This window comes from Rhinatrema bivittatum, chromosome 10 (assembly GCF_901001135.1).
Source record: "Rhinatrema bivittatum chromosome 10, aRhiBiv1.1, whole genome shotgun sequence".
Classification (NCBI taxonomy): Eukaryota; Metazoa; Chordata; class Amphibia; order Gymnophiona; family Rhinatrematidae; genus Rhinatrema; species Rhinatrema bivittatum.
The window spans coordinates 25,520,372-25,658,616 of record NC_042624.1 but is presented as its reverse complement, the minus strand read 5'-3'; the positions used below and the strand labels follow the sequence as shown (position 1 = coordinate 25,658,616).

The 138,245-nt window shown below is 44.0% G+C and overlaps 1 protein-coding gene across 4 annotated transcripts; it reads right to left on the bottom strand.

Annotated features, from left to right (window-relative positions):
• Nucleotides 1–24,840: 24,840 nt before the first annotated feature.
• On the bottom strand, nucleotides 24,841–101,779 carry LOC115100070 (dimethylaniline monooxygenase [N-oxide-forming] 5-like). Of its 4 annotated transcripts, XM_029618241.1 has the most exons (10): nucleotides 101,633–101,779; nucleotides 100,437–100,485; nucleotides 70,156–70,293; nucleotides 64,353–64,541; nucleotides 58,659–58,821; nucleotides 52,768–52,910; nucleotides 50,382–50,578; nucleotides 43,531–43,886; nucleotides 27,426–27,498; nucleotides 24,841–25,439 (listed from the first exon to the last, which is right to left on the bottom strand). In XM_029618241.1, exons 3-10 carry the CDS (start codon nucleotides 70,285–70,287, stop codon nucleotides 25,091–25,093), a joined length of 1,602 nt encoding a protein of 533 aa, XP_029474101.1. In that variant the 5' UTR covers nucleotides 70,288–70,293; nucleotides 100,437–100,485; nucleotides 101,633–101,779; the 3' UTR covers nucleotides 24,841–25,090. The 4 variants fall into 4 exon arrangements, with proteins under 4 accessions (XP_029474101.1, XP_029474100.1, XP_029474102.1 ...); XM_029618240.1 differs by lacking the exon at nucleotides 100,437–100,485; XM_029618242.1 differs by lacking the exons at nucleotides 100,437–100,485; nucleotides 101,633–101,779 and adding an exon at nucleotides 90,159–90,773.
• Between the last annotated feature and the right edge of the window lie 36,466 nt (nucleotides 101,780–138,245).

Here is a 138,245-nt window from a genome sequence, read left to right as displayed (position 1 = left end):
AGACTCCCGATGGAAGACATTCTCTGGGAAATGTTAGCGTTGCATTGACAAAATCTTTTATACAGACAACACTGCATCCCAAAAAACATCTAATTAAGAGTCAAAGGACCTTTCCGAATTTCATATTTAATACATGAATTAGAAGTGGCAACACCCATCCGAAAAGCTTTATCTGGGGCATAATAACGTTTAATAATTATTCTATCACAAAAAACTGCCCAAACACTCCTGTATTCCAGAAACCCTCACCCTGCAATTTAGAAACATCAGTAATATAATGCAAATTGTTAAATAGTTTTCCAAATAAAAGATCTGAAATGATTCCAAATTCAACAGATCATTATTGTGCCAATTTGATTGTTTTTTTACTAAGCATCTTTTACCATAAAGATATCTTATTAGAATGGCATCCAATTACATATCTGTGGCACCCCTACTGGGTCTGGCCACTGGATGCCACAATCCCTGTCCTTAGTGCCTTTTTCCTAGGAGCCATCCATCCCCTTCAGTCCCTCCCACCTAGAGGTTCTGATTGGGTGACTCAGTTCTCATTGGCCCAGCCATGTTAAGTCTCCGGGGGTCCAGATTCAGAGAGCAGCCAGACAGTAAAGATGTATTTGTTTCACACTCTGGCAGGGCCTCCTTCTTACATAGAAACATAGAAACATAGAAATGACGGCAGAAGAAGACCAAACGGCCCATCCAGTCTGCCCAGCAAGCTACGCAGTTTATCCATTTTTTTTTTTTTTTATCTTCCCCCCCACCTCTTTTTTTCTCCCCCTCCCCCGTCACTATTGGCTTCCAGCACCCTCCGGCCCCAATTCCCTTCCACCCCTCCACCAATGCAGAGAGCAGTGCCGTATCCGCATCCCAATGAACATCCAGTTCAATCAGGGGTAGCAACTGCCACGATAAACGGCCACACCCCTGCCCCATACTCTTACCCACCTCTGTTTTGCTTGTTTGTTTTTTGTTTTTTTGTTTTTGTTTTTTTGTTTTTTGTTTTTTTGGAGATGGCAGCCCTCCAACCTTCCGCTCCGTGAAGGTGGAACACAAACCACTGGCATCCCGCTCCGTGAATGCCTCTGTGGCTACTGCCGCTCCGTGCAGTATTTTGCTGCCTGAAGGTGGAACAACTACTTGCCACTGGCATCCCGCTCCGTGAATGCCTCTGTGGCTACTGCCGCTCCGTGCAGTGTTTTACCACCTCCTCTATATTTATGCCCACTAGACTTGATGGATCCACAGTGTTTATCCCACGCCCCTTTGAAGTCTTTCACAGTTTTAGACTTCACCACTTCCTCCGGAAGGGCATTCCAGGCATCCACCACCCTTTCCGTGAAGAAATACTTCCTGACATTGGTTCTTAGTCTTCCTCCCCGGAGCCTCAGCTCGTGACCTCTGGTTCTGCTGATTTTTTTCCGTCTGAAAAGGTTTGTCGTTGTCTTTGGATCATTAAAGTTTTTCAAGTATCTGAAAGTCTGAATCATATCACCCCTGCTCCTCCTTTCCTCCAGGGTGTACATATTTAGATTCTTCAATCTCTCCTCGTACGTCATCCGATGAAGATCCTCCACCTTCTTGGTTGCCCTTCTCTGTACCGCTTCCATCTTGTCTTTGTTTCTTTGTAGATACGGTCTCCAGAACTGAACACAGTACTCCAGGTGAGGCCTCACCAAGGACCTGTACAAGGGAATAATCACTTCCCTTTTCTTACTCGATATTCCTCTCTCTATGCAGCCCAGCATTCTTCTGGCTTTTGCTATCGCCTTGTCACATTGTTTCGCAGACTTCATATCATTAGACACTATCACCCCAAGGTCCCTCTCCTGCTCCGTGCACATCAGCCTTTCCCCCCCCATCGAATACAGTTCATTTGGATTTCCACTCCCCATATGCATGACTTTGCACTTCTTGGCATTGAATCTCAGCTGCCATATCTTCGACCACTCTTCCAGTTTCCTTAAATCCCGTCTCATTCTCTCCACTCCTTCCGGCGTGTCCACTCTGTTGCAGATCTTAGTGTCATCCGCAAAAAGACAAACCTTACCTTCTATCCCGTCCGCAATGTCGCTCACAAAGATATTGAACAGGACCGGTACCTCATCGTGTACTCCCGGCCAGAGGGTCCCTTCATACTTTAAGTTACAGAGAGATAGAGTATTGAGCTTGATACCCTTTAGGGGAAAAGGGCTCTCACCAGGGGATCAAAGACCTGTGAGCCTACTCTAAACCCTAGGTAGGCCTGCACCAGTGGTGGATCCTGCCTCGGGAGATTGTGAAGGCTGGAAGAGTTCACCCTGCTTTTTCGGGGGAAGTCATTCTCTCTGGCCGTACCTAAGGGACAGGGGCTGAAGACCAGTGAGCCCATTTACATCCTGAATGTGCCAAGCATGAACCCCAGTTTAGGAAGATGTATCCAGTTAAAGTTTAACTAGATACATCTTTTTGACTATGAGTAGGGAGGGTTTTTGGATCCCCCCTTCCTGCTGGGATTGCAGTACAGTATTAATAGCCTGATCCCACAGATTTTTCCACAAGAAAAGTCACCTGAAGCAACTGCTAAGGATAAAGGAATAGCTGAACCAAAGGAAGAGAGAAGGGCAGATTGGATGGGCCTATTGGTCTTCTTCTGCCGTCATTTCTATGTTTCTATAAGTGAGACCCCATCCGGATCTCTACCCACCAAGGGACCAGCTCAGGCTGGATGTCCGGGGGAAGATGACGTCTCTGCACTAGGATTCTCACACGGCCGCTGGGAGAGTTATGCGCATTTCATATCACCAAGGGCTCTACCCAGAGATCTATAATAAGGGCACCTATCCCGTGGATGGCTCAACAGCGGCCAGTGTTTCACAACTTCTAGGCCGCCATGCCTCAATGTGTTTTCCCTCTGTCCCCAAGGTAAAACACATTGAGACATGGCGTCCTAGAAGAGAATGATTGGATAACATTGCTGCAACATGTTCGGGCACAATCTTCTCCTTTCTCCATAATGGCTCCTGATGAAGCAACATAAATAGTTGTGAAACCCCGGCCGCTGTCGAGACATCCACGGGAACAGACACACTTATCTTTAAGATACTATTTTGATGAAAAATTGGAAGCACTAGGTGATCAATGTAACCGCAGACGACTGAACTGTCCGGACGGCTTTGGTTTTGACAAAGCACGTTGTCAGGCTTGCTGATGTGGTAGAAATAACATTTTATTTAATACAGTAGGAAAACAAAGAAAAAAAAGTGTATAAATCACGAAGTTGTTTGGCAGATTCCTTTTGTGATATTAACAGATTCAACCAACCCAGGAGTACATAATGAGCCTTCCCCTAATACCAGTCCCAGGGAAAATGAATCTGACAAGCTATGTTGTAAAATTAGAAAGCCGGTAAGTTTATCCCTCCCTCCACTGAGTGATCACCTAATAATGTTTGATAACAAGAAGTACATCTAGCTCTGGCCGTCCGTATAAAGCCCAGCACGAGGGATCCCAGCTGTAGCATGTCTTAGCGAGAGAGCCAGCATATGAAGCCTGTACAGCCATTTTGGAAGGAGACCCTTTTAAGTATTGCAGCTGTACAAAATAAAGACAAGGGGAGCTCCAGTCACACTTGCAGTTGATTCTTACAGCTGCATTTGAATTGTAAAGGTCAGGAACCATCATAGAAAATTTCGGACTCAAATATGTTACAGAAGCCGAGGCCCACGGTAAAGAAAAAATCATCTTGAATAGAAGTCTCCAGTGATAAAGCCTCTAATTCATGAAAAGTAATCTTAAATCCAGAAAATCTGCAGAACAATATTTAAAGAATGTTTTTGGATTGGCTACAAATTAGAGTATATCGTCAGTAAACAGGCATAGTTTTTCTTCCATCTGATCTGAAAACCCTTATTGAAGGGAGCTGTTTTCTTAGTTTAACAGCAGAACATGTAATAAAGGAGAAAGGGGACATCCTGTCTATTACCACCTATTAAATAAATAAAAACAAATGGGAAACCTGTTCAGCTTAACTTGCAGATTGGCCTGTAAAAGTCCTAGCCACGATAAAAATCTGCCTTCAATCCCATAGCATCCCAAGACCCAATACAAATATTCCCTCCCTGCCCTGTCAAAGGCCTTTTCTGCACCTAAACTAATAATCAGAGCCTGTCCATTCAAAGGGCATAGGATCCCATAGGACACGTATCCCATATAGCGCATGAACTAACTTGTGAACACTACGAATCCTGGGGTGAAATTTAAAAGCCTGGCACGTGCCACACTGGCAGATATGTATATCTGGCCAAGCGCGCCAAGCGGATTTTAAAAGTCGCCCACGTGTACGTGTATCTCCTGATATGTGCACAAATAATTTGCAAAAAAAGGGTTGGTGCATGGGAGTGATGTGCATGGCAGGCGTGGGACATGGGCATTCTGGGACTTTAACATGAAATGTGCGTGTATTTACACACACAAGTGCATGCTGGGGTCCCCTGCTGCGTAATTTTGCTGCTGCTATGGCTGGCGTGTAAGCAATAAAATAAAAAAATCTAGGCTACTCAGCGCGGGGTTTTAAGGGCTGGTGCTATGGGAAAAAGGGAGGCTATTTAACTAGGGGGGTTAGGAAGTCCTATCCCTAACCTGGGTGAACTGGGAATGAACTGGGGAAACTGGTAATTGTGTCAGCACACGTCTACTAAAATCCCCACACTTACACGGTAGAGGTGGCATTTGCGTGCGTCCATATAAAATCGTGTGCACCTGTACGCACATACAGCTTAGTTTATACCATGCATGCATATGCCTGCGTACGTTATAAAATGGCTGTGTCCTTTGGCGTGAGCTGGAATATGCACATACATGGGCGCCCATGCACTGATATCAAAGTTTCTGTCCATGTGCCTATTTTTTTACAAATCCTACCTGATCAGGCGAGACTAAATCAGGGATGAATATACCTCCCTTGGCTGTTAAAATGGATAATAAGATCTCAATGTTCACACTGATAAGGGAAATAGAACAATAGCCTTTGGGTTTAGTGAAATCTTTACTTTTATTTGGGAAGACTAAAATAAGTACTTGATTAACTTCAGAAGAAAAGGAATCCCGCTCTATGGAAAAATTATACATTTGCTACAAAAGATCTTACAAATGACCACAAAGCAACTTATAAAACTCTGACCCCAAACCATCTATACCAAGTGCCTTTTCCAATTTTAAATTTTTGATAGCAAAATCAATTTTTAATTTGGAAATAGGCAAATTAATTCTCTCCAATTGAAGGGGGATAGATGAGATAGCACAATTCCAGAGAAAAATGTATTCCTCTCAGTTTCAGAAGGTGGAAGATCTGAATATAAATGAGTATAGTAATCTAAGAAAACCTTCTAATACCCTTCATATCTCACAAAACAGTAACAATAGGGGATTGTACATCTGAAATAAAATGTTCTAAACCCTATTGGCTTTATTTGCATACCGAAACACTGTAGATCTATACCATTGATGAGACCATCTTGCTCTCTGAAAAAGCAAATGGTGGATCTCTGAAACACTGGGCTTTTTTTATGATCCTGTAACCCAGATTTAATATGACACTGTTTGGCTTTATGTAACTGATGCATAATTGAACACTGGAGTTCCCCAAGGATCTGCTCTTTAACATCTATCTGCTTCCATTATGCCACTTCCTATCAAATCTGAATCTGACCCACTTCATCTATGCTGATGATATTCAAATATTAATCCCATTACAAAAATCACTAGAAGAAACATACAAATTAACAGCTATTTACCTAAACAGTATAAAGGAAATACTAGCCAACCTAAAACTCATCCTCAACTTTGACAAGACTGAATTAATATTATTAGACAGAAAGAACAACTCTCCTCAAATACCACCACACAACCTCATGAACCAAAATACGGTCACATCTCCAATCAATCATGCCCGCAACTTCGGAGTAATAATTGACAAAGAACTTTCCTTCAAAAACCGTATATCAACAGAAATCAAAGACGGATATCATAAGCTACTTACACTCCGTCATCTAAAACCTTTTCTTTCCAACAATGACTTCATATCAGTCCTTCAATTTCTAATTTTCTCCAACATAGATTACTGCAACTCTCTTCTTTTCAACGTACCTCTAAACATCATTCACCCACTCCAGATCCTGCAGAACACAGCTGCAAGAATCCTCACCAGTTCGAAAAAGCATGACCATATCACTCCAACACTTATTTCACTTCACTGGCTACCAATAAGATACAGGATTGAATACAAAGTCCTATCCATCCTCCATAAAATTATATATGAAAAACAAGAAATTTGGTTAAGCCCCTCTATACAACTGCATACCCCAAGCAGAAACCTTAGATCAGCAAATAAGGGACTCCTAAAAAAACCACCATCGCATTCTAATCAACTCACCTCAACCCAAAAAAGAGCAATCTCCCTTGGTAGCCCAAAACTCTGAAACTCCCTAGCAACTGAGCTCAGAACTCAAGAAAACCTAAAAACTTTTTAAAAGGATCTAAAAACGTGGTTATTCAACAAAGCATACCAACTCACCCAATGAACAACACAACAACCTTGCCCTCCAGTCCATTCTTAAGAATAAATGAAACTCATCACAACTATGTTTTATAATTAAGAACTGAAACATAAAACTGAACTATAACCTTGCATATAATACCCCCTATGCTTAACAACAGTTTGTACCTTTGGAAACCCTGTTTAACCTGCCTTATCCCTGTAATCTTGTATTTTGTAAACCGTTATGATGGTGTTATTTTGATGATTCCGAATGACGGTATATAAAACTCGTTAAATAAATAAATAAATAAATAAAATTTCAGCATCCCTTCTCATTTTCTTTTGAGCCACATAAGAAATCACTACATATTACAGTTTTCCCAGCTTCCCATAATATTTGCAGAGAAGATGCATTAAGGCTTGTCCTACTGCCATGTAGCTTCCCCAAAAGACTTGAAAGTAGCATCATGACACAAAGATGAGGTAAACACCATTTAAAAGGCTGGAATGCATTACTACTCATAAGGGGCAGATTTTCAAAGGGATACACGTGTAACCCCCGAAAAGCTGCCCCTTCCACCCCTTGCACGCTCTGAGCCTATGTTGCATAGGCTCGGCGGCGCACACAAGCCCCGTGATGCACGAAAGTCCCGGAGCTTTCCTGGGGGGGGGGGGGCGTGTCGCGGCTGGCGCGTCATCGGGGGCGTTCTGGGAGATGTGCTATGGGCGTGGTTCCGGCCCAGGGGCATTCCAGACCAGCCCCTGGATCGGAACATGGTGCGCCGGCACGCGCAAGTTATGCCTGCCTTGGGCAGTCGTAACTTTTGAAATAAAGGTGGGGGGGAATTAGTTAGGGCCGGGGGGCGGATTAGTTAGGGGAAGGAAAGGGAAGGTGGGGGGCACTGGAAAGAAAGTCCCCTCTGAGGCCACGCCAATTTCAGAGTGGCCTCGGAGGGAACGGAGGCAGGCTGCGCGGCTCGGCGCGCGCCGATCCCGGATTTTAAAAGATACGTGTGGCTACGCGCTTTTTTAAAATCCAGCGTACTTTTGTTTGCACCGGTTGCGTGAACAAAAGTACGCGCGCATACTTTTTAAAAATCTGCCCCTAAGATTTAGACAGATACAGGAACATTATCAGACAATGACATTACTTCACATTTCTTTTGCTCTAACCTTTGGAAATAAAGAAGAAGAAAGAACGAAATAGTCAATCTGAGAGTATGCATCAAGTGGGGGAAATGTTATATTCAGCGACTCACAGCAGAGCCCTACGAGCTGCCTCACTCACCCCCGACATAGCCAGACACATCCCATGGTCAGCATACAGCTCCAAACACCTTCCAGCGCAGCCTGAGATGTCACCAGCTGCCATTCCCGACGTCGTTCATTAGGCATCCATGTATAGATATGAGCACATTATATAGGCCCTGTAGCAGGAAATGCTGAGCGGAGCCCTTCAATGATGTCAGGCTGACCAGCCTACCTAATCTAGGGCCTCATCTCAGCAATGGGTCTCCTACCTTAGCAGTTACTTTCAGCTTTCTGGGAGGTTTTGTATCAGCGTTGAGATCCATTACAATATAAAAATCCTCCTCTCTAAAATAAGAGCATGGTCTTGAAATTGGATAATTTTATCTATCAGCTGAGACAAAAATACATAAATATTCTCCAGGAGACATTTCTTATGATATAAAGACCCACTAATAAAGAGCTGTGTTATGGGCTTTTCACACATAGTATTTGATGTTATCCAGGTAGAGAGTCCATCAAGCTAGGTTGAGAGAACACTGCACAAATCTCATCTTTGGGTGAGTTTCCTCACTCCGAAGGTCATCAAATCTTCACAAGAGAGCACTGTTCATAGAAATGATGGCAGAAGAAGACTAATAGGCTCATCCAGTCTGTCCAGCAAGCTTTCACACTTATTTTCTCGTAGTTATCTATTACTCTGACCACTGAGTTCAGGGCCCTTATTGGTAACTTTTTTCATTCTAATTTCCTTCCACTCCCACCAAAGATGCAGACAGCAGTGTTGAAGCTACATCAAAGTGAAGTATAAGGCTTAATGTTTGAGGGTAGTATCCTTCATAAAAAGAAGTTACCTCAATGTTTGTATACTCATACTGCTCAGATCAATGCCTTGTTAGATGTTGTCTGGATGTAAATCCTATTTCTTCATTCCTCGCTGTCCATAGTACCTCTTTTGATGACTCTTCTGCTCTTAGCTGCATCCTGTTCCAAAATGCCTTTCCCAACAAGGATAGGTAAATTCTTTTCAAATTCCAGTATGTGCCAGGGATGCTGGAAAAGACTTTCCTCAGTTTCAAAATAAGTGGAATATTCAAACAACTCTCAAAAAAGTTCAAAACTCCAGAAAACTTCACTCCATCTTCTACCTTGTTCATTGGATGCAAGATGCAAATACAGGAATCCAGTCCTTTCCTCCGGTGGGTCCTCCATCTCAGTCAGGAGCTGATTCAAAAATCCTCTCTGAAAACATACAAAATACTCTTAATTTGAAAAGCTTCTTTGCTTCATTAGGTCTTGAGGACCTAGCCAAGATACCTCCTACACTAACTCTCTGTAAGAACCAAGGATGATCTCCTTACTCTCGTCTATCCTTGGCATTCTCCTTCCCCTTCAGTCTTTCCTAACCCTCTGACTCCTGCACATGCTCAGGGGCTATTTATAGCACTGAGACCTATTAAAAAAAAAAAGAGGATGGCTTTAAAAGCCGAGGAGGTGTAGGATATGCAAAAACCTATCTACAAAATCCCACTATGGCCACTTGGAAAATATTAGAGCGGGTTCTAATTGCCCTATAATGACCAGTCTTTGATTACGAATACAAACTTGTGAAACAGAACTGTGACAGAGGGAATTGGGAAAGTGCATTCAGAAAGATGGACTGTGATTTTGAGAAAATGTGTTTTCCCATTGAAGTTTAATATTTCTCTTATTGAACAGTTTTTTGAACTCTGAATGAGGGACTGTGCTATTTTCAGAGCTTGTGACTACTGAACTAATTCCAGAACTGCGTTTCCACTATATATTTTGCTATGTGATTACAACCTCAGTAAACTTTATATATTTTTGGAGCACCAGTATTGTGTGGACAATGTGTCTTTTCAAGGCGTCAGAGCCCTGCAGAGAAATCTGCCCCTAATCTATGCCCTGAGAGACAGTGGCCCTCATCCTAATAGAATTACCTCAAGACTCCTCAGCACTGGGAGGGTCAACTCCTGGAAAGGTGGGGGTTACACACGGATTTCTTTTGGCCATAAACTTTGTAAGTGAATTGAGCCTTTAGTTTGGAAATCTTGCCTCTAATGTTGTTATTCATGGAATGTGTTCTCATTTGTAAAGAAAACACTCATAGGCTGGGTACAATTTAGATTATGCAAGATGTTGTTTGTATAAAACTTGCATCTGAAAGTTTATATTTAATGAAAATGTGAAGTGATTTCCTATGCAAATATTGCCTCACATATTTTTTGATATTGCATTAAAAAATTAGGTGTTTTGATGGGAGCAGAAAGGAAATCATTGTTAACCATGCCAGTTTCTGAGTGAGTAAAATATGTGGGGCTCTTTTGAAATAAAGAAACTCTTCTTCTCTTAGGCTTTTTTTCTCCTTATATAGTTATAACTACTTAGGAACATAAGAACTTACAAATTTCATGCTGGTTCAGACTGGAAGTTCATCAAGCTCAACATCCAACAATGGTCAATCTGGGTAACTTCAAAGTAACCAGCAGATCCTAATGGGGAGATCCCATCCCTGTTGTTTCCCCATCAGGCTTAAAATCTTATTTAAAAACTCTACAAACATGAGCCATTAACAGAAAACAAATTGTGGCTATTAATATCACTGCCTCAAAAATCAGATAAGTGCCGAAATGTATATAGGAAGAGGATGAGGATCAAGTAACCTCCACATCTGTAGAGGGTCTATGTCTGTTAATTATAATTCAAGATTAGCATTTGAACATAGTGGTTGCATTGTGACTTTTATGCATGAGCCGGACTTCTGTGCAATTGACGCATCTCCACTCCCATCACAACTGCTGCATCTTCACACACCCCCAGTATTACTACATTTTGCAGCTCCTATCACTAGCAGTGATGTGCAGGAGTAAAAAAAATGTGTTTAATTTTTCAGTTCATTTTCAGGAGGTTTTTCTCCCTATGAATTTTGTTTTGTTTGATATTTAATTTGCTTCTTTCATTTTAAAAAACCGAACCAAACATTTAAAAAAATCCAAAAAGGAAAAAAAAAGGAAATGTGGCCTCTCAAGGTCTACTATACTCACCACCCATCCCTCCCACCTGGAAAAATGTTGGGGCCCGAATCTTCCCAGCCCCCCACTTTCCCAGTCTGGTGGGGATCCACTGGCGAGAACTAGGCCCAGGCTGAAGCCTTGGCCTTGTGTAGACCAAAGTCATAGTAGGCTGCAGTGACCTCGGCCTAAGCTCTACATAAACCAAGGTTTGGAGGCCAGTCTTCGTGGCTGGGAGCCGCTAAAGAAGCCTGCCACCTCTCTACCTTCAGGGCAGGGCTGCCCCACTGCCTGCCTGGTTCCTTGGATTTTCCACGTGGCCGGGAGGATGCCACCAGCTTCCAGCTCTTCTCTCCAGCTTCCTAGGGCGCGGGCGCATGCCTCTCTGCTCCTCTTCAAGGGCCAGCCAGGTGTGGCCCCTGCTGACCCCTCCCTGGGCATTGTCCTCATCAGCCCTACAAAAGGGCTCAGCGTCCAGTCTATCTTGGCCTTCGTAAGGAGTTGGTCACTCCTGGGATCCTGCTATCCTTCACTCCAGGAGTCGTCCCTGTTCCAGCACTTCTGCAAAGTCCTGTGTTCCTTATTCTCTGTCGGAGCTCCTCGTCCAGTCCTAATGTCTGCCTGCTGTTCCAGTCTTAATGTCTGCCTGCTGTACCAGCCCTGATGTTTGCCTGTTCATGTTCCTGCCCTAAGGTCTGTCTTCCAATCTGGTATCCGTGTTCCAGGCCAGATGATGCAAGCCTTGTACCTTGTTCCTGAATTCGCCTGAAAGCTAGTATCTCGTTTCTGTGTCTTCAAAATGTCCTGGTACCTCGCGGCAAGCCATGTCGTAGTCCGTGACCAGCCCCACGGGTGGGCTGAGTAGGGCGCTTCGTGATGCAAGCCATGTACCTCGTTTCTGAGCCTCCAAGAAGCCCTTACCTAGTTCCTGAACCTTCTGAAAGCCTGGTATCCTGCGGCAGCCCATGTCGTGGTCCGTGACCAGCCCCACGGGTGGGCTGTGTAGGGCGCTTCATGTTGCCAGTCTCGTACCTCGCCCTTGAGTCTCCTGCATGCATCATACCTCGTTCCTGAGCACGTCTGTGCCTGAGTCCACGTCTCTACTTCCAGTACCTCGTTCCTGAGTATACGGCTGCACTTCCAGTACCTCGTTCCTGAGTCTACGTCTCTACTTCCAGTACCTCATTACTGAGTCTACGTCTCTACTTCCAGTACCTCATTCCTGAGTCTATGTCTGCACTTCCAGTACCTTGTTTCTGAGTCTACGTCTCTACTTCCAGTACCTCGTTCCTGAGTCTACGGCTGCACTTCCAGTACCTCGTTCCTGAGTCCTCGTCTCTGCCTGAGTCTACCTCGTTTCTGAGTCTCGTCTGCATCCATGTTCCAGTCTTCGCTGCCCTGGCCTCCATCTGGCCTGCCGCTTCGTGCCGTACCCTGCGGCAGGTCCGAAAGGGCTGGGAATGGTCGGAGGACTGTTCACAAGACCAACATTGCGTTGTTGGGTCTTCCGAAGCGTGCAGGTCCGGAGGAGGGCCTGTCTTCCAGTCACCACTCCAGCCTTGCTCCCGTCCAGCCCATGCTTGGGCATGCCACGCCTCCCGCGGCACTTCTTCAGAGTTCCTCTGGGGTCGAGCCATGGCTCAAGGACACACATCTCCCAGGAGTGGGATCGCTCTCCTAGCGCTCCACAACAGGTCCATCAATAATATAAAGGAGACAAATAAATTATTGTATTTGTCAAACGAAACAATGAAATAAGTGAAAGTAATTTAGCAATTCTAGAGGTCCATCAATAATATAAAGGAGACAAATAAATTATTGTATTTGTCAAATGAAACAATGAAATAAGTGAAAGTAATTTAGCAATTCTAGAGGTCCATCAATAATATAAAGGAGACAAATAAATTGTGTTTGTCAAATGAACAATGATAAAAGTGAAAGTAATTTAGCAATTCTAGAGTCCATCAATAATATAAAGGAGACAAATAAATTGTGTTTGTCAAATGAACAATGATAAAAGTGAAAGTAATTTAGCAATTCTAGAGTCCATCAATAATACAAAGGAGACAAATAAATTATTGTGTTTGTCAAATGAAACAAAGAATTAAGTGAAAGTAATTTAGCAATTCTAGAGGTCCATCAATAATATAAAGGAGACAAATAAATTGTGTTTGTCAAATGAACAATGATAAAAGTGAAAGTAATTTAGCAATTCTAGAGTCCATCAATAATACAAAGGAGACAAATAAATTATTGTGTTTGTCAAATGAAACAATGAATTAAGTGAAAGTAATTTAGCAATTCTAGAGGTCCATCAATAATATAAAGGAGACAAATAAATTATTGCGTTGGTCAAATGAAACAATGATATAAGTGAAAGTAACTTAGCTTTTGTTTCCTATGCAAACTCTTAAGATAGGAAAAGCGTCCCTGCTGAGGAAAACATCCTAAGGAAAGGAATAGGCCTAGCATATAGCAGCTCAGAGTCAGTGAGGCCTGGCCTTCTGAGATCCGAAGTATTAATAACTATATAGGAAATGTATTAAGTTAGTCCAATAAAAGGGCACCACTGTATTATTTTCTTTTTGTGTGTTTATTTGTTAACTTTTATTTTCATGAGATCTCTAGTGAAAGTGAACCAGAATGAAAAATAATTGACTTATACCACCAACATTGGAAAGCTGTCAAGGAGGAGATTTAAGGGAAAAGACAGGAAGGTGCAAGCTAGAAGTGATATTTTGTTAGTGGTGGGTGGAAGCTCTGAACAGCCTTGACCTGGCAGCATGCTAGAACAAGAGGCCAGAGCGGTTCTGCCCTTGAGCCATGAAACGGCTCAAGCAATTGAAAGTGAGCAAGCCAGAATAGCTTGCTGGCAGTCTGGAGCTTGGCCCATTCCTCGGGACTGGAAGAAGAGGCTTGGGAGCTCTTGAATGCAGAAGTGAGTGTGCTTGTGCCTGTTGATGTGAAGCGATGAAGCATTGTGTGACTGGATAACCTCACCTGGACTGGATTTGTACTGTTATTACGGTATTTGAATCTGCTAAGTTGTTAAACCTGATTGAACCTGACACTACGGTTTGCTCACCTCGAGGGTTGAGAAACGGCATTGTCTCTGTTTAGCCAGCACATAACTCTTTGTGCTTTCTCGTAAGAGCCTACTGAAATAAAACCCTGCCTGGAAACCTAAGGCGAGGGTGCCTTATACCTGCCTGGCACATGCTTTATACTAAGGGGACTTTCAAGAGGTAGAAAGAGGACAAAGGATCAATGACTTGGCCTGGAAGAAAGGAAGTATAGCACTCAAGGAGAGAAAGAGCTGGAAACTGCAGTGTCTTAAGGAAAGAGGTACGGGAAGGTGGTTTAGTAAACAACTGCAGTTCTAGTGTCTCGTAATGGATGACCATGAGGCCTGAGCTGAGAAAAGGGTTAAATGACATGGAGAACTAGGAGCTGCTGAAAATCCCCAGAAGGTGGACTTCTAGGAAAGACTTGGAGCGAAGTAATAATGCCGCCATATTTATTTATTTATCATCATACATGACTTCAAGGCGGTTTACATGCTGTGAATCAAAATACTCAATACATAAAGAGATCAGTATTCAGCCACAGGCTATCTGGGGATGTTATCTGGAGAAACAATGCTGGATAACTTTAACTGAATATTCAGCAGCAATGCCCTGCTGTTGAATACAAACCAAGTTGTCTGGATTAAGTTTATCTGGATAACATTAGGACTGGTCTGTGGCACAACTACACATACAGATGGCTTACCTAGATAATGCTGAATAACTAAGTTACACGGATAAATGAATCCCAGTCTGGAACACCCTTGGAATTCCTCCAATTTATCTTGGAAAGTTTTATCCGACTTAAAACTTATCCAGATAAATCAGTCATGTTTGGCACAGACGGAAAATTCAAATCTTGTGGTTTGCCTGGCTAGATGTCAAATATAGCTTTACAAGCCATTTGGATATGGAGCTCAAAATAAATGGACAGTGCCCATTTCCTACACAATAAACATATCAATAAACCTCTAATAGCCCATTGATCAGCCACAACAAATAGTCTATATGTCAACAGGGTCGGAGATAAGAGATGACAGAACTTTTGGGTGAAAATGGATATTTTATAATGTTTTGATTTATGTGTTAAAGGCCATGTATGTTTTATTATGTATGTAATTTTTGTCAACTGCTACAAAATGTATGATGTAAGCGGGTTACAAATTTTAATAAATTGGAAATTTCTGAAGAGGACATCAGAAAGTCCTTTCTTCATGTGAGCCTGTAGTTAATCTCAGATAATAGAAATCGACAGGCACATTCCCAGTAGCCCTGAGTCTTGTCTGCCTATGTTCTGCAGCTGAAGAAAAGTTATTTTCTCTGCAATATGGTGCTGAGCACGGAAAGTCGCTCCTCGTCAGCATTCTTTTCCCACAGGGCCTAAGGATTATAGCAGAATAAGTATTTGTACAAACCTGCAAAGGCATTGTTCAGCTTATCTGGCTTTCAGGGCTGGCTGTTTTGAAATGCTGTTTTAATAGACCAGCTACATTTTCAAGTATTTAACTTGAAAATCAAACCTGCTTCCAAACCTAGAGGGCAAGGTCGAGGAGAAGCCTATTACCGCGAGTATCCAGTAATTGCCGCCGTGCCATCCTTCAGAATTTAGAAACCGACAGAAGATAGGGTCCCTTGGCAATTCCATCACTCTCGTCCGCCAGATTAACAGCAGTAAGATAAAAAGCAATATCCTTAGCAGCCCCTAAAATTAGGAATATGCTACCAGTGGAACTAAGGTTGGAATCCAGACAGAGTTCAAAAAACTTCAAAAAACTTGGCTATTCAAACAAGCCTATGGTGAGAATAACACCTAATAATGTGGTAAAGAAGCAATATATGAGTGATGGGGAACCCGTCTTTTGGTACCTGCATGATTTGTTGTTAGAAATTTTATAAGGTACTCGCTATTGTTAATCACTATTGTTTTATGTATGATGTGATATTTTTGTTTTTAAAGAGTGTAAACCGATGTGAAGGTTAGGTCCGTACACCGGTATGGGAAAAATAGTTAAATAAATAAATGTCTGGTCGCTAAGTCAATAGGAGATGCCTGCCACTACGTCTTAGTAAAACTGGAGGGAGGAGAGGAAAGGAATATATGTCATGCCTTGTCTTGCACAAGCATGCCGTGTCTGATTAATCTCCTTGCTGCAGCCTTTTCTCAGGAGTCAGTCAGAAGAGAATGACAGAGCACTTGGCATGCCTCAGATGCATTTCAGGGGCTGGAAGAGGATAAAGAGATGGAATGCAAATTATCCCTAGTTTAAACCCTCAATTGTGACTCCCCAATATAATGTACTGATGAAAGGGCTGTCAGCAGGCTATGGAGGCTCCTAGCCCATTTTCCAATTCAGGGTTTTCTTCTGGAAATGAGTCGCTTGCAGCTAGTGCATCCCCCAGTTCATCACTAAGCAGGCCAGGAGACGTCTCTGACTTCAAGTGACATCTCCTTACCCAGTAGCAGGCTGAGATTTTTTTTATATATTTAAAATATTTCTATTCCACCCATTGCAGAATTACTGTATTGACAGTCAAGGAAGGGCTACTGGACCATCTCATCACCAAAGCAGTGCGGGATCAGTCCTGGGTAATGCACATCACTATAGAGCTGGACATAGAATTGGTCAGGCTTCCCAAGTTGAGTGTATGGTGTGGTGAAAGGTGAGAGCTTTGTTCGGTCTGCACTATCTGAATGTGCCAGTCTATGTTATGCACTGGGAGAAATGGCTTTGGGAGCAATAAGGCTTGGGGGCCTGTCACATCCTGCTGCCTCCTGATACATCCCCGTCATCAACAGTGGTGTCTGTCACATCCTCATCAACACTGGGGTTTGACTCCTCCTCCTACCTTCTGACATGTCCCCAACAACAATACTGAGGCCTGACACTACAGGGGTCTGACAACACATCCAGAAGCAGCTTTACACTACCATACCCCAATACCAAGGTCTGGTAGGACATCCAGCAGAAGTATTAAATTGCCAGACACCTCACAAAACCACAGGGGTATGAATCATCCTTGTTCTGCCTACCAGGTTACAGACCCCTCCGCAGAGTCTTGATGCCACCAAGTTCCTCTCCCTGTCATATTCCAAGCACCACCACAGGGTCATGACGCCACTAAATTCCTCTGCTTGCTTATCCCCAAACACCATCACAAGGTCATGACTCCCGTGAGTTCCTCTGCCTCCTTTTCCCAAATGCCAGCACAAGGCATGACTCTTCTGAGATCCTCTACTCATTTTCTCCATAAACCACCATTAAATTTGTTATACACCGCTGGACGTGATGATATGAGATTGTATGAAACCTTCCTCTTCTTTCCCCCCAATTTTTTTTGGATTAAAATCTGATCCTGAATTTTTTTTCAATTAAGTATTGAGAGATATTTTTCCTCTTGAAGGTGCTAAAAGAACATATACATAATTTAATAGAGGTGATATCTTGTTCATTAGTTTACATCATTTTCTTAAAGCATATGGAAATATGACCAAATTGGAAATTCTGAAAGGGGCAATGTCAACAGGAATCTATCAATAGGATGATCCAAATGCAGTGTCTGTTACTAGCTGATCGTTCTCATAGCAAGTCATATGGTGAATGGTGCATTATGGTGCCTGCTAGTTAAAATAAATTAAAAGAATGCAGTTACACATTGGAATGGCCTTCATATGGCTCACATGTTACCCCAAGATTTTCTGGTAAAAGCAGGGAATACAAAAAGAAACGTAAAACTCCAAGATTAGAAGCAGAAAATACGAACCTTTTTAGCAGCACCACTGCTCATTCTATATCAGCTAATACTAAAATACCTACTATTAATGTGCAAAAGCTAATTGTAGAGCATGTGGCTACAACTCAAAATGTTAATCCTTAAGTATATGTTGCTGCAGAGCAGTATAACCAGCCACTTCAAGTTTAAGGGACGCATTCAGTTCTTTTAAAGATTTACTGTCCGATTGCAAAATCCCTGCTCAGGTATCCAGTTCATTTAAACAATGAACAAAAGGATTTATTTGAACAGATATGTTATTATTCAGAGTCTTAATTGCCTCGTAAATTGTTTCAAGAGAAAATGTAGCAGGTCTTACCAAAGTTAAGGGTTGTAAAGTTGTATTCTTCTCTAAATCAGTGATCTTCTCCCCTCTCTGCCGCATTGCTTCTTTCCCAGCCAACTGCCTGTCAATACCGCAAGTGTAGAGCAGTTCCAGAGTGGCTTCAGCTAGGCTCGCAGTCTCAGCACGCGACTCGTCGATCAGCCAGCATCAGCTGTCATCGCTCATCTGGCATCAATGTCTGGGCAGGATTCGAGGGTGCAATCCTCCAGGGACAGAGATAACAACGTATCAGGGAAAGGTTCGAGTAGAGCTTCTTCTCCAGACCTCTCCAGTGACTCCACTCACGGGGTAGAAATTCCATGTCTCACATAGGGATCCATAGTCTGATAGCAGGCCCTGGGGAGGAGGCAACTGGGACTGCCTGTTCCCTGGCCCTCCACTTGTGGGCAGAAAGAGGCATATTCACTTAGAAAAAAAAGTAGGTAAGAGAGAGCCTTGTCTGTGGCTTGCTAGTGCAGCCATCTTGGATCCTCCTAAAGAAAACCAATATTTTTCATCTTGAGTGGAACAGCTTGAAAATCAAGTCAGTGAGAAAAACCTTTAGTCTGGTCTTTATATATTATGAATGGAAATGTATTCCTTTCTTTCCTACAGTTATATTAGGACCCTCCTTATTGAGCTCCTAGAATGTAATGATTCAGGAGAAATTTTTTTTCTTATATTTCCTTTATAATGATGTTACTTTTACTGTGCGTTTTCACTGTCTCATTGTTTACCGATTCAAGTTTATCCTTGATGTATATTTTAAAATGAATAAATAAGGAATAAAAAAACAAAAATACAAAAGAATCAAAGTGTTAATTCTTTAAATACTGTTTCTTACAAGCTCATAGTTTTTGTGACATAGACACTAGGCCTACTGGGGAGGTTGATTTTGGAAAATGCAGATCCAACAGATCTCTAGTGGTACAAAGAGAAAAGTGATGGAAAATCTTTTGCTACCAGCATTAAATGCTGCCTTAGATCTGGGTGTTAATGAGCTGAAAAGCTCATATGGAGCTGTGCTAGATGCACAGTTTCTGTAGGCACAGTTTATGGTCAGCCCACCAGCTACAGAGGAGAAACCTCTTGGTATTTGATTAGATTACTCTCCTATCTCAGGAAACTCATAGACAGAGAGTTTAATAAATCTAAATCAGGAACAATGGATAGTACAACAATTCACAAGCAGAAGGAATAAAATTATGATCATTCAGCTGAGACTGCAGGATTATTTGCATAAGCGTCAAGGAAAAAGGATCTTTCATTCAGTATTGCTATTAAAGGAACTGTTATTCAGTATTATGATTTGGGAAGAAGGGAAATTTGCTAGGGAGAAAAGAAAATTAACTGATGGTAAGCAAGGACCAACTACCATAGCCAAATGTTCAAAGCATGGTCTACTACAGTATTCTTTCCGAATCAGTGCTAGATAAGAACATAAGAACATAAAAAATTGCCATGCTGGGTCAGACCAAGGGTCCATCAAGCCCAGCATCCTGTTTCCAACAGAGGCCAAACCAGGCCACAAGAACCTGGCAGGATCCCAAACACTAAGAAGAACCATGTTACTGATGCAATTAATAGCAGAGGCTATTCCCTAAGTAAACTTGATTAATAGCAGTTAATGGACTTCTCCTCCAAGAACTTATCCAATCCTTTTTTAAACACAGCTATACTAACTGCACTAACCACATCCTCTGGCAACAAATTCCAGAGCTTTATTGTGCGTTGAGATAGATCAATTAAACCAGTAGCTTCCTGAATTGGGGACAGAAAGCTCGAGGAGTGCTCAAATGTTTGGTAGCTGGGTTTCAATGTGAAGAAGGATTGTTTATTACAGGAATTTCAGGAGTATCGTTTCTGCATGGGGGTAGCCTGCACGGAATGACAGTTACAACCCTAAACATTTTGCTGGGCAGACTGGATGGACCTTTTGGGTCTTTATCTGCCATCATTTAATGAGTTACTATGGTGCTAACTTACACAAACCTGGAAATAAAATTGCCACTTAATGAGCCCACTGGTGATAACATTACTTTCTTTAAAAAAAATGATCACACCTGTATTTTTGCTCGTTTTCCCCCTCCAATTCTGACTGACTCTGCCACCAGGTACCTTCAGGAAGCTGCTTATGGAATACGCCTCTCTTTTAGGGTCCAGCAGAGGTCAAAACAGCAATATGTAAGGGAGAAATAGTTCCTAATGCTTGACATGTGAAAAAAAATTGAAACTGTGAAAGCAATTAACTATGGGACCAATGCATTAAACTGCATTAACTTCATCCATGAACACATGTAAATGCAGTACATATGTGTATATAATGGTCGATATTAATAATATATAAATGAGGCAGACTGTAAAATGCATGTGTAAAGGTTCACGTCAGTGTGGTCAGAAATGCAAAATCTTAACCACACCCCACTGATGTATAATTAATTATTTTGTGTTAATGTATCTGTGTTACTTTGTGAGTGTTTTAATGTGCATAAGTTTTTCTGTGCTAATAGGTAATGAGTTATTTTGCATACTTTTTCATTTTGTTACGTCAGTAGAATAAATTCTGCATTAACACTAAGGCAAACTAGTGTAGCCCCCGTCCTGGTCAGCTCTGGCATGGGGGATGAGGGCACACTGGGAGACTCACTGTCCAGGCAAAGCCCTATGACCTCCTGCACAGAGAGGTGGGAGAAAGACTTCCATGAATATGAGAGACTGAGATTTTCCTGCACTGGGGTTCCTCCTCCAGCCAAATATTACCACGTTGACACTCAAATTGTTGTTCAAACATAAAGGCTTTACTGCAGTTGGTGAGCAGATAACATAAATTCTAAAGAAGTGGACTTAGTCTCTGGTCGTAAAAGTCAGCCTAGTTCTAAGCAGTCAGCTCACTTCCTCCCTGGGAGCTCTCCAGTGCCTGATGGATATGGTGGTGTCTTCCTCCTTCCTCTTAGATGAACTTTTGGTTGAATAGGACTCTCTCAGATTTCTTTTCCAAATGTTGTGGCAGATTATTTTTCACTTCAAATTGCCCCTGCAAATGACTGTTCTCAGTTAACCCTTTTCTCAACCTCTGTTCTGGGAAAATTGAGATATTTCTCCTAACCTCTTATTCCAAGCTTCTCTGACCAGTCAGGTCTTTGGACCCAAGCACATCCTCTGGTTCAGGATGCTCCTTTGGTGGAATCTCCTTTTCCTAGGCCTGTCCTGTGGAGGGACCCAGGCCCAGTGGTGCTCCTCTGTGAAAAGACAAGCAAACTGGACTCCACCTGGAACCCTCCGCTCCCCAAGATCCTGCTGTGACTCCAGAAATCCACTCTCAGCTCCCATATGACATGGGTACAGGAGTTTTATTAACGGAAATGACCCCTCCTAATGAGGAGTATTACACCTACCTGACACTACACTGACCTCACAAACAGGGGCTAGATCTGCTTGAGACTCCTGACACATACTAAGGGCATTCAGACCAGCTAAGCTCATATCAGCATGGGGCAACACTGCTAGTAAGGGGCTTAATTTAACACCACCCTTTCACTAGATTGTGTATCTCAACAGCACTGTTAAGATGTGTTAAATGCCAGTAATGCATTAATGCTTAGGTTACCCTTTAGCCCAGGGCTTCCCAAACCTGTCCTGGGGACCCCACAACCAGTCAGCTTTTCAGGATATACACAATAAATGTGCATACCATGGAGACTCAGTATATGCAAATTTATCTCATGCATATTCATTGTGGATATCCTGAAAACCCAACTGGCTGAGGGGTCCCCAGGACAGGTTTGGGAAGCCCTGCTTTAGCATATTAGGTCCTAAATAATGTTCATTGCTCAGCAACTTGAAGGGGCAGCTCGGCATATAAGGAGTTAAGTCTTTGGTTAGCTATGCAGACGTGAAAGCAAAAGAATCCGCTCTGGAATTCTGCAAACGTCAGCCCTAAAGTCAGAATCACAAATCTCAGGCTCTGGTTCGAGGAAAATCAGAATTCTTCCCTGCTAACTATTACATAACTATGATCATAAAAAGGAATGGAAATATATGCCTGGGTTCTTTCAGAGACACATCGTTAGCTGGCTGGAGAAGAGACAAGAATTAAAAACCAAACAAACCAGATGCAAGCTGAATAGAAAGGAAGTGAATGGAGTCTAGGTCTGGAGCTGATTAAAAGAGGGGTGGTACCAGGGAATAGGGGATATGGTTGAACTGGTGGCCTGAAAAATCAGGAAATGACCGATGCAATTATTTATAATGTCCCTTTAATGACAATGTGATGAGCCAGCTTGATGCTGACTGTGCAAGAAACATATTTTAGCATGAGAAGAAATGAAAGCCTAAGAGTATAATAATCGGTGAGCAGCTTTCTCTCCCTTCCCACCTCCGCTTGGACAGATCCTGGTCAGCTTAACAAGTTTAACCAACTCATTATTTTAGCACAAGTTTTATTGCATCGACCCCTAAACAGGAAAAGTCTCTTAACTGGCCATAAGTGTCAGTACCCAATGACAAGAGGTGAAATAGTGGGATACATTCGTTAGGGTTTGTGTGTGTCTGAGATAATAAGCAAGCCAGAGGGAGTTAATTCTAGTGTCTTTCCCCGCCACCCATCCCTAGCTCAACCATTGATTTTTAGGTGAGACACTTTCTCATTAAACATCAGTCAGGCTCTTATCTAAATCATACTATTGCACCAGCCCTTATTCAGAGTTTAATGATCACCTTGTAGGTCACTAGCAGATTCATTAGTGAATACATCTATAAATTTAAAGTACTGTAATTCCAACTTCCTTAGCAACCTAAACTCAACTAGGAACTCAAAAAAATTAAGATGCATGTCTAAATTGGCTTTAACATGCTATGGAAAACATTTTCCATGCCTGCAGTACTAAACATGGATGTTAACACAAAACAGTGTAACACACATGTTAGCTGTGGCCAGTTCCTTTGGGGATTTTATTTTCAACCAAACCTGATGAACACAAAATAGCTCCCTCCCAAACCCCCCTCCCCACCCCTGAGCACTATCTCTTTCAACATAGAAATAAACCCACCTCCAATCCCCTCGATGAAAGGCAACTCCCAACCTGTGAGGTATCCCTGCAGCACATAGCAAACAACCCTCCACATTAGTAAATGTCTGTTGTAGTGAAGCAACCCTAAGGGTATCATTTGCCAGCACCTGCAGTGTGGGTAGGAGGGCGGGGACATTGCTCCTGCTCATGAATATTCTCTCCCTTTGGACTGGTAAGAGCTGTTCCTGGAGGGGTGGATGGGGAACTGCTAAACAATTGGAGGGTGCACTTCTGGTAGTGGGAATGGGGGGGGGGGGGATAATTTGCATGGAGGCAGAGGGGGAAGCTTTTTTGGGGTGGATTTCTGATATTTGCCCTGGGGATACTTTTAAGGGGAGGGAGGATGCCCCTTACAGAGATTCCTGTTGTGCAGGGGAGAAGAAATTCTTTCTTGGGGACCAAATTCTGTTCCCTCAAGCTAACTGGACAAGAATGAAAAGGCTAGATATCTCGGTGGATTTCATGCTTACAGCAAGGACACTAAAAATTAACCCCTGTCCAGGGCTGGTGTTACATTTGTGCATTTTTCTGGGCCCATGGGAAATAGCCAAAGCAGACGTCATATCATGCTATTTTTCCATAGTCTCGGTAAAGCCTCATTTGCATATGATACACGCTCATTTACATGCAGATGCTAAGCTTTCCAAGACACAATTTAATGACACAATCCAAGGACACAACCCAAGGACTCCTCAAAACATTCAGCCATTAATCATGCCATTTGTACATAACTTGTAATGTGACTTGTATATCGTTTAACCATTTATTCTTTCCTTTTTCTTCCTCTTCACCAAGTTCTGCCACCCTTGTTAATTGTAACTGTACTTTCGGTCACCTGAGTTCTAGTTTGATGTATTTAATGCACTCCCGTTTCATGTAAACCAGCAAGATATGTTCTCGTGATTGCCGGTATATAAAAACCTTAAATAAATAAATAAAATAAATAAATAAATTTTAGACACGAATGTGATGGGAGTCCATCTTAATATGCATATTAAAAGGTAGATTTTAAAAGCGTTGCTTGCGCAAAAATGGCCACATGCATGCATATGCGGGCCGTGCCCGAGCAACACGAATTTTAAGAAGCCGCAAAGTATGTGCGTATATACTTATGTATGAGAGAAGAAGAAGGGGGTGGGACATGAGCATTCCAGGCTGGGGCTAAGACTTACATGTGTAACTCCGAATTTTATAAAAGCTGGCCATGGCGCGCATCCACGTGATATCCGCAATACTGCAGGTCTAGAGATCTCAAGTTTTAGGGTTTTCAGGATAGCATGAAGGATTGGGGTCAAGTGGGGGGCTTGCAGGATGAAGAACCAGAGGGGTCTTGAAGACCTCAATATCAACTGGACGAATTGGAAAAACTGTTTTTTTTTCCCTCGTGCGAGCATGTTTTAAAATCTGCCTGCATCTGCGCGTAAAAGCCGCTAAAGCCCTAGTGGAAATATGAATGGGACATTTACTCAAGCCTCCTCTTAAGATTACGCACACACTTACATGCAGCAGAGAGATTTTGAATGATACACACATACTTGCGTGCACAATATAAAACTGCAGCATATCTCCGCTCGCACACAGATATGCGCGTTTATGGGTGCACGTGAGTTCCTCTTGAAATTGACCTGTTAGGTTTTACAGCATAGCATGATATTCTTGCCTGTGCAAAACAGCTTTAGCGAAAGGCTACAAAAATGGTAGCAGGCCTGTTTAATATTTGATTGTATACTCTCCTCTTTACATTGTTGGTCTATATATATTGCAACCTTTTCTATGTAACCCACCCTACCCTAAGAAAAGGTGGAATATAAAATTAATAAAAATAGTAAATATATGTTAAACTTTATTGTAAAGGCCTATATATTTCTATTGAAAATTGGTATATTATTCTTTGTCAGTTAGAAAGTTTAGGAAAAGTACATTGTTACATAGCAAAGATGAAGGAATACTAGAAGTGTAGGGAGTCCAATCTTATAGTTCTCCAACAGTTATCGCTGCTTATTTACAAGAAGATATGGAGAGAATTATAAGTTAACTATGCTGGACAAATGTCTTTATTTAGTCTAAAAACTATAAAAATACCAGGCAGCAAAGAGGACTACAAGCCCAAGTAACTTAAGCAGCATTGGCACGGATGACTGACTAGAATGGGTTGTTAGAACACGTGTTCTTGTTGGTTTCAAAATTCGGTCCCACTGGGTAAGAATGGCTTGTCTGGCTCCGCTCCACTTCCCTGGTCCGGTTAAGCGGTACTGATACGGTGTGCAAGGGCCAAAGAAGACTTCTTTAGCCAACTTTGGATCCATGAGAAAGAGGTTCAGAATGTTGGGTTTGACACCTACCACTGTGGCCAATTCATCCATATAGTCCACGTAATCTACTTGTATAGTGTGGCGATTACTTGTTACATAGCTGAAAGCAGAAGAAAACACCAGATGCTATCACACCAGGCTTGTGATCCTGAAGGCAAAGTATACAGAATTTACTCTTGGTGTTCTCATTTTCTTGTACATGTACAACACCATGGTTTCTCTTGACTTCAAAGTCCATGCATTGACAGTCCACCGTCAGATGCGTTGACATAAAAACTGCCAGCAAGAACAGCAAGCAGCTGCCAGTGGGTTGTCAATAAGCTGCATACTGGTTATACCTCTGCCAATAGGTTTTAGTATAATTATGAATGTGTTATGAGCATATTACAAAGCCTAACGTCATCTTTCTACATCAAAATCCTCACTTTTAATATGATAATGATCGGTCAGTGTAATGGTAAAATATCAAAATATTTCCAAATATGCAGCACAAAATGCTCTTCTGCAATAGGAAACTGCTCATTTGCAGAGAAGGGCAGAAATATTATAGGGAAGGCACTGAATTTGAAAATTTTAGAATTTCTGATCTCAGAGAAGGCCTTTGTCAGCTGGAAACTGAGAGGTCAATATTCAAAGGGGTCTAACAGGTGAAATATGATAGAATATGCTAAATGAAGGCCTTTGAAAACTGACCTGGGTTAACTAAATTTAGCTCCTAACTTTCACAACGTACCTAACTTTAGCTGGCCAAGTTCTGGGTAGGTCTGGGAGTAGGGTTAAAGTGAGGGAAGAATTTAGGTAGCCAATACTGATTTTCAGCTCTACGGCCCAACTTGACTGGCCAAATCGAGATGCTCTATAGCAGACTTAAATGTGGCAGGCCAAACCCTCCCTGGCAGCCGTAATCTCATTTGCAGCCTACTTCCAACAAGTCCAAAATTCCCTCACAGCGTGATCCCCCTCCCAGCCCACCTCTCTGCCAGCACACCCAGACCTTAACAAATTACTCATTAGGGCATCCTGATATACCTGGGATGCTTCTTACAGGACCGTGTGGCCCAATAAGAACCCGCCACCACAATGAGCCAGACCCCCACTCACCCTCCACTACCTCTCGAGGTGGTAAAACCTAAAAACGTTTAAAACATAGAAAAATTACTCACCCCCTTCCGAAACCCCTCCCCCCACATTTCCCTAGGAGCAGGCCTTCCAGCCCCCACTCCCAACATACATCATAATCCCTGGGGTCTTTTTTTTTTTTAACTCCTGATGCAGTAAGCTCTAGGTATGCTAAGGTATCAGGAGTTAAAAAAATGCACAGAAATTGGAAAATGTGCACCCAGAAAAGGCTTAGCATGCAAAAAAACCCACCATTTGTGCACCTAACGCTTATTTTCTGAGCAGAAAACATGCTTTTTGTACACAAACCGTATTTCCTGCACATAAAATAACTAGAACGGGCCCTGGCAGCAGAACTCCAGCATCCACCCATAGACTATCGTTACCTCTTGAAACTTTAATCTACCTCAGTCTAGGAGTAAAATTGCCAGCGCACTTCTTTGCATTAGTTTATTGCTTTCGTTTGCATGGAATCTCCATGTGCGGGCGCTGACTTAACCCCAAGTTGTTGTGTACAGATATTTTTGTGCAGGAAACTCCTTGAGGAATCGGCAGTAAAGTTTGCGCACAGGATAACCGCAAGCACAGGCAAGGGTTAAACTATGCACTCTTCCGAACGCCTCTTATTGCATTGGCCTTTTACTTAGTGCCTGAATTTCAGGACTAATCAGCTAGGTTTAGCCTGGAAACCCTCTGCAGGAAGTCTGGCTGGTCCCATTTTGACTGGCTAAAAATAGCTCTTCTTACCTGACCAGCCGTGTCTCTGAATATTTTACCTTTGACTCACAGATGGTCATTATTAGTCACTTAGAAGGCTTGGAGTCATTCAAGTATGCAACAAGACACTCTGATCACTTTGAAAATGGAAGTAAACAAATCACATGAAATAAATAAGTCAAGAATGACTCCAGAAAACGTGGCCACCTGAAGGATTCTAGGGCTCTGGGTTAGAAGCAGAATTTCCTACCGTTTCTGCATCACTTTCTTCTTCCATGCGATGTCAGACTTCATGTTGCTTGCTGGAGGTAGCTGGTTCACTCCTAGAGAAGAAAACCTAGCGTTTTAAGTAGGTCTAGGAAGGACTAGATGTCTGTTTTCTGGAGCACGTTTGTCCTGACGTCTAACAGTTAACATGCGTCTGGTACAGACCCCTTCGCAAACCCATCAATACAATCCAGCTGGTTTTCCTCAGGCTCCAAAGTGGAAACGAAAACAGAAACAGAGCAAATAATTTGGAAATGACCAATGAAAGCAAAATTTGCAATGGGTTGGATTTTCAGAAACCCTCTCAGTGGATCGGATGGCCAGGTCATTGTACACAGTTACAGTATCTTTATCCTCAATTTCAGCTGCATCTAGCCAGCTTGGTACCTGAGTCCCTAAGGGTTTTTCCCATAGACACAAAATGGGAGAAGAGCCTTAACGAATCTGTCCTTTGGTTTGCAACTGAGCATCCAGCTGAAGCCAATTTCCCCAGCTGGATCTAGGACAGCCATGTGTGCATCCACAATTGTGCAATCACATTTTCCAGTTAGCACCGAAAATCCATGCTGACCAGTTAACATATTGCCCCGACAGCACCTTTGGTGCTACCTCTGTTTTGACCAGCTACATCTTTGGGCCTCTCTAATTTTGTCGCATAAAGTGGGTGCCGCTTTGTATTAGAAAGGTCCATTGTGTTTGGAGGTGAGACCTTGTGCCACTGGGGAGATTTAAACTTTACATTTGCCTGTGAAGGAACAGAGGTGGGAGTTCATGAGCTGACTGCTTGCAAGTTGCTGCTCATGTGGGTGTTTTCCTACTACCAGAGGAGCTGTTGATGCGGCTCACGGGTCCATCAGAGGGATGCAGAGTGCACAGCAAAATGATGCAAAAATCCATCAGGGTACCACCAAAACAGAAGAAATACTTTATGTGGTTAAAGGTAAAATCTATGTGTAAGTACCTGCAGATTTTAGCTAACATTTTCAATGCAGACTTGTGTTCATACCTTTGCTTTGAAAATGACTGGGTAATTGGCCTGTAGAAATACACTTCCCCATGGGAGGGCATGACTTGTGGACATTAATTTCCACATATACCTTTCGATTTATAAAATATGAGCCAGATTTTAAAAACTTACATGCGTAAGTCCCGGGGCTAGCCAAAGGGGCAGGGCAGGGCTAGAGACAACCGCTCACCGGCCATTTGCCACTGTGCCGGGGGTTCGCGTGCCGGCAGGGTACCTGCGCACGCTCCTGCTCAGAAGCAGGAACGAAAGGTAAGATAAGACATTTGGGGTATTTAGGATAGGGATGAGGGAGGGAGGTTAGGCTAGGGGGTTGGGAAGATTCCTCCCAGCTCGCTCCTTAATTCCCAGTCCGCGCGTGTTATAAAAACGCACATCCATGTGTGCATGCCGGGTAGCGAGCGCACATGGACGCGCGTGCGTAACTTTTGAAAATCTACCCCTCTATGTTTAAGTTCCATCTCTGCTCCCTGGAACGAATGCCTCACTGCAGTTCATGTAAAAGTGAAGCACTTTTAAATACATAGAGCTCCAGAGTATTTTGAAACAGCCATTTACGTGCACACGTCATGGATTTATGCACTTAAATGGCAATTTTCAGAGGTATAATGGCCCATCATAAAACGTGCCCAGCTGCAAGGCCGCACTGGCTTCTGGGATGCGAGTACTTTTAGCTGGATTAAGAAGAAGCATTCCTGCGTGCGTGTTTAGGCAAGGAGAGTGATACAGTGTGTGGTACGGATGTTGGGTTCAGTTTGTTGCAACTGAACTGAATTAACACGGTCCCAGATAAAATCGCAAATCTCTTTTGGTTCAGTCACTTTGATGCCAAGCAATTCTATGGGGAAGAAAAGCAATGCCTCTTTTTTTTTTACTTCATACAAGACAAAGTGGAGCCGGCTGGGCATAGGGTGAGGGAGGAGCAGGACCAATCATGTTGAAGTAATTTTCCAACCGGCCAATCCCAGCTGCATGACTTCCTCATTTTTACTAAGGAAAAAATGAAATGATGTGCACTTTAAGCCAGGAGGATCTCAACCCAGTCCTCGGGATCCACCTTGCCAATCAGGTTTTCAGGATATCCACAATGAATATGCATGAGATAGATTTACATGCAGCGCTTCCATTTTTTATTTATTTATTTTATTTGCTTTTTTTTTATACCGGTATTCAAATAATATCATATCATTGTATGCAGATCTACCTCATGCATATTCATTGTGGAAATCCTGAAAACTTGACGGGCTAGGTGTGTGACGAGGACTGGGTTGAAAACCCCTGTTTTAAGCAGCCACCCTTTTTTTCAGTCATTCCTTTGTTGGATCTCAGAGAGAGAAGGTAGAGATTCTTAAGCTCTTTGCTTCAAAGCTGAGAGTTAAAAGATAATAAAAAGCTTTAGAGGAGAAAGCTAAAGGTGTATTATTGCAGTCATTGTTTTATAGTTGTGGTTAGGAGTGAAAGTTGGAAAAAGATCTTAATCTCCAAATGGGTTTGCTTTTGCACCTATCATGAGAGGAATTAACCTCATTTGTAAACCAGGGTGCACTGTTATAATCCCAGTCTCTGAGGTGAACTCAGGACACCCACTAAGGCAGAGCTGGGCTGCAGGAAACTGAAAGGTGTCAAAAAACAAACAAGGGACAAGAGAGTGCACAGCAAGGTGAGGAAAAAAACAGACAACGTGGAACAGGACAAACTTAAGGCAAACAGAGAGAGCAGAAGGCCAGGGCAGACAGAGACCACACAAGACAAGAAGAAACCCAGAAGGAATGGGATTAATTTTCAAAGATTTAGGTGCATAAAAATTAGCATATACATGCATAAGTAGCATCTACTCACATTCATGGTATTTTATAAACCTCAAACATACGCACACATCTACACACATTCTGAGGTGGAGCCAACATTTATGCACATATGTTGCTATCTTTAAAAGACACTTATGCATGTAGATTTACCAGTTTACTTGTGTAATTGTACACCTGCTAATTATTGATATCAGACTTTTTTATTGGGTAGTATTGGCTGGGTGAAAGGTCTGGGGGAACTGGAGGGAGTTGAGGCTGAAGAAGCAGGAGATCTCAATGACTTGGAAAAGGATTGGGTGAACTGTTGGAGTAATTGGAAAACCTAGTAATTTCATTTATGTGCGCATGATTTAAAACACACCGCCTTACATGCATATATCCTGATTTACAGAAGTCTCACTTTAAAATACATGCGTGAATATTTTTAAAATAGGTAGAAAAGTGCACACTTTTAGTGCATTGAAATACTTTTAATGCACTGCATATATTCATGCGTAAGGATACATATGTGCTTATGTAGCAGGATAAAGGTGAAAGTGCAGTTGTTTACCTGTAACAGGTGTTCTCTTAGGACAGCAGGATGTTAATCCTCACATGTGGGTAACATCATAACACGGAGCCCTGTCACGGAATACTTTTATCAAAGTATCTAGAAGCTTTGACTAGCACACTGAGCATGCCCAGCATTAGAGATGTGGTTCGTTTTTCGCCCTATTTAGGAAATTTAACGAAATTTCCTAATTCGTTTCTGTTTCGGAGTATCCGAAACACGACATAAACGCCGTTATTTCGGAGCCCCCGAAACCGGAAACGAAATTTTCCCCGCGATTCGGGGGAAAATTCGTTTTCGGGTTTGCCTGGGGAGAGGGGGCACAAATTTTTTTTATTAAAACCCACCCCAAACATTTAAATTCACTATAATACACCACCCCCCGATCCCTCCCCAAGACTTACGAAGATCCCTGGTGGTCCAGCGGGGTCCCGGGGTCCATTTTCCCTCCGTGCCCTCCGTGCCCGGTGTGCTGTGCTGCAAGCCGTGCGCCTCAAAATGGTGCCGAATAGCCCGAACTACCATGTCACAGGGGCTTTCGGCACTATTGGTCAGCCCCTGTCACATGGCCATCGGCGCCATCTTGTGCTCCTATCATGTGACAGGAGCTGACCAATGGCGCCGAAAGCCTCTGTGACATAGTATGGGCAAAGGCTATCGGCGCCATTTTGGTTACTGGCAGCCGAAAACGAAATCGCTTTCGGACCCTTGCTGGACCCCCAGGGATCTTCGTAAGTCTTGGGGAGGGATCGGGGGGTGGTGTATTATAGTGAATTTAAATGTTTGGGGTGGGTTTTAATAAAAAAAAAAATTTGTGCCCCCTCTCCCCAGGCTCCTGACCCCCCCAAGGCTTGCCAATAATCCCTGGGGGTCCAGCAAGGGTCCGAAAGCGATTTCGTTTTCGGCTGCCAGTAACCAAAATGGCGCCGATAGCCTTTGCCCATACTATGTCACAGAGGCTTTCGGCGCCATTGGTCAGCCCCTGTCACATGATAGGAGCACAAGATGGCGCCGATGGCCATGTGACAGGGGCTGACCAATAGCGCCGAAAGCCCCTGTGACATGGTAGTTCGGGCTATTTGGCACCATTTTGAGGCGCACGGCTTGCAGCACAGCACACCGGGCACGGAGGGAAAATGGACCCCGGGACCCCGCTGGACCACCAGGGATCTTCGTAAGTCTTGGGGAGGGATCGGGATGGGGGGGGGGGTTGTTATATATGTACGAAAATGCTTAAAAATGTTTTTAAATGCTTGGGGTGGTTTTTTTTTTTTCGCTTCGTTACCGATTCGTTTTTCGGTCCGGTTTCGGGTTTCTCGTTTCGTTTTTGGGCAAACGAACCGAAAACGAAACGAGAAGACCCGAATTATACCACGAAGTATTCAAACCGAAAAATGACCCGGTAGAAAAAAACGAAGCACATCTCTACCCAGCATGCCACTATCCACGCATCCATGCAAGATCCCCCTTTAGTTTAATAACATAGAAAAAATATGAGCAAAAAAATAAAACAACAAACCAGGAGAACCCAATTCTGCAGGGAGGTGGGCAGGATTCCTGAGGACTAACATCCTGCTGTCCTAGGAGAACACCTGTTACAGGTAAGCAACTGCGCTTTCTCCTAGGACAAGCAGATTGGTAGTCCTCACATGTGGGTGAGTACCAAGCTCCAGCCTATCCCCATTTGCAGGAGAGACCAATAGTTACCGAACAAGGTGCCAATGGGCACAACAAAAACGGTGGTGCTGTTGGTCGGCAGGGATTGCCTGGCTCTCAACAGGGGTACTAGGCAGGAAGAGTTGGGTTCAGAGTTGGAACAGATTGCGCAGGACGGATTGACCAAAGGCACTGTCCTGACGTCCATCCTTGTCCAGGCACTAGTGAGCCACAAACGTGTGAACTCCACATTGCAGCCCGTCAAATTTCGACGATGGGGACTGCTTGCAGATGAGTCACCGATGTCGCCATGGCCCGCACAGAGTGAGTTTTAACTCTGCCGGCCAGTGGAAAGCCAGCTTGTGTATAGCAGAAGGCTATGCAATCCGCCAGCCAGTTGGATAAGATCGGTTTACCCACCGCCACTCCCAGCTTGTTTGTATTGAAGGACACAAAGAGCTGCCTATGACTGACTGTGCGATCTAAATAGAAAGCAAAGACCCTCTTGCAGTCCAGAGTGTGAAGAGCCGTTCCCTTGGGTGGAAATGAGGCCTAGGAAAGAAGGTGGGTAAAACGATGGACTGATGAAAGTGGAAATCATTCACAACCTTAGGCAGAAACTTAGGGTGCGTACTCAAGACCACACAATTGTGAAAAAAACCTTGTGTGCGGTGGGTACGTAACCAAGCTCTGAAGCTCACTAATGCTATGAGCTGAAAATCGCCACCAGGAATATAACTTTCCAGGTGAGGAACTTCGAGTCGCAGGAATGCAGCAACTCAAAAGGGTCATGTGAGCCATGCTAGGACAATGTTGAGGGCCCAGGCCACAACAGGAGGCCAAAGAGGGGGCTTCAGCTGGAGCAGGCCCCTCATAAAGTGACCTACTAAAGGCTGCACTGATATGGGTGTACCAGCGATGCCCAGATTGTAAGCACTCACAGCGCTGAGATGAATCCTGACTGAGCTGGTTTGAAGTCCAGACTCAGAAAGGTACCACAAGTAGTCCAGCAGCTGGAGAAAGAGGCATGTGAATGGATCCTGTCCCTCCCAAGCACACCAGATGGAGAGTCTTCTCCACTTCAAGCTGTAGAACTTTCTGGTGGAAGGTTTCCTAGAAGCCACCAACTCATGGGAGACACTATACGAGAGAGCCAAGGGTTATAGGACTAGGTGCTCAACATCCAAGCCATCAGGGCCAACACCTGGAGGTTTGGATGCACCCTGAATCTGTATGATCAGATCAGGCACAGAACCCAGCAGGATGGGGGCCCTGATCGACAGATCCCGCAGGAGAGGGATCCAGGCCTGTTGGGGCCAAAAGGATGTCACGAGGATCATGGTCACTCTGTCGTACTGAAGCTTTAGCAGGGTCTTCAAGAGAAGCAGGAGAGGTGGGTACACATAAAGCAGACCTCTCTCTCAGTGGAGGGAGAAGGCATTGCAGGCCAGATGTCCGCCCTCTAACAACAGAGAGCAGAACCTGCTCACCTTGTGATTGTGCAGGGAGGCGAAGAGGTCCACATCTGGTAAACCCCACCGATGAAACAGTTTGGCCGCTTCCTCTGGGTTGAGGGACCATTCATGCAGCTGGAAGGAGTGACTCAGTCAGTCTGCCAGTACGTTCAGAGTCCCAGGCAGGTACGTCGTACGCCATGACATCCCCTGTGAAAGGGCCAGGTCCATACCTTCACCGCCTCGTGACAGAGGAGGAACGAGCCCGTACCTCCCTGTTTGTTGATGTACCACATTGGCACATAGTTGTCCATCCAGATCAGGACTGCTTTGTCCAACAACCGGTCTCTGAATGCCCATAGAGTGTAATGGATCGCCCGAAGCTCCAGAAACTGTATTTGACAGAGGGCTTCATGAGTGGTCCAGAGACCCTGCATGTGGAGGCCATCCACATGGGCTCCCCAGCCCTGAGAAGAGGCATTGGTAGTGAGGATCACGTAAGACGGAGAAGTTTGGAAGGGAATCCCCTGCTGCAAATTGGAGAGGTGTTCCCACCAGGACAGAGACGCCTGTAGAGGTTCTGTGTCTGCAACGCAAGTCTCGAGGTCCTGAGAGGTCTGTCGCCAATGTGACCACAAGGTCCATTGAGCCATCCGCATGCACAAACAGGCGAGAGGGATAACATGGATGGAAGCCACCATGTGGCCCAGCAAATGGAGCAGATGATGAGCAGTAACCTGCTTGCTGCTGCGGATGGAGTCCGCTAGTGAGGTGAGGGCAAGAGCCCGATCACCGGGCATAAATGCCTTTGCCTGCACTGTGTCCAGTCTGGCACCTATGAAGTCCAGCTGAGGAGATGGGCTGAGGTGAGATTTTGGGTAGTTGATCATGAACCCCAAGGCTTGTAGATCCCACACTGTCAGGGCTAAAGCATGAGCGCCCCTGCATGGGAAGCACTCTTGATTAACCAGTCGTTTAGGTACAGGAAGTCATGCATCGCACAAAGCCTGAGTTACTCAGCCACCACTACCAGGCATTTGGTGAAGACGCAAAGGGCTGAGGCCAACCCAAAAGGCAGCACCTTGTACTGATAGTGAGCCTTCCCCACCACGAAGTGGAGGTATTTTCTGTGGATGGGGAAAATAGCTATGTGAGCGTAAGCTTCCTTGAGATCGAGGGAGCAGAGCCAGTCCCCTCTGGCTCTGCTCCCTCGATCATCTTGAACTTTTCTCTTAAGAGAAATTTGTTCAACATCCTGAGGTCGAGAATGGGGTGTAAGCTTTCGATCCTTTTCAGAATTAGGAAATACCTCAAATAGAACCCTCAGCCCTGCTTGAGCAAGGGACTGGCCCTACCGAGCCAGCTGCATGAAGGGCAGAGAGTTCCGTTTGAAGTATGACCTGCTGGGCAGACAAACCACATGATGGACATGGGGGAGAGGTCCCTGGGAGCTGTCGGAAGTTGAGATGGTACCCCTGATGGATTATGTCTGAAGTGACATCCTCCCAGCGATGGGAGAAGGCAACGAGCCTGCCTCTCACTGGGGGATCCAGTGTCAAGGGTGTGTTCAACTGACTTGCTACCAGTCAAAAACCCGTAGTTGGGGCTTGCTGGGGCCTGGGCTCTTGCTTCTGGTGGGGGCAGCCCCTGGAGCTAATGCATGACATGCAAGCTCGGGAGGCCAGAGGATACGACTTCCTCTGCCTGTAGAGGTTCTTCCAGGATCCTGGCCTTGAAGATTTCCTGGCCGAGGAAGGGGTGTCGGAAGCACTAGTGGAAAGCTTTTGAAGGGTATCATGGAGGCCCTTCATTTGCGCTACCACATCCCGGACCTTATCTCCAAAGAGATTGTCACCTGTGCAGGGGAGGTCAGCTAGTTTCTCCTGCAACTCTGGATGGAGATTGGAAGCACTGAGCCAGGACATCCTATGGGCACAGATGCCCATGGTGGCTACACGAGCTGCGGTTTCAAAGATGTTGTAGGCAGATTGCACCTCGTGCTTGCCAGCCTCGAAGCCCTGAGGGCAATAGCAGAGAGCGCCTCCTACTGTTGATGTGGTAGGGTCTCCACAAGATCCTGGACTTGCTTCCATAGGTTCTGGTTGTACTGAGTCATGTACAACTCATAGGCGGCAATCTGGGTGATAAACATAGCGCCCTGGAAGACCTTGCGGCCAAAGGCAACGAGCTCCCTATGTTCTCACCCCGGAGAGGCAGAAGCATGAGTATGGGAGTGCCTGGCTTTTTTGAGGGCGGACTCTACAATCACCGACTGGTGGGGGAGATACCGCTTCTCGAACATCACAGCTTGCTACACCAATTAGGTGGCATCTGCCTTCCTATTGACGGGATATAGAGATCGGGTGCTCCCATATCCAAAGGAGGAGGTACTTGAAGATGTCATGGATGGGAACTGCCACAATCTCTTTAGGAGTGTCGACAAACTAGAGTACTTCCAGCATCTTGTGTCGAACATCCTCCTCCATGAGTAGTTGGAAGGGTATAGCCTTGACCTTGGCCCTGACAAACTCTGTGAAGGACAGAACTTCAGGGGGAGACCAATGCCTTTTTTCAGGTGGGGAAGGCTCTGAGAGGGGGTTGTCCCAGTAGTCGAAAGAAGACGCCATAGAATTATCCCCCCATGGGTCATAAGGCCCTTCCTCATCACTAGGGCCAGCACGACATGGGCGAGGCCTGTGGGGAATATCAGATCTGGGCTCCGATGGCTTCGGAGGCCTCAAGGGCTCTGTGGGAATCAACAGTTCCTCTGGCATCGAGGGGACTGGGGGCTGCGGCAGGCTGGAAGGACCTGGTAAATGCTCAGGGAACCGAAGCCTTGGGAACATGGCACTGGTCGTGTCTTCCTCCTCGAAGGACTTGAGGATTAGAATTGCTCCGGATGGAGGCATTGGTGGCTGTTGGGGGATTGAAGCCCCTTCAAGCACTGGTTGCATTGGTAGGGTGCCTAAAGAACGTCCAGACACTCAAGCAGGGGTGCTAAGATAGACGGCGGAGGCTTGGGCACAGGTATGGGGGCCGGTGGCATAGCCGGCTCGATGCTCTGGAGAGCTCTGAGCAGCGCGGTCTGAACCCTGCAGTCCAGCTCCTCCTGAAAGTCCAATGAGGCCAGGACTGAAGGAGAGGGATGAAGCATCACCGGCTCTTCCTCAGGTCTCCAAGGTAGCATGGTGCCCGACACCAATATCGGTGGGGAATGCCTGAGACTCCTGGGGATAACGGAGGATGGGGCCTCCTATGGCTGGTGTCACTTCGGTGGCGGTATTGCCACTGTAAGTACCAGTACCGCACTGGAACCAGAGCCATGCGCCGACAGCGACTGTGTCGATGCTTGCAGGATCTCCCACGGTGCTCGGCCTGGTCTTTCTCCGGCACCGAGGAGGTGTTGGATCCCGATGTTCGGGACATCGGAGAAATCATGGAGGATCGGTCAACGTCCCTGTGATCCTTCAAAGAAGTGGAGAAAGGAGTATCGAGAGGGAGCGTATCAAGGGGCTCCCCACAACCTCTCGGTGTCGATGACTCTGACACAGGTGTGGATGGAGCAGACTTGGAAGATCCGAAAGGTTTATCCATCTTATCAAGATGTGCATCGAGGCCTTTGGGGGTCATCTGATCACACAGGTGACACCCCCGGATATCATGCGAGGCCCCCAGGCAGAGGATACAAACCTCATGTGGATCTGTGATGGACATGGTCTGCGGGCACTGGGGGCATCGACAAAAACCGGATGACACCATAAAAGTTACCCGGCGTACGGTCGATGACCGTCAGTCACCGAAAAGCGAGATGTTGGGATTCGACCGCAAAGAAGCAAAAAAAAACAGTAACGCCGAGAAGGCACCGACCGTGAAGGGGGACCCGATGATTGAAATGGGGAAAAACGACACTTTTAGCAAAAAACCTGAGAAAAGAGTGGAGCTCCACGAACCGTGAGGCAACTGCACCGCAGAAAAGAAGAGACTGAAGGGGGACCTTGCGTGGACGTTGCGGATAGTGGAATGCTGGGCATGCTCAGTGTGGTAGTCAAAGGTTCTAGAAACGTTGACAAAAGTTTTCCGTGCTGGGCTCCATCGGATGATGTCACCCACATGTGAGGACTACCATCCTGCTTGTCCTAGGAGAATACAGGTTATAAAATACTATGGTACAACTACGAGCGGCCATATATGTGCATATTGTATATGCTGCCATGCACAATTGTTTGAAAGTTTCAAAAGGCCACGAACTTTGGCTAGTGCAAGATACAAGGCAAGGCAAGACCACAAATACTAAGGGCCACAGCAAAGATTGCGGGTAGAAATCTAAACTGAGGCAGTGTCCTTAAAGTGAGGCAGGCTTTTAAAATGTGGCAGTACGGGGAACGTGGCTGTCAGCAGGGCTTAGAGAACTGAGCAGCAGGGAATTTGGCCCACTGAGGGCCCCTGCTGGCTGGTGGGGAGCACTGCTCACAGATCCTCACAAAAATTAAGCAGATAGAATGTGTCTGCAGGACAGAAGGAAGAAGAGACTGCAGAGGCTTGCATGTAAATTTCATTAAACGTGGATAGAAAACCCCAGTATTAGAGTCCAAAATATGATGCATTGCTTCCCCCATTGACTTTTATGGAAACTAATTAAGTATAACAAAATAGATGAATTAACTTGGGAACTGAAAGGAACAAAATGGCTAGGGAACTGAAATAATAAACCAAACCACATTTGTTTCCATGCACATACCTAGCCTGTGTGCATGCATTTTTCAAATGTACAAGTGTTAGTTTGCCCCCTCTTGGCCGCTTGCAGGAATAGCAGGGGAAAAGTTCACCTTTGAAAGAATTATCTTAAGTTTAGAAAGCTGACTAAGATCTGTGCCACTTCCTATAAGGAATGAAGGTGCTATACATTTATAGGATTGTTTCTAACATTATAGGCATAATTTTTCAGTATTTTACTTGGAGTCTTTTGTACTTTATGGGGGTAACTTTTGTAACTGCTCCCATTGGTGCAGAGTCCGCCAGAATCTTTTATCTGACGTGGGAAAAAGCAACCGCGTTATTTCTATTGCACATGGCATAATCAAACAAGTTTGCCTGCTGTCAAACGGCATCGATTTTCAGCAGAATCCAGTCGGCTAACTCTGGGTGAAGAGCTCACGTCTCAGAGTGGCTGAATCCAGCCGCCTGCGTTCACGAGAGGGCTAGATTTAGCAGCTCTAAAAAGGGGGCCGCTGTGGGGTTTAGTGAGTGGAGAACGTTTGCTAGCTAGTGCTGATGTAGAGCGCTACCCGGATCTCAGGCCTAGGCAGTGAATAGCAGGCCTTAATCTCGCTGGCCAGATTTTCACTGGCTAGATTTACAAACATTTTCAGCCGCAAACCTAGCCAGCTAGCTTCAAACGAAAGTGACCTTAACTTAGGTGGCCAAAATATTCCTTTCTGGCCATATTTTTTGGGGAGAATCTTCTTATGTGTGCTTCATGCCTGGATAAATAAAGTGTTAAAAATGCCAAAACTTTCATTGTCCCTGAACGTTTTTTTTGTTTTACAATAATAGTGTACCCTGGAGGAAGTGCGACACAAGCATTAACAAACCATACGCATCAAAAGGATTAGCTTACAGTCTTTCAATGACATCATTTGAAATCAAATTTGTTAAAAGTAGACCGAAAGGTTAATGGGGCAGAGAGAGTTCCTTTGTTACCCTAAAGAATGTTTTAAGATGCACCCCATCCGTACTAGAAAGGGTTACATCCCGATCCAAAGTCGCAGAAGTGCAGATCTTAAAATATTAATTAGCCTAACAGAGGACCCATCTCTACCCAACCTCATGATTCATTTCAGCAAATGCTATTTTTGGCGACTTCTCCCTCCTATCTCTGCCTTTCCGCTTCTCGGAACTAAACTGAATGTTCAAAGCAATTTACACATGTAAAATGCATTTTCTCCACATACTGTAAATCACTGGGCTGAAAACTGGCCACCCTCCGTGTAGCTGACCGCATTCATATGATGTTCCACAAAGCACGAACCTTTAGCAGCACTGAAAGGAGACCTTCCCGTGGGCCCGTTAAGGTTGGCTGAAGAAAGTTGCATAACTTTTCCAGCAAAAAAACAGAGCATTCGTATCTGCAGGTTCTCTAATTCTGTGGCAATTTTCCAGGTGGAAATATACGCATAACTTTCCCCTTTCGCTTTGAAAACCTGTGCAAAGACCAAGAGTAAAAAGTACCTGCAAACTTGGCACCAATGCCAATGGTTCAAAAATTGACCACAACAAGAAATACTTATATGATGGGATCATTAGTTGTGTCCCCGCGCGCGAGTTAATATTTCAAGGCATTTTGGGTGGGAGACACCCAGCGGCGTCCTTGATCTGAAGTTCTTTGGACCTCATGAGTGGCCAGCATGTAAAGATCATAAAGGGAAAGGGTTCATGGAGCGGTGTAGCCTTCATCTCTAGTAGGTGAGGACTCTGAATTTGCAAATATACTTTTTTTCTAAAATGCTGTTCCATAAATGCTCTCTCTTCTGAGGGCATGAGCTGTATTGAGTGAAGGATCCATATAATTAGTCTGTAGTATTTTTTCCAATGATGTGTTTCTGAAACTGTGCCATTGGGAGTCAGGGGTGCTAGAATTACCTTAAGATCTCGTGTCTAATAGAAGTCAGAAGGCTGCTGCTGTTAGAATCCAGCTGTCTTCCCATAATCCCCAGCTTCGGATGCTCACTGAGTGGCAAGGAACCGCCAGTGGTCACCCTGACATGTATGTGACTAAGACCTGGCGGAGAAATGCCCAAGCGTTCGTGCACATTGGCCCGCACCATTCTGCGCACATTGGAGGTAGAGCTGGGTGTTTTCCCTGAAGCTGGACTCTTTGTCATAGCAACAGTTTCCTTAGCCTATGCCTGGTCCTTGCCTTGTCTTGCTTGCTGTGTGCCTGGTAATGGATTCTGCCTGCTCACTATTTGCTTTGACCTTGGACCATTCTGGATTCTGCTTGCCTTGATTTTGGCCTGGTTACTGGATTCTCCTCACTTGCTGCCTGTCCTGACCCCGGATTGTGTTGGGATCTTGCTTGCCTTCGGTCAGACTCTGCTCCTGTGTTCCTCATTTCGGCTTGGTTCCTGTCTCTGGCTCGGGCTGGTTCCTGTCTTTTGTTCAGCATGATTCTGGCGTTCAATTCTGCTCCAGTCTTCAGTTTTGCTCCATTTCAGCTGTACATTGTGCAAGCCATCAGTCTTGTTACAAGTCATCAGTCTTATCCTTGCTAGTTCTCTGTTTCATCTTGTCTTTGTCAAGCCTTCAGCAATACATCCTGCCTTCATACAGACTCACGGACTCAATCTGGTCCATGTCAGGGCGTGCTTGCCTGCCGTTGGTGCAGGCCTTGGGTCTTGCTGTGAGGTTGTGCTGCGGCACAGGGGCTCACCACTGTTCCTGTTCGACAGGGATGGGCTTTGGAATGGCTGGAGGCCAACCCCCAGGAACCAGAAGAGGGCTGCCCTGTCCTGACAGTTTACCAAGGCCATGAGCTTGGTAAATGTGACCCTGTGACAGGCCATCACTGCTTGAGCCACCAAATGCAGGAGCAAAAAGCAGAATTGATTGGTCTCCTGCACCAATTTATGGAACAGGCTCAGCAGCAATTTGATCAAGTAGAAGATTCATTATGGACCTTGCTCAGCACCTAGATACGATGCAAGTCCCATATCTGGCTCCTGCTCCAGTGCCTGTCCTGGGGGGGTTCTGTACCAGCACCCATCCAGGCTGTGGAAACCATGTTTCAACTTCCTCCATCTCCAAGGCATAGTGGCGATCCTAAGGGGTGCAGAGGATTTCTCAATGTCTGCAAGATGCAGTTTGAACTTCAGTCAACTCTTTTTTTTTTGACTGTGTTCTTTCCTTGTTGGATGGCCCTGCTCTTGCCTGGACTTCTCCTTTATGGGAACAGGATGATGTACTTCCCAAAAATCTGGATAACCTGACGCAACAATTTTGCTTGATCTTTGAGCAGCCCAGACGTGTTTCGTCATCTGCTATGGAACTCCTTTGTATCCACTAAGGCACGTGCTCAGTTGAAGAGAATGCAGTTGAATTCTATATCCTAGTCTCTGAACTCAGGTGTGGTGAAGATTGCCAAATTGCCATTTTCTGGTAAGATCTGTCCAGAAGAATAAAAGATGAATTAGCAGCTTGGGACCTTCCTCTATCCCTCGAAGCACTTATTTCCCTGGTTATTCGTATAGATCTAAGATTTCAAGAACACGTTCATGAAAAAAAAGAATTCCCAGAGGACCTGGGAATTCTGTGGTTCCCAGACTTCCGTATTTCCCACAGATTATCTCACAACCTCCGAGGGTGTTGCATATGATGAACCTATGCAATTGGGTAATACCCAGTTCTCGTTTGATAAGCAACAATGGCAAAAAGCACACCTTTGTCTCTACTATGCTGCATCAGACCATTTTGTCAGTTGGTATCCCCTGAGACTGGAAAATTCCGTACAATGAAGCCTTGTCAGGAAGGTAGCCTTCCAACCTCCTGCTTCCTCTCCACAGCTAATGATACCAGTGCGTCTCTCCTTCAGAAAACTCATAGTTTGTTCATGGGGCTCCTAGGGGGGAATCCAAGATGGCGGCATGAACGTTCACATATTGCCATTGCTCTCCACTTACCGATTCTTTGTACAAGTTTCCTACTCTCAGTGCCTCACAAAAGGAAATGGAAAGTGAGGGTGCATCCTTCCAAACCCTCAATTCCCTGGATCAACGGACCATCCCTGAATACACTGATACGAGGGCTTCGTGCCCCGTTGGCTAGATGGAGAGAGGAACTTGTCTGGGGAAGTGTCTCTCAGCCCACTCAATATATGCTCCCTGCCATTTGCACTATCCCAGACAAATGCCAATACAGTTGGGGCGAGTGCTGATGATGATGACCTCACTGTCACTCCCTGTATGGAAGGTGTTGTCAGCTATTCGCCTGGAGATGAACAGAGCTCCATGCCATTGTGGCATCTTCAAACATCACCAGAAGAAGACAGCGTTCCTGTCCTGTACTCAAGTCCTTCGGGGGCTGAAGTCATCTAGGAAGGTGAGCAGTCTGTTTTGGGGGTTAATTTGGCATAGTCTACAAGAGGACAATAATTAATCTATTTAGATAAATCCATGCTTGATTTTTGTTGTGAAAATGCCTCTTGTCCTCTTAAATGGGATAAGAGTCTATATAATCAAAGAAATAAAATTATTTACCTTTTCTGTAATTTTATCAGGTAAACACACTTAAAACTATCTACCCTTTCCTTTTTAATGAAGCAAACTAAATATTAGTTTACCCTACAATTTCACTCTCTTCCAAACTTTAAGTCCCATAGTTACCCAGTAAAGATATACTCACCAATCTTCAGCAACCAGCAAAATCTTCTTTCGCTCTCAATGCTCCCTCAGGGTGAGGTTACACTTTTATTTTTTCCACTGATTATTACTATAGTCTATGATGAAAGCGCTGCTGTTCATCAGAGAACCTGTTGCTATGACACTCAGATCTCTGACTTGGGCACAAAAAACAATAGATTTTAAGACTTGCTGTTCACTTACCCTTAAAGACTCTTGTTGCCCAGCGAGCTTGGAGTTCTGAAATAGGCATGATGGCACCAAGAGGTTGGATAAGACCAATGATAGCCACTGATGGTTTCTCCAGATCAGGAGGGAAGACGTATTTATACAAGGATACTTGATTTGTATGGACTTTGATAACAGATTCTTCAAAAAAGGGAAAAGCAAAACTATATCCTGTTGCAAAGACCACAACATCAATATTATCTTCCTCTGTTCCATCTTCAAAGATGGCGGAGGTTTCCGTGAACTTCTTCACGTTTGGTTTCACCAGCACCGTGCCAGCAAGGATTCGGTTTGGCAGATCATCATTCACCATTGGATGCTGACTGAATATCCTGCAGCAGTTAGAAAGAAATAGCCAATAGAGATAGGTGTGACATTTTTAAAACTTAAACCGACTTTGATTAAGGGATTTTGAATGATAAATACTTTGGTATGGGCAGATCACCTGAAGTTCAATATCATTCCAAATATATATTTATTGTCAATCATGTAACTAAAAATATTCATAAAGAATGTCCCTGTAAGGGTTAATGCATATCTAAAGATATAGAATAAGAACCAAATAAAACACTGAAATGCAAAATACACCATAAATGTAACTATTCAACTTGACTCTTGAAGAGATGGGTGCATGGCCCAAACTGTGCAGCATTAAGCTCTTGAAATTTAGTGAGTCTGAAGGAGAGAAGAAGTCATGGAAGCTGAAGTGGGGAATCCCACAGGGGTCCATTTTGTCACCTTATTTGTTTAACATACACATGCTTTGCATTTCTGATTAAATTATTAATTAATTTTAATAAAGATAAAGATGCGACCTCCATATCAAATTGGGCAAGCAGCAGTAACAGAGCAATGAGAGCAGATAAAGACCAAATGGTAAGAACATAAGAATATGCCATACTGGGTCAGACCAAGGGTCTATCAAGCCCAGCATCCTGTTTCCAACAGAGGCCAATCCAGGCCATAAGAACCCAAAACCTAAGTCTATTCCATGTTACCATTGCTAATGGCAGTGGCTATTCTCTAAGTCAACTTAATTAATAGCAGGTAATGGACTTCTCCTCCAAGAACTTATCCAATCCTTTTTTAAACACAGCTATACTAACTGAACTAACCACGTCCTCTGGCAACAAATTCCAGAGTTTAATTGTGCGTTGAGTGGTCCGTCAGTAGATTATGTAGTAACTGCTGCATCGTGCAGGTTACCCTCATGCCTTCTGTTAAAAGTAGTAACTGCCGTGCCATACAGGTTACTCTGCTGTGTTATAAGTTATTAAATCTTGCCTGTTATAAAGTTGCACTTTTGGAAAGCCACTTAAAAAAAAAACTAGGAAGAGTCCATCCTGGAATCATCTCGATTTACGAGTACCGAAATGTCACTGGAACCATTTAGAAAGGAGCTGATGGAAGCAGGGAACTGTATAGAGTAAATGACTCTGTAAAGTGTATATTGGACACGTTAGGAAGGAAGCCCAACGAGCCAAAAAAAGAATATTTAACTGTTGGCTCATTCTGAAAATAGGCCTAGTCTTTTGTTTAAACTCGTCACATTTCTTTCTATTGTGTAATGATATTTGTTCTGATCTTACCCCTTTTCTATCTAAAGATTTTACTAACTTTTTAAAAGATAAATATATCTAAAATCCATGAGGAATTCCCTGTGGAGTCTCTCACATCATCGGTGACGTATATGAAATGGTTGTTGTCTGACATTCCTTGATAGCTAAATGATATTCTGGTGGGTTATATCTGCTATGATGGCTCTTTACATTTAGTTTTGAAATGCTGATTATTGCAACTTTTGCTGTGATTTATTTCTTCTGTTGATTATGTCTGCATAAATATGTTATTTGCTTTTATTTAGATATTCTTGTTATCTGCATATGCAATTTTGGTACATTGATATAGTTATTGTATTTGATTATTCATTCGTCGTATTTATGTTGTTACATTTGTGCACCACTTTGAACTCTTCTTTGGATTGTGGAAGCAGTATAAAACAATTTATAGTAAATAAATACATAAATATTATCAATGTTAGTCTAAATATTATCAATGTTAGTCTCCTTTGCTAGAATTGGCAAGACACAGCCACTATTAAACAAGGATTCCTTGGATCCGTAGGATATTAAGAATTATCACCCAGTCTTTTATTTCAGAGATTCTTGAAAAGATGGTCAGGTCTGTTGAGAAGTCTTTAAGTTTCCCTTTTTTTTTTTATTTATTTTATTTTTAACTTTTATATACCGACAATCTTGCATTAAATGCAAATCATGCTGGTTTACAGTGAAACAGAAAAAGCAGATTTTTATGTGGACTATATGGTTGGCGTCACTAATAAAGACTTGACCAGCATGTTTCTCTTCAAGTCAGTTCCTGTTCCCCTCTCCACACTGTCCGTTCAGCCTCTAGTACACGCAAGCACTCCTTTTGTTTATAAGGCCTTATCCTCTGGAATTCCCTATTCCTTTCTTTACGACTCTTGAAGGATGTGAAGCTGTTTAAAAAGGCATTAAAAACCCATCTGTTTACTGGCCATATAATCATCCAGAGGAACTAGGCAAACTATTATGCCAAAAAATGCTTTATTTATACATAATGAATTTAATACATCATCATTTACATATTTTTAATACAGGTCCCTGCTATGTAACCCAAAATCCTCGTTACATTAAAAATTACCTCAGTCATGCTCTACCCTCCATTCACACCATTCATACTACTCACACCACATAAAACCATAAAATTCAGTGCACTTGTGAACTAGATGCTAATACATATCACATAAGAAACAATATATGTTAACAAATGTAATTATACATGAAATTTGCCAAATTTTAGACCTTGACCAATTGTTTTTCAACACTTAAATGTTATATTGTGAAGTTCCAAAGATGGATCATTTTAAATGTATATTCCGACGAAGTGCTCGTCTCGCCCGTACAACAGGGCTTCCTCAGGGAATGATGATATTTTTCCAAAAATTGCCAATACACTCAAGCTGTAAATAACTTCACTCAACACTGCATTATATATTAGAATCAAGCAGAGGGTCACTTCTCCACTGTTGATATGCTGTATGTATAGCATCAATACATAGCACTGGACTCTGCAAATAATAACATACACTCAACAATTAATGAAATCTCAATGAACTATAGTGGAAAACACAACCACTTTGTGCACCATCACCAAACATAGAAAATAGTACCAGCCAATCCAATGTAGGGAATATTTAATATATATTTGGAGATCATTGTAATTTGTGTATAATGGAGACTCCCATGGTTGTCAAACCTCTATATTCTTTCCTTCAAGATCATAAATATATTTCCAAGTGATTCACTTAATGCATACTGACTGATGCCTTATTCAACCTGTGTCAAATAAATAATATACAATTAATACTTGAATTGCATCTCCTAAAAATTATGGATCACAGCGATGTCTTCAATCCCGAAGAATTAAATGAGCCTCGTATATTAGCTCATTGCTGAAATTGTTCATATCTTTGATCACGTGGACACCTATGCTATGTAGCATATGTATTAATTTGCAGTGCTATGTATTGATGCTATACATACCAGGGATGTGAATCGTTTTTTGACGATTTAAAATATCGTCCGATATATTTTAAATCGTCAAAAATCGTTAGAGGCGATATACAATAGGAATTCCCCCGATTTATCGTCAAAAATCGTAAATCGGGGGAAGGGGGAGGGGAAGGGATTTGCCGTATTGCAAAATGGCGCCGGCAATATGGCCATATGGCCGGCGCCATTTTGCAATATGGTAAATACGATTCGAGTGCAGGAGATCGCTTCTGGACCCCCGCTGGACTTTTGGCAAGTCTTGTGAGGGTCAGGAGGCCCCACCAAGCTGGCTAAAAGTCCCTGGGGGTCCAGCGGGGGTCCGGGAGCGATCTCCTGCGCTCGTGACGTCGGGGGACAGGAACCAAAATGACACCGGCGCTACCTTTGCCCTATCATATGACAGGGCAAAGGTAGCACCGGCGCCATTTCTATTAACGCACCTGTGGCCTGAGAGTGGAAGATCACACCAGGACCCTCCCACTGGACCCCAGGTAATTTAAGACATTTTGGGGGGGGGTTTGGGAGGGTGGGGGATTTATTTTAAAGGGTCGGGGTGGGTTTTAGGGTTGTTTTAGTGTGCCGGTTTTCCCGCCCTCCCCCGATTTACGATTTACACGATTAAAAAAAAAAAAAAACCGCGACGATACGATTCCCTCCCCCCCCAGCCAAAATCGATCGTTAAGACGATCGATCACGAGATTCACATCTCTAATACATACAGCATATCATACGTAGCATGGATGTCCACGTGATCAAAGATATGAACAATTTCAGCAATGAGCTAATATACGAGGCTCATTTAATTCTACGGGATTGAAGACATCGCTGTGATCCATAATTTTTAGGAGATGCAATTCAAGTATTAATTGTATATTATTTATTTGACACAGGTTGAATAAGGCATCAGTCAGTATGCATTAAGTGAATCACTTGGAAATATATTTATGATCTTGAAGGAAAGAATATAGAGGTTTGACAACCATGGGAGTCTCCATTATACACAAATTACAATGATCTCCAAATATATATTAAATATTCCCTACATTGGATTGGCTGGTACTATTTTCTATGTTTGGTGATGGTGCACAAAGTGGTTGTGTTTTCCACTATAGTTCATTGAGATTTCATTAATTGTTGAGTGTATGTTGTTATTTGCAGAGTCCAGTGCTATGTATTAATGCTATACATACAGCATATCAACAGTGGAGAAGTGACCCTCTGCTTGATTCTAATATATAGTGCAGTGTTGAGTGAAGTTATTTACAGCTTGAGTGTATTGGCAATTTTTGGAAAAATATCATCATTCCCTGAGGAAGCCCTATTGTACGGGCGAGACGAGCACTTCGTCGGAATATACATTTAAAATGATCCATCTTTGGAACTTCACAATATAACATTTAAGTGTTGAAAAACAATTGGTCAAGGTCTAAAATTTGGCAAATTTCATGTATAATTACATTTGTTAACATATATTGTTTCTTATGTGATATGTATTAGCATCTAGCTCACAAGTGCACTGAATTTTATGGTTTTATGTGATGTGAGTAGTATGAATGGTGTGAATGGAGGGTAGAGCACGACTGAGGTAATTTTTAATGTAAGGAGGATTTTGGGTTACATAGCGGGACCTGTATTAAAAATATGTAAATGATGATGTATTAAATTCATTATGTATAAATAAAGCATTTTTTGGCATAATATTTTGCCTAGTTCCTCTGGATGATTATATAGTTTGTATTTGGAACAGAGGGTACGCACGTGTTTTGCTCATCTGTTTACTGGAACATTTCAGTAATATCCTATTATTTCTCCTCTTCTTTCTCTTCATTTTGCTATCAGTTTACACTAGATTTCTGCTCCATTGGTTTAACTTTGTCTCGCAGATAATTGTAGTTTTGTTTTGATGTTTTATGAATGTCTGTTCAGTTTTGTATATGTGTTTCTTTTTTATGAGTGTTTTTATTGTACCCTGCCCCAAACTTTGGAGGGGTGGGTAATAAATGCTTTTAAACAAATAAATACGTTCGTCTTGGAGTTGATAGGGGCAAGGATGCAAGTCTGTTAATCATGCTTTATTAAAACATCGTCTCAAAGAGGGTTTGAGGGTCTTGTATTACAATGGTCTAAATCTTATTTGATTGATTGGTTTTATCAAGTGGGAATGGACCTTGTTATTGGAACTTAGACCTCTTTTATATGGGATCCATAAATGTTCTGTCCTGGACTCTTTGCTTTTCAATCTTTACTCAGCTCCATGAGCAACTCTTATACAAGAAGCAGGTTTTAGGGCATTTTTCTTTGCAGATGACACTCAGGTAGTTGACTATATTGATTATTCAAATCCCAAGGATTTAAACAGTTTGTAATGTGCACCTTGAGTAAAGTCGCTTCATGCGTATACACCCAGTGTAAGGGCCAGTTCTAAGAAATCTGAGGTCTTGTGGGAGCACTGAGAGCAGAGGATCACTTTGCTGCTGGCTGGAAAGAATCAGTAAGTGCTGCTTGGAGAAATGTTTAAAACTTTAAATGACTGGGGAGAAGTAAGCTATTGGGGTATATTATTCAGTGTCTTTGTGTACATGTGCACAGTGGTAAGCAGGCATGTCACGCAGGTGCACCGACGAGGCTCGCTGAGATTTCGGGGCCAGGCGTGCAGATGGGTTCCTACGCCTGCATGCAGCTCCATGATTACTGTGGAACAATGGGATTTTATGTGCGTGGAAGACAAAAACATCCCAAGGAAAAAAGGGGTACATGCTTACACCCACAGCTGGGGAGGATGATTTTCAAAAGCTATTTCCCCAGATAAATGCTGATTTACCTGAGTACAACAGGGCTGTCTGGAAAAGAACAGTCTTCAACCCAGCCATATGTTACCAGCAGGTTTCACAGCCGACTTCTAGTCAGGTTATGGGGAGCAGTTCCCAGGGCCATGTTGTGGGCAGGATTACGAAATTAGCATGCGTGCATTACCGGTTCACATGTACATCTGCTCTTTCTCGTCTAAATTTAGCCCATACAAAAAGCTAATGCAAAGTCTAATTGCCAATTGTACCCATGGGTAATTTTCAAAGGGAGAGTACGCACAGATTCTCTCTTTGAAAATTCATACAAAGCCATCAGGTGCAAACACCTGCAGACTATGCACATGGTTAAAATGTTTTGAAAATTGGCCCTTTCGTTTCATTTCCAGTGTGTAAAAAATACGAGCAATAACAGTCACCCATCGCATACCTGTGATTTGGCTTCAGGCCGTAGTTTGCATGGTCAAACCTGTGATTTAACTTCGACTCGCCCACCCAGTTTACCAGAGATGATGGAAAAGTATGTTTGATCATATTTAGAAAGCGGCTTGTAAGCATGTCCACGGGATAGCCGTGATCCGAAACTCGGTTCACTATCCATGAGCCACGCCTGGTGCTGAGAAAGACCTGTAGGTAAAGGAGCACAAATGTCATGAAGAACATAAGGAAATGCCAGGCTGGGCCAGAGCAAAGTCCATCAAGCCCAGCACCCTGTCTCCGACAGTGGCCAATCTGAATCACATGGGAGTACGACAGACCCCATAAACTAGATCCATTTCCTGTTACTCACTCCCAGGGATAGCGATGGCTTTCTTCAGGCTACTTGGCTAATAATGTGTTATGGAGTTTTCCTCCAGGAATTGGCCCAAACCTCTTTTAAACCCCACTATGCTAGTCATCTTGATCACATCCTCTGGCAATGGATTCCACAGCTGTGAAAAGTGCTATTTACAATTTGTTTTTTTAAACCTGTCGGTTGTTAGTTTCCTGGAATATCCCCTTGTTTTAGTATTATTTGAAATGCTCGATAACCATCCTTTATTGCTCCAGCCCAGTATCGTTTGCTTTAAGGGGCTGCCAGTCCCTGCCTGCAGCATTACTCAAGGCATCATTAAAAAATGCATTTCTGATAATGCCCTGGGCACCATCTATCAGGATGTGCTCTTGGCAATGGTATCTCATATCCATCGCCGGCACCACTGCCCTCAGGACTACTTCTAGGCTTGGCCACTGATGATTTTGGAAATTCTTTTGAATGAATGATGTTGCCTAAAGCCGTTTGCATACATAAAAAGCCCTTTGCCTGTCTTAATTGGCTGTCTGAAAACGGCCTTCCCTCAGCGCGGCAGAAAGTCTTTTCATTCATCTCCCATTGTGTGTCCAGTTTCAGCCACGCTGATCAGAGGCGCCCCTGGGGCAGGAAACGTGCACACGTAGATGCAGCATTTTCAAATCTTCATGTGCACTTTCCCAGCTAAAAACTACCCACGGGAAAAAAAAGCAGATGCAAATGACTGTACGTGCTTTGTACGTCCAGCAAACATTTCAAAGCAAAAGTACATGAGCAATTTCACTTTGATAAGTGGTGCAAAGCTTGCGGGTAACAGATGCACGTGGTTTTTGTCCCAGTGTGGATAGCTTGATAAATGCCCCAATAGCAACTAAATTATCCCATCACTACTTCATTTTCTGCACCGGTTTCCAGATTGATAATTAATGTACCATATGCATCTGTTTTATGTATAATTATGAATGGGTTTTTTCCTCTGTATGCTGCTCAGATCTTTATTTTCTGATATAGCGGAATAAATATTCCAACTCCAGCTATGTCATCAGCTAGGAGCACTGACGGGGCTGCTTTTTGGGGAGATTTGATGATGCCATTTTCATTGTAGCTAATATGCATGGAATGAAAACATCATTTCATAAACATATGGGGGTAAATATTTGAAAAAAAACAACCCAAACAAACCCAACCCTCTCCCTTAGAAACAATGATACCGTCATTATTAAAAATGGGGATAAATCAGTTGTTGACTCGGTCCGGGCATATCTTGAAATGATAATGATTTACTTTTGGGTACCACAAATGCACAAGATTCAAAACAAATTGATGATCGAGTGAGATATCTTAGAAGAGCCTTTATCAGATACAGAGCAGGAGTGCTTATATAATCTACCAGTCCCTTCAACTTTTTATTTAAGAACCATTGAAAGTCAAAGAAATATGTTATAAAGCCACAATGTTTGGTATATTTGCTTGCATTGTGGCCATAAATAACTAGAGTCAAACAGTTAGGTGAACTAGACATCTGATGGAGAAGTGAGACTAAGTAAGACCACTGCCCATCATTACATTAGCGAATGTGGTGCTGGGTGCTGATCCTGTGCATATAAATTGACCCCTTAATTATCACAATTATTTATTTATTTAAGCCTCTTATATACCATCATCAATATCAGAGATTCCCAGGCTAAAATTAGCAAGTAACATCCTTGGAAAATATCTTTTTTTTTCTCCCAAAGAGTTTCTCTCTCTGCACCTCAGAGCATTCTGCTGAAAATTCAGACAAAGCAGTAGCTGGCTCTCAGGTGCAGAGCACCCCGGGACTCCAGTACAATGTAGAAGGCTTGGGAATAGAGACACATGTGCAGGTATCTGCCGAAAAAGAGCTCTGAGCATACTCTTTTGCTAGGCAGAAAATAGATCCCACTGTTAGCTCTACACAGTCTGTGCCAGTTGATAAAATCTGCTTATATAATCAGGCCATACGTGCTTCAGATGAGTTTTTACATATTTATTTTGCAAGTCAAACCTGCTGGGCGGTGCGACTGAGCTCCACGGCAATGTCCCCGCCAGAGTTCCCGATTCCAATCACGATGATTCTCTTTCCCAGAAACTCATCGGGGTCCTTGTAATCCCGGCTATGGAAGTACCGCCCCTTGAACTTCTCTATACCTTGGGAGATAAGGGCATAGGACATCGTGATCAGGCAAATAAACTGACTGCACTTGCCTTTCTGGCAGTGCTGAGTTGTTAAACCCTTTGATCATCAATTTTCTGGATTAAGTTCTTCACAAGAAGCGGGTGCCATCACAACGGTTCACAATAGGGCACATAACTATATGTTGTATGAAGTATCTGGAATTCTAACTCTTAAACAGGTGCCATCAAAATACTGTACCATAATTTCACAAAAAAAATATTATTTGGTGGGTGTTATAAGTCATGTCCAGTTTCCTCTTACTCAGCTATAAGATATAGTACTACTTAACTCAAGTTCTTTGTTGTTTAAAAATAAAAGGAAGAATTTAGAATATAAAAATGAAAAGCACACGCTTTAAGAAAAAAGGTGTGTGTGTGGGAGTTTGACCGACCGCAACCAACATTTCCCTGGGTTCTCCTCTCAATTCTCTTCGTTGTATGCTTGCTTAAATAGCCATGTTATTAAACTTTCTCAGAAGGTTTTGATGTTTCTTTGCAGTCTGATTTCTAACGGCATATTGTTCCATATTGGGGGTCCTGCTAGGGATAGGGCCCTATCTCTTACCTGGGTTAGTCTGGTCTCTTGACTGAGGGAATGGTAAGCAGTGCTTTGTTTGCTGATCTCAGATTTCTGTGGGGGGTATGTACGCGGAGGGCTCTGTTCAGCCACTCTGCTTTTTCGTCATGTATTACTTTATGTATGGTGCATAAGGTCTTGTATTGTATTCTTTGTTCAATGGGTAACCAGTGTAGTTCTATTAAGGTTTCGGTGACATGGTCTCTTTTTACCTTTTCCAGTTAAAATTCTTGCTGCTGTGTTTTGTAGTATCTGTAGTGGTCTTATTGTGGTGTATGGTAGGCCCAGTAGGAGGGCATTACAGCAGTCTGTACTGGAAAAATTAAGGCTTGTAAGACTGAGCGGAAGTTGGTGGGCATTAGTAGTGGTTTTAGTCTTCTCAGCATCATAAGTTTGGCGTATCCTTCTCTTACTTTTTGAAATATATGTTTCATACTTAGTTCTGAATCGATTATTTATTTATTCAACCTTATATACCGGCTTTCAAGTTCATTTCAAGGCGGTTTACATTGATTGAAATTGCAGTAGCAACATTCAAATACATATATACTAAAAACATATCCTTAAACATAATACAAGGCTATAATACAGTAAAACCAAAGGCTCACTAACTAAACCGTACATTAAAACTAATCTCTTTCAAATCGCAGCAGTACTGCCACATCTTACCAGGATACCCCCTTCCCTCTACCCCTCCATCTACCCTCCTCCCCCCCACCCATCTCCCCTCCTTCCATCTCCAACTCTCATCTCCATCTTCCCCTGGTGTCTCTATATTACTATAATGAACGGGATCAACTATTTAGGCTAAAAGCCTGTTCAAATAGCCAGGTTTTTATCTGCCTCCTAAAGCTATTAATATCCTCCTCTGTCCGAATCTCCGCGGGTAAGGAGTTCCACATTTTCGGCCCTGCTAGAGATAAAGACCTCTCCCTTACTGAACTAAGGTGGGCCAGTTTGGGCGATGGAATGGTCAACAAGGCCTGCCCAAGGGACCTCAAATTTCGTGATGGGACATGAATACGTAAAGAGGCATTCAGCCATTCCGAGTTCGTGCCATAGATTGCTTTGTGTATTAAAGTTAGGCACTTATACTGTATGCGGAACTGGACCAGCAACCAATGTAGTCCCATCTGCACCGGGGAAACATGATCAAATTTTTGTGTGTCAGACACTAGCCGTGCAGCCGCATTCTGCAACAGTTGCAGCGGACGAATGGTCGATGAGGGTAAGCCTAACCATAAGGCATTACAATAATCTAGCTTGGGTAGAATTAATGCCTGGACTACAATCCGGAAATCATTCGGGTGTAATAGTGGTTTTAATCTCCTTAACACTCGTAGTTTGTGAAAGCCGTCTTTTAAGATGGCCTTCACAGAAGTTTTCATATTAAGCTCAGAATCCAGCATACAACCTAGGTCTCTCACCTCGTATTGGATCTTATACGAGGGGAGACTGTTAAGAATGTCCTTCTCTACTTTCTCTGTTACCTTATTGCCGATGAAGAGTATTTCAGTTTTTGAGTTGTTTAGCGCCAGTGACATATGTGTAAGAAGTTGGTTTATTGATTGGTAATAGACCTCCCAAAGTTTCAATGTGTCTGACAAAGAATCTTTTATGGGTATCAATATCTGGATGTCGTCCGCAAATACGTAATGTACCAGCCCCAAGCCCGCTAAGAATCTACATAATGGGGCCATATAGATATTAAATAAAGTTGGGGAGAGGGAGGACCCCTGAGGGACTCCAGTATGAAGATCAATTACCTCGGATTCGACTGTTCCCAATTTAACAACGTATGATCTATTGGCAAGAAATGATTTAAACCAATCTAATGTTTTGTCTTGAAGACCCACTTCGCTCAATCTAGAAATAAGTACTTCGTGATTGATAGTGTCAAACGCCGCTGATATATCCAACAGAATCAATAGATAGGAGGTATTCTGATCGAAGCCTCTTTGTACGGTGTCGAGTAAAGAGATTAGCAGGGTCTCTGTATTCTGAGCTTTCCGAAACCCATATTGGGCCGGAAAAAGCAGCTGATGTTCTTCTAGGTGTTCCATTAACTGTCGGTTAACCACTTTTTCAATCAATTTTGCCATAAAAGGAAGTATTGAAATCGGTCTATAGTTTGTCAAGATTTCTGGGTCCAGATTAGTTTTCTTCAAAATAGGTTTCACCATTGCACGTTTCAGACTATCTGGAAATGTGCCTTCTTCTAGTGATAAATTTACAATATCTGCTAGTGGTTTGGCTATAATATCACACACAACCTTCAGGTGGTTAATCGGCATTTTATCCATGGAATGAGTAGCCGGTGTCATTTTTTTTATTAAATTTGCTATTTCTAGGGATGAAATGGAGTCAAAAGTTGACCAATTCACTGATGGATTGCTAGGTAGAACAATATTTTGTGGGGTCTGTGTATTAAGCTTTTTTAAAACGATGTGAATTTTCTCCTGGAAGAAGGAGGCAAATTCATTACTCTTATTTTTTAAGTTATTGCCCCAATTAGTTGTGTTGCCTCTAATATTGGTCAATTCAGATACATATTGAAACAAAATCCTAGGGTTAAATTGAAATTTATGTATCCTTTCCGAGAAGAAATTGCGTTTGGCAGTATTAATTGATTCTCTATAGTTATGCAAGGCCGTTCTATAATTTGATTGTGAAACTTCATCTCGATGTTTCCGCCAAATTCTTTCCACTTTCCTCAATCCTCTTTTTAGCTCTTTTAAATGAGAGGAGAACCACGGAGCTCTGTGCTTACCTTGGAGGGGAATCAATTTTTTTACAAGGGGACACAGTTTGTTTGCTAGCTCCAGCATAATTGCGTTCCATGATTTCACTGCATCCAAAGTATTGGATCTATCTAAAGATAACAAAGCTTCCGGGAAGTTGGAAATAAGATCCTCACTATTACAAGCCTTTTTAACTTCAATTTCTATTTTATTGTCTGGTAGCGTCTCGATCTGAGGCTTTTTTAGGGACAGGCCGGCTGTAACTAAATAGTGATCCGACCATGGTACTGGTATACTCCTAGGTACTACGTTGACCTTTAGAGCGTCATTTAAAAACATCAAATCCAAAGTATGGCCCGCTTTATGCGTGGGAGCATTGATAATCTGAGTGAAACCTAATGCTTCTAGCGTATTTAGGAAATTCTCACAGTTGGCTGAGCGTGGCCACAGGTCCACATGTAGATTAAAATCTCCCATGATAATTGTGGGAATCTTAGTGTCAATCATAGATGATAACAGTTCTATAAGGGGCGAACTATTGTGCTCTAGTAAGCCCGGAGGTGTATACACCAGGCAAATTTGTAATAGGCTAGATTTGAATAGTGCAACTTCATATCGTGCCGCTATATTGATTTTTTGTTGGGACAGATGGTAGGTTTTATTCACTAGTAATAGTAAGCCTCCGCCTTTCTTATCTACCCTGGGGCAGGAAAAGATATCATATTCTGCATGGGGTAACTGATTGATAAGTACTGTATCGGAAGACCTTAACCACGTCTCCGTAATACCACAAATATCAGGTTTCTGATCCTTGAGATGATCCAGAACAACCGGGATCTTTTTACTAATCGATTGGATGTTAACCAAAGACAAAGATAGCATAGTTAGAGTTATAATTTTGTGATTAGGAATAATAGAGACTCGGGTCAGGTAGCGCTGCGTGGGTCTTTTCCATTTCTGATCTTGACGCGAATTATCTCTATAACAGTTAATTCTAGCTGGAATCGGGTATCCAGCCATTTTAGGCTTTAGTACTCACAGTTATTGTGGCGGATTAGATAGTCTGTTGGGCACTCGGCACCGGGTGGCGCCAAGGGGGGCGCTAAGGGGAACGCCCCTTTAGCGTGCCCCTTCAGCTCGCGCCGACGGCTCGCGCCGCCGACTTGGTCAGCGTCTTAAAAACCCCGCGCTGATCACTGACGTCACCCGGGGGGAGGGGTCAACGCCTCGCGGAGGAAGGGACCAGGTCTCGGGGAGGAATCGAGGAAGGCAGGCACAAAGCTGGAGTCCAGTGCTGTAGGTAATCCCGTTGGTCTTTTTGCCTCAGGAGGTAACAATGAGGCAAAATGCAAGAAAAAACTCACTCCCTTGGGCTGTTCTACCACCGACCTGGTCAGTGTCTTAAAAACCCCGCGCTGATCACTGACGTCACCCGGGGGGAGGGGTCAACGCCTCGCGGAGGAAGGGACCAGGTCTCGGGGAGGAATCGAGGAAGGCAGGCACAAAGCTGGAGTCCAGTGCTGTAGGTAATCCCGTTGGTCTTTTTGCCTCAGGAGGTAACAATGAGGCAAAATGCAAGAAAAAACTCACTCCCTTGGGCTGTTCTACCACCGACCTGGTCAGCGTCTTAAAAACCCCGCGCTGATCACTGACGTCACCCGGGGGGGAGGGGTCAACGCCTCGCGGAGGAGGCGTTGACCCCTCCCCCCCCGGGTGACGTCAGTGATCAGCGCAGGGTTTTTAAGACGCTGACCAGGTCGGTGGTAGAACAGCCCAAGGGAGTGAGTTTTTTCTTGCATTTTGCCTCATTGTTACCTCCTGAAGGTTTCATACTTTCTCAGCTAGTTGTATTTTTTTGTTGTTTTTAAGTGTAATTGGGTTCTGAATGATCATTATGTTTTTTCTTTCTAGGTGTAAGAATTCAGTTTTCTCTATATTGATCCATTTGGTTTAGAAGTTGTTTTATTATATCTAGGTACATGTTGGCTAAGTTTAGAGTTTTCTCAATTTTGTCGTTGATTGGGAGTATTAACTGAATATCATCGGTGTAGATATAGTGCGAAATTCCTAAACCTGCTAGCAGGCGACATAAAGGCAGCATGTATATGTTGAATAACCATTAGCCATTGCATATGGTCTGAACTTTATTCATCCAGGGTTTGGGTTCTAATAGGTGATAGAAGAAAGAGTAAGGGGAGTGTCCATGGTAGCCTGAAGAGAGGGTTATTTTCAATCACAAAGGGAACAGGTTAACCCTATCCAATATACTTTTCACCTTAGATCTGGTACACTACAAGAAATGGTCAACCATTTGTAACTTGAACCCAGTAACCAGGGAGGAATTTGTAACCTACTCACCAATAACTAAAGAAATAACATTTTTTCAAAAGCTTGCCTGCATACCAGGAAAAGACTCCAGTGGTAAATGAGGGTCTGTGTGATGACCAGTGCAAACTAAAACAGCATCAAAGATGGCTGACTCCTGCTTCCCATCCATCTCTGTGACAACCTCCCATTGCCCAGTGCTGGAAAAATCTGGGCATTTTCTTACTGAACGGACGAGAGTCTAAATAATAAGAAAAAAAACAATTATTATGAGTCTGGATGACCTTGAGCTTTATGATTATTAATCTCAATCAGCCTGTTATGTTGATGAAAGTGAATCTAGAAAGATGAAGGAGAGCATAATGACCATAGGTTCACTTTTTATGTTTGCAAGTGGAAGAAATATTGGCTTCCTATAGAACACTAATCAGTGAGATAATCTGATTTAATTACATGAGTTACATTTATTGTCATTTATTAATTCCAAAGCAAAAAAAAAAGATGTGGATCAATATTGGACAGATAAGATGGGCTGCATGGTCTTCTCCTGCCATTTCTAATTCTAATGTGATATTGAAGTCCATAACTGAGGCAAGAGAACTGATCTTACCTGGGTACCATGGCAAAGAGTGGCTACAACCAAAGACCCCACATGAGTAGAAACAGTTAAGATAAGAAAAAGATGGCTGTTTTACCTTATTAGTCCAATAAACAGATCTAGCGAGCTAACTTCTATATGAACCCCCCTTCCCAAGAGACAGAGGTTAAAGAGCATGCTACCATTTAAGTGAACTGCAGCACAGAAAACAAAGAGCACAATGCAGCTATATAACATGAGCTACCAGCCCATAGAACCCAGAATGAGATTGAAAAGGTTGCCAGACGTCTTACTTTGAATGCTTAAATGACCATTGAATAGATGAGTCAGTGACTCAGGTAGGGGAATTTGCATGTCACAGTTCCCTGGACTACTGTTGGTAACTTGCAGTGAAATATCACTTTAAATCATACAGAACTACGACTGGAAAAATCCAACATTGGAGAATTCTGTATGGGAGAGGGATTTGTGAGAAAATATACTGAAAAACAGTCCTAGGAAGCAAACAGATTCTCAGTCTGATGATCAAGGGGAGTCAGACCCTTGGGTACCCAGTTCTCCAACAAGAGAAGAAAAGCCAGGCAGGATGGAAGGGTGTGTACACATTCTCTTCCCATAGTCCTTGGGTTTTGGCCTTTGGCTGAGAGAAGGTGACCCGTCCAGGCTGGCTAACAGCAAATGACTGGTCATAAGCTTAGCTGAGCCAAATCACTAAAAGCTGAGACTGCAGAGAGCCTGAATCACTGAATGCTATACAAGCATGTGCTTAGTAGAGCTGTAAACTCACGCCAGGAAAATATTTCCTATCAAGGTAGAGGCATGGAAGGACAGCAGCAGATTGGGAGGTGACCCAGGGTACAGCTTGATCAAAGGGACCCCAGCAGCATATTGAGCAGTCCCCCAGTAGGAAGGGGAACCCAGCAGCAGATTAAGCAGTCCACCAGGTGAAAGGAGACCCCACAGCAGCAGATTGGGAGGCAACCCTGGGTCACCCTTGAGTAAGGGGTCCCCAGTGGCAGATTGAGTGGACTCCAAGGAGGGTATGGACCCCAGTGGCAGATCGAGCAGTCACCCAGGAGGTTGTGGACCTAGCAGCAGATCGAATGGTCCTTCGGGAAGAAGGGGACCCCAGTGGCAGATCCTGAGGCACAGTTGGGTTCTCCAGGAGGGCATGGATTCAGCAGCATTCCTGAAAGTGGAATCAGGTCTCCCAGGAGGGCATGGACCTTACAGCGGAGCGGAAGCAGCACCAAAGAGATAGCAGTGGTTTAGATAGAATAGGATCAACCCCCCCCCCCCCCTGACCAACACTGCCCACCAGCCCAGTTGCATCTTGTTACATGGGTGAGATCTGGGATAAAAAGGGGGCAGAGAAAAAGTGGGAATGCAAGAGGTCCTTCTATTCTATATGGTGGTATACTGTGGGGGCCAACAACCCCAAATTGCCAAATATTAAATGTTCTTGTTACCCCTGACATTTAACCAGGAGTAGATAAGTGTGCTGCTTGACATCCTATTAGCAATCTACATAATTTAGAAAGGTATATACTTACATAGTCTAATAAACCTGTATATATGTGAACATACTAGAGATGTGAATCGTGTCCTCGATCGTCTTAACGATCGATTTCGGCTGGGAGGGGGAGGGAATCGTATTGTTGCCGTTTGGGTGTGTAAAGTATCGTGAAAATCGTTAAAATCATGAGCCGGCACACTAAAACCCCCTAAAACCCACCCCCGACCCTTTAAATTAAATCCCCCACCCTCCCGAACCCCCCCCCAAATGCTTTAAATTACCTGGGATCCAGCGGCGGTCCGGAATGGCGGCGGTCTTATTTCTTGCGCTACTTAATTTTTTCCCTAATATATTTCATTAGCTTAGCTCCAGCTGAGTTTGCCCAAAGGTGGCTAACTGCACTGTGGGCCAGATTTTCAAAAGCATTTACTCGAGCAAAACTGGTTTTTGCTCGAGTAAATACACTTTACTCAAGTATGTGGGCTTTTCAAAATTGCTACAATATATGCCATTGAATTGTCCATAGGATTTACTCAAGTAAGTGCACTTTACTCGAGTAAATAGCTTTTGAAAATTGCTACGATAGTATGTCACATTTACATGCGTAACTCCTTTGAAAATGACCCCCTGTATGTGTAAGACAGGTTTATCCAACTCCCGTGTCCCGCTTCTCTTAAGGAAATCAAAGCTGCATCTGTGCTTTAAATTACCTGGGGATCCAGCGACGGTCCGGAACGGCGGCGGTCCAGAACAGCCTCCTGCAATTGAATCGTGTTGTCTTCAGCCGGCGCCATGTTCCAAAATGGCGGTGCAAAATGGCGGCGGCCATAGACCAACACGATTCGACTGCAGGAGGTCGTTCCGGACCCCCGCTGGACTTTTGGCAAGTCTTGTGGGGGTCAGGAGGCCCCCCCAAGCTGGCCAAAAGTTCCTGGGGGTCCAGCGGGGGTCCGGGAGCGATTTCCTGCCGCGAATCGTTTTCCGTACGGAAAATGGCGCCGGCAGGAGATCGACTGCAGGAGGTCGTTCCGCCGCTGAACGACCTCCTGCAGTCGATCTCCTGCCGGCGCCATTTTCCGTACGGAAAACGATTCGCGGCAGGAAATCGCTCCCGGACCCCCGCTGGACCCCCAGGAACTTTTGGCCAGCTTGGGGGGGCCTCCTGACCCCCACAAGACTTGCCAAAAGTCCAGCGGGGGTCCGGAACGACCTCCTGCAGTCGAATCGTGTTGGTCTATGGCCGCCGCCATTTTGCGCCGCCATTTTGGAAAATGGCGCCAGCTGAAGACAACACGATTCAATTGAGGGGGCCGTTCCGGACCGCCGCCGTTCCGGACCGCCGCTGGATCCCCAGGTAATTTAAAGCATTTGGGGGAGGTTTGGGAGGGTGGGGGATTTAATTTAAAGGGTCGGGGGTGGGTTTTAGGGGGTTTTAGTGTGCCGGTTTTCCTGCCCTCCCCCTTCCCCCGATTTACGATTTTTTGACGATAAATCGGGGGAATTGGTATTGTATCGTGGCCCTAACGATTTTTGATGATTTAAAATATATCGGACGATATTTTAAATCGTCAAAAAACGATTCACATCCCTAGAACATACTGCTAACCTTATTCACAGTCAGCCAGAGTGACTCACTGCTCTCTTGATTAACAAATGTTGGTACCTATTCAAACCAAGTCACACTACCTGAACACCTTTCAAAGGGGAGTAACTGGACTGAACTTTTCAACCTTTTTACTTAGGCATACACTGCTCCTGGCTACTTTTTTTTTTTTTTTAAATACAAACACTCAGTTCTGCTTACTAGCTGCCTTACAGACTTGTAAAAATAAACACACTACCTACTGCTTTCTAGCTGCCTTACTGACTAACTATTTAAAAATGCAAACAGTCTAACTTGTTTATTCATTGCCTTACTGACTATTAAAGGCACAAACACACTAAATAATATTCCCAAATAGTTAACTTTGCCCCAATACTATTAAGAAAGACAATGTCCCAAGCAAAAACTTACTGATTCCTTTCAGCCACCAGCAAGATGATCCTCTCCTCTCAGTGTTCCCACTGTACATAGTCATGTAGAAATATATATACTTATATAGTCTAATAAACCTGTATATATTTGTACATACTGCCAGCCTTGTTCACAGTCTCATTTGTTTTCCTGGGGTGAAGAGAGAGAAATCCCACCCGCTAACACCTTCTTCCCCGGGTGGAGTCACCAGGTGCCAAGAACATGAGGACCAACGGAGTCTGCCCTAGGGAGGGGATCTCGTTAGGTCGATCCCAGAACCAGGAATGCCCTGTGAGGTAAGTGGTTAAGGGGGCGTTACAACCCTGCAGAGTGGCTAATAATAGATGCTTAGTCTTACCAGGTGACTATATTTGTGGCTTGGATTGTAAGAAGGGAGTGAGATTCGGCTTCCATTCAAGATTATGCTTCCAGTGCTGCCTCAGTCAGAACAGCGCTGGAGGCATCGGGGCAGAGAATCTGGACCCTCGCTCCCGGCAGGGAAATCAAAGGTATTGTGGGGTTGGGAAGGGGGAGGGGGAATGGGAATGGGAGGGGAGGCACTACATATCAGCACTATGGGTGGGGCAAGGACCGAATCTTAATAGTTTGTGAAAATCTTAATAGTTTGTGAAAATCAGGGATGGGGAACCAGCCTATAAACGTGGGGACTTGTACTGCATTAACCCAGGTTTGGGGGTGCAGGAAACTCCTGTTTATTCCTTCACAGCACAGCCAGAGGCAACATAAACAAATGAGACTACAGTTTTTGTTTCATTCATGGGACCCTCCCCCTCACCCCATCCCGTCGTTTCGGGGTCCACAAGTGAAATGAAAATCGACTCATTTGTCGTGTTTAACCCGTTCATTTCAAATCAGTGCCCATGCCGAACAAGTAATAAAGTCACAAATTGCCCGTGTGTTTGGAATGAAATTATATGCATGGAATGGGACGAGGCTACGTTTTACCTTTCCAGAGTTGTCTAGCGGAATGAAGACTTCAGAAGGGCAATTCATTGGGTCTCATGACAGAGTCCCATGAGAATTATCTGGGAATAATTCTTAAGGGACTTCAGTAAAATGCAAAACAGCTTGCAAGGGATCAGGCTTTCTCCATGACCAAGGGGACTATTAGAATCCCGCTTTTCTTAACAGGAACATAGTAAGTGATGGCAGAAAAGGCCCATCCTGTCTGCCCAGCAAGTTGGGTTTTTTTTACATTATTATTTATTTGTTTTTGTGGCTAGTAACTGCCACTCCATGCAGGTCACCCCATGGGCACACTTTTTATATCCGTTTTGTGCTGCTTATAAGGGAGCCTCTAAGGCACTGGTCACGGTGTAGCACTACAGGAGCTCATGGGGATGCTGCGCCGCACTATGTCAGGCACTGCATCTGGTGCCCTGAGCTGCGACGGGGTCTTGGGTTCCTACTAAAGAACACTGCTGGACAACAAGCAGTGGCACTGTTAGGATAAGGGTCAGAAAAGATGCAGGCCTGAAGGAAGAGAAAGCAGCAGATGGGGAAAGAAAGATAGAAGAGAAGAAACTTTAATTTTTCCGTGTACAAAATAAAAGAGAACGGGTGCAGGGTAGCAGTGCTCACGCTGCAGAAGGACAACGGTCGTATCATGGAGATTGGTTTTACCTTGAAGCGGATGTACTGCAGAAGGTTGAAGTGTTTGGCATAGATCCTAAAGTAGTCTAGGATCTTAGAGTTGTGCATATAATTTGGATAATGGTCTGGGATGGGAAAGTCACTGTAGCACATCATCTCCTTGGAGGTGTTAATGATCACAGACCTATAGATACTTGCTCGCCCATCTTCAGAAACTTCCTGTATTAAAAAATATTGTAATACATTAATTGACATGACTAACAAATTAAGAAAACTGTATACATGTAGCAGGTTCTTCATCTGGTGCTTTATCTTTAATAACTAGGGGGTACCACGGGTCCAGAATTGTTCTGGGGCCTGGGTGCAATCACTCCCTAGCTTACTCACGGCTCACTCTAGGTAGAAAATCTCCCCAAAGTGCAATATTGTCCAGAAAAGGAGCAAGGAAATAATGGAACGGAATAGGATGAAAGTAAGATTCAGCCCAGTGTCCATCCATTCAGCCCCTGCACGAGAATCAGCAAGACAAAAATACAAAAGGAGTCCAGAAGTGGTGTTTTACTGTAAATTAAAGAACAGGGTCCAGGTAAAAACTGCAAGAATTGAAAATCAGCAGACAGCAGATAAGCAAAATAAAACATAGGCTTTCCTCATCCATAGTGAACCTTCTCCTCACTCTCCTATGACTCAATATATTATGACAAACCAAATGTATCAAAAAAATACACCACTGAATTCAGCGACCTACATAATAATCAAAAAAATCAAGAGCGAGAGCTCTGTCACTGATGTGTAGTAGTCATTGGTGATAAATTATTCAATTCTCTAATAATTTGAAAATAATTTCAATGACCTACACTGCGTGGAGTGCTGTTTTTTACTTGCTTTAAATCGTCCTATATTTCAATGAATGTATAGAAGGAGATAGGAGAGGTTTCATATATTGTGTAGGTGTCCCAGCACCACTACTTAGTGGTTATAATCATCAACCATCCTCCTCCTCCATGAAATATTTAAAAAAAAAAAAATTTTTTTGTGTTGTATTACTCTAATCTCGATGAACCTAAGACTCTTCCGTGGCTTGAAAGTCAGTCAATTTCTATGCAAACTGCAACTAATGAAGCTTTATAAGGATGAAAATAATTTTCAAAGTAATTTTCAAAAAGAGTAAAGATCAGACTTCTCCGATTTGTTGTTGGTGTGTAATGTCCAACCTTTAAAGATGGTCCCGACACAAATAGTCCGTGTTTCAAACGCCAGTCTTTCCTCAGGGGAATATGTTGATGCTGGAAAACCAACTTGTTGGAGTCTGAATCTCTCCGCTCGATGATTCCACGAATAATCTCTGCTTTTGCTATTGAGTGATGTTACTCTGACATCGCCTCCGGAAGGATAGTCTATCGGTGTACCATGACCCCTTTTATATGTATCAACTGAAGCACTAATAGCCAATGAATGAATGAAAAAAATTATGCCGGTCTATGATGTCAATGACCGACCTTATAGAGAACTTTCTTATAAAAAACTGTCAAATGAGTGGACCTGAAAGAACTATGTTGGAATCAAACGTCCTCCTGACTCGTTTTCGTTTCACGTGGACGGATGACGTACCAAGTCGACCTGATAGAAAACTATGTGGGCATGGAATCTCACTACTTGGCGGACCTGAAAGGAAGTAGCCAGCTTTTGAACGTCCTCCTAGCGGACTGCTTGAATGTCTAAATGAAACTGTGAACTTACCACTGTACTTCTGTGGCGTCTGAAAGACCCCGTGACGATGTTATAAAATCGTGTTAACATGTGTAAAAATTATTTATACTAAACAGTGTCCTAATGCCTCCTGAGTCTGGATGTCTCAAGATGTTATTGTGTTTTATACACTACAGCATGAATCATCGAGCGGAATCATCGAGCGGAGAGATTCAGACTCCAACAAGTTGGTTTTCTAGCATCAACATATTCCCCTGAGGAAAGACTGACGTTTGAAACACGGACTGTTTGTGTTGGGACCATCTTTAAAGGTTGGACATCACACACCAACAACAAATCGGGGAAGTCTGATTTTTACTCTTTTTGAAAATTACTTTGAAAATTATTTTCAACCTTATAAAGCTTCATTAGTTGCAGTTTGCATAGAAATTGACTAACTTTCAAGCCATGGAAGAGTCTTAGGTTCATCAGGATTAGAGTAATACAACACAAAAAAATTTTTTTTTTAAATATTTCACGGAGGAGGAGGATGGTTGATGATTAAAACCACTAAGTAGTGGTGCTGGGACACCTACACAATATATGAAACCTCCCCTATCTCCTTCTATACATTCATTGAAATATAGGACGATTTAAAGCAAGTAAAAAACAGCACTCCACACAGTGTAGGTCATTGAAATTATTAGAGAATTATTAGAGAATTGAATAATTTATTACCAATGACTACTACACATCAGTGACAGAGCTCTCGCTCTTGATTTTTTTCAATATATTATTAGTCAGTAAATCTTCCTGGGACGGATCTCTAGCTCCTTCCTCCTAGCTTCCTCAGCAGCGCCTCACCCTCTGACTATTCAGCATGCCCCAAGGGATTTTCTACCCCCTTGAAGCCTGCCCCTGACAAGGTGGGGTTTGGGCAAGGAGAGGATTTGAAAAAACGAACCCTCTCCCACTGCCCATAGCTGGAGAAATCTGTGGATTATATTTAGTGATAGCCATAGCCCCTGTCACGTTCATATGTCCAGTTTTCCTTTGGGACTGATTCCAGAAACATCATAAAGTATTTCCGTGACCTCGTTTGCACAGTTAATTCCCTATGAAGAAAAAGGGCCCCTTAATTTTGCTCAAGCTTTGCGCCAGCCTCCCTTTGCCTGCTATGCTGATGCTTATTATTGTATTTCCCAACATAGCTCAAACCTATACAAAGATCTCTGTGATAGAGAGCCATAAACCCTAACTCTGCTCCTCAGTATACAGAGCCCATGGCAGAGGACCTCAACGATGGGCTACGTGGACTCAACCCCAATCCCACATTGTTCAGCTTCAGACCCCAGAAAGGAAACCGTAAGCCCTGTAAGCCATATTTGATTTGTACCTGGTGAATGTGAAGTCTTTGTCCTAAACCACGGATTTAAACGAGAGAGACCAACGACATGCTTCAAGCAGATCACCGCACATACCAAGCTGATGAGTCAGGCCCTTCATTTTCAGTTTTACAGAAACGATTATTCATTTCCTACTGATTTTGTAACACTGAATGTACAGACTTTTGATTGGTCCCACAGAATTCAGAATGGGCCTGGGCTTCCCTCTAACAGGTGGTAATGAGTCGTCCTCTGTCAGCAGTGACAGGGTTTGAACCTGGGAGCATGGGAAGCACAGGTTGGAAACCTGCACCACAGCAGAGACGATGTTGACTGATGACGAAGTCTGAGAATAGTCATCTAACACCTCTGGAAGCTCCCCATTGGATCAGCACTGGGGGTGCGCTAAACTGAGGATTTATGGAGCTCCAGAAGCACTGCCCTTTGCTGGCTCAACAGTGTCCTTGGAGTTTGCCCTGTGGAAACTCTGTTCGTCTTGGCCTTTGTTTCTGGTCACGCCATCTCAGCAGCTCATGAACCTGTGTCCTTTCGTACCCTTAGGCCTGCAGCACCATCTCCTGGCTCCTGCCTGATGTCTGGGCTCTTATATGACCTTGGGACATTAGCCTGTCTAACTCCTTGTTGAGTCGATTCCTGATATCTGCCTGTACACCCCAATATGATCTCCAATCCTCATCTCCCTCGTCCAAGCTCCCATCAGAGCAGAAAAGGCTGAACAGTGTGTTGTATGTCTATCTATCAAAGTAAACCCCGATATTGACCCAGAAAAATGATTCAGTTTTTTGCCCTATTCTGCTCCTATTGTTCTTAGAATAAATACTGATAGACTTTTAGCAAAATTAAAAGAAGAAAAGTGAGCACTGGCTTAACCTGTGGCTTCCCAGACTCGGGAGAGGCGGGAAGAGTAGGAGAGAAACATGTCCTACTGGTCACAGTAGATTTCCTAACGTACAAGATAGCTTATAACAAAGATTCACATTTCTTTAGTGAGTACATGATAGTTCCTGTCTATTTTTCCAAATTCACTTTTCTGAAAAAACATTCTTATATTATTATTAATCTACAGGGTGGCAGCCTGCCTGTCATCTTTGACTGCTATAACTCCCAATCAGCAGAAAAATGGGACTCACTGCACACAGTATATTCCTCAACAAATAAACTTTTTTATTTTCTGGCCTTACCACAGAGAGTCCCTGATTAGATCAGGGTACCCGGGCTTCAACAGGCTGAGAGAGTTGCAGAAATAAAAGCAAAGTTAAAGGTACAAGTGATTTCACAACTATGTCCACCTGTTCCTTAGTAGGAGAATTATTTCACCAAATCTTTTCCCCACTCGTCTTCTAATCCACATCTTAACGTAATACCAGCAGTTACTTTTAGCACTTCTCCCCCTCCAATATCCTCTCCACTCCATAGACAGACTGCGCACATTACAGTCAAGATCAAGTTTTAGGAGCTCACGATTCGCCACCTCGCATGTTTTCTCCCAAGATCATGAAGCTCTGTTTCCTCCACAATCTCCTTCTCCCAGCGCCCATCCAGGCCACAGGGAGGACTTACCCCAGCATCCTGACTCTTGTCCCTCGGAGGTTCTCCTATACCCCACCTCACGCCTCTCTGCTCCACCTCTACCTCTGCCTCTGGGACTCAGGTTGGCTTCCTCGTTGTCTTTCCATGAGGGGACGCACCGATCCTTGGCTGCTTCCCTGATAAGGAGGAATGCCTCACACCTCAGGCCTTTCCCCTTCAGGGGGAAAATCCCTGCAAGGCACTCTCCTATAAGGCTCACTAGGCTTGCTGCCAACTTCCTCCAATCTCCCCAAATCTCTGCCAAAATCCCAAATCATCCTTTCTCTACACAATCAAATGCTTGGTTTAAATTTACCAGAATGCATGCCATCTAGTGGTCATTCTGAATATCACACACTTAAATTTCAGCATTAAAAGGAAATGTTTGCTTTTCTGCGGTTTTGTCACACTTTATATAGAAGCATCTCGGGCACTCTACCCCTCTCAGAAGAGTTTCAAGGGCTCTTTTGTGACAGAGAAGGCTCCCTGGCAGGAGACCCATCACAATAACATGAATGAGAATCCTGTGCTTTTGCAAATATATATATATTTCTTTTTTTAACATTCTAGTTATATTATAACCAATAAATATACTTAAAAGATAGGTGCTTTTTCATTTATTTTAAAGTATTACTCTTTCTTAATTAAAGATCATAAAGGCTGATTGGAGCCAGGGTCACTGTATTCATATGACAGCATACCTATGAAGGATGGGCTGGTTAAAAACTAACTCATTATGGGGCAGATTTTAATAGCCCTATGCCTGGATTTATGTGTATAGGGGGATTACGCGCACCGGGCCTATTTTCAAAAGGCCCGGCAGCGCATGTAAAGCCCCGGGATGCGTGTAAGTCCTGGGGTTTGAAAAAATGGGTGGTCTGGGGCGGGGCAGGGGCGTGGCCAGAGGCCTCTACAAGGCTGCTGGGCCGGGGGTTCATGCGCCGGCAGTTGGCTGGCAGGCGTAACTTGTGAAATAAAGGTACGGGGGGGGGGGGGGGGGGAATGAGGAAAGCCAGCCAACTAGTGTGCACCCCTTTGCGCGTGCCAACCCCTGATTTTATAACATGCACGCGGCTGTGCACGCATGTTATAAAACTGGGCATACATTTGTGCGCGCCCGTACATTTTAAAATCTGCCCCTATATCTGTATGGTAGCAAATTCACTTACTTTAAACTTCCAGAGTCCACCAAGGTCATCGGTTCTCTCGAAGCAGGTGGGCTCAAGCCCCTCATCCACGCAGGATTTGATACAGACCAAACCACTGGCCCCAGCTCCAATCACTGCCACTCTCTTCACCATGGCGTCCTGAGTCAGGGAACAGCAAAGACCTTATTGTGAATGTTATAAACCCCCAAATAAAAAGTACAGTTATCACATTACATGTTAGTCATTACGGTTCTGTGCATTAAGGACCTGATTTTCAAAGTCATTTACCCACATAAAAAGCAAGTTTGCTTACTGTAAATAGGGTTCTCTATAGACAGCCGGATAAATTAGCCTTGACACCTGGATACATCATCCAACAGCACCAAATGGACTCATCTCTCTAGTTCAGTAAAGTTTTAGCACTGAGCATCTACAGGAGTTCCTGCCCGTACTGTCTCGTAATCCATGGTAGAGCATACTTTTAGCTAGATAGTGTTTAGCCCAACTGAACTTTCCCTACATTTACTATTTATAACTTTGGAAAAGTAGTCAACTCTGCAGAGAGGCAGGAGGGTATTAATCATGACTAATTCATCTTGCTGACTATGGAAAACTCCATTTACAGTAAACAAACATGCTTTCTCCATCGACAAGCAGGGCTGAATTAACTATGACACATCAGAAGCCTCAAGCTGAGGGTTAGAAGCGGAGTACTTACTGAAAACCAACCCAGATCTACCCATGGAGAGTGAAATACTGGGTAAACAGGCTGCATAAAACTGCATGCCCAAAGAAACTGTTGCTTCTTGAGAAATTGTCCAAACAATAATGAGATATGAAGGTGTGAACTGATGATCAAGTTGAAGCTTTGCCGATGTCTTCAATGGACATGGCTCTTAGGTTAGTTACTGAGGTAGCCATGGATCTGACTTGACGAACTACTTCCAGTCTGTTAAGATTATAGAAGATGAAAAGTTGAGGATCCCTGATGATGTGGTTGAGTTCTTTTCAGATAATAAGCGAAGGCCCTTTTACAGTCCACTGAATGTAGGGCCTTCTCCCCTTTATGTACATCAAAAGATTGTGGACAAAACAATGGCTTGATTCAAATGAAATGCAGAAACCAGTTATTGGCAGAAACGGGGTAAGTGCGGAGCACCATGAACCAATGCTTGTAGCTCTCTGACTCTTTTAGCCAAGTTGTCATTGACTGATGATTACTGAGGCCCAAAGAGGAGAGGGAGAACATGAAGCAGATCTTTTGGAGACAAACGAATAGGTTCATGAAGCCTATCTGACACCAAGATGATTTCATTTAAAACTGTACATTTTTCTGTAGTGACGCGTAGTGACCAACAGTCAACCACTGCATCAAACATGTGCCTTAATGCCCCTAAAGTATCTAGTGATCCATCCTTAGTGCCTCCACATTCAGCTATTTTCCATGGCCAGAAATGTAGTAGGGATTGGGAGGAGATGGAAAAGCATGGGAAATGCCAAAGTGGTTTTGGATTTGGTGAGAGAGGTAATGGTGGTGGGGCCACTTGGCAATAGTGATCATAATATGATCAAATTTGAATTAATGACTGGAAGGGGGACAGTAAGCAAATCCATGGCTCTAGTGCTAAACTTTCAAAAGGGAATTTTGATAAAATGAGAAAAATAGTTGAGCAGCTACAAAGGTATAAAGTGTGCAAGAGGCATGGACATTGTTAAAAAATACCATCCTAAAAGCACAGTCCAGATGTATTCCACACATTAAGAAAGGTAGAAGGAAGGCAAAACGATTACTGGCATGGTTAAACGGTGAGGTGAAAGAGGCTATTTTAGCCAAAAGATCTTCATTAGGGATGTGAATCGTTTTCCATATCGTCTTAACGATAGAAATCGTGTGGCAGGGCAAGAAAATCGTCTTAGGCACGATTTTTTAGTTAAAAAATCGTTAAAAATCGTTTTTTCCGATTAGTGCGCACTAACTCGAGTTAGTGCGCACTAACTGAAAATGATACAATTTGACACTTTTCAGGTCAGTTAAGGTCAGTTTAGGAATGAATATGTATTCCTATTGGCTGCCCTCTTATTTATTCATGTTACCAAGTTTCCTACTGACAGTATATGGGGGATGGGAAATGGAAACAGTTGGTAGCTTGACAAAACAAGTAATGTGATCAGTCAATGTGACTAGAACTTGTGCCCTAACCCTGATACCAGGGGTATTGTGATCTTCCTGCACACAGTGCCCTATCCCTAATAATACCAGGAGTGTTGTGATCTTCCTGCACCCAGTGCCCTATCCCTAATACCAGGGGTGTTGTGATCTTCCTGCACACAGTGCCCTATTCCTGATACTGGGGGTGTTGTGATCTTCCTGCACACAGTGCCCTATTCCTGATACCGGGGGTGTTGTGATCTTCTTGCACACATCCCGATATCAGAGATAGGGCACTGCATGCAGGAAGATCACAACACTCCTGGTATTAATAGGGATAGGGCACTGCATGCAGGAAGATCACAACACTCCTGGTATTAATAGGGATAGGGCACTGCATGCAGGAAGATCACAACACCCTTGGTATCAGGGATAGGGCACTGTGTGCAGGAAGATCACAATACCCCGGAGGAGTGAGGGTCAGGCAGCTCCCCCCTGTCTGTGAAGCCAGCCTCTCACTAGTAATGCAGGGAGGGAGCTGTCTCAGACTTCACCATCCTCCCCCCCCCCCCCTCTTACCCACACACCATTCACTAGCTGGGACATGGGGGAAGTCAGGAGTGAGGGTCAGGCAGCTCCCCCCTGTCTGTGAAGCCAGCCTCTCACTAGTAATGCAGGGAGGGAGCTGTCTCAGACTTCACCATCCACCCCCCCCTCACCCACACACCATTCACTAGCTGGGACATGGGGGAAGTCAGGAGTGAGGGACAGGCAGCTCCCCCCTGTCTGTGAAGCCAGCCTCTCACTAGTAATGCAGGGAGGGAGCTGTCTCAGACTTCACCATCCTCCCCCCCCCCCCCCTCACCCACACACCATTCACTAGCTGGGACATGGGGGAAGTCAGGAGTGAGGGTCAGGCAGCTCCCCCCTGTCTGTGAAGCCAGCCTCTCACTAGTAATGCAGGGAGGGAGCTGTCTCAGACTTCACCATCCTCCCCCCCCCCCCCTCACCCACACACCATTCACTAGCTGGGACATGGGGGAAGTCAGGAGTGAGGGTCAGGCAGCTCCCCCCTGTCTGTGAAGCCAGCCTCTCACTAGTAATGCAGGGAGGGAGCTGTCTCAGACTGGTATCAGGGTTAGGGCACTGTGTGCAGGAAGATCACAATACCCCGGAGGAGTGAGGGTCAGGCAGCTCCCCCCTGTCTGTGAAGCCAGCCTCTCACTAGTAATGCAGGGAGGGAGCTGTCTCAGACTTCACCATCCTCCCCCCCCCCCTCACCCACACACCATTCACTAGCTGGGACATGGGGGAAGTCAGGAGTGAGGGTCAGGCAGCTCCCCCCTGTCTGCGAAGCCAGCCTCTCACTAGTAATGCAGGGAGGGAGCTGTCTCAGACTTCACCATCCACCCCCCCCCCCCTCACCCACACACCATTCACTAGCTGGGACATGGGGGAAGTCAGGAGTGAGGGTCAGGCAGCTCCCCCCTGTCTGTGAAGCCAGCCTCTCACTAGTAATGCAGGGAGGGAGCTGTCTCAGACTTCACCATCCTCCCCCCCCCCCCCCCCCTCACCCACACACCATTCACTAGCTGGGACATGGGGGAAGTCAGGAGTGAGGGTCAGGCAGCTCCCCCCTGTCTGTGAAGCCAGCCTCTCACTAGTAATGCAGGGAGGGAGCTGTCTCAGACTTCACCATCCTCCCCCCCCCCTCACCCACACACCATTCACTAGCTGGGACATGGGGGAAGTCAGGAGTGAGGGTCAGGCAGCTCCCCCCTGTCTGCGAAGCCAGCCTCTCACTAGTAATGCAGGGAGGGAGCTGTCTCAGACTTCACCATCCTCCCCCCCCCCCCTCACCCACACACCAATCACTAGCTGGGACATGGGGGAAGTCAGGAGTGAGGGTCAGGCAGCTCCCCCCTGTCTGTGAAGCCAGCCTCTCACTAGTAATGCAGGGAGGGAACTGTCTCAAACTGGTATCAGGGTTAGGGCACTGTGTGCAGGAAGATCACAACACTCCTGGTATTAATAGGGATAGGGCACTGTAAGAGATGACTGTAGTAGATTGAATAAAGATCTGATGTTTCTGCTCTCCTCACACCAAACAAAAACAACACACAAGCAGAGAAGCCCTTCTTACAAAGCTGAGCTAGTGAGTTAAGTAGGAGGAAAAGTAAACATACTGGTGCCAGTGTGGCTACTTAAAAAATACACTTACCAACAATCAATTACATATATTTGAACTGTGTACAGTTCCAGCCAGGACCACCTTTCTAAAATGCACAGTGATTGGCAAATTCAACATGCACTAGCATTTCAGGTGCCTGCTAACAAAAATAATAAACAAACAAGTTCTAGTCACGTGAGTGCTGATCATTACATTACATTTTTTGTCAAGCTTCCAACTGTTTCCATTTCACATCCCCCCAACCATATTGGTAACATCAATAGATAAGAGCACAGCCAGCCAATAGGAATACATACATACATATTCATTCCTAAGTGACCTTTACTGACCTGGGAAGTGTGAACACTTTGTTTCATTTTCTGTTGGTGTTCTTTAGTTTCCAGTTCCATTTCCCATCCCCCCAACCATCACCTCAGTGGTAACCTTGGTAACATCAATAGATAAGAGGGCAGCCAGCCAATAGGAACACATATTCATTCCTAACTGACCTTCAGTGACCTGGAAAGTGTTTATTTGTATCATTTTCAGTTAGTGCGCACTAAATCGAGTTAGTGCGCACTAATGGGGAGTTAGTGCGCACTAACTCGAGTTAGTGCGCACTAACACGATTTAACGATTTTTAACGATAAATCGTTAGAATTTCTATTGTATCGTGTTCTATAACGATTTAAGACGATATAAACATTATCGGACGATAATTTTAATCGTTGAAAAACGATTCACATCCCTAATCTTCATTCAAAAATTGGAAGAAGGATCCAACAGAAGAAAATAGGTTAAAGCTTAAGCGTTGGCAAGTAAAATGTAAGTCATTGATAAGACAGGCTAAGAGAATTTGAAAAGAAGTTGGCCATAGATGCAAAAACTCACAGTAAAAACTTTTTAAAATATATCCGAAGCAGAAAGCCTGCTGGACTGTTAGATAATCAAGGGGTTAAAGGGACACTTAGAGAAGATAAGGCCATCACAGAAAGATTAAATGATTTCTTTACTAAAGAGGATGTTGGGGGATATACCCGTTCCGGAGAAGGTTTTCATGGGTAATGATTCAGATGGAATGAATCAAATCACGGTGAACCTAGAAGATGTGGTAGGCCTGATTGACAAACTGAAGAATAGTAAATCACCTGGACCAGATGGTATACACCCCAGGGTTCTGAAGGAACTAAAAAATGAAATTTCAGATCTATTAGTAAAAATTTGTAACCTATCATTAAAATCATCCATTGTACCTAAAGACTGGAGGGTGGCTAATGTAACCCCCAATATTTAAAAAGAGCTCCAGGTGCGATCCAGACTACAGACCAGTTAGCCTGACTTCAATGCCAGGAAAAATAGTGGAAAGTGTTCTAAATGTCAAAATCACAGAACATATAGAAAGACATGGTTTAATGGAACAAAGTCAGCATGGCTTTACCCAGGGCAAGTCTTGCCTCACAAATCTGCTTCACATTTTTGAAGGAGTTAATAAACATGTGGATATAGGTGAACCGGTATATGTAGTATACTTGGATTTTCAGAAGGCGTTTGACAAAGTTCCTCATGAGAGGCTTCTAGGAAAAGTAAAAGGTCATGGGATAGGTGACGATGTCCTTTCATGGATTGCAAACTGGCTAAAAGACATGAAACAGAGAGTAGGATTAAATGGACAATTTTCTCAGTGGAAGGGAGTGGACAGTGGAGTGCCTCAGTGATCTGTATTGGGACCCTTACTTTTTAATATATTTATAAATGATCTGGAAAGAAATACGACGAGTGAGATAATCAAATTTGCAGATGATACAAAATTGTTCAGAGTAGTTAAATCACAAGCAGATTGTGATACATTACAGGAGGACCTTGTGAGACAGGAAAATTGGGCATCCAAATGGAAGATAAAATTTAATTTAATGTGGATAAGTGCAAGGTGATGCATATAGGGAAAAATAACCCATGCAATAGTTACAGGATGTTAGGTTCCATATTAGGAGCTACCACCCAGGAAAGAGATCTAAGCGTCATAGTGAATAACACATTGAAATAGTTGGTTCAGTGTGCTGCGGCAGTCAAAAAAGCAAACAGAATGTTAGGAATTATTAGAAGGGGAATGGTGAATAAAACATAAAATGTCATAATGCCTCTGTATTGCTCCATGGTGAGACCACACCTTGAATACTGTGTACAATTCTGGTCGCCTCATCTCAAAAAAGATATAGTAGCGATGGAAAAGGTACAGAGAAGGGTGACAAAAATGATAAAGGGAATGGAACAGCTCCCCTATGAGGAAAGGCTGAAGAGGTTAGGGCTGGTGAGCTTGGAGAAGAGATGGCTGAGGGGGGATATGATAGAGGTGTTTAAAATCATGAGAGGTCTAGAATGGATAAATGTGAATCTGTTATTTACTCTTTCGAATAATGGAAGGACTAGGGTGCACTCCATGAATTTAGCATGAGGCACATTTAAAACTAATCGGAGAAAGTTCTTTTTCACTCAACGCACAATTAAACTCTGGAATTTGTTGCCAGAGGATGTGGTTAGTGCAGTCAGTGTAGCTGTGTTTAAAAAAGGATTGGATAAGTTCTTGGAGGAGAAGTCCATTACCTGCTTTTTATTAAGTTGACTTAGAAAATAGCCACTGCTATTACTAGCAACGGTAACATGGAGTAGACTTAGTTTTTGGGTACTTGCCAGGTTCTTATGGCCTGGATTGGCCACTGTTGGGAACAGGATGCTGGGCTTGATGGACCCTTGGTCTGACTCATTATGGCATGTTCCAATGTTCTAACCTGTTGCCTTTAAAGCATAATGATAATTAATCTTCAGACTGATTCTATGATGGACAAAAAACCCACTGAAGAACTGTAGCCTAACATGAAAAGACCTGAAATAGTACCTATTCATAAGTCACATAAATCTTCTTATCCCAGTCTTTATCATCCTTTGATTTGCTATGTCATTAATCCACAATAGTAAGGAATAAGGAACATATCTTTCAGTAGATATTGTTGAGATTACTACCTCAATCTTCTTTTCCTTAGTGTAGACAGATGGACTCAGAACAAATGGGATAGTATCCGCGTGCTAGCAGTTGGAGACGGATCTGACGTCAGCACGGGGTATATATCCCCCCAGGAAGCGTAGCAACTTAGTAATCTTCCTTGCAAAAGCTGTTATGGATGTGTGTACTGACGCTCAGTGAAAAGTGAAACAGGATTCCCCTGACCGATTGATAGTAGCTGGAGACCGCCAGCATTCCCAACCGGAAGGCGTTGACACCTGGTAGAGTGTACGCTCTTATGGAAACAGATGACATGGCTTACCTTGAATCGGTGAAACCCATGTACGCAGGCAGCTGGGCGGGATGCTATTGCTGAGTCCATCTGTCTACACTAAGGAAAAGGAGATGATCAGGTAGTAATCTCAACATTTCCTGGCGTGTAGCCAGATGGACTCAGAACAAATGGGATGTACAAAAGCTTTACTCCCAGCCTGGGCGGGAGGCTGCCTGAGGACCATGTAGTACCGCCCTTGCAAATGCTGAGTCCTCCCTGGCCTGGACATCCAGACGGTAAAACCTGGAGAAGGTATGTAGGGAGGACCATGTCGCCGCTTTACATATTTCTGCAGGCGACAGCATCCTGGATTCTGCCCAAGACGTCGCTTCTGCTCTGGTAGAATGAGCCTTGACCTGTAGAGGCGGAGACTTCCCAGCCTCTACATAAGCTGCTCTAATAACTTCTTTAATCCAGCGGGCGATGGTGGGCCGAGAGGCCGCTTCCCCATGTCGTTTCCCGCTATGCAGGACGAACAGATGATCCGTCTTTCGTAGGTCTTGTGTCACTTCCAGATATCTGGGCAGCAATCTGCCAATGTCTAGATGGCGTAATAAACGCCCTTCTTCAGATTTCTTCAAACCTGCCGTGGTAGGCAAGGATATGGTTTGGTTAAGATGAAACTGTGAAACCACTTTCGGTAGAAAGGAGGGAACAGTGCGAAGATGGATAGCCTCCGGAGTGATTCTGAGAAAGGGATCACGGCAGGACAGTGCTTGTAGCTCTGATATGTGGCGTGCTGAACAGATAGCCTACAAGAACACCATCTTCAAGGTTAGAGAACGGAGAGACAGGCCCCGAAGGGGTCTGAAGGTGGATCCTGTGAGGAAATCCAAAACAAGGTTAAGGTTCCATAAGGGCACTGGCCACTTCAGTGGCGGACGAATATCCTTGACTCCTTGCAGGAAGCGAGAAACATCTGGGTGCTTGGCGATGGTCTTGCCATCCCTCCTGGGACCATAGCAAGACAGCGCAGCCACCTGAACCTTGATGGAGCTGAGGGAGAGACCCTTCTGAAGTCCATCCTGCAGGAAATCCAACACAATAGGGATTGTGGCCGCATGGGGATTGGTGCCATGAGTGTCGCACCATGCTTCAAATACTCTCCAGATCCTTACGGAGGTGAGGGATGTGGAAAACTTACAAGCTCGGAGGAGTGTATCTATCACGGGCTCCGAGTAACCTCTTTTCTTCAGTCTAGCCCTCTCAATGGCCAGACCGTAAGAGAGAATTGAGCTGGATCCTCGTGGAGGATGGGATCTTGATGTAGGTGGTCTCGGAGAGGAGGCAGGGGAAGAGGCTCCCCTGCCAGAAGTCTTCTCATGTCCCCGTACCAGGGTCTTCTTGGCCAGTCTGGTGCCACTAGAAGAACTAGGCTCCGGTGTTTCTGAATCTTGTGGATGATGGCGCCCAGCAGAGGCCACAGAGGAAAGGCGTATAGCAGAGTCCCTGGAGGCCACGGCTGAACCAGGGCATCGATTCCGTGGGAGAACGGATCGCGCTTGCGGCTGAAGTATCTGGGTACTTGAGCATTGGACTTGTCCGCCAGTAAATCCATGTCCGGGATCCCCCAGTGATCCACAATCATCTGGAAGGCTGTGGGTGACAGCTGCCACTCTCCCGGATTTAGACGTTCTCTGCTGAGGAAGTCTGCCATGGTGTTGTCCTTCCCGGCAATGTGGACGGCGGAGATGTCCCGAAGATTCGCCTCTGCCCAAACCATCAGTGGGGCGATCTCCAGAGATACTTGTCGGCTTCTGGTTCCGCCCTGGCGATTGATGTATGCCACCGTGGTGGCGTTGTCGGACATCACTCTGACTGCTCTGTTCTTCAATTTGTGAGCAAATCGAAGGCATGCCAATTGGACTGCCCGAGCCTCTAGATGGTTGATGTTCCACGCTGATTCTTCTCCATGCTACCGCCCTTGTGTGGTGAGTCCTTCGCAGTGTGTTCCCCAGCCGCTCAGGCTGGCATCTGTGATGAGCAGAGCCCATGTGGGAGAGGACATCCTCGACCCCTTGCTCATGTGGTCGGACTACAGCCACTCCCGTAACTGTGTCCGGACTCTGGCAGGCAGAGGTAGGTGCGTGGAATAGTTCCGTAGATGAGGGCTCCAGCGAGAGAGCAGGGAGTGTTGTAGAGGTCTCATATGGGCCCTTGCCCAAGGTACCACTTCCAGGGTGGATGCCATGAGACAAAGAACCTGCAGATAGTCCCAAGCTATGGGCCGACAGGCTCCCATCAAGTACTGGATACGTGTCTGAAGTTTCAACCTTCTCTTGGTAGTGAGTGACTGTGTCTGCCTGCGTGTTGAACTGTACTCCCAGATATTCCAGTGACTGGGAAGGCTGTAGGCAACTCTTGCTGAGGTTGATTACCCAGCCCAAGCTTTCCAGAAGGGCGATCACCCTGTTGGTTGTCCGATGACTCTCCTCTCGTGATTTCACCCTGATCAGCCAATCGTCTAAGTAGGGATGGACCAGAATTCCTTCTCGCCTGAGGGCCGCTGCTACCACGACAACCACCTTGGTGAAGGTCCGTGGTGACGTGGCCAATCCGAAGGGCAGAGCCCGGAATTGGAAGTGGCGACCCAGAATCTTGAAGCGTAGGTAGCGCTGGTGATCCGGATGGTTCGGGATGTGCAGGTATGCCTCTGACAGGTCTAATGCCGTGAGGAATTCTCCAGGCTGTACTGCGGCCTTGATGGAGCGCAGAGTCTCCATGCGAAACCTCGGGACCGTAAGTATCGGTTGACTGACTTGAGGTCCAGTACAGGCCGAAAGGTGCCCCCCTTTCTTGGGTACCATGAAATAAATGGAATAGTGTCCAGAATTCACTTCCCAGGCAGGTACTGGGATGATGGCTTTCAAGGACAGGAGCCTCGCCAGGGTAGCTTCCAAGGCTGCCTTCTTGTGCATGGGACATGACGATTCCACAAACTTGTCTGGAGGGAGATGATGAAAGTCCAGATAATACCCCTCTCGGATAATGGCGAGGACCCACTGGTCCGACGTGATCTCGACCCATCTGGGGTAGAAGAGGGTTAACCTGCCCCCTATGGCTCCGTCCCCCAGATGAATCGGCGGAGTCTCATTGGGAGGCGTGGCCGGGACCTGAGCCCGGGCCTGCTCCCCTCTTGCGCTGCTTGGTCCGAAAGGCCTGATTCCTGGCCTGAGGATGTGGTGCCTGGTAGCGACTCCTGTAAGGAACAAAGCGCTGTGAACTCCTGCCCCTGGAGGGCCTTGGAAAGGCGCGCTGGCCCCTTCTGAACCGATCTTCCGGCAGTCTAGGCACTGGAGAGGCACCCCATGTGCTGGCCAGTTTATCAAGGTCGCTGCCAAACAGGAAAGAGCCCTTAAAGGGCAATCTGGTGAGGTGTGTTTTTGAAGGCGCATTGGCTGACCATTTCCGAATCCAGAGCTACCTCCTGGCGGCTACGGAGGATGAGATCCCCTTGGCTGTTGTTCGGACTAGGTCTGATGCAGCATCCGTGAGGAACAAGAGAGCGGACTCCATGTCTGCTGCTGGAGCGTTGTTCCTGACCTGTGACAAACAGGAACGCGTCACCACTGTGCAGCAAGTTGCGATCCGCAAAGATAGAGCCGCCACATCAAAGGTCTGTTTCAGAATGGCATCCAGTCGTCGGTCATGAGGCTCCTTGAGGGCCGTCCTCCCTTCAACTGGAATGGTAGTGCGCTTGACCACAGCGCTAATCAAGGCGTCCACCTGAGGGCACGCCAGCAGCTCCTGGATAGCTGGTGCCAATGGGTACAGGTGCCGCCCATTCTAAATCTATCAGTTGTTGTGCCGCTTGCAAGAATGGAAAATGGCGGGCTGTAGACGAAGACCTTCCAGCAGGGGGTTCTGCGCAGAGGGTACCGTAGTGCTGGGACCTGTAATATCCAACTCCGCCAGGCACTGAGACACCGGGTCGGAGAGATCCTCCTTAGGGAAGAACCACCTCATGGTTCTATATGGTTCAATCCCTGGGGGAAGCTCCCCCTCGTCCGGGAGTTCAGACTCGTCCGGTGAAACCTCCTGGTCTGACTGATCCGGACTGTCTAGCGGCAGGAGGTCCCGCTCACGATAAGGGCGTGAGGGTCCAGGAGCAGGATCAGCTGGAGCCGCCACCGCAGCAGCCGCCGCAGTCGCCGGCACCGCAGGGACCGCAGAAACAGCAGGAACAACAGGGACAACCGGAACCGCAGGGCCTGGACGGGAAGCCGTTTGCATCTGTACAAAGGCATGAATCCCCTTAAAGAGATCCATCCAGGAAATTGAAGCAGCCTCCAACCGCCGGGGTACAAGATCCCCCGGGATTCCCGATTGGTCGAGACTGCCCGCTAAATCTGGGGTAGCCCCTGGAGAACTATCAGCAAATCTTGGCTGAGACTGGTCCTGGCCCGAGGGTCCCACGGCCTCCTCACATTGGACACATAGGGAGTCTGGCTCTTCACTGTGCGTGGCTCGAAGCTGGCATGCAGAGCAGAGGCCGAGGGCTTTAATGCCGGAGGCAGGAGGTGCCCCCGCTGAAGACGCTGAGGCGTTCTGTTCCATTGAATAATATGCGGCAGCAATATGCGCTTAGCAGAACAGGTGCTTAATAATATGCGGCAGCAATATGTGCTTAATACAACAGGCGCACAATAATAATATGCGGCAGCAATATGCGCTTAATACAACAGGCGCACAATAATAATATGCGGCAGCAATATGCGCGTAGCAGAATAGGTGCTTAATAATATGCGGCAGCAATATGCGCTGAATACAACAGGCGCACAATAAGAATATGCGGCAATAATGTGCGCTCAATGATATGCCATAAGTGCTCAGCAATATGCAGACAGTAATACACGCTCAATAGTATTCAATATGCTCTCAGCAGTAAGCAGTTAGCAATACACGCTCAATATATTTCAGTATGCTCTCAGCAATAAGCGGTAAGTAATACCCGCTCAATACAGTTCAGTATGCTCTCAGCAATAGGCGGTTAGTAATACTCGCTCAATACAGTTCAGTATGCTCTCAGCAATAGGCGGTTAGTAATACTCGCTCAATACAGTTCAGTATGCTCTCAGCAATAGGCGGTTAGTAATACACGCTCAATATATTTCAGTATGCTCTCAGCAATAAGCGGTAAGTAATACCCGCTCAATACAGTTCAGTATGCTCTCAGCAATAGGCGGTTAGTAATACTCGCTCAATACAGTTCAGTATGCTCTCAGCAATAGGCGGTTAGTAATACTCGCTCAATACAGTTCAGTATGCTCTCAGCAATAAGCGGTTTTAGCACTACACGCTCAATGTCATTCACTATGCTCTCAGCAACAAGCGGGGAGCAATACGCGCTCAATATGTTTCAATATGCGCTCAGCAATAAGCGGTTAGCAATACACGCTCAATACAGTTCAGTATGCGCTCAGCAATAAGCGGTTTTAGCAATACGCGCTCAATACAGTTCAGTATGCGCTCAGCAATAAGCGGTTTTAGCAATACACGCTCAATGTCATTCACTATGCTCTCAGCAATAAGCGCTTAGTCATAGATCTGCGCCTATCTCAGGCACACAATACCTGAACAAGGCCACAAAATGGCGCCCTCCACGGCGTGCCACGCCGCCGATCCTCGAGTCCTCGGAGACCAGAAGTAAAAGCCGTACACCTTACCTGATCCTCGGCGCTTCCCGGCTGGAACCCGGGCGGTCTCCGGCTGCGGGGGAAGAGAGCAAATACCTTCACCACCGCGGTTGAGGATATGCACCCGCTGCCTCGTCCACGCCGGGACCGAGGCGCCTCGTAAGCCTCACCCAAACCTCGCCCGGGGGCTGTGTCCCTGCCGCGATTCGGCCACCAGACCGAGGACTTAAACCTCTGGGGGGACCACGGAAACTCTACTGAGGGAGGGACCTTAGGGTATCACCGCAGGAGTGCGGGGCTCGATGCTGTAGAAGTTTTAGTAAGTAGAAGTAGAAAAGAAAAAGTAGATTTGGAAAACATGCTTAGCAAGCGTGCAGGCTCTCCAAACTGCTTTGGAGACGGAAATTACTAAGTTGCTACGCTTCCTGGGGGGATATATACCCCGTGCTGACGTCAGATCCATCTCCAACTGCTAGCACGCGGATACTATCCCATTTGTTCTGAGTCCATCTGGCTACACGCCAGGAAAATTCACTTTGTCGGATGTTATCACGTTTCTAATGTCAGGAACTGTGTTTAATTCTACTCATACAAAATGTCAAAACAACCCCTAGAGTACATAGTGCAATAGGTCTGGTATTATCTATTTTTCCCTATAGTGATCCCATTTCCTCAACTGACCCAATAACCTGGAGTGAGGGTTACAGCTAGGACAACCCTCCAGTTATCCTGCGAGAGGAAGAAGACTTGAAGAGTAAGGGAGAAGAGTGGCATTACCACTAATATGGATCCACTGCAAATATGTACTAGATATTGGGGAGAAGGAGTTGAATGAGTATCCTACATGTACAAGAAGGACTGAGAGGGGAATCAGAGGAGAATGAGACTTGAATACCAAGACATCTGATCAGGAGTATTGAAAATGGGGAATTTAATTTGATCCATCACCCAACAGAGCAGCCACTCCAAGGAGGAAGCTTCAAAGTGGCTTCTAAATTGGGAGGGAATCTGGCTGGGAACTGTACATTGAGTAAGAAACTGCAGTCATGATGTGATGATCAGGGAGAGGACAGACAGGAGGAAACAGCTGACCCCCCACAATAAACCCCGGGAGCATAGAGGCAGGGCAGAAAAATTAAATTAGGAGTCCAAGGAACTCTCTTAAACCTCTGAGACTACATTTCCCAGGGGGGGCCTAGTTCCACCCAATGCACCTGGAAGCCTAAACAGGAAGCAGCTGGGCGAGCAGTAGCCTAGGCGACACCGATTGGGGTGGACCTGAGGGACAGGTAGCGAAATAACGAGTACGCTGGGAGCAACCAGAGCCGAAGGAGGTGGAGCTGCCCACAGAAACAGAGGGAAAAGCAGAACTCATGGAAACCTCACACTGAACAGGAATGGAGATTAGGCCTGAGGTCTAATCTCAACCGCAAAGCAGCAGTGAACTTTTTTTTTTGTTTGAATTGTGTCTGGGTTCTGCAGGGGGTGTGGGGATGTGACTAGAGAAGGAGCAGCACAACAGCAGTAACCTGAAGACTTGTAGGCTCTATAGCCGAGCTCTGGGACATTCATGGTGTGAAAAACCGGGTTTGGGTTTTTTCACTTCTAAGCTAAACAAGGAAGAAAAGGCTGTGTTTTTTGTTTTTTTTACCTCTGAACCCTGTTGGAAAGGGGGCCAGTTCCCAATGCTTTTCTAAGTCTAGCAGGACCTCGACAGTCCCCATTATGGGATCTGGGCCTGGAGAACAGCAGTGTTGGGGGTTTCCCTGGGGAAATATCTGGTCCCTTGCCTTATTCAGGCTCTCGCTTTCCCTAGCAATCCCCACCTCCAGAGCTTTTCTGTTTCTTAACTGACCTTGCTATTACAGTTACCGAAGAGCCTAGAAGAGGGGTAGCCAAGCCCACAACCCTGAGCAATGCTGTCCTTTCACCCTGAGATAAGCCTGACACTAGGTCCAAGGTCTCACTCGTTACTCCCTGATATAGAGGATACAGAGATCTGTCTGAGTGACCACAAAGAGGCACTGCCCTGTAATCATCACACATGCAGGCAAGGTCTCACTCCTTACTCCCTGATATAGAGGATACAGAGATCTGTCTCACTGACCACAAAGAGGCACTGCCCTGTAATCATCACACATGCAGGCAAGGTCTCACTCGTTACTCCCTGATATAGAGGATACAGAGATCTGTCTGAGTGACCACAAAGAGGCGCTGCCCTGTAATCATCACACATGCAGGCAAGGTCTCACTCGTTACTCCCTGATATAGAGGATACAGAGATCTGTCTCACTGACCACAAAGAGGCACTGCCCTGTAATCATCACACATGCAGGCAAGGTCTCACTCGTTACTCCCTGATATAGAGGATACAGAGATCTGTCTGAGTGACCACAAAGAGGCGCTGCCCTGTAATCATCACACATGCAGGCAAGGTCTCACTCGTTACTCCCTGATATAGAGGATACAGAGATCTGTCTGAGTGACCACAAAGAGGCACTGCCCTGTAATCATCACACATGCAGGCAAGGTCTCACTCGTTACTCCCTGATATAGAGGATACAGAGATCTGTCTGAGTGACCACAAAGAGGCACTGCCCTGTAATCATCACACATGCAGGCAAGGTCTCACTCGTTACTCCCTGATATGGAGGATACAGAGATCTGTCTCACTGACCACAAAGAGGCACTGCCCTGTAATCATCACACATGGAGGCAAGGTCTCACTCGTTACTCCCTGATATAGAGGATACAGAGATCTGTCTGAGTGACCACAAAGAGGCACTGCCCTGTAATCATCACACATGCAGGCAAGGTCTCACTCGTTACTCCCTGATATAGAGGATACAGAGATCTGTCTGAGTGACCACAAAGAGGCGCTGCCCTGTAATCATCACACATGCAGGCAAGGTCTCACTCGTTACTCCCTGATATAGAGGATACAGAGATCTGTCTGAGTGACCACAAAGAGGCACTGCCCTGTAATCATCACACATGCAGGCAAGGTCTCACTCGTTACTCCCTGATATAGAGGATACAGAGATCTGTCTCACTGACCACAAAGAGGCACTGCCCTGTAATCATCACACATGGAGGCAAGGTCTCACTCGTTACTCCCTGATGTAGAGGATACAGAGATCTGTCTGAGTGACCACAAAGAGGCACTGCCCTGTAATCATCACACATGCAGGCAAGGTCTCACTCGTTACTCCCTGATATAGAGGATACAGAGATCTGTCTCACTGACCACAAAGAGGCACTGCCCTGTAATCATCACACATGCAGGCAAGGTCTCACTCGTTACTCCCTGATATAGAGGATACAGAGATCTGTCTCACTGACCACAAAGAGGCACTGCCCTGTAATCATCACACATGCAGGCAAGGTCTCACTCGTTACTCCCTGATATGGAGGATACAGAGATCTGTCTCACTGACCACAAAGAGGCACTGCCCTGTAATCATCACACATGGAGGCAAGGTCTCACTCGTTACTCCCTGATATAGAGGATACAGAGATCTGTCTGAGTGACCACAAAGAGGCGCTGCCCTGTAATCATCACACATGCAGGCAAGGTCTCACTCGTTACTCCCTGATATAGAGGATACAGAGATCTGTCTCACTGACCACAAAGAGGCGCTGCCCTGTAATCATTTTATTTATTTATTTATTTATTTCTTTTGTATACCGACATTCGATCGAGATATCACATCGGTTTCCAGATAACAGGTTGAATAGGGCGAGAACTGCCCTATTTTTACATTATAACAAGATAACAGTTAAATTAATTTAAACAATAAAATAAAATACTATAATCATCACACATGCAGGCAAGGTCTCACTCGTTACTCCCTGATATAGAGGATACAGAGATCTGTCTCACTGACCACAAAGAGGCACTGCCCTGTAATCATCACACGTGAATTTACCTTCATTAATATTTGTGTTGTGGACTGCATGAAGATTGGAACTAAATGCAGCCTTAAAATCATTTAGCACGAAAGTTATGTTGGAACCTTATTTTGAGTCCAGCGAGCTTTTTATTCCTTGCATTAGACTGTGAAAGGACAATGTCCAGGGCCGAGGAAAGTATTCTCCACTCCCAACCCGTGGGGAATCCTGGAGAATTTGAGGCTAATAAGATTGTGTTAACTATGTGCCCATAAGAACATAAAAACATAAGAAATTGCCATACTGGGTCAGACCAAGTGTCCATCAAGCCCAGCATCCTGTTTCCAACAGAGGCCAAACCAGGCCATAAGAACCTGGCAATTACCCAAATACTAAGAAGATCCCATGCTACTGATGCAATTAATAGCAGTGCCTATTCCCTAAGAGGCGGATTTTAAATGCCCTGCGCGCTGGCGGCCTATTTTGCATAGGCCGCCAGTGCGCGCAGAGCCCCGGGACACGCGTAAGTCCCGGGGTTTTTTAAAAGGGGCGTGTGGGGGGCGTGGCCGAATGACACAGCGTTTCGGGGGCGTGACGCGGCGTTTTGGGGGCGGCGACGCGGGCATGGTTTCGACCCGGGGGCGTTCCGGGGGCATAGCCGTGGCCTCCAGACCAGCCCCCAGGACCGGAACACGGAGCGGGGCAGCCGGCCGATGCGCGCAGATTTACGTCTGCTTTTCGCAGGCGTAAATCATGGAATAAAGGTAAGGGGGGGGGGTTTAGATAGGGCCGGGGGGGTGGGTTAGGTAGGGGAAGGGAGGGGAAGGTGAGGGGAGGGCGAAGGAAAGTTCCCTCCGAGGCCCCTCTAAAATCAGAGCGGCCTCGGAGGGAACAGGCAGCGCACGCTGGGCTCGGCGCGCGCAGGTTGCACAAATGTGCACCCCCTTGCACGCACCGACCCCGGATTTTATAAGATACGCGCGGCTACGCGCGTATCTTATAAAATCCAGCGTACTTTTGTTTGCACCTGGTGCGCAAACAAAAGTACACGATCGCGCAATTTTTTTAATTCTACCCTTAAGTAAACTTGATTAATAGCAGTTAATGGACTTCTCCTCCAAGAACTTATCCAATCCTTTTTTGAACCCAGCTACACTAACTGCACTAACCACATCCTCTGGCAACAAATTCCAGAGCTTAATTGTGCGTTGAGTGAAAAAGAATTTTCTCCAATTAGTCTTAAATGTGCCCCATGCTAACTTCATGGCCCATGAACAATTTATCAAGACCTCAGCCCAGGGGTTGCAGTCATAATCGTAAAATCATACGAATAAAAATATTCTAAAACAGCTGACAGAGCATCCAATAATTTAAAACTTATATAACAATTTGTTTAAAATTTCCCAAATACCAATAAAATTCTTCAAAACAATACACACACATAATACCTAATAATTAAATCTAATAAGGAAACAAATCTCCCGATTTCCATACCTGAAAGCATTTGATTTCCAGTCACCCTGAGATTACTTGGGAATGGGGGCGGGGCGAGGGGTGCACAAACTTTCTCCTTTTTCTCATACACACACGTTCATTCTCTTACACACATACTCATTCACACACACACACACTCATATACACGTTTTTTCTCTCTCACTTCCACATATACACACTCCCTCCTTACTCATATAAATATGCTCACTCTTACACACGCACACACACATGCTTCCTTACTGAAACACCACACTCCCTCATTCTCACACATGCATGTTCGCTTTCTCACATACACACACTCCCTCACTTACACACACACATATTCTCTCTCTCACACACACATCTCTGTCACACATTCATACTCCCTCTCACGCATGCTCTCTCTCGCTCTCTCATATACACACACTCCCTCCCTCACACACACACACACCTTCTCTCTGTCACACATTCTCTCTGTCACACACATTCTCTCTGTCACACACTCTGTCACTCCCCCTCACGCATGTTCTCTCTCTCTCTCACATACACTCACTGCCTCCCTCACTCACACACACACATTCTCTCTCTCACACACATCTGTCACACATTCATACTCCCTCTCATGCATGCTCTCTCTCTCTCATACACACACACACTCACACACATTCTCTCATACACACATCTCTGTCACACATTCATACTCCCTCTCATGCATGCTGTCTCTCTGTCTCATGTACACACACACTCACACACACACACACACACATTCTCTCATACACACATCTCTGTCACACATTCATACTCCCTCTCATGCATGCTGTCTCTCTCTCTCTCTCATACACACACTCCCTCCCCCTCACACACACACACACACATCTGTCACACATTCATACTCCCTCTCACGCATGCTCTCTCTCTGTCTCATGTACACACTCCCTCTCTCCCTCATACACACACATTCTCTCTCTCACACACACATCTCTCTGTCACACATTCATACTCCCTCTCACGCATGCTCTCTCTCTCTCACATACACACACACACACATTCTCACACACACATCTCTGTGTCACACATTCATACTCCCTCTCATGCATGCTCTCTCTCTCATATACACACACTCCCTCCCTCCCTCACACACACATCTCTGTCACACATTCATACTCCTCTCATGCATGCTCTCTCTCTGTCTCATATACACACACTCCCTCTCTCCCTCACACACACATCTCTCTTTCACACATTCATACTCCCTCTCACGCTTGCTCTCTCTGTGTCATATACACACACTCCCTCCCTCACACACATATCTCTCTGTCACACATTCATACTCCCTCTCACGCATGCTCTCTCTCTCACATACACATACTCACTCAGGTTCTGCCTCTCTTGCTTCAACCAGCAGCAGCGATACCAGGCTTTTCTTGCTTCTTTAGCCAGTAGTGGGATGGACTTCGCTGGTGGCCATGGACTTCAGCAGGTAATTTTGCTTCACCACCCTCTCCCTCCCTCTGCACCAAGGTTTGGTGCTGTAGATGACTACCTAGTTCACTTAATGGAAGTGCCAGCTCTATAACCCAAACATCTTGGCTTTCAGCAAGTATCTTATAAAGAGAGACTATTGATATAGCAAACTTTATAATAATTATAGAAAATGTTACAGCATTTGTAGTGTTTAGGTTTGCATCCCTTTCCTGCTGGGGGAACAGTACATACATCCAGCAATCTTGTGAGCCACAGCCCACCCTGCCTGCCTCAGCACTGTGCCAGGGTGATGGATCACTGAATATCCAGGGCCCCCTTTCCCCTTCCTTGTCATTCCTGTCAGAGGTCAGGGGTTATTGCATTCAGTTTTAAAGTTTCTGGTTACTGTTTGCAAGCCTGCAGGGCAGGGAGAGTTATTGAAAGATCGTCTCAGGAGCTTGCAAGCTGCTGGGAAGGGCAGAGCTGGTTGCAGTAAACAGAGGGGAGAGAGGCTCTTATTTTGCTTCAGAGGCAGGGGAGGGAATGAAAATCTGAAAATTAGTAACCGGATTCTTACTGAACATCTGCCTCCTCCTGACTTGTCTGCCTGTAAACTGCCCAGCCCTTCAGTAAAAGAAGAAAAGGAGCCAGCTCTTCCAAAAGTCGTCTTTAATCAAAGGTCAAAACACAGGCAGCACCAACAAGGCCAGCCCTGCTCTGCCAAGCCCTGCCTCCTCCCTCAGCCGTCGCAGAGCAACTGAGTCTGACATCAGAGAGGAAAAGCTATTAATGTGAACTGCCAGCTTGCAGGCTACAATAACCCAATGCATTCCTCCCTCTTCTAACTCATTTCAATCGGCTTAATTCTCTCTCTATCGGGAGCATTCACTGACAGGGGTGGGAGGACTCCCGCCCCTGGGCATCTCCTGCAACCTCTGACACCTGCACCATCTCTTGAGAGCATTGCTATGTGTGTAGCAGGGGCTGTGTGTGTGCTTTCCCTGCATGCAGTGCTCAGGGTCCCTGCTTGACACTCTCTTGGGTCTTGTCCTTGTGTCTCATCTTTTCTGGCTGTCCTACGTGGGTGCTGGTGCACATACTGAAAGGTGGTCAATGCCGGCTGGCTCCCCTTCATATTTCTACACCCATTTTCTGGCTACAAGGATGGGATTCTGCTGCCGCTGATGGAAGTCCAGCAAGATCCGCCAGCACACAGAGGGCAGGGAGGTGCTTAGACATCAAAGCCACACATTCACCTCTTGGCCACGTTCAGGAGTTTGATGTGGGACAGCCTGGGATGCTTTTGCAGAAAGGCTGTCATTCTGTATGGAAACAAATAAGACTGAGATCCCTGAAAAGGCATTCCATATGCTATTACCCGCTTCCTGGTGCCAGCAGCCTTGGCAAACATTAAGACATACGAGCAGCTCATAATGTTGCCAAAGACTCATTTCTCTCCCACACAATTTTCAGTTTCGCAAGCAGAATCGGGGTTGTAAAAAGAGCATTTCCATTTATGTGGCCGAGTAGTGCAAGATCGCGGAGCACTGAAGATTCAGCAGTTTCTTAGAGTTATATCATCTTCCAGGGCTGAGCCAAATCTGACCCTTGCAGAAGCACAGGAAAGGGCTTTGGCTGCAGTACACGAAAGAAATCTGGATCCCAGCCATGAATGAGGACATTGGCAGCCACAATAAGAGAGTTACTTGGCAGTTAATCCAAGGGGCTGTGCTTCCAAACAGAGGACAACCTCGAGACTCTCAGTGCAGACAGAGTGCCATTTATTTGCAAGAAGAAAGGCCATGTGGAAAGAGTTAGAGATCAAAACTCAGTAATGAGAAACACAGAGGGAATAACAAGGACCCTAATTCACAAACAAAATGCTTGACACAGCAATGAGTGATGAGAATGGGAACGTATATCGCATCCAGGCTGTACAGCAGTCCATATTAATAGGTCTGAATGCAAAATAGAAGCTGAATGTAGATCTGGAGTGTCAGTCATCGGTGACGACACCGAAGGAGAGATTTCATACTCACAATGGGCCAATGTAATAAAACCCGTGCGAATATCGGAGTTAGATTTTAGTGCGAGTTTAATTTTACACGTGTGCTAAAATGAGCGGTCCCTGAGGGATGCAGTACGCTAATGACATGGTAATAAGCATGCGTAAAAAAAGCAAGCTAAACAGCTTTCACTCTGTGGCCTTTTTACTTGTCATAAGATTAAAACTCATGCAAAAAAAAGAAAAACAAGTCTGTCTGCCCCCACCTTAAAAAAAAAATTTAATGGGGTCTCTAGCCAAATTACCCCACCCTCACGAACTGCTCACCTTAAAAAACAGCACAGTCGAGTCTCGGGTCAACATGTCTGGGTCTAAAGGTCCATGGGTCCGGTGGCCCCATTCCCAAACCTCTCATCTTAAAGAAATTGGATTGGTTTGAATGAACTCTGACCCCCCACCCTTTGGAACCCATTAGTTACCTTCTGACCCCTCCAAAAGCCCCCCTGCACTCCTGAATGCCTACCTCCTCCAGCTAAGAGCTGCTTGGTCCCTGCACAGTGAAATGTCAGTGAAAGGAGCAATCCTCTTTCGGAAGACTCTCCTTTCAGCTTTCTGAAAGGCAATTGGTTGGCGTAGCCTTGAGACTGCTTCCTGTAAGCAGTGCATGTGCACATATGCATACAGATTGGGAAACAAGTATACACAGGAAACAGCATGCACAAAGAAAGGAACATAGAGCGATGTTTCAAAGAACCCTGCACGCAAATTTGTACACTGTGTGGCACACAAACACCAAAACCTAGAGGGAATGTTGTTTGGGGAATCAATTTTGATAAAGTGCACACCTAGAGCAACAGGTCTTGACCGAGTCAATATCTATATCCAAATCTGTCCACCAGACAAAACTCCGGAGCAGGAAACACTGAGCTGGGCTGAGATCCCTCACAAACAAGAGAGGTCAGTGGAGAAAAATACAAAAATGAGGCTCTTACAAGGCTTTCCATAAGTAACAGGTAAGAGGAGGAAGCCAGAGAAAAGAAGCTATACAGAGGGAAGGCAAGGTAAGGAGAGAGACCTGGAAGGCTAGGAGCACAGTCACGCGTAGCCAAGGTAATAAAATTCCAGCCTTACATGTGTCTTTAACTATATCTAACGTCCAGCTTTTCTACCTTTTCTGAAAGTCTGTAGATCACATCAGTGAGGATGTAAGAGCCACCTCTCTCCTTACCAAAATGACCCAAAACATTTCCTCCTTCCCCTACACTGCATTTTAGTTGCTTTAATATTATTTTGTATACAAAGCGCTACTTCTCCCCCCTTTGTGCCTTCCATGCCCTTTCTAAATATAGCAAGCTGCTATAAACCAGGTTCCTGCCCCCACGAGCTTATTGTGTGTTGGAGCCTTAGAATGTGGACTGAGCTGCATCTGGATCTGAGTGATGTGTTTTGGACCTGTCAAAAAAAGGGTTTTCAACCCTGTACAGACTTCAAGCCGCCACAGCCAAGGTGAAGGGATATAAAAATACATCAAAAACCCTTGTGTGCTCTCCTGTGAATAACAAATGTTCTGCAAGAACCAGCATCCAGCACTCACAGTGTTAACAAGTTGGGAAAATGTATCTACTGTTTAGCCTGCCCAGAGAACAGCACTACATAGCCAGCAGAGGTGGAAGCCAAAGGAATGCTGGGAGACCATATAAGGTAGAAAAGGCAGAATTTGGCTGGCTCTGTCTGTGCCACCGGGGATGAGCCAGGAAGAGAGAAGTGCATCTCTTCCTGAAGAGCTAATTATCAAGAGGGAGAGGCAGAAGCCTGTGCTCTGAGGAAATAGAGAGATAGACAACTCTTTAAACTTTGCACAGAGGGGTTCTTAGCAGAGGAGGGGGAAGGTTTATTTCCTTGCTTTTTGTCACAAATTCTGTATCTCACCTTAATTGTTTCAGCCTTTCAGCCAAAATCAAGCATAAACCCTTGCTGGGAAAGAGAAACTAGTGGACTGTGGTCATTCTGTAAGAGACTGAAACCAGGCCAGCTATCTGTTTAGTACCAAGTAAACCATTTGGGAAAGCTCCCCAGGAGAGAGAGAGAGACCTTTCACACACTTATGTCACATATTGTTTTATTGTTATATTGTATATGTTTTATTTTGTAAATCACTTTGAGCTTTTGCACAAAAGCAATTAAGAAATGTTATAAACTAAACTAAGCACTGCAGTGCTCATCTGTTTGGTTTGCCAACTAGCCAGCTCCACCATGAAGAGGGACTTCATTTTCTTGCTTGTTTTTTTCCCACACATTTCCTTGCTTGTTGTGTTTGGAACAGGATGCATCCTTTACAAACTTGTGACATTGGGGTGGATCTGTCTGTCCCGCCCCCATTTTGAGTACTCAGGGGTAAAGACAATTCTTGAACGTTGTATACTTCACTGCTTTTCCACTCATCCTTTCTCTATTAGCATTCCTTATTTTTTTTTTACTATCCATGAGTAAGTTGGTTGCCCTGGCTAACAGGCCATACCCAGTGTTATTTTTGCATTGCTTGATATAAAATAAGAAAACTGCAAGTCTATATTATACTTCACCACTGTACTTTTCCCATTTATGTTCTGGTTGGATTTACTGTCTACTTTACACATTACTAGTAAAGAGGATAATTCCTGTTTTATTCTGGTGTGATGATTTAATTTGGTCTGTGGTGCCACAAGTGACAGGTTTGTGGTATCGAGGTGACTGGGACCCTGTGTCATCCCCCACTCAGGTAAATCATATCAGTGAATATAATTTATCATGGGGTAATTCATAGACCACACTAAGGAGGGGGGCACATAAGCCTGTTGTAGCCTGGTATGTCTATATCCCGGTCATGGGAATGATTCAGCCACGTCTCTGTGAGAGTAGCAATTTCTAGATCTTCCTCTGCCACCAGGGCTTGAAGATCTGGAGAATTTAATCTGCCAAATGTGGATTGGAGCATTCTATTAAAAACAGAGAGATCCTGGACCCCCTTTCTAGGCAATCTTCAAGCAAATAGTAATGGGCATTACTGCACCTAGGAGGGGCTGATAGCACACTGGTACTTATAAACAGGAAAGTACAAGTTACAGTAATCATTAGGAGGTAGGTTAATATAAGAGCAAAGGCAGAAAGAGGTCACACAAAAGCCAGGATTCTGGAGAATTTGGGACAAGCTTGGGGAGTACATGTGCACATACAGGATTGCTCACCACTCTTGCATCCGTCCTCCAGCACCCCTTCTTCCTCCGAGCTTGGCACCACAGGTGATAGCCCAGCTTGCCTACCTGTACTGATGACCCTGATTACCCACCCTGTGTCTATTAGAAGTACAGAACCCAAAGAAAGGAGGATCAGTGACAGGTAAAAGGAGAAAAACAATTTCTGCCTCACGTAACTCCAGAATGACGAGGAAACAGGACTGGAGCTAGGCAGGATCTGTGGGAAACGGTAAGTTATACCCAATTTCCAGCACATAACAGAAAGGAATATGAAGTAGTTTTTTGGCAATAGATTCTGAAGAATACAGATGCTGTCCCAGAGGTATAAGGACAGAAGTCCACAAAGGCCTAAGCCCTGTCAGTCTTCGCAGGACCTGTAAATATACTTAGGAAAATAACTCAGGGATGAGTAATAATTGGGGAGCTCTGCAGGAAAGGAAGGACTTAGTTTTTCAGGCAATATCTGCTGTTGAACTATCAGGTCCTCTGACCCAGAGGAACCAGATCGTTGCGATATTAAGTAGGAGGAAAAATCCTTCACAAACTAATTAAAAAACAAAAAGCGCCAGCAGTCGGGTGCAGGAAGCAGACGCTCAGTTGACAAGCGTCTGTTTCCTTAACCCCCTGGCTGTGCGGTGTTTAGGAAAATCTGACGCCGCTAAACTCGGCGTCGGTTTTCCTAACCAGCGGACGGCCGACGCACGCGGGCTCTTGCTCTCAAGAAGGCACTAGGGGTGCGCAGATGACCCTAGCGCCTCCTTGCTAACACGACCCCTAATTTAAATATTGCATGGCGCCCCCAGGAGGGGCGCCTGGGGGTGCGTTAGGAAAGTGGATGCTGAGTGTTGAGCGCCAGCTTTCTGCGCATAAATATTGCATCGGCCCCAAAATGTCATAAGTTACTGGTAATAAGCAAAGAAGAGTGCATGACTGTAAGTGCAATCTCTGTCTGTCTGTCATGGCCAGTGACTTCCTATAGGCTGTCATAGCAGCTGGGCCACAAATTCTGTATCTCACCAATTAAGGTGAGATACAGAATTTGTGACAAAAAGCAAGGAAATAAACCTTCCCCCTCCTCTGCTAAGAACCCCTCTGTGCAAAGTTTAAAGAGTTGTCTATCTCTCTATTTCCTCAGAGCACAGGCTTCTGCCTCTCCCTCTTGATAATTAGCGCTTCAGATAGGCCTGCCCTAGTAAAAAAACACAACACTCGGGAACACTGTTCACGTGCCTCATAGGGATGGAGGGTGCCCCTTCTGAAGCTGTGGGAATGTGCTGAGGGTGGGGTTCCCGTGGAAGCTGTGGCATCCCCTCCAAACATGCACCCCAGAGTTAAAGGATCTTTCCTCCTCCTTCATGCAGGCAGCTCTCGCCTCGGACCCTTCCTCTCAACAGCGCACGATGCCCAGCAGACACAAAACACCCCTAGGCGGGTGCCCAATGGCAGGCTGACCTTTTACCCTTTTTCGCCGTCTCCCTGTAACGTGGAACCAGTTCTGGCAAACCCTTTCCCTATATAAAATGCAGGGAATTACAATCATCTGACAGAAAGCTTATGTCCCTCGCTCATTGCAGCCGTCGTTTCTCTCTGTGCGGTACGTGGTCAGAGCTGCCTCTGCCTATGCTGGAAGGGTGAAGGCCCTGGTTAGGCAGCTTTTCTCACACTTCTAGCAGCTTCCAAACCTTTCCCACAGAAAGCAGTAGTAATTTCTTTTTTGGGAAGCTCCTTTCTCTGAAAATATTGATCAGATGTTTCTGATTGTTTAACTTGTCAGAAATTTTCTTCCTGCATGTTAAATCAAAGATCTGGCTGTAAAGTGACTCCTCCTTATAATAACCAGACTTCTGCAAGCCCTCCTTCATGACAGGGACTTTACCAACTCAATGCCTGCCTTACGCATACCATTACTATTATTATGCACTTGAAGGCTGGGGAGGGGCTTTGTTTTGGGAGGGAGAGGGGGCATACGGGGGGGGGGGGGGGGTTGAAGGCCCGGGAGGCCTCAGAAGATTCCTCAGAGCTGCTGGGGGGAGTTTATTTTTTCTTTTCATTTTAAACTTTCAAAACGAAAGGGAAGAAACCAATGAAATTTTGATGGCTTTTCTTCTGTTTCATTTTGAAAATGTTATGACGTTTCCTATTTTGTTTTAAACAGATGCACATGCTCCTTACTACTTCGTGTGGGTCCCTGCCTGTGCGGGTGCCTGCGAGCAGGAAGGTCCCGCAGAATGACGCCGTAAGCAGCACCGTGTCAGCGGCCTCTGGCTGCCAGGGGACAGGACAGGCTGAACGCTGGCTGCTGTCCTCAGGCTTTTATTATTTACTACTTACCTTAGCAGCGCTGCAAGCAGAAATGCATGCAGAAGCTTTCAGATGAGGTCATGGCTCCTTCTCACATCTAGGACATCCCTTTCCCTCTGGGCCATGACCTCTTATCCTTCTTTGCAGGGAAAATGCCCTGCGACCAGGATTCCCTTGTAGCTGTCTTAAGATGGACCAGCAAAATACCTCTCTTAGGGGTAGATTTTCAAACCGCGCGATTTGGTGTACTTTTGCTGGCGCATCAGGCGCAAGCAAAAGTATGCTGGATTTTAGCGGATACGCGCGGAGCCGCGCGTATCCGCTAAAATCCGGGATCGGCGCGCGCAAGGCTATGGATTCTGTATAGCCGGCGCGCGCTGAGCCGCGCAGCCTACCTCCATTCCCTCCAAGGCCGCTCCGAAATCGGAGCGGCCTCGGAGGGAACTTTCTTTTGCCCTCCCCTCACCTTCCCCTCCCTTCCCCTACCTAACCCACCCGCCCGGCCCTGTCTAAACCCCATCCTTACCTTTGTCGGGGGATTTATGCCTCCCTCCCCGCGCGCCAGCGGGCCGCTAGCGCTCCGGGACGCGACCTGGGGGCGGGTCCGGAGGGCGCAGCCATGCCCCCGGACCGCCCCGGGCCGTAGCCACGCCCCTGTGCCCGCCCCGGAACACTCCCGACACGCCCTTCGGCCCCGCCCCTGACACGCCCCCCTCAAAAAACCCCGGGACTTACGCGAGTCCTGAGGCTCTGCGCGCGCCGGTAAGCCTATGTAAAATAGGCTCACCGTCGCGCACAGGGCCCTGCTCGCCTAAATCCACCCGGATTTGGGCGGATTTAGGCGAGCAGGGCTCTTAAAATCCGCCCCTTAGACTTTTAATGTACACTTCCTTTATATCAGCACTAAAAACAAAAATAAATGATATGTGCTTTTTGTCATTTCATTTAAAAAAAAAAAAAAAAACCCCCAACATGAAACAATGTAGACATTGTCTATGTCATTTCTAACAAAAGCACATCCTTAATAAAGACCCTCACTCAAACTTCAGAAGTTCCCTGAATGAAAACCTTTTTTTTCTATTTAGAGAATGCATTACTTTTATATAACTATGTATGTATATTTATTTTCTTAATTTTCTATACCGTTTTTGGTATATACCTTCACACCGGTTTACAGTGTTTCTTTAAATAAAATAAAACATAAAATACAATTTTTCATAATAAAACAAAATACAATAAAATTTAAACCAATCATAAAGGAAACCTCTATCATATAAATACTTAAAATAAAGTAAGGGAGGGAACCAAGATGGCCGCGGGAGCAGTCGCATACTGATTAGCTCCGTAGCCTCCGTCTTTCAAAGTTTCCAGCGATTCTATTTTCTTTGAATAACAATGCCTCATAAGAGAAAGGGGAGAATCCGGATTTTTCCTCCCACCCCGGAGAACCTCGAGGGGCAACGGTTGATCTATCAATAAGCGACTGTGACACCAGGAACGAGGAAGTCTACCCCCATTGGTGAGGAAGGGAAAGGAGCCCCATACTCACCTGGGGAACTATTGCTGACGCCTCCGGACCCTAAGACGCCAATTCAAGCAGCTCTACTGCTAGACTCTGTGCCTGCTGAGACGCTGTCGGGAAACCCCTTCGGGCATGCTCAGTTGGGAGGCAAGCCCAGAGTCGTTGCGGGGGGGGGGGGGGCTGTTTCTTCTCCTTCCTCCGCTGAAGTTGTGTGAGTGGTGGAGAGTGAAGCCAGTGGAGAGAGATCAACTGAGTTGACTGCCCCGTTTGCCCCACAGAGAATTACAAAACCGGCGGTTGTTAGGCTCGATGCCCTTTGGGATTTGGTAGCAGGGAATGCCATGAAGCTCGATGGACAGGCCTACAGACTGGAGGAAGTTTCTAAAAGAATGAATAAGATTGAGACCGACCAAACGAATCAAGAAAAAGTTCTAACAAAGGTAACCGATGATTTGGAAAAAATTACAAGATTTAAGTGCAGTTTCTGTGAGTGAGAGACTATCGTCTTTGAGAAGATTGGAGTCAGTAGAGAACTACTTGAGGCACTTAAATTTAAGGTTTTTAAACTTCCCTAAAGTCATGGGAGAGTTGCCTTTGCAGACTTTTAAAAAGTTTGTTATTGAGATATTAAAGATTCCTCCTGATCATGTTCCCTCTGTTAAAAAAATATTCTTCCTAAGACAAAGGAGTACTTCAATAGTGCCTGATATAGGGATAGACATGGAAAATCTGTCCGATTTCCTAGAGACATCTATTGTGGAAATTATAGAGAGGTCTGCCCTTTTTGTGACCTTTTATTAAAAAAATGATGTCGGATTAATAATGAAGAACTATTTCAAAAGTTTGAATGTTCCCTTTTTGGGAGGTCAGGTCCGTATCTTTCCAGATCTAGCAAAACCATGCAGATGCGAAGGAAAAAATTCATTTCATTGCGCCCTAAAGTTTTAGCACTAGGGGGAACCTATGTTCTACGGTACCCCTGCAGGTGTGTTGTAAAACGTTTAGGGAATACATATGTATTCTTCAGTCCGGAACAACTTCAGGCCTTCCTAGAGGCACGAGAGCATGACCTGCATCCTATAGAGCAGGATCCTATAAATGTACCTGATGTGTAACCCAGCCTTACTTGTTAAATATTCTTATGTTCTTCTTTATTTCTGTTCCTCCCAAGTTACCTACGAAGTTGAGAGATTGTAAGATTGTTATGTTTCCTTTTTTATTTTATATGATTTAGAGAATTTCATGAGAAGAATAATATCTGACATCTCCTGTGATTCTATGCAAATTTTCTTTGAATTAACTGAAATGATGATAAAGAATTAAAAAAAAATAAATAAAGTAAAAATGTTCAATCTTTTGAGAGCACCTTCTTCTCTTTCCATAACTAGGAAAGCACTGTTATGGTTAATCCTCAGTCCACTTGTTTATATAAACCAGACCCTACCCTCTTTCATCATTTATTTATTTATTTAACAGTTGTTAAATAAATAATACCTCCGCTGTGAAATTTAGGTAAGAGGATTTTGTCAAAAAGGATAGGTGTCAACTTAGTTTGTTCTCCCTTGCCTCTCTGATCCTGTCTTTTCTTCAAGTCTCTCCAGGTTTGTAAAATAATCCTTGTGCAGACTTTCAGCTTTAGAAATGTCAGGTATTATCCCAGATTTAGCATTTGTTATTCAGTTTGAAGTACTCAGAAAAATTATCTCCCACCTGCCCAGGTTGTCTCTCTTTCTTATCCTGTCTATCAATATGTAAAGCTAGAAAATATGCTAGGAGTTGTACAAATGCCACAGTTCCAGTAATCTCCAGTCCTGTTGCACTTAAGCAAGGCCATACATTTGCCTCATGTTTTCTCTTTCTCAAGTGTAATCAGTAAACACTAATTCCCTATTATTGCGCATATAAAAAATGAGAAGAAAAAAAAGGGTTTTCAGATACAAACAAACAACAAAATCATCTTGTTTCATTCTAAATTTTAGTTCCTTGGGCGATTTAAGTGTTTGCATTTATTGAAAGTTCCTACTTCTTATCTGCCCTCAGCATTATAGGCAGATAAGTAAATCAGGTGCTGCAATGCTGAGCCCCATGCAGGCATCACCTTGATCCAGGTAAGTACACCTCAGAGAGCTGAGGCACGGTTATATATCAGGGGACCCTGAGGCCCCATGCAAAGCTCACAGGGGAGAGGTGTGGACTGCGGGAAGGAGGGTTTTAAGCACAGAGTTCTGTGTATGGCCTAACTTTGGTTCTGAAAAAACGTCTAATGATCTAATCCGAAAGGCACATGATCAAGCAGGAGAAGCAAACAGGGACTCACTGTACCTCCGCTGTGAATTCTGCTGTGGCGGCCTCCCCTGCTCCACTCCCTGAGATGTTTCCTCCGTCTCTTAGCTGTATCAGGAAGAGTGAAAGGGTATTTTCCTCGCTCTGATTATATCAGGCCATGCAAAGTCCATTCCAAGCTCTCCCGCTGGCTCTGCAAAGTGCAGTTATCTTTAACCTTTACCCAGAGACACCCACTCCCCCACGCTTATCTCCTCCTCTGTCAGTATGTGCACAGCGAAAAGGAGGAGAGGGGGGGGAGAGCCCTAATGGTTACAGCAACGGTCTGAGAACTAGGAGGCAGTGGAATAAAATGTGAACAAAATATGTGCGCTACCTATGCTGGAAAACAAGTTAACTGCCCATGCAGTAAGCTAATGGTATGCAAATGCACTGGGAGTTAAAAAGAAAAATACACACTAAAATAAAAATACGCACAGGTGAATAAAAATATGTGCTCAGCCTTATCACGTCGGCCCCAGTATGAGTAGCGCGCATGAAACATGATTTCTGCCCCAGGCAGGCATAAGAACATAAGAAAATGCCATACTGGGTCAGACCAAGGGTCCATCAAGCCCAGCATCCTGTTTCCAACAGTGGCCAATCCAGGCCATAAGAACCTGGCAAGTACCCAAAAACTAAGTCTATTCCATGTAACCATTACTAATGGCAGTGGCTATTCTCTAAGTGAACTTAATAGCAGGTAAAGTGACCTCAGCTGGGGGAAGGGGTAATTAGTGGAAGGGTGGAGGGGTGTTAGTGAGTGGGTAGGTGGGTGAGGATAGATATATGGATGGGGGAGGGGATCCCTGGGACGAGCCCCTTTGTCTCAGGGGGGCTGAGCTAGATTCACTCTTTTGGTGTCCTGGGCTCAGGAATCTCAGGAGAGCAGACCCCACCAATGCTTGCTAGCAGCTGACCTCCCTCCTCTCCCCGCTTTCAGATCATCAGTGCAAGAGTGAGGGACTGCTGGCTCCTCCCTCAGACCGTCCCCAACTGCTCCAAAAGGCCCTTTTATGGGCTGCAGGCTCTATTGTCGCCAGGCCCGACGTCAAACCACACCCAAAGGTGCAGAAAATTTAGGAGCAGCTTATTACCATTGCCTCCTATCTCTTTGTCTATCTACCTGCTACCTCCACCAGCAAGTAAGTGCACTCTAAATGTCCTCTGTGACTTAACCCTGAATGGGATTACCTTGCATTAGGAAGCACCTCCAACACAGTAGAGCCATTTCAGTGTCTTAATCGGGTAACCCTTGCATTGGCATTCATTCACACCTGCTGAACTCACGCCCACCCCTTAAACAACATAAAGCCAAAAGAAAGTACCTAAACCATTCCAAGCCTGAAAGGGATAGGCCAAGAAAAACTATAACATTACCTCCTGCTCTTTGTATACTCCTCCTTGTTCGCCCTCCCTGTTCATTGTAATTTCTACCTTTAAAGTTACATTGTAAACCGGTATGATGTATGCATACTAATACCGGTATATAAAAGTTTTTAAATAAATAAAATAAATAAATAACAACCATAACAACCAACATGCCAACAAAATGTGCTTTAATAGTTCCACTCTACCCATTCAGGTGACTTGGGGCAGGAGAACCCTCCAGCCACCCATATAAATTCATGTAAGACAGTTATTCTCTGTTCCCCTATAGCTCAGAACTTGCACTAACCCCAGAACTCTCCCTCTTCCCTTCAATGTTCAGTCAACAAATATCAAATGCCATCGCAGCCTCATCCTCATTAAGGAATTCAAGCTCCACATCCTTTTATCTTACTGAGACCTGGATACAAGAGGGTGATACACTTGCCTAACTCTGCCCAACAGGATACAAAATGCTTTATACCCCTTGACCCATGGGGTGTGGAAGAGGTACAGGGCCAGCAGAAGCATTAGGTGGGGAAGGTGGTGACCTAGGGTGCCAGAAGTGGGTGGGGAGCAAGGTAGCTGGTAAGAGTGGCAGTTTTGAGAGGACAGACAAGATGAAAAGTGGCACAGTGAGGCACAAAGCTGGAGGCCACTTTCCTTTTTGGGTTTGTATTTCTTTGGTTGTTTGTTGTGTGTGATTTGAGAAAGAGAGAGAGAACATGAGATGACATCACTGCCTAGGGTGGCTGGGCACCCTTCCGCCGGCACCGAGTAGGTGTTGCTATCCTCTTTAGTTATACCTGTCCTCTTGATCTAGTTGCTACCTACAAGTAGGTAAAGCTGACTACCTTGTCTTGAAATTCCAAGGCAGCAAAAGACCTAAATTTGTCCATTTCTACTTCCCACGGAATAATCTGACTCTTTTTTGAAGTTCTCTGAATTCCTGTTTGACATAGCCACTATATCATACAAACTCTTAGAGTTAGGAGACTTCAACTACTATGCGGAAAACTCTCCCAGATGTAATACAGCTATCTTTTAATGCGACATGGAGGATCTTGGCCTCATTCAGCAAATTAAGGTGCCCATGCCTCTCTCTGGACCTAATTTTTCATTATACAAATAATGTAGATCCTAACACAATATCAGTGGATCCAACCTTCTTGTTAGATCACTATCTAGTCCAGGTCACCATCCCGATCTTACTTCATAGTCATCTTAGCCCCCCAATTCAAACTGCTCACCAGGAACATGCCCTCTGTTACAAGCAAAAATATCAAAAATATACTCTGTATATCAGTACATATAATTACCTTAGATTCACCTGAACTCCTAATCCAGTAATGGAATGATGAATTCATTTCAGCAATTGATACCCTAGAATCTCTTAAGCCCAACCCCATCAGCCCTCCAGAAAATCCCCATGGTTCTTTGAGGGTTTTCTTTTCCTCAAACATCAACTGGAATAAGCATGGCAGAAACACAAAACAGACAACTTGTGTACATGCAAAGAACACTGAAAATAATATAATATAAAGAAGCTATTCAACAGGTCAAAAAAGATAATATTTCAAAACAACTAGAATTATTCATGAACCATCCAGGCAAGATTTATGAATTCATGAGAGAACTCTCCAACACAGTATCTGGAACACTCGCCTTGTCTACAAGACACCACACAGCAGAAGACTTTGCTGAATTCTTCTTGGATAAAATTCAAACCATACACTCCTCTTTTGAAGCGTCACTCTCCACCACATCTAACTTAAATACTATACCTTAACCTTTGGAAAGATCACCTCATCTCCTGTTAATCAGTAGTTCATGATCTGATTTCAGAGTTATCTCTCCCCAAAAGATAGAAAAAATCCTCCAATCTACAAGCCCTTTAGACTCAATTCCCTTCAGATTCATCTGCCACCTGAAAAAAGACCTTGACTCATGGCTGTCCTCCACAATAAATACAACCTTATCTCAAGGCTCCCTATGAAATGCACTAAAAAAGGTAGTCATCAAATCCATCCTCAAGAAACCAGCTGTGATCCAAAAATAATTGATCATTAACTCCCAGTCTCCAGCTTCCCCTTTCTATCCAAACTAGTAGAAAAAGTGGTCTATTTCCAACTCCATGACTACCTTGAGGAGAACAATATCCTGCATCCTCACCAATCTGACTTCAGGAAAGTTCATTGAACTGAATCAGTCCTGGTGGTCATATTCAGTAGTATTTACTCAATGCAGACTGAGGAGTACGCTCTATGGTAGTTCTATTACATTTTCCTGCTGCTTAAGACACAGTTGATCACCAATTTTTGATCCACCTTTTAAGAAACATTGGAATTGAAGACATTGCCCTTAAATGGTTTGAGTCTTTTCTTTCCAGCAGATTACAAACTATCTCTTGGGGCAACAAACCATCCTAAAGACCTCTCTTACAGAGTTCCACAGGGCTTTGTACTCTCTCCTATCCTCATCAATGTATACATGTAACTAATCTACTACCGTATCCAGTCTTCCTACATTGAATGCAACCTGTTTGCAGATGACATTCAACTCTGCATCAAAACTGAATCTAATCAAGCCTCTTCCATTGCTAATCTGAATAATTGTGTAACTGCAGTAACCCATTGGCTCAGCAACCACACAAACTAAACCCCTTCTTCATCTGAACTCCTCTGGCTTAGCCACCGAGGTCATTCCCTGCTTTCTCTACCTTCGCTGTCAGGAACCCTGCTTTTTGCCAAAGAGAGTACGAAGCCCCTCTCGGGACTGCCCCTCGTGGGCATGGTCAGCTGCCATAGTGTCCTAGGGTCCACCCAAACCTCACTAATTATAACAGATACTTCTTTCAAAATTGCAGTGTTTGCAGATGATGTATTAATTTTTCTCACACACCCTTCAAATTCTTTGCCAAAAGTTCTGGACCATCAGGTGTGTTTTAGGCAATTTTTAGATCATAAAATTAATTGGAATAAATCTGAGGCTTTAGAAGTCTATGGGGACTTGAAGAAGGGATGGTAGTCTTTTTTCCCACTCAGAAGGGTTTGTACGGAAATGAGATACCTAGGAATCAAGATTCCCATGGATTTTGATCACATGTATCAAATTAATGTAGGTCCCCTGCTTCAGAACATGAAGACAAATTTACACCAATAGTCTCTACTTTCTATATCCCTGAGGGGTAGGATTCAATTAATAAAGATGGTGGAGATACTAATGGCTATACTTATTACAGATGCTACCCATTTGGTTATGTAGAATGGATTTGCAGGAGATTAATAAAGTTTTCAGACAATTTATACGGAATGGGAAAAAGGCTAGGCTCTCATTGACAGACTTATGTAAAGTCATTATCAGGGAGGTCTGAATCGTCTGGATCTTCAGAAATACAACCTCGCCTCCTCCTTTCTAAGCTGAAAATCAAACACTTCATTTACGCAGATGATGTCCAAATTCTCATCCCGATTAAGAAATCCCTACAAAATTCTTTAATCTTCTGGGAGAAATGCTTTCATGAAATCAGCACCCTCCTCACTAAACTCAATTTAGTAATCAACAAAGACAAGACTGAATACCTCATCATCTCCCAGGAAGACAACCCCTTGTCTAGAGAAACAGCCTCACCCATAACTGGTCAACCACAAATAGTCTTCAACTTTCTCTCCAACCTCACATCAACTATACTGAACAACCTCAAAAACTCAGCCTTCATAAGAGACCTAGGAGTGCTCCTCGACAATCAGTTCAACCTGAAAAGATTCGTAAACAACACGACAAAAGATTGCTTCTTTAAATTACAAGTTCTGAAAAAGCTAAAACCGCTTCTGCACTCTCAAGATTTCCACCTGGTTCTACAATCTATCATCCTTACCAAAATTGATTATTGTAACTCTCTGCTGCTTGGTCTACCAGCTACCACCATTAAGCCTCTACAGATGTTACAGAACTCTGCGGCCAGGATCTTGACCAACTCTAACAAGAGAGACCACATCACACCTATCCTCTACAACCTCCATTGGCTACCGATCAAATACAGAATTCTATACAGAGTCCTGACCATCATGCATAAATCCTTCTACAACTCAGCCCCAATGGATCTCACATTTCAGCTACGCACCAACAAATCCACGAGACTGATCAGAAAAGCTTACCAAGGCACCCTTTTCGTCCCACAAGCCAAAACCTCGTTAAGTAATAGGGCACTATCCACTGCAGGTCCTACCCATTGGAACACACTCCTACCAGAACTCAGACAAGACCCCTGCCAGATTTCTTTCAAGAAAAAACTGAAAACATGGCTATTCAGCCTTGCGTTTCCCTGATGGCCACACAAAGTACTACCCGCGACAACTTTGATTAGCTCTATATGCTATTAACTCACCCTTATATCCTCCCCTAGCCTACACTTTTTTCTACTCGCCCCTCTACCCTTTCTTCCATTCCCCCTTTCCAGTATTCCTTCTCAATCGAGAATATCATCCACCTGATTTCATTTTAACATTGATGACTCTTTTACTCACATTTTGTATTAGAATTTGTTACCATAGGTTTATAATTGTTTAAATATTTAATTATTCCTCGTTTTTTATGTAATGCTCACAAGCACCCTTAATTGTTCTATGTTCTTTGTTCCATGTAATGCTCTTAGGCAAGTTGAATTGTTTATCTGTAAACCGGTTTGATTTGCATCCAATGCAAGAAGATCGGTATAGAAAAGACCAAAAATAAATAAATAAATGTTAAGACACGTAAGACATTGGCTCTTGGGAACCTCTCTCCTGTTCTTCATTTACAAAGATGGTTTGAGAACTGGTCCCTGCCTACTTTATTACAATTGGAGACCACAGCAATCCCCTTTGACTTCAATCACTATTTTATCATTGCTTCTTGCAGGAGAGCATGGTCTCACATTTGTAAATTGGTAGGTATGCCTGGGACACTTTCTCCATTTTTGGCTATCTGTGGAAACCCCCAGTTGTGACCCAGAGTGGAGAATAAGGTTTTCATAGATTGGTAGCAGAAAAGTTTAACACATATTCACCATATGTTCTCTCCTAGCTCTAATACTCTCATAGCTTTCAAGAATTACAAATGAAGTTTCAATTACCATATTCTGAATTTTTTACATATCTTCAAATGAGGCCCTACACTCTGTTGCGCTGGAGGTGGATCCTAGGCCTGGCGCAGGACTGGTACGGCCCTCTGAGGGTTCCAGAAGGTGCCTGCTGCCAGGATGTGGAGCACACAAGAACGAGGATAGCTGGAGCTTTACCAATAACAGTCCGGGGGCTCCTTGGGTTGAGCCCTTGGATTCCCGGACCGTCTGGGCTTAGGTGGGCCTCTGAAGGTCTCCTGGAGAGGTAGCGGAAAGGTGTGCCCACCACGAGTAAGGGTGAGTGGCTAGTGGAGTACAGATGAGCTAGACCTGAACAGAGGGTACCGGAGACCAATGGAACGAGACAGGAACTGGAGGTCCTCCGGTCAGGATAGTCTAGCTTGGAGAAGGCCGCGGGTGACATCCGAACAGGCAGGCCTGGTGGTCACAGAAGTAGCAAAGAGAGTGTCCTTATAAAGTGCAAGAGTCAAAGCCGGGGTATCCGTCCGAGGGTGGTCAGCCAAAGCAAGGGTCAGTTCCAGGTATCAGTCTGAGCGTAGTCAGTAGCAAGCAGAGGTCAGTTCCAGGTATCTGTCTGAGCATGGTCAGTAGCAAGCAGAGGTCAGTTCCAGGTAGCGGTCCAATCATGGTCAGAAACAAGCAGAGGTCAGTTCCAGGCAGCAGTCCAACGTGGTCAGAGGCCAGCAGAGGTCAGTTCCAGATAGCGGTCCAAACGTTCTCAGAGACAAGCGGAGGTCAGATCTGTGAATCAGTCCGAGCATGGTCAAAGGTTAGCCGAGGTCAGTACCGTGAGATAAGTCCGAGAAGGTACAACCAGGAAAGCGTAACAGGAACAGGAAGAGATGCTGGAACACAGGAAGGACCACGGGAACGCAGGAACACTGGAGACACAGGGAACACAGGAACGCAGGAGCACTGGAAGACACAGGAACACAGGAACAGGAACGTAGGAACACTGGAGACACAGGAACACAGGAACGCAGGAACAGGAACGTAGGAACACTGGAACGAACAAGGAACAAGGAGCGTAGGAACACAGAACGGCAACTAACTTCTCATACGAGATGACCCGTTTACCAAGGCGAGGAACTGAGCGGAGGGCCTTGCCTTTTAAGTGGTGCTCAAGTGACGTAATCAGGAGGCGTCAGGCCCGAGGTTCCCGCCCTGGGCCCTTTTAAGGTGGGAGCGCAGGCCGAGCACACGCCTAGGGGTGGGGCCGAGGATGCAGAGGTCATGGAGCCCCGACGGGAGCTCCGCTGTGAGGAAGGAAGTGAGCGGGGAAGGCGCAGCGGATGCCGAGAGCTGGCAGCAGTAGCGAAAGAGGAGTGCCCGGAGCTCGTGGAGGGAACTGCGAGATGAGCAGGCCTGGTCACGGTGCCAGTGCGGCTGGGACGCGCAACATATTACATCTGCTGGTTTTACTAACCCCCAATTAGTTCCCTGGGTAAAGTTAGAAGAGCTCTTCCTGGGGAGGTGAGTAGATAACCCCAAGTGTGCTACATTTTCAAAAGCTATTAAGAACTTTGAAGCAAAGAATGATTTCTCTGAAATTCTCAAACGTTAGTCAGGGGTCTCAGATTTCAAATTAACACCCACAGATATGGGGCATTATTTTAAACATATTATTAACATTACTGAAAATATTGATTTTAGATAATTACAATTCATTTATTTATTTTAACATTTTTATATACCGGTATCCGTTTACACATCGTACCGGTTTACATGTAACAAAAAAGGACAAGCCAAAAAGAGGCATATCTTTTACATGGAACAGAGAACAGTTAATAATATAAGTTAATAAAATCACAGGTGAACATTAAAAGAAACTTTGGTTAAGGAATTAAACAAGGAAGATCATAAATAAACAATGAACAATTAACATGAGATCTAAGAGCAGGGCATTTAAGCGGGGAGGATGGTAATAAATATTTGACAGTACACATTGGCTAGACGAGAGTGTTTACACAGCGAGGATTTATTTGCAAATCAGAGCAGTAGGAAATGGGTGCACAGGGACAGAGGTTGACTTGACAGGCATTTAAATACTGGGGAAAAACTGGGGTAGGATAGAAGAGTAATGAGTGCACCACTGAGGCCAGACAGGGAGGGTTACTTAACTGGGGGCTGGGGGAGAGCAGTTGAAAGACTAATGAGAGCTTTGTGGCATTGAGGTCTTAATTAGTTGAAGGCCTGTAGAAATAGCCATGTTTTTAAGGTTTTCTAAAACTTTGGTGTGAAGGTTTAAACTCTGGTGCGTAAATCGTGCGGCATAGAGTTCCAGAGGGAAGGGCCAGCGAGGGTAAGGGCTCTTTTAGAAGTAGAGGAAAGTCTGATGAGTTTCAGGGAGGGTGTGTGTAATGTTCCTTGGAGGATAGTTCGAATTGGTCTAGCTGAGACATGAGGTCGGAGAGGGGGATTGAGCCAGTGTGTATTATCATTTATAATAGCTTTGTGGATGAGGGGGGAGGACTTTGTATTGTATTCGTGAGGTGATAGGGAGCCAATGTAGGTCTTTCAGAGTAGGTGTAATGTGGTCTCTCTTTTTGGTATTCATGAGGATACGGGCTGCAGCATTCTGCAGAAGTTGAAGGGGTTTGATGATCGTGTTGGGGAGACCAAGGAACAAAGCATTGCAGTAGTCCAATTTAGAGAATATAAGAGCCTGGAGTACAGTACGGAAGTCAGAACCATGTAATAGGGGTCTGAGTTTTTTTTACAGTGTGCAGTTTAAAGTAGCAATCCTTGAGTATAGAGTTTATGAATTGTTTAAACGAGAGATGACTATCAATAATGGTTACGAGGTTATGAGTGTGAAGTGAGAAGATAATGGGGGGGGGGGGGGTGGAGGGAGGGATGGTGGGGGAGGAATGGGGGGGGGGTGGAGATGACAATGAGCTCAGTTTTTTGGAGGTTTAGAGCGAGGTGCATGTCAGTAAGGAGTTGGTTAACGGATGACAGACAGGAATCCCAGGTTTGGAGGGCTTTCTGGAGAGATTGAGTTACGGGGATGAGAATTTGAACGTCATCCGCGTAGATGAAGTGGTCAAATCCCAGACTGGTGAGGAGGTTAGCTAGGGGGAGCATGTATATGTTGAACAGTGTAGAAGAGAGTGATGAGCCTTGAGGAACACCACAGTCTAGTTTGATAGGGTCGGTTTCATGATTGCCAAGGGATACTGAATAGTGTCTATTTTGCAGGTATGATTGCAGCCATGCGAGAGCGGTTCCAGTAATCCCGATATTGATAAGGAGGTTGGTTAAGATGTTATGATTGTCAGTGTCAAAGGCTGCAGAAATGTCTAACATAGCAAGGAGATAAGATTTGCCACTGTCAGTCCCTTTGAGAAGGGTGTCGGTAAGTGAAAGGAGCAGGGTTTCCGTGCTTAAGTGTTTTGGAAAACCGAATTGTGAGGGGGAGAGAATTTTATGGTGATCAAGATAATCTGTGAGGTGCGCGTTTACTAGCCTTTCTAGTACTTTGGAAATAAAGGGCAGATTTGAGATAGGTCTGAAGTTGGAAAAGACGGAGGAGTCAAGGTTGGGTTTTTTAAGGATAGGTTTAACAATTGCTTGTTTCAGAGTATTGGGAACGATGCCTTGTTCAAGAGAACAATTGAGGATATCGGAGAGGGGTTTGGCTATTATTTTTGGGATGGCAAGGAGTAGTTTGGGAGGTATAGTTTCGGCAGGGTGTGATGAGGGCTTCATATTTTTAGGATGTTTTCTATTTCAAGAGAAGACGATGCAAGGTAGGAGGGCAGGTTAGCGGGGAGGAAATTAGTATTTTTGGAGTTGGTGCCGAAATTAGCTGTGAGGGAGGTAATCTTAGTTTGAAAGAAGCAAGCAAGGTCATTGCATTGGGATTTGTTATTGGGACTTAGTGTGAGGGGAGTAGGGGGTTTAGTGAGATTAGAGACAATAGTGAATAGAGCTTTGGCATTATACTGGAGATTGTGAATTTTACAAGCATAGTAGTCTCGTTTGGTTTGATGTATGGTGAGCCTGTATTTATGCATGAGTTGGTAGTAGAGGGATTTTGAGGCAGGTGTAGAGTGTTTACGCCAACTCCTTTCGGCATTTCTGAGGAGGTTCTTCTGAGACTTAAGGTCTGGGGTATACCACGGTTTCTTGCTGGAGCGGGAAGGGTTAAGAACATAAGAACATAAGAAAATGCCATACTGGGTCAGACCAAGGGTCCATCAAGCCCAGCATCCTGTTTCCAACAGTGGCCAATCCAGGCCATAAGAACCTGGCAAGTACCCAAAAACTAAGTCTATTCCATGTAACCATTGCTAATGGCAGTGGCTATTCTCTAAGGGGGTTGATAGTTTTTGAGGTCATGGGACAATTTTGGTTGGCTATGTTGAGGGTAGAATTGAATCAAGAGGAGATGGCGTTTTCTGCTGTTGAGAGGTCAAGTTCGTTGGGGAGGTTTGAACAGGCAGCTGTAAGTACATCTATTGGGCAGGTTTTGCGGTATTGAAGGTGTGAAGGTTGGGTGCAGGAGAGAAAACCGGTTGTTTTAGGGAGAGGGTAGCTTTTATGAGGAAATGATCTGACCAGGGTACCGGGAGACAAGATTTTATTTTATTTTATTTATTTAAAAAATTTTCTATACCGTCATTAAGTTAAATATCATCACAACGGTTTACAGATGGGGAATCAAGGGTGTGTACGCCAGCGTTGGTGAGGATGAGGTCGAGGGTATGGCCAGCTTTGTGTGTGGGGGAATGTATAATTTGAGAGAAACCCATAGCATCGAGTGAGGTTAAGAAGGCTTCGCAGGAGGGGGATAGAGGGTGAGAGTCTACGTGGAGGTAAAAATCGCCAAGGAGGATGGTAGGGAGCTCGGAGGATAGTGAGTCAGCAAAAAATTCAATTAGCGGTGAGGGGTCGTTTTCTAAGAGACCAGGGGGAGTATAAATAAGGCAGATTTGGATAGATTTAGATTTGAAGAAGCCAACTTCATATTTAGGTGAGATGTTGACCTTTTGAGAGATAAGATGTAAATCTTTATTTGCAGCGAGGAGAATGCCCCCTCCTCTTTTCTTTTTTCGAGGTATGGAGAAAAAGTCATAGGATTCCGTGGGGAGTTGGTTGAGGAGGGAGGTATCGGATAGTGTCAGCCAGGTCTCTGTTACAGCACAGACGTCTGGTTTGGAGTCATTGAGGATGTCATTGAGAATGTGTGTTTTTTTCTGCAGAGATTGGGCATTGAATAGGAGGAGAGAAATTAGGGATAGGCCGAGAAATTGAGAAAGGGGGGACACCATGATGGGGATTAGCCTTCTAAATTGGTGGGCAGAGGGACTGGGGGGGTATGAAATGTGAGAAAAGGCAGTTATTTCGGATGGGAATATAGCGGGGGGGAGGAGTGAATGACATGGGGTGAGACTAGCAAGTAATGGAGGGGATAAAGGGAGGGGATGGATCGGGCTTTACAGGGAGTGGAAAGGGAGTGGAGAGGAAAACAAGTGAGAGTGAGGGAGAGGGATGGAGTCGAGGGATATGGATTAGAGAGTAGGGAGGTGAAAGGCAAGGCAAGAGTTGGGAGTTGGGAGAATGGAGCAGGTGGCACAAGGAGGTGCACAGAGGGGCGCACTAAGAAGAGACGTCGCTTGGAAGGAGGAGTCTTGAAGGGCAGGCAGATCGCGTTGAGTTAGGCCATGTGGAAGGGTCAGCTCTCCCGGACCCTGACGGGTCTCGTGCCGATGAGCATGGGGAGGCGGTGGGCGGAGCGGGCAACAATCACGGAAAGAACTTGCCTGCGTTGGGCCCCGCAATTTAAAGGTGTCTGGCCCTGCAGAGATGACGTTGCTTGGAGAGAGGAGTCAGGACGGGCAGCAGATCATGCAGATGTAGGGCGCATGGAAGGGTCGGCTCTCCTGGACCCCGACGGGAGTGGAACAGTTTCCCGTAGGTTGGAGTGAAGGTATAGAGAAACTTGAATTTTCGAATTCCTTCAGCTGGAGTCCTTGGTGATGCCCTTCGGGGCTGCACGAAGGGGCGCACAAAGAGGCCGGCCCCTTTGGTGCACTCCTTCGGTGTGCGGCGCCGGCAGGAGCTGGGCTTTGAAGCCCTGTCGGGACAGCCAGATTGGCTGTCTGAAGAGGTCCCCAGATTGGCTTGCTCGGCAGGAGGGCGGAGCGGTGCAGGAAGACGGAGGAGGCTTCGGACGGTCAGCGGAGGCAGCCTCGTGGTCGGCCGGGTGGACCCTCTGGGGTGAGTGTTTTTTTGTTAGGCCTTACCCCGGCCTAACAATTCCTTTGGCAGCTCTATTACTCGCCAAGCAGGGCATACCAGGCCAAATTATGTGAAATGCCAATATGTGCTAACTGTGGAGATTCTTCAAGTGATTTTCTGGATGGGTTTTGGACCTGCCCGGGCATTGCCTCCTTTTGGACGGCAATACCAAATCAATGTTCCTTGCTTTTGGGGGTAAATATGTCAAATAATCCCAGAATTTGGCTATTTGGGCTGTATGAGGCCGAGGCACTTATTAAACATAGGAGTCAACAGCTATCTATAGAAAAAGGCAGGGCTAATAGCCAAGAAAACTATTTTGGCAGTTTGGATAGGAAAGGAAATTCCATGTCTACCACATCGGGATAATAGAATGCTCCGTTTGATAACATTTGAATATATCTGGGCTAAATTCCTTCCTCCTCTTAAGCAGGAGGCTGTATTCAAGACCTGGCAACTAGGGATGTGAATAGTTTTTTGACGATTTAAAAAAATCGTCAGATATTTTTTAAGTCGTCAAAAATTGTTAGAGTTGCGATACAATAGAAATTCCCCCGATTTATCGTGAAAAATTGTAAATCAGGGGAGGGGGGAGGGCGGGAAAACCGGCACACCAAAACAACCCCTAAACCCACCCCGACCCTTTAAAATGAATCCCCCATCCTCCAGAACCCCCCCAAAATGTTTTAAATTATCTGTTGGTCCAGTGGGGGGGGTCCCGGCGCGATCTCCCGCTCTTGGGCCATCAGCGCCATTTTGGCTGCCACTAAAAAAATGGCGCCAATGGCCCGATAAAAAACCCCCACCCAACCCTTTAAATTGACCCCCTTAGCATCCCCCACCCTCCCGACCCCCCCCCCCCCAAAACCTTTTAAAATTACCTGGTGGTCCAGTGGGGGCACGGGGAGCAATCTCCCGCTGTCGGGCCATCGGCTGCCACTAATAAAAATGGCACCAATGGCCCTTTGCCCATACCATGTGACAGGGTATCCATGCCTTTGGCCGGCCCCTGTCACATGGTAGGAGCACTGGATCGCCGGCGCCATCTTTAAAGATGGCGCCGGCCATGTTGGCTGGGTCCCATCATACCATGTCTATCTAAATGTTTTTTATTTTATTCTTTATAACAGTTTCCATGATTTTCCCGGCATTGAAATCACTCATCAGTCTATAGTTTCCAGAATCACCCCTGGATCTCTTTTTAAATATAGGGGGTTACATTGTCCATCATCCAATCTTCTGGTACATCGCAGCTTGAGAAATTGGGTATATAACAACTGAAAGGCATGCGATTGTCAATGGTATGAATGTTTATCTGTATGAATCAGTTTGAGACTAAATTGTAAATTGTAATTAATTTTAATAGTTGAGATTGAAGTTATTGTCTATTATATCTTCTAAATGATGTTTTTACTAGTTAGATAAGTATTAAGTATTGTAAACCGATATGATGGTTATAGCCAAATACCAGTATAAAAAGTTTTTAAATAAATAAATAATGATAGGCTACAAAGTAATTGAAATAGGTCTAAAATTTCATTTTTTAGTTCTTTGAGAACCCTAGGGTGTATACCATCCGGTCCAGGTGATTTACTACTCTTCAGTTTGTAAATCAGGCCTACCACATCTTCTAGGTTCACTTGATTTGGTTCAGTAGATCTGAATCATTACCCATGAAAACCTTCTCCAGAATGGGTATCTCTCCAACATCCTCTTCAGTAAACACCAATGCAATGAAAGTGTTTAATCTTTCCTTGTTGGCCTTATCTTCTCTAAGTGCCCCTTTAACCCCTTGATCATCACAAGGTCACAAGGTCCAACAGACTACCTTGCAGGCTTTCTGCTTCAGATATATCTTTGTCTTGTCTCTCCCTCCTTAGTCTGACTTCCCGGCTCCTGACCCCACCTTGAACTCCGACCTTCCCTGACTGCTGCCCGATTCTGACCTTCTGTTTTGGATCAGACTGTGCCTTGTCTGCTGCCTACTCTGATCTCTGGCCTGGTACCCATATCTGCTGTCTACTGCCTGCCTTGACCTCTACCTGGACTCAGACTCTTGCTTCTGGATAGCCCTAGGGACCCAACTAAGACCTATCGGCTGCCAGACCCCAAGAGCTCAACCTGCAGGCAAGGCAGCTGGTATAGTTGAAGCTCCAGGCAGTCCCGCCCAAGGGCTTCTCTGCCAGCTGTTGATGTGAGCCGAGTGGGCTTGCTCACTAGGCACCATCAATCACATTATAGCACTGTCTACTACATTAAAACATTACAGGCACATTGTGAAATAATACAAAATCCTGAAAAAAACATGACTCAATTACTGCCCAGAAATAGCAATAGCTTTCTTTATTCTACAAAGTCTATAACACATTATTAGCCAGGTAGACTAAAGAAAGCTATTGCTAGCCCCTTCAAGGGGCTCTCCTCAAACAAATGTTAATGGAGCCAATGAGGAAGAGTGTGATACTTGATATAGTGCTCACTAATGGGAATAATGTCCAGACAAGTGCCCACCTGATCACCAGTAATCATCAGATGGTATGGTTTGATATCGCAAATAAGATACAGAAGAGTCACATGAAGATTCAAGTTTTGAAGTTCATGTTGCAACCGTTGTGGCCCGACTGCTTCACTCCGCCTACCTTTCTTTTTCTGCGACTCCTCCTGCTCCCTGTGGACGTCTGGCTGCCGTGGCATCTGCCTGCCATCCTCTCCGGCGTCCCCGGAGTGGCTTGGGCGCTGCCTCCCGCCATGCTCCTCAGATACCTTAGGGTGCGCGCACCACGTGGCCCTCATTCTTATTTCCTCCATGGCGCAAACCTCAGGGGCGTCCCCCTGTGATGATGTCACGCTGCCTGGATATTTAAGCCTGTTGTTTATTGCTAGCCTTTGAGTTAGCAAGGGAATTCCTACGGAGGGGATTCACTCTCCATACCCAGCTACTCTGCCTCCATCTTCTATTTGGACTCTGCTGCTAATGAGGTACCTGCTCCTCGGGGGCCTGTCTGCTTCTTTCAGGTCGCTATCAAGAACCATTACTCGCTCGAGGGCCCAAGGAAAGGGATCTAGTCAACATAGTGAATAATACATTGAAATAGTCAGGTCAGTGTGCTGCGGTGATCAAAATAGAAATTAGGAAGGGAATGACAAATAAAAGAATGGATATCATAAAGCCTCTGTATCTCTCCATGGTGAGACCACATTTTGAATAATGTGTGCAATTCTGGTCACCGCATCTCAAAAAAGATATAGTTGTACTAGAGAATGTGCAGAGAAGGGCGATAAAAATGATAAGGGGAATGGAAAGGCTCCCCTATGAGGAAAGACTAAAGAGGTTAGGACTTTTCAGTAAAGAGAAGAGTTGGCCGAGGAGAGATATGATAGAAGTCTACAAAATCATGAAAGGACTTGAACAAGTTAATGTAAATTGGTTATTTACTTTCTCAGATAATAGAAGGTCCAGGGGACACTCATGAAGTTAGCAAGTAGCTCATTTAAAACAAATAGAAGAAAATTCTTTTTCACTTAGTGCATAGTTAAGTTCTGGAATTTATTGCCAGAGCATGAGGTTATAGCAGTTAGTGTAAATGGGTTTAAAAAAGGTTTGGATAAGTTCCTAGAGGAAAAATCCATAAACTATTAATTAATAAGGCTTGTGATTAATAAGGCTTGTGATTTATTTAATGTTTGGGTACTTGCCAGGTTCTTATGGCTTGGATTGGCCACTGTTGGAAATAGGATGCTGGGCTTGATGGATCCTTGGTCTGACCCAATATGGCAATTTCTTATGTTCTTATGTACAACTCACTATATATATATATAAAAAAAAAAAGATATTCTGATTCTAGTGTCATCTCAATAACAGCATCACAAACTCTCTCTGCTACCTGGGGCATTGTAAAATAATACATAACCTGTAAAAAAACCAAACCCAAAATTCCCACGCTGAACATGTCTATCAAACCTGCCATACCACAGCAGACTAACTCCAAGAACCGAAACAGCAATAGCCCTGCCCATGAAAAGGTACAGTTCACATTCCATGCAATATAATATTGAGAAAATACAACTAATGAGGCTGATACAAATCCCTACAGGCTAGTAAAGTCCCTCATCTCTGTCACATACACAAAGAACACAGACATTCATCAAATATAGAATAAAAGACCACAAATTACAAACGTGTAAACAAACCGCAATGGAAACCCCAAGACTTCTGCATGCAGTGCAAAACTGGAGAACTAGAAACAAATATATTTCCTCCTACACTAAGTAAGTTCAAAGAGAGAAGAAATGCAAATTCTCAAACTGACATATTAGGACCCTTGTACCCGGTCACTCCCCTCCATGCATCCATCACTTCTCCCAACTACTCAATCATCCCTTCACATCCTCATATCCCTTTCCAACATTCCCAACTGCCCTCACCCCCACACCCGCTTCCTTTTGCTCCCTCTCTCCCCTGTTCAACTCTCCCTGCCCTTTCCAGCACATATCTGACCACTTTTTTCCCACCCCTTCCTGTCTAGCATCCCCCGACCTCCTCTCTCCCCAACCCAGCTGCCCCCCATACCTCCATCTCTTCCTCCACTTCCATCTTTCCTCCCTGCCCAGCAGCCCCATCCCCTTCCACCTCTCCGTATACAGCAACCCCAAACTCCTTTTCCTTACCCCTTCCTCCCTAACTTCCCACACCTTCCCACCTAGCACACTTCCCCCTTCTCTTAACTCCCAGCCAGCTAAAAAGCCTCCAGTCCAATCCAGAGTCTCCCTCCATCTTTACCAGCAGCAGATGAGGGCAAGAAGCATGGAGGAGAGGAAGATGATGAGGAGGCAGCAGCACAGTCCCGACACATCTGTTGAAAACCACTGGTGTAGAGAATCAGAAAGAGCACAAAAGTGTATAAACCCCCAAGACTAAGAGTAGGGGGAATTATAAACAGCACAGAGATGAAAAACCAGAAAGAGGAAAGGTAGGAAAAGAAACTTATTTTCTTGGCTGCCATGCAAACTAAGCAGAAGATTTGAACATATTATCCATGATGATGCTAAGATCCTTTCCCTGGGTGGTGACTCCTAATTTATTCATTTATTTCCAAGCATTTGAGATTCCACTTTTTGCAAAAAAAAAAAAAAAAAAAGCCTCATTATATAGCTGTAATTTGGGTTGCTTTTACCTAAGTACATCACTTTTCACTTGTCAACATTAAATTTCATCTTCCATTTGGATGCCCAGTCTCCCAGTCTTGCAAGGTCCTTTTGCAATTTCTCACAATCCTCTTGTGATTTAATGATTTTGTGTCATCTGTGAATTTAATCACCTCACTTGTTGTTTTCATTTCCAGGTCAGTTATAAATATGTTAAAAGGCAGTGGTCCTAATACAGATCCCTGGGGCAGTCTTTTATTCAGCTTCCTCCTTTGAGAAAGTTGAACATTTATTCCTCCATTCTGTTTTCTATCTTTTAACCAATTTGCAATTCATGTGGGAGTTTACGGCTCCAAGGTCCCTCACTTAAATCCCTTGAGTCTGCTTAAATAAAAAAGCTGAAAGCTTGCTGCAGTAAGAGTTTGCTTCTTTACAAGGAGGACAAGGTATGTAAAACAGTTCATCAATAAGCTTATTTATCATGAAAAAGACAACGATGGAACAAATTAAAGTTTCAGCCTATAAGGGCTATGTGACAGCTAGCTTAATCACAAAAGGCTCTTTTCTAAGAAGATCTGCAGACTGGATTAAACTAGTATATATTTTTGCTGTTATAGCATGGGTTAGCCCTTATTTCATCATTTCTTGTTTTTCAGTCTTAAGCAGTTTCCGGCAGCTTCTATCTCCTAGCAGTTACTAGTACAGTGAAATGTTTCCATACATATCTACGCAGTTCTAGGTTTTGCATAAATAAAGTGAAGGCCCAAAACGTATCTAATTCCCAACATCTACAATAGGACATTAATTTCTATCTCATGATTTTTAATTTTCTCAAGGGTCTTTCATGAGGTATTAGTCAAACACTTTCTGAAAATCCAGATACACTTATCAACTGGCTCGCATTTATCCACATTTATTCATACTTTCAAAATAAAATGTAGCAGATTGGTAAGGCAAAACTTCCCTTGGCTAAATCCATCTTGGCTTTGTCCCACTTAACTATGACTATATGTTCAGTAATTTTGTTTTTAATAATAGTTTATACGATTTTGCATTGCACTGACATCAAGCTTACTGGTCTGTACTTTCCTGAATCACCCCCAGAACCCTTTTTATAAACTGGGGTTACATTGGCCACCCTACAATCTTCAGGTACCATAGCTGATTTTAAAGTAGTTTAAAAATTACTAATAGTAGATTTACAATTTTATTTTTCAGTTTTTTCAGCACTATAAGATGTATATGATCAGGTTCAGGTGATTTGCTACTCTGTAGTTTGTCAATTTGCCTTGTTACATCCAGGTTCACTGAGATTTGTTTCAGTTCCTCTGAATTGTCACCTTTAAATATAGCTCTGGTATCTAAATCTGCAATAGATCTTGGTCAAATGTTTCCCACATGCATAAGCATCTCTCAAAGCTATAAATATATATGTAGGACCACCACCAAGTCGGCTAATATCAATCAACAAATAGTCCTCTTTTTTTGTTTCCAGAACCTTCGTCCTGTAGCTTACTAAGATAGCCGGCTTCTTCCCAACAATGTCTGAAATTTGATTTATGTACGCATGGGGTCCACCACCTTCATACCAGGCAGCAAGTTACCAAACCATCCTCTCCTCTGCTACCCAGCTATCAACATTCCTACTGATTGAATCACCAACTACAATGTTTGTCCTAACTCTTCCATCCTGGGGATGTACCTTGGAGACAAATCTTCAATGAGAGAAGATACAATATCACCTTGAGGGCAAATCCTAGCTACAGGATTGCTTCTTTTGCGTCTGTTGGTCTCAGACGGCTTCAACCTCTGTGCCTCACCTTTCTTTCTGCTCTCCCCACTAGCCTTGGGAAGATGGCTACCGCTGCATCTACATGCCGCTCTCTCCGGCGTCCCTGGAACAGCAATGGCAAGGCTATCCGCCATGTTTCTCCTGAGGGCCTCCTAGGGTGCGTGCACATGCCACCCACATCTTTATCCACGTCATGGTGGGAACCACGGGGGCATCCCCCTCAAGTGACATCATGCCATCTGGGTATTTAGCCTGCCCTTCATTTGCTATCAAATTGAGTTAGCAAGGATTGGAATGCCTCCTGTCTATGCTACTCTGCTGCTTCCGTGCTGCCGCTGGAAGCTCTCTCTGCCCTTCAGGGTGTTTCATCTAACCTGGGTACCCGCTCCTCAGGGGCCCTTTGCTTTCTTTCAGGTGCCTATTTGGGATACCATGTACTCGCTCCTTGAGGGCCTGCTCTCCCTGTCCTGGTGCCTGTAATCCAACTACTTCTGCCTGCTGGGATCTACCGCTATACAGCTACCAATTTAGTGAGTAATCTCACCTAAATCTAGTTGATATCCCTGTGCCTAATGATTAAAATAACCCCCTCCTCCAAGCCTTGATGTGCTCCCTCCCTCCCACCAGACTCCAGATAGTTGAAATCTACCGCATCAATTATGAACCTCCTCCAAATCATGATTCCTCACTGCTGAGCCGTGATACCCTTCTCCTCTCCTCATCCATTTGATTATACTTTAGACCTTTTTTGAAAAAAACAAAACAAACATATCTTGTTGCAAGGAAGATTATTCTGCAAACCTGGATACATGAACAATGTCCTTGTTTAATATACAAGGAGCTGCAATTGGATTCCTTGATGAACAAGGAATATATGATAGTCAAACCTTTGGATCAAACACATATAGAGAAATTCAACATATCCTTACTTTCTCAAAGAGTAAGAGATGGCTTTCTTAATCACTTAGATAACAACAATATCCTTTACCCATCACAGCACGGCTTCCGTAAGCACTATAGCACTGAAACACTCCTACTTGCACTAACAGATAATAGAGGTTTCGACAGTGGAAAACATTATATTCTGGTATTACTAGACTTATCAGCAGCATTTGATACAGTTAACCACAAAATGCTAATTAAAAGGCTCGAAGAAATAGGACTACAAGACAAAACAATCACATGGTTCAAATCATATCTAAATAATAGAACATTTCAAGTTCAAATTAAAAACACTCTATCCGAAAAAATTACCCTAAAAATAGGAGTCCCACAAGGGTCAGCACTCTTAGCTACGCTTTTTAATATATATCTATTGCCACTATGCCATCTCCTCGCCAGACTAGGAATCATTCACTATGTCTATGCTGATGACATCCAATTAATCTTACCAATAGATTGCACTATTGAAAAAACAATGGGTTTAGCCGTTATGTACCTGGACATAGTAAAGCAACTATTAAACCAAATGGAACTGATAATAAACATCAATAAAACTGAATTCATACACTTAGAAAGGAAAAGCATGAATATTACACAAACCCCAGTAATTCTCAATAGCAACCTAAAAATCGATTTAGCCAAAAAAGTGCGCAATCTCGGAGTAATAACTGACAATGAACTGAACCTCAAACAACACCTATCACTAAAGGTGAAGGAAGGGTATGCAAAACTCATGGTACTCAGAAAGCTAAAACCATTACTCTCGCTGCCAAACTTTCGTACAGTGCTTCAATCGCTGATATTTGCAAGCACTGACTACTGTAATTCTTTACTACTCGGCCTACCCTATACTACTGTAAGACCCCTGCAAATTTTACAAAACGCCGCAGCTAGAATTCTCACTGGAAAAATAAAAGGGATCACATCACAGATACTCTCGCCACGCTACATTGGCTACCCATTGAACAAAGAATACAGTTCAAAGCACTCTGCACAATACACAAACTTATCCATGACGAAAAAGCAGAATGGCTGAACACAGCACTTCGAGTCCACGTTCCACACAGAAATTTAAGATCAGCATACAGAGCACTTTTAACCATTCCATCTGTGAAAACAGCAAGACTTACCCAAGTCAGGGAACGTGCACTGTCTCTGGCCGGACCCATTTTATGGAACTCCATGCCCCTTGAACTTAGACTTCAGAGTAACCATAAATTTTTCAAAACACAACTCAAAACCTGGCTTTTCAAACTAGCCTTCAACAAAGAGAGTGATGCAAGCAGGTAAACAAGAATAAGCGGACATGTAGCACCAAGCTCACAAATTCCAGTTACTACTGGAAATTAGCTCACCACTAATTTTAACTGTAGTCAAACCACAGGATACATCGCTATAAAACATACAATCCCCCAATTGATTTTCTTCATATGCATAATCCTTATAGTAAATTATATTAGTCTATATTGTTTGTTACCGAATAGTACTGGCACCACCTATATAAATTATGATCCATATTCACTTTGATATTGGTGAACTATTGTAAACCGTTATGATGGTAAATAGCTGGCTTGTTTCGGCGGTTACTACCCCAAACCTAATAAGCCTGATACTTCACTTTCAATGCATATCCTGCTTCAACGGCAGGGGAGAAGAAAAACTGATACTTCACGCATATCCAGCATAGCTCCCTGCTTCAACAGCAGGGGAGAAGAAAAACTGATACTACACGCATATCCAGCATAGCTCTCTGCTTCAACGGCAGGGGAGAAGAAAAACTGATACTTCACGCATATCCAGCATAGCTCTCTGCTTCAACGGCAGGGGAGAAGAAAAACTGATACTTCACGCATATCCAGCATAGCTCCCTGCTTCAACAGCAGGGGAGAAGAAAAACTGATACTACACGCATATCCAGCATAGCTCTCTGCTTCAACGGCAGGGGAGAAGAAAAACTGATACTTCACGCATATCCAGCATAGCTCTCTGCTTCAATGGCAGGGGAGAAGAAAAACTGATACTACACGCATATCCAGCATAGCTCTCTGCTTCAACGGCAGGGGAGAAGAAAAACAACCTATAAGGGCTGAATAACACAGTCTGGGTAAAACAAATAAGCATGGGTGTAGCTTGCTTATTGCGGCGGTTACTTCCCCTACTACCCATAACTAATCAAGCTTGATATTTCACTTGGTTGCAGCTCCATCACTGCTCTCTACATTAATGGTGGGGGTGGAAGGGAAATAGAACCAAAGAGCTAAGAGAAACAGATAAGTATGAGAAAAAAATGTGAAGCTTGCTGGGCAGACTGGATGGGCCGTTTGGTCTTCTTCTGCCGTCATTTCTATGTTTCTATAACTTAATGACGGTATATAAAAACTCAAATAAAATAAATAAATCATTGACTAGCATAGAATTTACAAAGTGTAATGTGAATTATTGACATATTTGAACTCGGAGAAGATGTTAATATGTTTCTTTACCAAGTTTGTTGAAACCTGTGGAGTGTAGAAGATCACTTTAGATTGAGATAAGTAACTTAAATTTAGAGTGACCTAGACTCCAAAAGGTTTTCAACAAGCTTGGTAAAGAAACCTTTTATTAACATCTTCTCTGAGTTCAAATATCTCAGTAAGGGAGGGTGAATTAAAGTTAACAATGAAAATTAAAAATGTAACATGAGTGTTTAAGCAAGAAGAAAAAAATGTACTATCTGAAACTATATAAACATATTCTTTAGTGCAAATGTACAAGTAATAAAAAGATTCATTTAAACTGACAGCGTGATTAGTTCAAATGCAAGGAACTTGGTGGTCAGTTGACTAGGAACACGCAATTACTGTAGTCACACAAACTCCAAGAATAAAAAGTTCCTTTCATTGGTGAACTAATGTAATTGATAGGACGTTTTACTCATCTGTCACAAGGCTATGCAAACCAGTTATACATCGCAGCATCCTAATCCTGATCACATATAATAGGATGGTGGTGAAAAGTGATCAAACATACTACAAAGGGAAAATTGATAATTCAGCAAACAGAGAGCTCCATTCAAAGTAACCTAATGTCTCATCTATCAAGAAGCTTTGTGAAAATCCAAATATTAATCACACCCATCCAAATAATATGGACTCCAAATAATTCCCCTGCAGATGATCTGCTTGTTCTGAAGCTTTCTGACTGTGCTTTTTCTAACTTAAATCTATGGTTAGAAATATGTGGAAAGGACTCCTGACTTTGGTGTTGACGTAGAAAGGGTTTTTTCCTCCCCACAGATACAAAATGTAGAAAAAGCCTTAAGTAAATCGAGCCCTTTATGCCAAATAAGCATAGGGCCAGATGGCCTGTAAAAGGTTTCCCCGTTTTGTGCCTATGGGAAAAATGGTTTGTACATCAGGCCCTTAGCTTGTCAGGAAGCTGCTAAATGTCACGTCTGGGGCTTATTCAGGCCTGCTGCACGCTCCTCCTGACCTAAATAACTGCTGCAAACTATTCCGCAAGCGCAAGTGCTGAGGGCCTTTCCATTTCATTTCTTCAGACTTGATTTCCTGCCTTCCGGTCAACACAACAAGGCTGGTTAGAGAGAATATACCAAAAATATGCAAGTCTCATCCTTCAATTTGCTCCTTAAAGGTAAATTCCCCAGGGCATTTGCATGTCTTCTGCTGGCACAGTTGTTTCTCTGGAATTCTTCCCCATCCGTCCAGAAGTTGTAGGATTGGAAAGTTTTAGGTGCAGGATGTGCTGCTTTGCATAATTTTAAACCACCGAAATGGCTTTGAAAATTAGCCTGTAATAGTAAAAAGGTGCTTTACTCGCAAAAGTGGATTTTTTTGGAAATCGTTGCCCCGCTAGGCGTGCAGTGACTCTGTGTGAATGTATTGGGGAGGCAGAACTGGGGCAGGGTTTGGAGATAAGAGCATTAGGGGTGTGCATTCGTTTTGAACTTAAATGTAAAACGCTACTGTTTTGTTTTTTTTTTAACTTAAAAAAGTGATGAGGCGAAAACGATCGGATTTCCAACTTATTCAACATAGCTATGTTGAATACGTTGGAAATCGCGATTGTTGATCCAAAATAAAAATTTAAACCCCTCACCTTCCTTAATCCCCCCCCAAAGACTTACCAAAACTCCCTGGTGGTCCAGCGAGGAGTCAGGACGCCATTTCTGCCATTTCTGAACTCCTTTGCGAGGAGCACGTGACATCGGCGCCACGTCGTAGTAACGCGGCGTCATGTGATTCCCCGTGCGATCGCTCCGGGACCCTCCGTTCGACCCAAAAGGAACTTTTGGCCAGCTTGGGGGTGTCAGGAGGCCCCCCCAAGCTGGCCAAAAGTTCCTTTTGGGTCAAATGAGGGTCCCAGAGCGAACCTGCGGGGAATCACGTGACGCCGCGTCAGTCCGACGTGACGCCGACGTCACGTGCTCCTTGCAAAGGAGGTCAGACATGGCGTCCTGATCCCGCTGGACCACCAGGGAGTTTTGGTAAGTCTTGGGGGGGGGGGGGGATTAAGGAGGGTGAGGGGTTTAAATTTTTATTTGCACGTATGGACATAGACTCAACTTATGGAATTCTCCATATGTCCATATTGACCGCAAATGGGACCCCCTTTCGACTTATGGACTTATGAACATAAACTTTTGCTCTGCACATCCCTAAAGAGCATACTTTGGAAAATCCAAACAGTTTGCATGAATATTCATTCCGGAATATTACGTGCACAAAATATTACGAGCTGTCAATGTGTGCGGGCCATTTTCCTTAGATAAGTTGCAAAGAGAAAGCATACATGCACGTTCACTTTGAAAACGAGTACAAAGTCCTTGGGTCTTCACAGCTATTTGGCCAGTCTGAACATTACGGCAGTCCCTCGATGCCCTTGCAGCCTTTGTGCTTCAGAGTAATGATCCTAAGTTTCCCCCGCCCCTCCCATGGATACCCTAGAAGAAACAACATTCCCCCTACGGCTTAATTTAATTTATTTTTTGATCATGATCGGTTAATGTGTACTTTTGTAAGAAATAGTATGTTGTTCCAAGGTTACATTGTTATGGTTTTACTTTATTTTATTCTTTATACATCGTTTTGTTTTAATGTTTTATTGTATCGCCCATCTGAGTTCTTTGTAAACCGGCATGATGTGCTGCACGAATGTCGGTAAATAAAAGTTAATAAATAAATAAAATAAATAAATAAAATAAATAATGATTCCCGTTTGGCTGAAATATAGACAGACTGCTTTCCCCATTGGTAACTGTAAAAAAAATAAACTTTTTTCATAACTGGAAAAGGCATCTTTATTTTCCATCTCGCCCAACCAAGCCCGAGAGTATCTCTGAGCCAGAGAAATTATAAAATGCAATATTAACTTTTACAAGGCTTTACTATTTCCCAGCTGCACTTTGTCCCTGTAAAGTGGCCGAGTCGAGTCTGTTCTGTGCTGGTTAATATTGTGCATGGGTTTCTCGTTATTATTTACTCCATTGTGACTCTCTTTCGGAAAGATTAGTGCACAGGTAAAGTTTAAGACTTTTGGGGGATCTAATGAATTTCATGAAGCAGGGGACTTCCATCCTAGAGATCTTCTGCTAACTCTTGCCTTTCATGAACATTACAAGTGCACTGTGAATGGAGAAAGGATAGTATCCACAAAGCTCTGGCTCTTTAGTGGTGATACCTAACTTTTACACTTTTCCCATCTGCTCTTTCATTTTGGGTAGTAAAAGAAAAGATGCTCAGCGGGCTTTTGAAATAATGTATTTCATAGTTGAATGTTCTCACGCTCCCCTTGTAGGATACCCAAATCCTTAAATCCCTGGATCCTCCTCAATATGCGTCATGAAGCCCAATTTTGTTGCTGGATTATACTAAACAGATCTCCTCCAGCTGCTGGTACCACAATGACTTACAAGAAAAATTTACAAGCCTCTCCCCCAGTGGTCCAATGAGATTTCCTGAGGAACTGGCCCTCAGCTCGTATTTGCCCTCCAGGGCTTTGCTCACTGGCTTCAGTACTAGTGCTTTCATTCTTAGGAAGTGATATTGTAGGCTCAGTGATGATCAAACAAATCTACTTCAGAATCAATTCTGAAAGTCACTGATCTGTTTCCCAAGTCCTAGGTCACATGCCATACTGGCTTGTCGTCAGAAACAAGGAATCTGCTGGATTGCACCACAGGAACTCCTGGTCATGCCTTGCATACTCATGCATAATACGTAACAGCTCTGCATTAGTAACATTGCTGACCCTGGTCTGGACATTCATCTGCACAGGGGCGGCTCGAGGCACTCTGTTGCCAGAGGCAAGGGATGAGATAGCAGCCCCCCTTCTCCCCCGCCCCCTCAAGACTCGGCACCCTTTCAGTTATTTCAAATGCAGGGGTCAGAGTTCCCAGAGGAGTGGCAAATTGGCAGATAGTGTCCTTGATAATATTTCTAGGAAGCTGGTAACCCTGCCACACTCCCAGGACCACTAAACCCTGCCTCTCACCTTTTCCCCAGCCTTCTCCACTGCAGGGGTGGGAGATGGGTGAATGGTGGAGGTCTATGTGTAGCAAACTCTCTCCGAGCCACTGCAAGGGCACTTGGCACCACAGATGAAATTTACAGCCTTGTTTCCGCACCTTCCCCCCTCCCCCAGCCCTTACCACAGACAATTAAAAATTCCGCATTTAAAACAACAAATTTTACAAGAAAAAGGACATTGAATATGGTCTTCTAAGATAAAAAAAATCACAACCCTGCAATAAAAACACTTAAAGTGCGTTTGGTATTAGGTCTCTTGTAATGCAGATGTGGGCTTTGCCCACAGAAATCCCAGAGTAATTGTAATGAATTACAATTACATTACAGCAAACATCCCATACTAAAAAGAGAACTAACTGCCAGCACTCAAACAGTAAAAATTGTAAATATGAAAAAGCAATGATGCAAATATTACACCAGGCCCTAAATAGTAATACACCTCCAATTAGGAAAATAAAACAAGCCAGGCTGCTATAGATCCCCACTCAGAAGCTACATGGCAGTAGATTACCTCTTCTCGGTCCCACATGCAGAACACAAGCAGAGCCACCGAGGGTAGAGAGGAGCAGCTGCAATGCCGGAGTTGTGCATGCCCTCACCCCAGCAATGTTGACTACCTTATGATAAGAGGTTAATTTTGCATTGAATAAAGACAAGTGGTACACTTTTTTTCTTTTCTCCATTTAGTTTCCAGTGCTCACAATTTTTGTTTTTGGGTCAGTAAAGACTATGAAAACCAGGGAGCAATTTTGATTCTGGTTGGATTATGCTTGTGTCGTGGTGCAATTTTATCTAAGATGTTTACTAGGGCAGTGTTCCAGTTATTGATCAATTTTTTGGGGTCATCGGGGATGTTATTATTGATGAGCAGTATGAAATTTTCTACAAATGATTCTGGATCGATGTGTTTTTATTATGGGGGCTGAGGTAGTGCAATCTGAATTATGTGATTGATTGAGTTTAACAGTTGCATATATGATATGATGATCTGACCATAGAATTGGTTTAGAAGTGAGTGTGTTTGCATTGTAAGAGACCAACATTGCTAAAACACAATATTTCACCAAACGTATCAAAGAATCCAACAACAATCCAAAAATTCTATTTAACATTGTAAAATCAATCACCAAAGACAACAGTAAAAACAATAGATACCCCAATATAGATCCCTCGACTGAATTATGGTGGGGGCCCACCAGCCAGTCGGGTTTTCAGGATATCCACAATGAATATGCATAAGAGAAAATTTTCATGCACTGCCTCCATAATATGCACATTTTCTCTCATGCATATTCATTGTGGATATCCTGAAAACCCGACTGGCTGGTAGGCCTCCAGGACAGGGTTGGGGACCACTAATGTAATGCAATCGGCAAATTTTTTTGACTCAAAAATACAAACAATAGCCTCCACATTTCCATCTTCAATTCCTACTATCACAAATATCCAACCAACCCCGCTATGGGATACCTTTGACACAGTAGCAAGTACAGAAATCCTTCAAATTAGTTCTAAATTGAAACCATCATTTCATCCCTGTTCACCATGTCCATTCTCCTTGTTTAAAGCCATCAAAGAACATATCTCTCTTCCCATAGCTAAAATTGTCAACTCATCACTCATTACAGGCTATCTTCCTGAAACTCTTAAAATTGCTGCAGCTACCCCAATCCCAAAGGAGGTCAACTACAACCCAGATTTCTCTGATTTCTGTCCGATTTCCTCACTACCTTTCTTTGCCAAAGTAATAGAATCAGCAGTACTAAACCTACTCACCTCTTTTCTCGAACATTCCATCCTTGATCAATATCAATTCAAATTTAGGCCCAACTATAGCACCGAAATGTTACTACTCTCCAGCACAGACGTCATTCACCGTGGTTTCAATTCCGGAACATCATATATCTCTGTCTTTCTAGATTTATCTGCAGCCTTTGAGATAAAATTTATTAGAGGCATCTGTTCAATGGAAAAGTACCAGAGAGAGCTCCATGAGGCATTGCTAGGTCTTGAAACTGTCTCTGAAACGGTCTCACTTTTAGATAATGAAAAGACAAATGTATTTCTTTGTAGTTTTAGATATCACATGAAGAGCTGTAAAAAATACATGTCTTCAAGGTTAGTTAGGATTCCCAGGCCATTTAGGGATGCTAATGTTAGCAAATGTCTTCACCTTGCAATCTTAAATCAAAGAATTTGTAATAACATCCTGGGCAAAAATGTATTTAAGAGAAGTCAATTGGATACCTGATTAAGTCGGACTTTGCAACTTTAAGATCCAACTTCCTTATGCGCATAAGAATAAAAGCTTTTAATTCTGAGAAACATACAGTCTCTGTTGTTGTGTCCTTGTTATAACTTTTTATATTACAGATGGTGCATTGTTCCGGGAATCGAAGAAGGGAGGAGAGGATGCCAGCTGACCTGAAGCAGGACAGCACAGCCCGAGAGCCCTTCTCTCGATTCAAATGGAATACAGGACACAGGATTCCTGAAGGTATTTTATCCTTTTTCTCCTTGTTCTTTTGTGCTGTGCCATTTGCATTGCACTAACATTGAGACCTTCAAGGCAGATGTGCTTACTTATTATTTTTGCACTATTATATGGAGACTAATGTGTTTCTCTGAATTACAAGTAAGATTAAGGCCTGATACAGCCTGCGGATGAATTCAGGGAGCAGGGCTCCAGAAAAGGAACTTAGGAAGTTGGACTCCCAGGAAAATACTGTGCCCAGTGGATTACAGGAAGGTGAATTCCCTGGGAATACAGCCTAGTTAAATAGGCTGGGGCAGTCTAGACTGGGATACAGGAAGATGAATTCCCTGGTAATATAGCCTAGTTAAATAGGCTGGGATAAGTATGGGAAGTGCACCCCTGCTTATGATATAAAAAAGAAAAAAAAAATACAAGAGAAAAATATATAAATAACAATAATGAGAAGGGAAGCCCTGATGCCATTTCTGCTTGGGAGATCTTGAATGCATAGAGTGTCTGTGATACGAAAGGGGCTGTCTGTTGTCAAGCATGGGAGATCTACCCAGCAAGGAGCATCATGCTACTAAGGGGGTATTTTCAGCTGAAGGTACTTTCGAAAAACTGTAACAATTAGGGATGTGAATCGTTTTAGGACGATTAAAATTATCATCCGATAATTTTAATATCGTCTTAAACCGTTATGGAACACAATACAATAGAGATTCTAACGATTTATCGTTATAAATCGTTAGAATCGTGAGCCGGCACACTAAAACCCCCTAAAACCCACCCCCGACCCTTTAAATTAAATCCCCCACCCTCCCGAACCCCCCCCAAATGAGTTAAATAACCTGCGGGTCCAGCGGCGGTCTGGAACGGCAGCGGTCCGGAACGGGCTCCTGCTCCTGAATCTTGTTGTCTTCAGCCGGCGCCATTTTCCAAAATGGCGCCGAAAAATGGCGGCGGCCATAGACGAACACGATTGGACGGCAGGAGGTCCTTCCGGACCCCCGCTGGACTTTTGGCAAGTCTTGTGGGGGTCAGGAGGCCCCCCACAAGCTGGCCAAAAGTTCCTGGAGGTCCAGCGGGGGTCAGGGAGCGATTTCCCGCCACGAATCGTTTTCGTACGGAAAATGGCGCCGGCAGGAGATCGACTGCAGGAGGTCGTTCAGCGAGGCGCCGGAACCCTCGCTGAACGACCTCCTGCAGTCGATCTCCTGCCGGCGCCATTTTCCGTACGGAAACGATTCGCGGCGGGAAATCGCTCCCTGACCCCCGCTGGACCTCCAGGAACTTTTGGCCAGCTTGTGGGGGGCCTCCTGACCCCCACGAGACTTGCCAAAAGTCCAGCGGGGGTCCGGAAGGACCTCCTGCCGTCCAATCGTGTTCGTCTATGGCCGCCGCCATTTTTCGGCGCCATTTTGGAAAATGGCGCCGGCTGAAGACAACAAGATTCAGGCGCAGGAGCCCGTTCCGGACCGCTGCCGTTCCGGACCGCCGCTGGACCCGCAGGTTATTTAACTCATTTGGGGGGGGGTTCGGGAGGGTGGGGGATTTAATTTAAAGGGTCGGGGGTGGGTTTTAGGGGGTTTTAATGTGCCGGTTTTGCGATTTTTAGATTTTTCACGATTTTTCACGATATTTTACCCCCCCAAACGGCAACAATACGATTCCCTCCCCCTCCCAGCCGAAATCGATCGTTAAGACGATCGAGGACACGATTCACATCCCTAGTAACAATTGAGTTTTGGGTTTTTTTTCCTGTTAAATGATTCCTGTACAATCTCTGCAGCATTAGTTATAGCTCCTGCATACAGGGAAACGGTGTCTATTATGATGCAGGGTATCTTAGATGACTGCTTAGCTATCAATTAGGAAAGTGTTGTGCCAATAAACAAACTAGTGGTTGAAGAATAAGGTGAAATATTTTTCATCTATTAGAAATTCTAGAGCTGCTTCTGCAGAATGAAAGCATTTTTACTATTTGCCTTTATTTTGGATATTATCTCTCGGCATTCCTGCTCTGCACTATAGAATTGTGAAACATGTTTGTGCAAAATGTGCTCATCTGAAGCTATTTTCATATAACAATTAGATTTAGAAAGGCAATTAGTATTTAATTGGTTATCAGAAAAGGATATATTGCTTTTCCTTGTTCCGGAATTAAAAAGAGTTCCTAGGGGAATTAATTATTGATTGTTTCCTAGTTATTAAACATATTCAGAAGGTGACAAAAAAAAAAAAGCACTATGCCCGGTGACCAGGCTTTTGATAGCATGTCTGGCTGGTCTATTGATGAACATTTTAATGTTCCAGCACAATTACTGAACCAAATAGACCCTACAGATTTAAGGGAACTTATAGCATTAAGACAAAATTCTGGTTTGATTTCAGAGTTCATTAACCATCTTTTCCAGAGAAGGGTGGCAAATGTCAGGAACTGTTTGGAGAACATGGTGGCTCCTCTATTGGGGATATTGACAATTTGATTGCTGAAGAAGCAATTACTAGTGTTAAAGTTTAAAACTTGAAAGGACAAGGCAGTTAAGGGGTTAGCAGCAGAGAGAAAGGAGGAAGATTGGGGAAAGCAGGAACGTGTTGCTCAGATGAAGACACAAGTGGAGGAGAAAACTCCATTCACTGAATTAATCTTTCAGTTTAAAAACAGACTGGTGAGGAATTAAAAGATATTTAAAAACATATATATTAATAATAATAATAACCTTGATTTAGCAAAAATGTTTAATTTACAGTGAATTGAAATGTGTATCTTGTCAGAACAGGGAATAAATACAGAATTGAATGAGCTCTTCCTTTTTGGAAAGAGTTTTGTTTATTTGAACAGGGGGTAACTACTGTAAGTTTTTTTTTTGAAGGCGCGAGTAAGTGTAACTGATGGAGTGAGTTATGGCATGGTAATGTCATTTATTTATTTATTTTTAACTTTTATATACCGATGCTCTTGTATAGGATACATATCGCACCGGTTTGCAAGAAACTGAACTGTTGCCAGATGGCGGATACAATGAAACATAGGTACAATATATATCATATATATATATTCAATGCTAAAGTATTTGTCAATTAAAAATGTCATATCCTAGTGTTACCAGATGTATCACACTCCTGTTTTTCTAAAGTGTTTGTAATTAGAATTAATCACACACTGGCCAGTATTAAAAAGCACTTTGCTTTTTCCATATATGTTCATTGTAAAGCCTTTTGTGGCTGAATTACTGTTTACTGTAAACCAAGGTGATGTGCATTACGTACCGTGGTATATAAAAAAAACCCGATAAATAAATAAATAAATAAATATTAAATTTAAGGATTCAGAATTAACCATGACTTATAGCATTTATAGTTTCATGCATTCTATTTCAACTGAATAGCAGTAAAAAGAGTGAAGATCAGTGTTTGTAAAATAGCCCTTTATTGAAATTTGCCCAACTCTGGCCGAGTATCGCCCTTTGGTTGAGAGCTGCCTCAGGGGCAACTAGGAACAAATATATACAATGTTAAAAAATAAACAAACACACATGAATAAATAAAAAATTAATAGACAACATACATGGGTGTTCAAACGTTAAAAATGATGCAAATCATAAAATGTGTGTAGACAACAAAATGGAATACAGAAACAATATGGAAAGAGGAGAAAAAAGGTGTAGTCTGTGTTCAGATGTGATTGATTACAACCAGTAATGGTGAAAACAGATGGGAACGCACTGGAGAAGATTGTCTTGGTGTTGGTGTAGATCGAGATAAAATTATTGTGATTGAAAGGTGATAAAATACCAAGGAGTACGGTGCTTTTAATTTAACACGGAAAATAAAAAAATGAAAAGATAAAAAAATAAAAATTGCTTAATAGGGCCTCATTTTCTAAAGTATCGCAGGCTTGCGATACTTTAGAAGATGAGGGGTGGGGGGCGGGCCTGAGCACTTACCTTTTCGCTGTGCGCACCGTCGTCGCAGAGTCGGCCCCAGTGACACCCCAACTCCTCCTCTTCCGGGGCCGACTCCGCCCCCATTTTGGTATCGCACACGAAAAGGGACATTTCGCGTGCGAAACGTCCCTTACCGCATGTGATACGTTTGGAAAATAAGGCCCATTATGTATGGACAGGACTTATGCATGCCTGCAGGGCTGAAGCCACAATATTAGTGTGACCACTTTTGTGTACAAACTTTATTACCTATTAAAAAATAAATCAAACAAATATTAAGATAAAAAGCAAAATACCTCTTAGAACAAAAGAAACAGATTTTGGCTCTTAAAACAGAATAAATTTTATTTAAAAAAGAAAAAAACTGGATGTCTTTGATAACGAGTGACAGGATATCATTGTAAATGAAGACTATGTTGAAATGTACCAATTTTACCTGTTAGACGGTACATGTAGTCAAGACATGTAGCATCAAATGTGAAGAACACTACTTTCAAATTTGTCCTCAAAGCATTGGTAGGTTATGTGAGACTAAAAAATGAAAAAGAAAAGTTATTCCAAACTATGAAGCTACATGTCAATAAAATGTTATTGAAAGGTGGCTGGCTACTAACGCTGTATTGTCAATATAAATACCTGACTCAATACATTCTATACACATACATTGGGATTATTCTATTTATTTTAAAAACAATGTGAAGTGCTGAATTTTACATGCCACTTAAGTGTATCGACAGTGTGAGATCTACCGCATTCCTGCGGTATAGAAATAAAAAATGAGGGGTGCCCTAAGGTAACTAACACTACACGGAGAGCTACACGCCAAACTTAAAAACAGTATCTGTTCCCATTGACTTATAACGAATGTTTAAATGAATTATTAAACCTACGGAACAACACCAAACAAAGGTTATGAGTCCATTAAAAGAAAAACGCACTGCCGATGCCTAGTGAAGACTAGACATCGATGTTACAGTACTGATTATTATTAATACAAGCCGCATTTAATCCATTTCGAGTGGTTCAAAATAAATAGATCAATTTGCTTGAAACGGAGCACTAAGCTCTACCTACCATTAGATGGATGTCACACAGTGTAATTCTGTTGCATACCCGCGGTGCATGTAATTGCCAGTTTAGCCACAAATCAATTGTGAAAGACGTCAGGCGATATATAGGGAATTTTTGCGCCAAAAATCAATCAATAAATTTATTTATTTAGAAACTTTTATATACCGGTTTTTGTGGGGACATCATACCGGTTCACATAATAACTGAAAGATTGGAAATAAATAAATAAATAAAAACGCTGATGACTGTGGAGTTTTTAAAAAGGCCAATATGCAAAAATTAACTAAAAAAGGAAAAACAAATAAACTTGTATATGGTAAGTTAAGTTGACGCACATCTGAACCTGAAAAACCATATTACCTCTGTCATAAAAGGAGGTTTTTATAAACTCATGGTTATAAAAAAGCTCAAGCCTCTACTCCACACACACAATCTCAAAACTGTCGTCCAAGCCACTTTATCTTCTAAGCTTGATTACTGCAATTCCCTTTACCTTGGCCTCCCTCTCTCCACCATCAGACCTCTACAGATATTATAAAATGCTACAGCAAGGATAATTAGCAATGCCCGCAAATCAGATCACATAACCCCTATCCTCAAGGACCTACATTGGCTCCCCATCTCATACCGTATACTTTTTAAAATCCTTACCATCATACACAAAGCCATTCACAAATATAATTCCTCATGGCTAAGTGAACCATTGAAACTTACACAATCCTCCCACCCCACCAGAATGAACCGTAAATGCACATTACAATACAAGTCCCCCACTTAAAAAAGCCCGACTTACAGCCATAAGAGATCGTGCCTTGTCGATTGCTGGCCCCACTCACTGGAATACTCTACCTCTCAATCTCCGCCTGGAGCCATGCCCTTTCAAATTCCGAAAAATGCTGAAAACATGGCTCTTCCACCAGGCTTTCCCGGATTAATTCCTCGCTGACTTCTGCCCCTTCCCCATGACCTTCGATGTCATCCTCATTGTTCCAAAGTAACCTACTGAATCATCCAACTATTGTAATACTGTTGCACTTTTGTAAATTATCTTTTCCATTTTAGTTTATCGCTCTTTATTGGTTTCTTTCTGTTAAGTTTGCTTCTTCCTTGCTTCCTATTTATCGGTTGTCCTGTTTCCCCCTCCCCTGTTTATTGTATTTTCCATCTTTTTGTTAAAATGTAAAACCGATATGATGTGTATTTTAATGTCAGTATAGAAAAGCTGATAAATAAATAAATAAAGTGAATGTCGGGAAAAAAATTTAAAAACAGATATATTGAAATAAAAACTGGCGGGAGTCTATTTCAAAGTGTATGCCACTGTGTGGTTACTAAATGACATATTGTGGGTACCGAAAAAAGATAAAAATGGCTAATCTGTAAGCGGTAAAAAAATAAATACAAATAAATATAAATATAAAATCAAAAAAGAAAATGGAGAACGTAGAATCAGGGTAAAAACTGACAAAAGTCATAATTAAAAAGTGTGTGTCTCTTAATGGTTACTGATGGCAGAGGTGGATATAGGGTGCCAATTAAAAATTATAAAATCAAAATACAAAAAATATATGTTAAAACAAAGGCTATTCTGTATGCAAAATCAATAAATACAAATAAATATAAAATAAAAAATTATATATACAATCAATAAATACAAATTTATTTATTTATTTTTCTATACCGACATTCGATTTGACATATCACATTGGTTTACATTTAACAAGATGTCTAAGGCGAGCCTTTTATGAATATAAAATCAAACAAAATAAAAGGATGGAGAACATAGAATCAGGAGGTGAGTATAAGGTGCCAATTAAAAATTATAAAACCAAAATACAAAAATTGTTTTCTTAAAACGAAGGCTATTCTGAATCTAAAATCTGAAAACAAAAATTGAAACAGTATAGGGATACTGTTAGTGGAGATAAAAATAGTAACAGATGGTAGTAAAAACAGAAAACGTGGAAAAATTGA

Excerpts from the sequence above, each read along its gene's own strand:
- LOC115100070 (XM_029618241.1), bottom strand. The coding sequence starts at position 70,287 with ATGGTGAAGAGAGTGGCAGTGATTGGAGCTGGGGCCAGTGGTTTGGTC. Across the intron at positions 58,822-64,352 it reads TGCAGTACATCCGCTTCAAG|ACTCTCGTCCGTTCAGTAAG; the intron begins GTAAAACCAATC and ends CTTATTATTTAG. Across the intron at positions 25,440-27,425 it reads AAGAAAGTGATGCAGAAACG|CTATGTAACAAGTAATCGCC; the intron begins GTAGGAAATTCT and ends TTCTGCTTTCAG.